The sequence below is a fragment of the Moschus berezovskii genome, chromosome 3 (assembly GCF_049115385.1).
Source record: "Moschus berezovskii isolate FMDL1 chromosome 3, NW_MosBer_1.0, whole genome shotgun sequence".
Classification (NCBI taxonomy): domain Eukaryota; kingdom Metazoa; phylum Chordata; class Mammalia; order Artiodactyla; family Moschidae; genus Moschus; species Moschus berezovskii.
This window is the reverse complement of record NC_142462.1, coordinates 103,568,662-103,688,084: the sequence shown is the minus strand read 5'-3', so window position 1 is coordinate 103,688,084 and position 119,423 is coordinate 103,568,662. Positions and strand designations below refer to the sequence as shown.

General features: G+C 39.9%; 1 protein-coding gene and 1 pseudogene across 1 annotated transcript; one reads left to right on the top strand and one right to left on the bottom strand.

Annotated features, from left to right (window-relative positions):
- Positions 1–13,172: 13,172 nt before the first annotated feature.
- On the bottom strand, positions 13,173–13,584 carry LOC129552107 (small ribosomal subunit protein eS26 pseudogene; annotated as a pseudogene).
- A 1,326-nt stretch (positions 13,585–14,910) lies between these two features.
- Positions 14,911–118,842, top strand: UBE2H (ubiquitin conjugating enzyme E2 H). The gene is made up of 7 exons (XM_055421257.2): positions 14,911–15,416; positions 72,964–73,040; positions 74,068–74,142; positions 91,564–91,603; positions 92,914–92,966; positions 109,296–109,424; positions 114,503–118,842. Exons 1-7 carry the CDS (start codon positions 15,364–15,366, stop codon positions 114,625–114,627), a joined length of 552 nt encoding a protein of 183 aa, XP_055277232.1. The 5' UTR covers positions 14,911–15,363; the 3' UTR covers positions 114,628–118,842.
- The last annotated feature ends 581 nt before the right edge of the window (positions 118,843–119,423 follow it).

Sequence of the window (119,423 nt, the reverse complement as noted above, 5' to 3'; positions counted from 1 at the left end):
ATCATCATAGAGTTTGGTAACATTCCCCTCACCTCTGCCTTCCACCCACCCCCACACACCACCATCTGCCTTTGTGGGCCAGTCAGCTGAAGGCACCCCTTTGCCACGTGACCACTGGAATAAGACCCAAGCAACCAGAGTGCCTGGGAAAAACCAAACTGCCTCTTGAGACATTGGGAGAAAGTCAGAGGAGGAAAATTTAGGGAGGAGAAGGAAACAGGAGTCCTATTTTCTCACTTTTTGCCTGTTCAACTCAGCAGATTCTCACATCTCACTTTCCCCTAAGACAGTTCCATTTCTGGTGGGCTACAATCCATGAGGTTGCAAAGAGTCAGACATGACTGAGTGACTGAACACACACACATGCACGTGCACACACACACAGATGCACGCGCGCACACACACACACACACACGCCTCAGAACCAGAGCCTCTTTCTCCCTTCCTAGAGAGCCAGGTCGGTGCACTGGGTGTGGAAGCCTTGTCTCCACACCTTCTGCCTTCTAAGTGCAAATGTCTGTTTTAGGCACAGAAAATAAAAGGAGGAATAAGAAAACTCCTGCTCACAGTGCAGTAGGGAAGCTGCACCAGAAACAAGTAGCTATGCCAACCATGTGACACCCACAAGCTAGAAGTGCTGGGCACACATGGAACCTGGCAGGCTGCCTGTGATTCCAGTAGATGGTCTCAGATGGGCAGCTGTGTGTGCCCTTGCAGGGGACCTGTGCCTCCCACAGCCCCACACACTGGAGGAAAGAGTACACCCCACATTTGGTGCGAAAAAAATGGGGAGTTCTGCCCCAGAGAGGGCAAAGTAGGACATTCAGTGAAAAGAAAAGTTGTGGCTCTTTAAGTAAAGCAGAGAACAGAGGATAGGAGAAGTTGAGAGAGGAGGGAAGAGGATGTTCGGTCAACAGTTGTTTCTGCTGTGACCCAGAGCAACAAGGAAGAGTAGGGTTTTGGGGTTTTTTTTTAAAGTAATACCTTTGTTGAGCTGTAAGTCACATACCATACCATCCACTCAAAGTGTGAAATTCAATGTTGTTTAGTATATTTACAGAGTTTTACAGTCATCACCACATTTTTAGAACATTTTCATCACCTTGAAAAGACACCTTTTCCCATCAGTGGTCATTCCCCTCATTCTTCCTATTTCCCCAACACTAGGCAACTATCAATCTACTTTCTGTCTCTGTACATAGTTCTAATCTGACATCTGATATGAAAGAAATCTTACAGTGTTTTTGTGACTGGCTTATTTCTCTTTGCATCATATCTTCGAGGCTCAACCCGGGTGAATTAGTATTTCATTTCTCTTCACTGCTGAATAATATCCCATTGTATGGTTATACTACATTTTATTTGTCCATTCATCAGTTGATTGACATTTGCGTTGTTTCCACCATTAAGAATAATGGTGCTTATAAACATTCGTGGACAAGATTTATAGGAAAGAGTAGGACCTTCCAATTAGTCCTTATCAATTATTTATTGACTTCCTCTGTGTATATAGCATAGTGATAGCTCTGTACAGTTAGCAAAAACAAGACCAGCAGCTGACTGTGGCTCAGATCATGAACTCCTTATTGCCAAAGTCAGACTTAAATTGAAGAAAGTAGGGAAAACCACTAGACCATTCAGGTATGACCTAAATAAAATCCCTTATGATTATACAGTGGAAGTGAGAAATAGATTTAAGGGACTAGATCTGACAGACAGAGTGCCTGATGAACTATGGACAGAGGTTCGTGACATTGTACAGGAGACAGGGACGAAGACCATCCCCATGGAAAAGAAATGCAAAAAAGCAAAATGGCTGTCTGAAGAGGCCTTACAAATAGCTGTGAAAAGAAAAGAATTGAAAAGCAAAGGAGAAAAGGAAAGATATAAGCATCTGAATGCAGAGTTCCAAAGAATAGCAAGGAGAGATTAGAAAGCCTTCCTCAGCAATCAATGCAAAGAAATAGAGGAAAACAGCAGAATAGGAAAAACAAGAGATCTCTTCAAGAAAATTAGAGATACCAAGGGAATATTTCATGCAAAGATGGGCTCTATAAAGGACAGAAATGGTATGGACCTAACAGAAGCAGAAGATATTAAGAAGAGGTGGCAAGAATACACAGAAGAACTGTACAAAAAAGATCTTCATGACCAAGATAATCATGATGGTGTGATCACTGACGTAGAGCCAGACATCTTGGAATGTGAAGTCAAGTGGGCCTTAGAAAGCATCACTACCAACAAAGCTAGTGGAGGAGATGGAATTCCAGTTGAGCTATTTCAAATCCTGAAAGATGATGCTGTGAAAGTGCTGCACTCAATATACCAGCAAATTTGGAAAACTCAGCAGTGGCCACAGGACTGGAAAAGATCAGTCTTCATTCCAATCCCAAAGAAAGGCCATGCCAAAGAATGCTCACAATTGCACTCATCTCACATGCTAGTAAAGTCATGCTCAAAATTCTCCAAGTCCGGCTTCAGCAGTATGTGAACCGTGAACTTCCAGATGTTCAAGCAGGTTTTAGAATAGGCAGAGGCACCAGAAATCAAATTGCCAGCATCCGCTGGATCATGGAGAAAGCAAGAGAGTTCCAGAAAAACATCTATTTCTGCTTCATTGACTATACCAAAGCCTTTGACTGTGTGGATCACAATAAACTGTGGAAAATTCTGAAAGAGATGGGAATACCAGACCACCTGACCTGCCTCTTGAGAAACCTGTATGCAGGTCAGGAAGCAACAGTTAGAACTGGACATGGAACAACAGACTGGTTCCAAATAGGAAAAGGAGTATGTCAAGGCTGTATACTGTCACCCTGCTTATTTAACTTATATGCAGAGTACATCATGAGGAATGCTGGGCTGGAAGAAGCACAAGCTGGAATCAAGATTGCCGGGAGAAATATCAATAACCTCAGATAAGCAGATGATACCACCCTTATGGCAGAAAGTGAAGAGGAACTAAAAAGCCTCTTGATGAAAGTGAAAGAGGAGAGTGAAAAGGTTGGCTTGAAGCTCAACATTCAGAAAACAAAGATCATGGCATCTGGTCCCATCACTTCATGGGAAATAGATGGAAAAACAGTGGAAACAGTGTCAGACTTTATTTTTTTGGGCTCCAAAATCACTGCAGATGCTGATTGCAGCCATGAAATTAAAAGACGCTTGCTCCTTGGAAGGAAAGTTATGACCAACCTAGATAGTATATTAGAAAGCAGAGACATTACTTTGCCAACAAAGGTCCGTCTAGTCAAGGCTATGGTTTTTCCCGTGGTCATGTATGGATGTGAGAGTTTGACTGTGAAGAAAGCTGATCGCCGAAGAATTGATGCTTTTGAACTATGGTGCTGGAGAAGACTCTTGAGAGTTCCTTGGACTGCAGGGAGATCCAACCAGTCCATTCTAAAGGAGATCAATCCTGGGTGTTCATTGGAAGGACTGATGCTAAAGCTGAAACTGCAATACTTTGGCCACCTCATGTGAAGAGTTGACTCACTGGAAAAGACTCTGATGCTTGGAGGGATTGGGGGCGGGAGGAGAAGGGGACGACAGAGAATGAGATGGCTGGATGGCATCACCGACTCTGTGGACATGAGTTTGAGTGAACTCCGGGAGTTGGTGATGGACAGGGAGGCCTGGTGTGCTGTGATTCATGGGGTCGCAAAGAGTCGGACACGACTGAGCGACTGAACTGAACTGAACTGAATTGAGCTGTAGGGGTGAGAGAAAGGATGTAGGAGGGCTGAAACCCAAAGAACTATGTTTTATTTTATTTATTAAAATTTTTTTTTCTATTCTTTGGTCATGTTACACTGCATGTGGGATCTTATTTCCCTGACTAGAGACCATACCTGCACCCCCTGCAGTGGAAGTGTGGAGTCCTAACCACTGGACCACCATGGAAGTCCCCCAAGAACTATAAATATAAATGTAATCCCCCAAATGTCCTCTGACTAAAGAGATATAAAATCAAAATACATCGTGTGACTCTTCAATGGATTCTGTCTCAAAAAAAAAAATGCCATAAAGGGAAGAATTAGGAACATCTGATTATGAACTGGAAATTAGTTTATATTAGAGGCAGTGAATAAAAACATCCGAAAGAAAAGGAAAAGCAAGAAGGCAAAGTGGTTATCTGAGGAGGCTTTATAAATAGTGGAAGAATGAAGAAAAGCAAAAAGCAAGGGAGAGAGAGAAAGGTACATCACATTCAGTGCGGAGTTCCAAAGAATAGCTAGGAGAGACAAAAAGGCCTTCCTCAGTGAACAGCGCTTAATAATAGAAGAAAACAACAAAAGGGGGAAGATTAGAGGTTTAGGAAAATCAGAAACATCAAGGGAGCATTCTGCCCCAAAATGGGCCCAATAAAGGATAAAAATGGTAGAGACCTAGTGGACACTGAAAAGATCAAGAAGAGATGGAAAGGATACACGGAAAAACTGCATAAAAAAGATCTTAATGAACCAGATTACTATGACAGTGTGGTTAGTCACCCAGAGCCAGATATTCTGGAGTGCGAAGTCAAGTGGGCCTTAAGAAGTACTGCTGTTAAAGCTAGCGGATGCGATGAAATTCCTGCAGAACTATTCAAATCCCTAAAGGATGATGCCAACAAGGTTTTGCACTCATTATGTCAGCAAATCTGGAAGGCCCAGCAGTGGTCACAGGACTAGAAAAGGTCAATCGTCATCCCAATTCCCAAGAAGGGTAGTACCAAAGAATGTGCTAACCATCGAAGTTGCACTCATCTCCCATGCTAGTAAGGTCATGTTTAAAATCTTGCATGTTAGGCTTCAGCATTATGTGAACCAACAACTTCCAGATGTCTGAGCTGGGCTTAGGAAAGGAAGAGGAACTAAAGTTCAAATTGCCAACATTCTCTGGATTAGAGAGAAAGCAAGGGAATTTCAGAAAAACATCTATCTCTGTTTCATTGACTACAATAAAGCCTTTGACTGTGTGGATCATGACAAACTGTGGAAAACTCTTAGAGAGATGGGAATACCAGACCATCATACCCGTCTCCTGAGAAACCTGTATGCGGGTCAAGAAGCAACAGTTAGAACTCTGTGTGGAACACATGATTGGTTTAAGATTGAGAAACCAGTACAACAGCGCTGTCTGCTGTAACCTTGTTTGTTTAACATATACCCTGAGCACATCATGAGAAATGCCAGGCTCAAAGAGTTACAAGCTGGAATCAAGATAGGTGGGAGAAACATCAACAATCTCAGATACTCAGATACGCAGATGATACCACTCTAATGGCAGAAAGCAAAGAGGAACTAAACAGCCTCTTGATGAGGGTGAAGGAGTAAAGTGAAAGAGCTGGCTTAAAGAGTATTAAAAAAAACTGAGATCAAGGCATCTGGCCCACTACTGCATGGCAAATAGAAGGGGAAAAGGTGGATGAATGGCAGATTTCCTCTTCTTGGGCTCTAAAATCACTGCACAAGCTGGAATGAAGATTGCTGGGAGAAATATCAGTAACCTCAGATATGCAGATGACACCACCCTTAGAGCAGAAAGCGAAGAACTAAAGAGCCTCTTGATGAACGTAAAAGAGGACAGTTAAACAGTTGGCTTAAAGCTCAACATTCAGAAAAGTAAGATCCTGGTATCTGGTCTCATCACTTCACAGGAAATAGACGGGGAAACAGTGGAAACAGTGACAGACTTTATTTTGGGGGGCTCCAGAATCACTGCAGAGGGTTACTGCAGTCATGAAATTGACATTTGCTCCTTGGAAGAAAAGTTATGACCAACCTAGACAGCATGTTAAAAAGCAGAGATATTACTTTGCCAACAAAGTTCTGTCTAGTCAAGACTATGGTTTTTCCAGTGGTCATGTATGGATGTGAGAGTTGGACTCTAAAGAAAGCTGAGCACTGAAGAATTGATGCTTTTGAACTGTGGTGTTGGAGAAGACTCTTGAGAGTCCCTTAGACTGCAAGGAGATCCAACCAGTCCATCCTAAAGGAGACCAGTCCTGGGTGTTCATTGGAAGGACTGATGCTGAGGCTGAAACTCCAATACTTTGGCCACCTGATGCAATGAGTTGACTCATTTGAAAAGACCCTGATGCTGGGAAAGATTGAAGGAGAAGGGGGCAACAGAGGATGAGATGGTTGGATGGCATCACCGATTCAATGGACATGAGTTTGAGTGAACTCCAGGAGCTGGTGATGGACAGGGAGGCCTTGCATGCTGCAGTCCATGGGGTCGTAAAGAGTCGGACACGACTGAGCGACTGAACTGAACTGAAAATCACTGTGGACAGTGACTGCAGCCATGAAATCAGAAGACGATTGCTTCTTGGCAGGAAAGCGATGACAAACCTAGACAGTGTGTTGAAAATAGAGACATCATTCTGCCAACAAAGGTTGGAGAAGGAAATGGCAACCCACTCCAGTGTTCTTGCCTGGAGAATCCCAGGGACGGGGGAGCCTGGTGGGCTGCCGTCTATGGGGTCACACAGAGTCGGACACAACTGAAGCAACTTAGCAGCAGCAGCAGCAGCATGGTTGTGAGAGCCGGACTGTAAGGAAGTCAGAACACCAAAGAATTGATGGCTTTGAACTGTGGTGCTGGAGGAGACTCCTGAAAGTCCCTTGGACAGCAAGAAGATCAAACCAGTCAATCTTCAGGGAGATCAATCCTGAATATTCACTGGAAGGACTGATGTTGAAGCTGAAAATCTGGTATTTTGGTCATCTGATGCAAACGGACGACTCAATAGATGTCTCTGATGCTGGGAAAGATTGAGGGAAGAAGGTGAAGGAGATGTCACAGGATGAGATGGTTGGATGGCATCACCAATGCACTGGACATGAACTTGGGCAAACTCCAGGAGATGGTGAGGGATAGGGAGGCCTGGCGTACTGCAGTCTATGGGTTGCAAAGAATCATATATGACTGGGTGACTGAACAACAACGACGGAGAATCGTTGCTTATTTTCTTATGTGTGATAATGATGTGGTTATAAAGGAAAATGTCCTTGTTTGCAAGGTATGCATGCTGATGTATGCAGGGCTGAAGTGTCATCGTGTCTGAAGATTATTTTCAAAAAGTTTAGCCAAAAAACGTACATATGCATCCATGCCTACGTGCAACTAAAACAAATATGGCAAAATGTTAGCAGTTGTTAAATTTGGATGGTGGGTATTTGGGTGGTCATTGTTGTGTTTTCTCACATTTTCAGTGTATTTGAACATTTCCAAAATAAAAATCTAAAATAATTACAAAGCAAAAAATCTAAAGCAAGGTAAAGAGATAAAATTAGGGGTGTATCTTTTTTAAATTTATTTTTTATGTATTTGACTGTGCCAGGTCTTAATTGCACCAGACCTTCATTGGGGCATGCAGGCTATGTGGGAGCTGTTATAGTTCCCTGACTAGGGATAGAACCTGCACACCCAGAACCCAGGCCTCCTGCACTGGGAGCGTGGAGTCTTAATCCCTGGACCAGCAGGGAAATCCCAGGGGTATATCTTTTTACAAAAGGGGGTCAGAGAAGGCCTCTCTGAAGACATTGACTAAATGCAGGAAGGAGGGAGTTGGCTACAAGGATCCAGGAAAGGGCATTCCAGCAAGAAGGAACAGCCAGCTCAGAGGCCCTGACATGGAAACAGGCTTGGTGTGTCCCTGAACACAAGCACTGAGGCAGGCTGAGGGCGTGTCATCGAGCCAGGAAATGAGGTTGAAAAGGCAGCCTAAATCCAGATTATATTGCATCACCGAATTGAGATTTTAGTCTACATTTAAGGATGACCTACTAATGAACCGAGAACGAGGAGTTCCTTGGGTCAAATTATATTTTAAAACATCTATCTGGCTCCTGGGTGGTGAGTGTGGTGGTCAGAAGGGACAAGAGAGGAAGCAGAGAGGCTGATAAGTAGGATTTATCACAGAGTATGGCGTCTCAGATTAGGTAGGTGATGGCGCAGGGCCAAGGACTTAGTTTTGCCAAGTATGTCCCAGAAGGGGAGTTCTTTTGGAGTTTGCTGATGGGTGTGGGAATGAAGGGAAAAAACAGTTAAGGGAGACTGCAAGGATAGTCTGAGCCTCTGGCCAAATGGTGGCTCTGTCTGCTGAGATGGGGAACTCTGGACCAGAGGCACAGATTCTTCCTTTACAGAAGAACATTGAAGAAGTGAAGTGAAGTCGCTCAGTTGTGTCCGACTCTTTGCGACCCTGTGGACTGTAGCCTACCAGGCTTCTCTGTCCATGGGATTCTCCAGGCAAGAATACTGGAGTGGGTTACAATTTCCTTCTCCAGGGGATCTTCCCAACCCAGGGATAGAACCCGGGTCTCCTGCATTGGAGGCAGACGCTTTAACCTCTGAGCCACCAGGGAAGCCCACAGAAGAACATTAGGTGGGTTTAGAATGGCCTGGAAGTCTTCATGGTCATGGAGGAAGTGGAATTGGGGTTGGACCTTCAGAATAAGTAGTTCATCAATGTCAGCAAATGAAGATTTTCATGTGAGTTAACAAACAGTGTTGCCCAGCTGATCTGAATCCTGGTGCTGACATTTACTGGCTATGTGACTGTGGGCCGATTACTTAACTTCTTTGAACTTGAGGTTCTTCGTCCATAAAATAGGCAAAATCACATCTGTCCTTTCAGGTGTTAGGCTATAACACACCTTGGCACAGTGCCTGGCACAGAGAAGGTACTCAACATACAGGGTTTCCTGCTACTCTGCAGAGAGCATTAGGAAGCAGTAACTTTGTGAGCATCCAAAGGACTGCTTTAAGCTGCTTATTTTTGGTTGCCTTTTTAGCTAGTCATCCTTTCTTCCTTTTATTTATATGATATTTGAACACTGTGTGTCACAAGCAGTTCTAGGCATTGCATGAATTGCAGTGAATGAAACAGACAAAATCCCTGCCTTCTTGAGCTTACTTTCTGGTGAAGGGAGAAGACAAACATAAGTAATAGACAGTATGTAATGTATATATCTTGCCTGGAGAATCCCATGGACGGAGAAGCCTGGTAGGCTACAGTCCATGGGGTCGCAAAGAGTCGGACACGACTGAGCGACGGAACGAACGAACGAATGTATATATCATACAGATTGATTATATTCTTTGCAGTCAAAGATGGAAAAGCTCTATACAGTCAGCAAAAACAAGACCAGCAGCTGACTGTGGCTCAGATCATGAACTTCTTATTGCCAAAGTCAGACTTAAATTGAAGAAAGTAGGGAAAACCATTTAGGTATGACCTAAATAAAATCCCTTATGATTATACAGTGGAAGTGAGAAATAGATTTGAGGGACTAGATCTGACAGACAGAGTGCCTGATGAACTATGGATGGAGGTTTGTGACATTGTACAGGAGACAGAGATCAAGACCATCCCCATGGAAAAGAAATGCAAAAAAGCAAAATGGCTGTCTGAGGAGGCCTTACAAATAGCTGTGAAAAGAAGAGAAGCGAAAAGCAAAGGAGAAAAGGAAAGATATAAGCATCTGAATGCAGAGCTCCAAAGAATAGCAAGGAGAGATAAGAAAGCCTTCCTCAGCGATCAATGCAAAGAAATAGAGGGAAAGAACAGAATGGGAAAGACTAGAGATCTCTTCAAGAAAATTAGAGATACCAAGGGAAAATTTCATGCAAAGATGAGCTCTATAAAGGACAGAAATGGTATGGACCTAACGGAAGCAGAAGATATTAAGAAGTGGTGGCAAGAATACACAGAAGAACTATACAAAAAAGATCTTCATGACCCAGATAATCACGATGGTGTGATCACTCAACTAGAGCCAGACATCCTGGAATGTGAAGTCAAGTGGGCCTTAGAAAGCGTCACTAGGAACAAAGCTAGTGGAAGTGTTGGAATTCCAGTTGAGCTATTTCAAATCCTGAAAGATGATGCTGTGCAAGTGCTGCACTCAATATGCCAGCAAATTTGGAAAACTCAGCAGTGGCCATGGGACTGGAAAAGGTCAGTTTTCATTCCAATCCCAAAGAAAGGCAATGCCAAAGATTGCTCGAACTACTGCACAATTACACTCATCTCACTTGCTAGTAATGCTCAAAATTCTCCAAGGCAGGCTTCAGCAATACATGAACCGTGAACTTCCAGCTGTTCAAGCTGGTTTTAGAAAAAGCAGAGGATGAGGTCACATAGGGCTTAAGCATAAACAAAGGAGAACAGAGGCCTCTGCTCCCCAGAGGCCTGGGGAGCAGGCCAGGGGCCTCTAGCATTTCCAGATCGGAGAGATGAGGAAGCAGCAAAGGAAACACAGGAAGCCACGACTGGCAAAACAAGGGTTCCAAACAGGGAACTGGCCTCAATGAATAATGTAGGTGTGAATAATTTCTAACCTTGCTATCTCCTTGAGCCTTGGCATTATGGAGTGTGTGAGTGTGTGTAAGAGGGACATAGTAATATCTTATCCATGGCTAGATCTTTAGAGATTACAACATCTCTTCTTCTATTTGATCCAGGCAAGGGTAATGCAGGTGCTATCATCCCATTTTACAGATGAGTAAACTGGGACACAAAGATTAGGTTTCTTGCCCAAGTTACATCAAGGTATCTGTCTCCAAGTTCCACATTCTCATTGAATCATGCTTGTTTGGTGCAGGTGGAGGGGGGTGTTGGTGTTTCCCCAGGGGGCCTGCTGTCAGAGGGAGTATGCAGAGAATCCCAAGGGAATGACAGCAGTGTAGGAGATGCAATCTTTCCATCCTGGCCATTGCTGGCTATTCGAGCCCTACTGATTGCTTCTGTAGGGACAAGTTGTAACAGGGTTACATGGAGGAGACTTGAAATGAGTTTTAAGCTTTTATTTCCTGGCAGCAAGAAAACTGCTGATATTATTGCCCTCTTGAGGGCTCTGGATCTGTGATCTCTGATATGAAGAGCTCCAGACTAAAAATGAGACTATTTCTCAACAGAAATGGTCAAACAGAATCAGAAGACCTTATCTGGGGGACTTTCACATCTGGCAGGGACAGTGATAAATTCACTTTAGTTTTAGGACCATTTTGTTAGTAGGGACTTTCAGAGATAGAGAAGCTTCTGGGCTAGGCTCTTTTACACATTCCACTAAATGATGGGTTCATCTTACTCCATCTGAATGTCTTGCTCAAAGCAGTATATTCTCTGCAAACTTGTTTTCTTGCCTTTGAGAAGCTGCTCTTTAGATCAGAAGCTCCTTTGGTCAAGCTTGGCCCTGCCCTGGGGAGAGATAAACAGGCCTGAATACATTTCCCAGATTGCAACACTGGCGAGTCAGTCAGGGCTGAACAGCTGTGCCCTCTTAGCGCCACTGGTTGTCCCTGATAAGGAAGAACACAGCTCATTCTAGCGTACTGCCGTGAGTGCACACATATAAACAGACACTCCTAGGCCCTGGTGTTGTTTTAGAGTAAATTATTGACATTCTGAATAGCTGAAACCTTGGGGGGAAAGGTGAACACAAACTTACTCTGCTAAAGAGGAGCTCTAGGTCCAGAAGCCAAAAAGACGTCAAACCAGGGTTGTCACTTGGCACCACTTTGGAGCCACCTTTTGAACCTACCTGGTCAAGGGTGGGTTCAGAAGCCCTTTGAAGTTCCAGAAAGAGGAGGGAATGGAGAAGAAGTCAGAAAGGGGGTGGTGGATTTATGAAGGGGCAGATGGCAAAATGCCCAGAGAGAAACTTGGTAAAAATGTGAACATACATTCACCACAAAGATGGACCATATGACATCCTTAAAAAATACCAGAAAAGGGAATTCCCTGGCGATCCAGTGGTTAGAACTCCATGCTTCCACTGCAGGGGCCACAGTTTCGACCACTGATTGGGGAACTAAGATCCTGCATGCCATGCATGACCAAATAAATAAATAAATATTAATAAAATTAAAAATACCCCCTAAAAGTGAATGCTTTTCTTCTTATATGACTTGCAGCATATAAGGAGTGGGGCAATGGGGGGCTGATATTAATAATACCACCAGTAATATCGTCACACTTATAATCACGAAAAGCAATTTATAGTTTACGAGGGGCTTTCACATTCATCTTTTCCACTCAAGTGGGTAGGGTATTATGAGCCACATTTTACAGATGAGAAAACTGAGGCTCAGGGAGGATATAAGCAATTAACTGAGGTGTGATTATGATATGGGGAGGGGCAGGTTTGTCCTAAGCAACCAGAGCTGAGATGCTTACTAGGAAGGGTGATTCCTTTTCAAGGATTGCTCAGAGGCTAAATACATTCTTAGGGAGAGCAGCCCCACCTTCGCTAGAGTGATCCAGAGCAAGCCTCTCTAATCACTCCCCCGATGATTTTTGCTTAGTACTTAGATGACAGCAGCATAACATCTGTGAAGATTAAAGCATCAGGAAAATGTCTAGATCCACCCTATGCCCTTCTTTCTCAAGTGTTCCAGTCTCTTGACCAGCTCTTAGGAAAAATTACCTTCGGGTCCTCTAAGTTTGCTACCTTGCTCTCAGGTTGGGCAGGAAACATCCTTCTTTACATAGGACATTATGGAAGCACAGGACCCATCTAGAGGGGTCAGGCAGGTAGTGCTGATGCCTGTTGGAATCTTCCAGCAGTGGTTCTTAAACTTTGGCCTGCATCAGCATCATCTGGGGAGATCGTTAAAGACTTGGATGTCCAAGCCCCAACCCAGACCTTTGGAATCAGAATCCCCATGGGTGGGCTCTGGACATTTGTGAGCTTAACAAGCTCCCCAGGTGATTCTGAAGCACAAAGCTTGGGAATCACTCAGGTGAAGGGGAACAGGGAGCCAGGTGGGGAGGGGAGGAGCAATGGGAGCCTGGAGAGCCTAAAGGAGACACAGTCATGAACAATTCCCTGCTCTGGCCTTATCTCCTTTTAACAAAGTGGTCAAATAAAGGGGGTTAGAAATCTTGTCATTCAAACACGTGTTCCTTCTGACAGAACTGCTGTGTGCAATAGGAAAGAGCAATACAAACCTTTTAGAAGCAGGTAAAATAGCCTGTATTTGTCAGACAGAATAGAGGTGACCAGGCACTGCGGAGAGTGAGAAATAAGTAAGAAATGATTGTTTGATGGGTACAGAGTTTCTGTTTAGAGTGATGAAAAAGTTCTGGAAATAGTAATGATGGTTGTAGAACACTGTGAATGTAGTTCATACCACTGAATTGTACATTTTATTATATATTTTTAAAGTATAATTTCCATTTTATTGTCTTTTCAGAGAAACCAAAATTTCTTCAGTCTTTAAGGACTTGGATCCTTACATGGGCTTTGGTGGAGGACGTCGGGCAGCACCCGCAGGTCTAAATCGGGGTGGAGGTGTTCGGTCCTTCCGGGTTTTCCGAGAGCGATTCCTGACTACTTTGCTGTGAATGGCACAACTCACGCAGTAATGTAGTTTCACATACAGCTTGGGAAGCACATAGGCGTCGAAAACACTCGCTTCAGAAATGTCCCTGACGGCTGCGGCCTCTACGATGTTCCGAATGATGAACTTCTTAATGGCCTTATCCTTGGGCGCGCATCGGGCACAGTTGGTGCAGCGAATAGGCTGCAAGTGGCCGCGGCCCTTTTTGGCACGACCGTTGTTCCTTCTTTTCTTGGTCATCTTGGAAGCGCGCCTGAATTGTACATTTTAAAATGGTTAAAATGGCAAATTTTGTGTTAGGTATAATTGACACACACAACAATAACGGGTCTTTTGGGGGATGAAATGATAGGAGCAGACAACATTCAATTTTAGCTGAGTGCTGCTGCTCCAGGTTCATGTGTGTGTGTATGTTTGTGTGTGTATGCATGCGAGCGTGCATAGGAGGTTACATAAGGGGATCCAACTTATAGCACGTGGCTTGACAGACTACAAGTGTATTCATGGGGACAAGGAAATAGATAAAAATTTTGAAAATAGATGGCAGCGAAAATGTGATATAAATACAGGAGCTACCTGGAACACTGCTTCCTGCCCCCTTTGCCTGGTTGACTCCTGGATTCCACATCACTTCTTTTGAAGTGCCTTGTAGAGCAGTGTCTCTCAAACTTTACTGCACAAAGGAATCACCTGGGGACCTTGTTAAACTGCAAATTCTAATTCAGTAGGTCTGAGGTGAAGCTCTAGCCTGCATTTCTAACAAGTTCCCAGGTGATGCTGACAGTCTAGATCTAGATCACATTGGGAGGGCTGTGTAGATTACACATTGGGAAGGCTGTCTTTCCTAGTTCACCATGATATCCTCATGTCCAGCAGAGTGATTACCACACAATGGGTGATCAATAAATGCTTACTGAATGAATAATGAAGTTATAGGATTGCTCTAGGAGTTTGGAAGGCAGAACAAACTTTGTTCTAAACAACAGTATATTTGGGGTACTTCTGCTTCTTTCAGTCATTCACTTTGCGAAATCATCTCTTACTGTGTAGATTAAAGATGTTACAACTAAATTGCCACCATGCTGTCTCAACTCTAATCCTTGAAAAAATGACCCTATACACATGAAGGATAGCAAACCCTGATTTGCAGGCTTGAAGAAGCCTGGCTATTCTCTCCTTTCAAGGTGGGGAGCAGAGGGCAGGGAACCTGCTGGTGTAGGAATTTCTAGATTTTGGTGCCTGTCTGGGTTAATTGCCACCTTGGCTTCCTTAAATCAAATAAACAGACTTTTTAACAGGGTATGTGGGAAGGAGGTTCATTACCCTAAAACACATGAATATGATGATGCTGCCATTATTTAACCATTATCGTTTTTGATGATGACAACGACGCTGACAGTTGAGCGATTAAGTGTGTGAGGGAGTTGGGGGAGGGGGCAGAAAGCTGGGAGGGCAGGAAAAAGAGGAACTACAACTCCCAGAACCCCCTGCTAAAGCCCACGCCGCCGCCGCACCCCACCCCTTTCGCCAGCTAGGCCCGCCCCGCCGATGACGTCACAGAGGTGACGTCACGGCGCCCAGAGCGAGGCTGGGGTAGAGAGGCCGATTGAGCAGGAGTCGTCCGCTTGTCGTGGAGGCGGCTTGGGAGCCGGCGAGAGGGTGAGCGGGCGAGCAGACGAGAGAGCTAGAGCAGGCAGGAGGGAGCGACGCGCGGCGCAGAGGAGCGCCAGGTCCGGGCCGCGGCGGAACGCACAGCCTGAGAGGGGCAGCCCGAGCCGTGCGCCGCGGGGTCCCCACCCCCACTCGGCCGGACAGTGCCCGGTGTTCCCCCCCGTGCGGGGGACGGCGGCGGCGGCGGCGGCGGCTGACGGGACCAAACAGGACCGCGGGGGTGTTGCCACCTCCATCGAGGAGCCGGTGCGGCCGCGGGCTCCTCAGAGCCGGGGCCTGGGGCCCGTGACAGGCGGGCCGAGAAAGGGCGAGAGGCGGCGGCGGCGCAGGCGACGGGGAGGCAGCGGCGACACCATGTCATCCCCTAGTCCGGGCAAGAGGCGGATGGACACGGACGTGGTCAAGCTGTATCCTTCGTGGAGGGGGGTGGAATTCGGGTTCTACCTGGGGGACGATATGGGGATGTCCGGGGCACCCCCTGAGACCTAAGCAGGGGCCCAGGGGCACTCCAGCCCACTGTCCAAGGCTTCCTCCCACCCCTCCCTCCTCCCATTGCCTACGGAGGCTCCTTGGCACCTCCCAGGAGCCGAGATCCTTCTCAGCTCCCCCTTTATCTGCAGCACCCCGAAATGTGCGTTGTTCCACGCTCTTTCCGCACCCCCAGTCCCCGTGACTTTTCTCCACGACGTTTGGACTCCCAAATGGGCCCTTTTTTTTTTTTTAAGTACCAGCCCTCTCTCTTCACCACCAAGCCCACCTTTTTCCTGTTTGCTCGCTCTGAATTTGGGGACTCGAGATAGAAATTCTCTAGAGCGAAGTCTTTCTCCTTTTCTTGAGATACCTCCATTCCCTCCTCTCACAGTGCTTCTTGAACTGGGGTAACTCAAGTGACCTCCTTTATCCCTAATTCCTTTCTATATTAGGAAGAGAGTAGCCTGCTCAGTGCCCCCCTCTTGTATTAAAGAGCTCTGAGTATTTTAGATCTTTCTGGTCCCCACTCTTTTCTTCCTACCGACAAAGCCTGTCCCACCCATAGTATGTGGTGAGGACCCCCAGGCCCTCCAGCAAGCCACCCTCCATATTGTGGCTATGACAGCTGAGGGGAAAGGAGAAAAAGAGGATCTCCTTGACCAAATAGCCCCTTCACTAGCCAGTTAAGCAAACTCCCTGTATGAGAATAAGGTGCTCATAATAACTGCTCTATTCTTGCCAAGTGACACCCTTTATTTTCCTACTCCCCCCCGCAACTTTATGTACTTTGGAGGTAGCAGTGGGAAAGCTCTAACTGATAAGAGTCCTTCAGGCAGTGGTTTTGGTTGGAGTCCAGACCGATTATTTCATGACCAGCTAGAGAAATTCGCGAAGGTTCCTGTGACAAATCGAGACGTTTTTTGAGCAGTAATTTAGAGAATAATGGGAGAGAGGAGCCCAAGGTTCCGAAAGACTAAATCCCTGGGGAGAGGGGGAACCCGGGGCTGGAGAGTGGTAGTGTGTGAAACGCAGTTTAAAAAGTCCTGTCTCCTGCTTCTGTTTCTCCTTCACCCCCATCCCCCCACCATTTCCCCCTGTTGCAGGGTTTTGTTTATATAACTCAAGTTGTTTGGCTAGATTCTTCAGGTGAATTCCTTCTTTCTTCCTTTTATTGTTACTGTTTTTGATTGGATGTTTTACCTGTTTGTAGAGATCGATGATTATTGTTGAACACTGACTTAAAGAATTCGCTGAAGTTTTAAAAAAGTAGTTTTTTTCATTTGGTTTAGAAGTGGGGGATGGAAGGGAAGTTGCCTGGGCAAATGATTCTTCCCCCCCACCCCATAATCTTTTCAGGAATAAGATGTTTTTCTCTTCACTCAGGAAAACTTGATTAGAAATTAGGAACAGTACATGAATGTCTCAGTTTAGGGTTAGAAGTTAAGAATTTGCGGGAGGTGGGAGTGGGAATTAGAGGAGCAAGTAATATATACCAAATATATGTTTAGGCACAAGTGAAATTGACTCTTTATGAGCTGTTTGTGGCTGTGATTGAGTTTTGTAAATGTGTGAATGATACCAGTAATGTTGGCTTTTCATAAGGTGGCAGGAAAACTTGTAACTATGGCTGTGTGTACATTTTACACAAAGCAGTTTCGGGTTTTATTTTTGTTTAGAAACTCGGAAATGACATGGTGGCAGAATCTTGAGTTATTTTTATCTTGAATTAAGACTTACTGTCACACCTAATGCAAATTTCTACCTAATGTTTAATTGGGATGGGGGTGAGACAGAGAATTCCAGCTGTCTTTGATCAATGTCAGATTCTCAAATTATATACTTACATATATTTTTTTAGAAGGCTGAGGATAAAGAGGGTGAGGCCTTACTTGACCTGATGCCTTTTCCATACAGTGCCTTTTGTTCATTTAGTAGTTGTGGCATCTAGAATGATTACCGTATTTAGGAGTCGGGGTGTGGGGGGGTGGAGAGGGGGAAGAAAACAGACAAAGAACAGCAGGGTGTCTTTCTTTTTTTTCTTCCCCTAAGTGGCTTATTTCATAGCTTATTTTTAGTAAAAGATGAAGAAAGGCAAAGATATATTGGCCTTCTGTTCTTTCCCCACCTTCCTCCTTTCTGACAAAAGAAAGCAGAGGCGCTTTAAAATTGTACATGTCTGAGATAGGACAACAGTCTCAGGATTTAAAAGCCAGAGGTTATCTTTGTTTCATGTTATTTTCTGGTCTGAGTTAAATTTTTTGTATTTCCTTTTGTTGTGCATGTGTATTGGGGCGGGTGTGTGAGGGATTTTGTGGCCTCCTTTCTCTGTTGAATTCACATTAGTAGGCCCAAATGGAGACAACAGTTTTTGAGCAAGGTATATTTACCATGAAATTTAAGCAAGGTATATTTACCAGGACACTGCTAAAATGAATGCCATTGTGTGAAACAGTCGAGGTTTGAAAATGAAAGATGGTGTGGAGGAAGTAGGAAAGGTCTGGAGGAATGTACTTGCATTTTGCCCCTCAGTGCCCCCTTGATTTCTTTGGTGTGTAGGCTGATAGGTGGTTTTGTTGAAATCTCCTGTTTCAGCCCATTTTTGGATGTCTCCTGAGCGTAATTATGCCACCAGGATTTACAGCCTGGCAGGGAATCTATATAGTAGGAAAGTAGTGCGTGGGGGTAGGGAAAGAAGAGGATGTGTAACTAAGTGGCCACTGCCTTCCAGCACCTCGTTAGGTCCTTTCAGAGACACCGTCTCTGGTTGTTGTTTGGAGTCGGTGATATTTCTTTTGTGAAGGGTTGGTAGGAGGAGAGCTGACTTCCAAGTTATGGAGGGAGTGAGTGTTTTGCACCAATGCGCTTAATAGTCTGCTGGGCGATTATGTTCTGAAACTCTGACTCATTCATTGTTTCTCTTCTGATCCTTTGCTGAGGGTTGTGCAAACCTCTCCAGGAGCCTAGAAACCGATGTACATGACTTGGGCCCTGTAGGAATGTGTCCCAATCAAAAAACTTGCAAAAAGCCCAAATCCTGTGGAAGGGTGGTTGAATAATAGTGTTGCCATTTGTTTGCAAAGTGAGGTGGGTGGGTGATACTGTGCTGTTCTCAGCCTGGCAAGCTTTGAGGTTTCTATCTCAAACCGGCTGATTATTTAGATTGTCTGAGAACTGGGACTCTGGTGACCTTAAAGCGTGATTTGCCCTAAAGGAATATCGGTTTAAGTTCTCCTGGTGGAGGAACAAACAAGCTCAGATTACACGGGTTTCCTTGTTGGTGGGGGTTACTCGTCTCACCCTGTTGCACAGCCTGGTGATCCTTTTATCTGTGAACCAGTGGCCCCTGCTGAAGGCTGGAGCTGCTTGTTTTGGAAAAGCCTATGCAGGCAAAAGGCCGTAGGCACAGCTCCTCACAGCTTATTGGCTACTCTGTTACTACCCGGAAAAGGAGGAGGGGCGGAGCTACCAAACAGCTGATGGGAATGTGTGACCAGTGTGTTTATATACAAAAGAAGTTGGGGTTGGGGAGGCCTTGTGAATGGTGTCACTGAATCAAGTGTATTTTCAAGGGGTAAAAAGAGGAGAGGAAAACCTGACCTATTAAGAGTATAAGAAATATTCAGGGTTAAATCAGAAAAGTGGATCTGATGCTAACGAGAACTTGGCAAGCACTGTGTTTGTTATTGGTGTGAAATTTTGGAACTTTATTTTATAATACCAAGAGTTTTCAGAATCCCTTTTTCAGAGGGAGTGTGGTAGCTTAAAACCAGATAGCCACCACTTTAAATGTATTTAACTGACTCCTGCAGGGATTCAAAAGTATGGTAGAAAGGTAAGTTTCCCTTATAAAAAGCTTTAAGAGCAGTGATCAGAAAGGGCCACTGTCTTACACTAAATTCGTTATCAGAATTAGTGAATCCTAGTTGTCTGCCTTAGGGTTTCAGAAGCTTTCAGTAACAAGTTCATCCCCTCAATCATTTTTGCACCCTTCTTGTGCCAGGCTTGGGGCTAGATGCTGGGGGTTTAGTAGTGAAAAATTTGGTGTGTGCTTATGTAACTAAAAAAAAAAAAATCAAAGTACATGTTGTGTTACAGCAAGTGAGGATTGTATGTATCACCTTTTTTTTTTAATAACTCATATTTCAGAATTGACTTTTCAAAGAATAGAAAGGTTAAAGTGAATTTTATGTGATGGGATATATGGGGATCTCTCTTCCTGTTATTTAAAAGATTGATGTTAAAAACTGAAACAAAAACAAGTACTAAAATGTGTAGCCATTTGTCTTCAACTTGGGTGTTTTGCTGTTGATCCATAGTTATTCTATCCCTGAGTTAGTAGTGTTTGTTGCTTTTTTATTTGTGCTCAAAGTGTAGACGGTTCTTTTATCTTTTAACTAACTCCAGTGTCATTGGGAAAGTGTGGTTTGCCTTTTAGTTCCTGTGATCTCTGTTTTAGTGAGATGAAAAGATGGACGGTGGAACAGTTTTATGGTCTTCAAGCTAAAAGTTAAAGCTTTGACAACTCTCAGTGTTCTGAATTTGTCTTCTCTGCTTAGATTTTGGTGACAAATATAACATACTGGTACTTATTTTGGTTAAGCAGGAACCTACATGAGTAAGCATTCACAGCTTCAGAACATCTGAGACCTGCAGTGCAGTTCTAGTAAATTACACACAAGCCTAAAAATTCAACTTTTAGGGGAAAACAATCTTTGCAGATGTGACCCGTAAAAATCCCTTACCTGTTTTCGTGTGTGTGTATGTGTGTGTTAAAGGAACCTGGATTTGTTGGTTTTCTAGTATTGTGCAGTTTCCCCAGCACCTTGACCTGTACATATCTACATATATTATAGATACATAATTATATATAATTTAGTATCTTGTTTCAGTCTTACCAGGTTTTAATGGTTCCAAGAATCACTGGGTTTTTTGACATATGATTCAGACCTGCGAAAGTGCTTATAGTGAAATAGCTTTTTAACTGTAGACCTGCAGTGTACATTTTAGTAAAATACTTAAACGAAAAAACTTTAATTGGATTATACAAGTAGTTTGTGAGAGTTGGACTGTGAAGAAGGCTGATCGCCGAAGAATCGATGCTTTTGAACTGTGGTGTTGGAGAAGACTCTTGAGAGTCCCTTATACTGCAAGGAGATCCAACCAGTCCATTCTAAAGGAGATCAATCCTGGATGTTCATTGGAGGGACTGATGCTAAAGCTGAAACTGCAATACTTTGGCCACCTCATGCGACGAGTTGACTCACTGGAAAAGACTCTGATGCTGGGAAAGGTTGGGGGCGGGAGGAGAAGGGGACGACGGAGAATGAGATGGCTGGATGGCATCACCGACTCTGTGGACATGAGTTTGAGTGTACTCCGGGAGTTGGTGATGGACAGGGAGGCCTGGCGTGCTGTGATTCATGGGGTCGCGGAGAGTCGGACACGACTGAGCGACTGAACTGAACTGAACTGAACTGAAGATAATTGAGAATATAGGTTACAAAAAGAGAAAGAAAACCATCTCCCATAAGCCTGTCCTTTAAATACTGGTTCTCAAACTTCAGTGTGATCTTAACTATTTGGTGGTGTGATGGTTTAGTCTCTAGGTTGTATCCGACTCTTGCGACCCCATGGATTGTAGCCTGCCAGGCTCCTCTGTTCGGGATTCTCCAGGCAAGAAAACTGGAGTGTGTTGCCATTTCCTTCTCCAGGGGATCTTCCTGACCCAGGAATCAAACCCAGATCTCCTGCATTGCAGGCAGATTCTTTACCGACTGAGCCATGGGGGAAGCATACTTGGAGGGTTTGCTAAAATGGGTTGCTGGGTCCCACCCCTGAAATAGTGTGATTCACTCAGTCTAGAGTGGGGCCTGTGAACATGCATTTCTGAGAAGTTCCCAGGTGATGGTGATGCTGTTCTGTCCAGCAGCCACAGTGTGAGAACCATTGTCCTGAAATGTTAACATTATATAGTTTTTTCTTATCAGTACTTCCCCCCCTACCCAGGATATATTATTTTCAATCTGTTGATCATATTGTACATGCCATGTTTTTGCTTAATATTTTTGCAACTGTTTTTCCCATTTATAAATATCAAATATAATAAATAGCTCATGTAATAGCTATTACAAGAGCTAAACCATGACCTAAAGCATGCCTGTGCCATTGATTTAATTCTTTGCCTTTTTTCTGTGATAAATAAGATTGAAATTAACATGCATAAGGCTTTTCTTACATTTTTGGATTATTTCTCTTTTCTAGAAATTCTAGATCAAAGAAGGTAAGCTTTTGAATTAAAATATTTAATTAAAAATCGTGGGTCCCACACTCAGTGGGCTCTCACTTTGTTACATTGTGTTTTAGTTGGTGTCCTTTCAGCACTGAAGCAGTCAGCGTGGCATAGTAATGGAAAATGAGTTCTGATCTCTTTGTTTAAACTTTCATGTTTTTTTGTGTGTGTTTGAAAATAGTGATTCTTACATTAGGGATACTTTTGTACTTCTCAAAGTGCCTTCTCTGAGTTGGTAGGTTGCACATAATATATTCATGAGCTATCTGATTGGTAAGAGCTGTAGAGTTTTAGTGACGTGATTAGTTTTCCTTTTGTTTTTTATTGAGGTATAATTGACATAAAATAACTATACATGTTTAAAGCGGTAGATTTGGTAGGTTTTCACATAAGTATCACTCATGAAGCCTATTGCCACAGTCAAGATAGTGAACATACTCATTTTCCCATAGTTTCTCTTGTCACTGTAGATTATTTTGCATTTTCTAGAATTTTATATGAATGGAATCATATACTGTGTACTCTTTTCTGTGTGAATTCTTTCCTCATATTTTTTAGATCCACCCTTGTTATCATATAGTTCTTCCCTTTTAAAAAAAAAACAAAAAACCACTGAGTAGTATTTCATTGTATGGCTGTACATAATTTGTTTTTGCATTCACCCCTTTGTGGACATTTGGGTTGTTTTCCGTTTGGGGTTATTACAAGTAAAGCTGCTATGGACATATGCTTCGTTTTCTTTTGGGTAAATAAATATATTGGAGTGGAATAGCTGGATCAAATGGTAGATACAGATTTAACTTTATAATAGGTTGCTTGAATTTAAAAGTTGAATGATGATGGTTGTGGCATTGAACTCGTTTCAGTTTTGTGTTTTAAAGGAGTCCCATTAAATAACATAAGCCTAAACACTAATTTCTGACCTAAGTCTGTCAAAGCTAGTTCTGTGGCTGCCCTTCCCTTTCCCCCCTTCAAAGTTAGTTAAATTTTCATTGTGAAATATTTTTGTTTTGTGGCCCTTTGAAAAGGTACTTCAAGAAGTGTGGTCACAAATAACTTTTATTTTTGCATTTGCTAATAAGACTGTATTTTTGTGAGATGGTAAGCACCCTCTTTGTTGATGGTACCTTTTTCTTGCTTTTTGCAAAGTATTGATAAGAATTTTTTTAACATTAGTTTTACTTAGCACCTCCAGTTTACAGATAATTACGTAGGACTCTGTTAAGGTCTAAATTGTCATATAGACTGTGTATGCGTTTAGTCATTCAGTGGTGTCTGACTCTGTGGCTGCATGGACTATAGCCCACCAGGCTCCTCTGTCCGTGAACTTTTCCAGGCAAGAATACCAGAGTGGGTTGCCATTTCCTACTCCAGGAGACCTTCTCGACCCAGGGATCGAACCCGCATCTCCTGCATTGGCAGGTGGATTCTTTACCACTAGTGCCACCTGGGAAGCCCCTTCCTATGGACTAAACTCAGATAAAAAGAACAAACAGGAACCCAGTGGCAGAACTGGAAACAGATTCTAAGAGGGTATCTCTTAATATGTTTTCCTGGAATCTTTTTTTAAAAAGTTAATATTTAGCAAAATAGTGGTGTTTTTTGTTTTGCTTTTTAACTTTTGGCATCCTATATAAGTGATTTGATAATTAATAGACATTGCCATAATAAAAAATTAGATGTTGCTTTACTATCACATTTTTATACATTACCAACATTTGAATGTACACTAGTTTATATGCATGTTGCTCAAAAAATTAACATCTTAACTACTGACAACTGGAATTTTTAGCTTGGCTAACAAGAATAAAGACAACCTGTTTTATGTTGGAGTCAGTGACAGTTTATTCACTGGGTGGGCTTTGGTTCAGTCCTCAAACATGAGGATGGTGCTCTGAGCATATATATTAGTATTATTTCCAGATTGCCAAAGTGTAATTTAAGTGCAGTGTAGAAATCTTTGGAAACACAGGCAAGTCAGTGTGTACTTTTGATAGGCTGTTGTTACCTTGGTAATTCTCAGGTCGGGTATGAGAAGAATTGTTATATTTTTATGGGGGTGCTATCTATGGTTATTATAATTTCTTCTCTGTACCTTATCAGATGCTTGGGAAGCTGGCAGGTTGTTTGCAGGCTGGTGCTTGTGGTGGCAGCTGCCCATGCCCGACAGAACCCAAATCCTTAAGACCCAGGTGGTGGAAAGTCCCACGGGACTGTTATATGCTCATGAGAGGTGAAGGATCCTTTCTACCTTACCCTGCCTTTTAGGTATGTAGGGCATCAAGTGGGTGGTTTGTATAGGTGCTTACTGATCTTTTGACCTGTCCTGCAGAGGAGCCAGGAAGGCATAGGAAAGCCATGTGATGTGGAGTTGCTTGGCTGCACTTTGTCAGGACAGGCATGACTGGTGGGTCTGTCTTTGGGCTCTCAAAAGGTACCTGGGCTGTTGAACTTGGAGGAACCATATTTAGGGACTCAGAATATTATTTAATTGATAGGAAATGGAATCTTTATGGCTTTTTTTCAACTTCTTGGTTTCCAACTTGTAAATGACTTTTAAGAAAGCATTATGTATCAGAGTAAGAGATACTCCCTATATGAGAAATTGTTATTAATATTATAAATTGTGTTTTGGCTTTAGTATTAGGCAAAATATTTCTTTTTCTGTGTATATGTTTTTATCATGCATGCTTTTCAAGGCTTCTTGGATGATAAAATCTTAGTTGATCCATAATATAAATAGAAAATTAGATACAGTGTGTGCCTGGTTCATGTTACTTCAGAAGCAATTGGGTTACTACTCAGTTTAGGTTATCTGAATTTTGCTTTTTAATCAGTTGACTTTCTGTTGTGTAGACAGTTTTGAAAGATTGATTAATTCAAAGATTTGAGTAAACATTTCCATTGTAGTGTGTATCTGTAGAAAGTTGACTTGGTTAGAACTCTGTTCATAAGAGATCACTAGGTGTAATATAGTTAGATACATTGTTTTGTGGTTTTACAGACTACTAAATGTTTAGTACCCTTTTGCTAATCTATTAATCTAAATTTGTAAATAAATTAATAAGTCTCCTTGGCAACAAAGCTTGAAACTAGATCATACTTTTTACTTCATTTCAAAGGAAAGAGACTGACTTTGCTTTTTTCACTAATAAATGGTCACCTTCAGAGTCCTGCAAGTGGGATTTGGAACTTGGTCACATCTTTAATGCAGATTAAGGCTCCTACAATGAAATCATATCATGTATTTCTTGGACATTTTGGGTCTTTATTACAAACTTAAATTGAATGGATGAACACAGAAGGGAAAACTCATTGTAAATGCTTGTGGTGTTTTCTGGTGAAAGGAGTTTTAACTGTTTATCTTAATTTGGTGACCCATCTCAGTGTTGCTTTTGAGTATATTTAAGTAAGTATATTAAAATGTAGAACATAATGTGTATTTGATAACAGAATCACTGATGTTGATAACTTGCTTTTGGCATTATTAGCGTCTGTTGATTTTACCAATTAATTCATTCAGTTCACCAGAGCCACCATCTTGATAATAAGGAAAAAACAAACCCTGTATTTTACTTATCTATTCATTTGTATCCTCAGAAATTAAAACAAAAAACAAAATACTTTTAAGTCAGGTTTATTTTATGAATGGAAGGAGGAGAGGAAGTAGACCTTTAAGTGTGTTCTTTAGTCTAATTACCTGGATTGCTGCCCATTTCTTCTGGTAGTGAAGAAAGGCCACCCTTGAATGCTGCCTTTGATTATCAAATAACATATATTTGAGTATACCTGTATTGAGTCATTCACCTTCTTGTGAATACTTACTTGCTTTTTTCTTTCTACAGGCTCTTAAACTAGAATAGACAGATTCTATCAGTCTTTGAGTAATTAATGTGGCTTTTCCTTTGTTTGAGTTTTAGCTAAGAGTTTTATAATGTTAATAGTGACATATCAGGAAAACTATTGGTGACTCAAAAAGACTAAATTCTTTTCATATATTTCATTCTGTATGTCTGTTTTCTATTAGTGTGCCTCTCTTATACTGTGACTAATTTCTAGAAATCAGACAAAAGAGTTGAATTTACTGGCAGGAAAGTACACAAATAAACCTTTGGAGAGAAGGTATTTCCTTAATTAAAAGTAGAAATAAAGTCAGATTCTTTTTTCTGGAAGTTGGAAAATCAGAATATACTTGGCCTATTTCACTTTGTGCAATTTGGCATTTATTTATCAAACTTGAACTTACTTATGCTAAAAACATATAGTAGTTTACAACTTTGATACCCGTTCTCCAAAGGTAAAAATAGGCTGTGCCTTAGATTTGCCCTAACTCTGTTCAGTGAAGTGAGACATGGTGGAACTTGGCACCTGAATCTGGAGTTCTTACACTTTAAAGATCTTCATCTCTCATTGCTATAGAGAATTTGGTTTTTCTAACTGGTTTTATGCAGTCTGGCCAGTGTCTCTGAGATTCAGGAACTGCTAACTATTTTCTTTAAGTCCTCAAGGTAGGGAGTCTAGAGGTCTCTCAGCATCCTTCTGTGTTCTTGAGGCAAGGTAAATGGGAGTCTCCTGCCCCTTGGGAGCTTACTCCCAGGATTAAATTTTAGCCCTTTTACATCTTTTCTTTTTTGGTCACACCACACAGACATGCAGGACCTTAGTTCCCCAACCAGGTATCAAACCCATGCCCCATGCAGTGAAAGCATGGAATCCTAACCACTGAACCTCCAGGGGGTTCTGTTCCCCACTTTGCATCTAAAGAATGACTAACAAAATACCATGTCTACTTGTGCTTATTCTCCATTTTGGGGGTTGATCTGGTCTGTATGCTTAAGCCTTTGAACTGGATTATCTTAATTGACAAGAGATACATGTCTTATTTTTATGCTTAATGGAAATAGAAATCTTTTTTATAGAATCAAAAATTAGTGTATGATTTATGCTTTTAAATTGGGGCTTATTATTTGAATGAATTGGGTAAAATGTAACAATTTTAGTCTGCCAGTTCTGGCTGTTTTAGTTCTCAAATGTCATTCTTAGAGTGTTTTGTCAGTTCTCATGAAGTTCTGATGGCATTTTATTCAGTTCAGTTCAGTTCAGTCGCTCAGTTGTGTCCGATTCTCAGCGACCCCATGAATCACAGCATGCCAGGCCTCCCTGTCCATCACCAACTCCCAGAGTTCACTCAAACTCATGTCCATCGAGTTGGTGATGCCATCCAGCCATCTCATTCTCTGTCGTCCCCTTCTCCTCCCGCCCCCAACCTTTCCTAGCATCAGAGTCTTTTCCAGTGAGTCAACTCTTTGCATGAGGTGGCCAGAGTATTGGAGTTTCAGCTTTAGCATCAGTCCTTCCAATGAACACCCAGGATTGATCTCCTTTAGAATGGACTGGTTGGATCTCCTTGCAGTCCAAGGGACTCTCAAGAGTCTTCTCCAGCACCACAGTTCAAAAGCATCAATTCTTTGGCGATCAGCTTTCTTCACAGTCCAACTCTCACATACATACATGACCACGGGAAAAACCACAGCCTTGACTAGACGGACCTTTGTTGGCAAAGTAACGTCTCTGCTTTTTAATACTATCAAGGTTGGTCATAACTTTCCTTCCAAGGAGTAAGCGTCTTTTAACTTCATGGCTGCAATCAGCATCTGCAGTGATTTTGGAGCCCCCAAAAATAAAGTCTGACACTGTTTCCACTGTTTCACATCTATTTCCCATGAAGTGATGGGACCAGATGCCATGATCTTTGTTTTCTGAATGTTGAACTTCAAGCTAACCTTTTCACTGTCCTCTTTCACTTTCATCAAGAGGCTTTTTAGTTCCTCTTCACTTTCTGCCATAAGGGTAGTGTCATCTGCATGTCTGAGGTTATTGATATTTCTCCCAGCAATCTTGATTCCAGCTTGTGCATCTTCCAGCCCAGCGTTCCTCATGATGTACCCTGCATATAAGTTAAATAAGCAAGGTGACAATATACAACCTTGACGTACTCCTTTTCCTATTTGGAACCAGTCTCTTGTTCCATGTACAGTTCTGACTGTTGCTTCCTGACCTGCATACAGGTTTCTCAAGAGGCAGGTCAGGTGGTCTGGTATTCCCATCTCTTTCAGAATGTTCCACAGTTTATTGTGATCCACACAGTCGGCATAGTCAATGAAGCAGAAATAGATGTTTTTCTGGAACTCTCTTGCTTTCTCCATGATTCAGCGGATGTTGGCAATTTGATCTCTGGTGCCTCTGCCTTTTCTAAAACCTGCTTGAACATCTGGAAGTTCACGGTTCACATATTACTGAAGCCTGGCTTGGAGAATTTTGAGCATGACTTTACTAGCGTGTGAGATGAGTGCAATTGTGCGGTAGTTTGAGCATTCTTTGGCATTGCCTTTCTTTGGGATTGGAATGAAGACTGACCTTTTCCAGTTTTGTGGCCACTGCTGAGTTTTCCAAATTTGCTGGCATATTGAGTGCAGCACTTTCACAGCATCATCTTTCAAGATTTGAAATAGGTCAACTGGAATTCCATCACCCCCACTAGCTTTGTTCATAGTGATGCTTTCTAAGGCCCACTTGACTTCACATTCCACGATGTCTGGCTCTACGTCAGTGATCACACCATCGTGACTATCTTGGTCGTGAAGATCTTTTTTGTACAGTTCTTCTGTGTATTCTTGCCACTTAATATCTTCTGCTTCTGTTAGGTCCATACCATTTCTGTCCTTTATCGAGCCCATCTTTGCATGAAATGTTCCCTTGGAATCTCTAATTTTCTTGAAGAGATCTCTTGTTTTTATTTGAAGTTAAATTTTAGTAGATGTTACACTTTCAGAGATATTTTAACCTGTTTTTCCACTTGGAGAAAACTTGGAATGCAGATAATAGTATTACAAAGCCCTTTTTAAATATGAGGGCTCCTTGTAATTGAAAGTTGAAAGTAATAATTGTATTCTTTTTAGGCAATATAGTTTGTGGCCTTAGGTAACACTTTGATAAATACTAATGCTTGGCTGTACTTCTTCAGATTAGGACAGTAAACTCTGGTAACTTTGTTTTTGTTATTGATAGAAAAAACAGAAACCAAAGTTGATATAAGAAACCAAAGTTGATATAAGGAATCTGCTTTTCATCTGTGACTTATAAAATCAGTTTTGCTACTTATAGTCACATTTATTACATGAAAAATAGATTTAAAGCAGTATATAGCCCAATGCCTCAGTTAATCCTATTTATGAATGTATCATAAAGAAAAAATTGACTTAAATAGGTTTTAATATAAATGTTCTGATATCTCTTTACAACAGTAGATTAGATGGCATTGTATTTGGTATTCTTGAGATGTCTGAATTGTATGTGCCCTGTCAATGATTTTAGATTGGTGATGGACAGGGAAGCCTGGCGTGCTGTGATTCATGGGGTCACGGAGAGTCGGACACGACTGAGAGACTGAACTGAACTGAAGCCTTGTAAAAGTACCTGATTTATGGAAGCTTTCATCAAGATAGAGTGGCAGCATGCTGTTCCTTTCAAAATTTTATGTATTTAATTACCTGAATTATATTTCAGGTTTTAAAAGGTAAACTTAGGGAATGTGGGTATAATTGAGTAAAAGAGTATGCACAGCCACAATAGGATCCCATAAGAGTTTGAGACAGTTCAGTATTTAAGCATCTAAATATTTTTTTACCTTTGTCCTTTTTTTTTTTTTCAGATCATAGTTTAAATTTTGACATAGAGGTATTTCTCTTATAATGCCACCAATGCATTACTGAAATACCTTGCATTCTCCAAAATCATGAAGTGGAAATAATAGTGCTTATAGACACCTTTATGTCTTAATAGTCCCCAGGTATTGAAGATCTATCTGTTGAAGAAAATTTAGTTGCCAGCATTTTTATTGATATTTAAGCTGAGTGTCTGTAGTGATTTAGTTTTGCTTTGTGTTATGGTAACTGTAATTATTAGTCTCAAGACGGTCATGGATGTACAAACACTTTAGATGCTTAATTTTTTATAATTTGGGGTGATTTTAACAGAAGGCTTGGGATGTAAGCTGCCCTTCTTATTTTCTACTAATTTGCCTTAATGTTTTGATATCTTTTTTATTTTTAAAGATAATCTTATAATTTTAGATTTACAGAGGAGTTGCAAAGATCAGAGAGTTCTTATGCCCCACCCAATTCTAGTTACCCCTGTGTTATTTATATTACTGAGGCGTGTGTTTCAAATAAGAAATCAATGTTGGTATGTTACTATAAACTAAACTCCAGGCTTTATTCAGATTTCACCAGTTTTTCCATGAACATGTTTTTTTCTGCTGCAGGTTTTCCATATTAGTGGTCCTGTCTCCTTCGCCTTCTCGAGTCTGTGACAGGTTCTCTTTGTTTCGCATGACCCTGACTGTTTTGGAGCACTGGTCAGGCGGTTTTTGTAGTGCTCAGTTCCAGTCTATCTGATTTTTTCCCTTCATGATTAGACCTCATAATAGTGAGGTACTAAAATTTAGCCAAACTTCTTGTGGGTTTGGGAAGAATACCGCAGAGGTGAAGTGCCCTTTTTATCACAAGTGGGGTGTGTATGGCGGTGAGTACCTGTCCTAGTGACCTCATGGTGCACTTGCACTTGCCAGGTTTCTCCACTGTAAAGTTACTGTTTTTCCCTTTTGTATTCTGTTCTTCAGAAGCTAGTCACCAAGTGTGAAAGTGAAAGTTGCTCAGCCGTGTCCAACTTTTTGCGACCCCATGGAGTATGCAATCCATGGAATTCTCCAGGCCAGAATACTGGAGTGGGCAGCCTTTCCCTTCTCCAGGGGATCTTCCCAACCCAGGGATCGAACCCAGGTCTCCCGCATGGCAGGTGGATTCTTTACCAGCTGAGTCACAAGGGAAGCCCAAGAATAGTGGATTGGATGGCCTATCCCTTCTCCAACTGGTCTTCCTAACCCAGGAATTGAACCAGGGTCTCCTGCATTGCAGGCGGATTCCTTACCAAGTGTTAGCTGACTATCAAGGAGGCTAGAGGAGGTAGGCTTCACCCCCTGGAGGGAGTAATTGTTTTTGACTTCTGATTGTAACATAGTAGTGCGTTAATCTTAGTTATTAGTGGATTTTGTCCAGAACTTACTCTTGAGTGGAGTGTAAATGGTACTGCCTTTTTTAAAAAATAAAATGGGATATAGATATATGAGAATGTGGTCTTGGAGCACACAGATTTAGTGGGTTTGGTTATTTAGCAATTTGCATGGCAAATTTTCAGCATTTGGCTGTTAATCTAGAATAACATGTGGAAATGAAGATAAACTTAGGATGAGTTGCAAAGGTGTTAGTTAAAAACCTTATAGCTCAAGAAATTCTATCATCTTGAGTTTTAGATCGGAAAGAGAACTTGGGTGTGAGATAGTGATAAAATTTATTACTTTCTGTATATCTTTGTTATTAACTAGTTATATAGTTATAACAGAAAAAAATATATTATTAGCTGTGAATTCTAGCAAGTTCAGTTCAGTCGCTCAGTCATGTCTGACTCTTTGCGACCCCGTGAATCACAGCACGCCAGGCCTCCCTGTCCATCACCAACTCCCAGAGTTCACTCAAACTCATGTCCATCGAGGTCCTTATTTTGAAACATTTTATTCTATCTTAGGTGTATTTTTCACCATTTCGATATCTTTTTCTCTTGTTTTTGGCAGTTCTATTTGTAGTTTTTATGAAAACTTTGATATAATTATAGTTGGCAGTTTTAACTCAGAAATTCAATTAACATGGAAAGATAAACTGCACAGAACTTCTTGAGAATTTTCAAAGCAATTGAAGCTTTACTTCTTTAAGAGAACTTGTTTACTCTGACAGTTTTTGGTGTATTTTATTTTGATTGTTTCTTTTTTTTGTCATTGTTGCTGTTTTTTCCTTTCTCCCTAGGAATAACACTGATTTTCATATGAAAAAAGTCTTTAAGTATTTACAACACATTTTCTTGAGCAGAGTATATTTACAGTTGAAGTTATTGGGTAGGTGACTTCTGAAAAAGTAATAATGAGATATTAAAATTTGACCAAACCTATTTGATTTCTAGGCTCAAAAGTTAAGCTAAAGTATTTAGCTCTCAGGGGCTTCCTTGAAGCTAGTGAGGAAGAATGGTAGAAACTGAATGTTAATGGTAAATATCTTGCTAGTTATAAATATTGTAATATTTGTAGTGGTAATAAATTATTTTAGGACTGCAGAGGATAGTTCAGAATTTATGTTTCAACTCATGAGGACACCTGGGTTTTTGGTATGTAAGTCAGAAGTGTTTGTAACCAGCTGTTTATTGTTTTAGTAACTCTGGGGGTGCAGTTTTAGACCTTTGACCTTAACGCCAGCACCTGCTTGTCATGTCAGTGCTAAGAGTCAGTGGTGCAGCGCTTAGTGACATCTTACTGGTTTGATGACTCTGGGCAGATGTTCAGCTGGTTCTTTCTTTTGTATTCCTCTTTTCTTTGCTCACTTTCTTAAGTTTGAGTTCCCTGGTAGGCCTTTTTTTTTTTTTTTTTAAGTTTCTTTGTTTATTTATTCATTCATTTTGGTCATGCTGAGTGGCTTGTGGGATCTTAGTTTCCTGACCAGGAATTGAACCCTCACCCTTAGCAGTGAAAGTGCAGAGTCCTAACCACGGGACCAGCATGGAATTCCCAAGAATATTTTTTTAGAGCAGTTTTAGGTTCACAGCAAGATTGAAGGGAAGGTACAAAGATTTCCTGTATCCCCTTGCCCCACTCGTAAACAGCCTCCCTTCTTATCAGTATCCCCTACCAGAGTGGGGCATTTGTTACAGCTGATGAACCTGCACTGACACATCATCATTACCCAGAGTCCACAGTTAATACTAGGGTGCATTCAGTGTTGTACATTTGTGGGTTCGGACATGTGTATGATAACATGTATCTGTCACTGTGGTAGCATACAGAGTATTTTCACTGTCCTAAAAATTCTCTGTGCTCTTCCTGTTCACTCTTCCCTTCCCTGTCCCAGCCCCTGGCAAATCCTAATCTTTTTACAGTCTTAGTTTTATCTTTTCCAGAATCATACAGTAGATAAGCTTTTCAGATTGGCTTATTTCACTTAACAATTTGCATTTAAGTTTCCTTCATGTCTTTTTTTGGCCCAATAACCATTTCGTTTTAGAGGTGAATAATAATCTGGGTATACCACAGTTTATCCATTCACCTTGGTGAGCCATTTTTTTGTGACCAGAGCTAATAATATCTCTTTTAATTGTTTTTCCAGATTCGCTTTTGTACTTTAAACAACAACAACAACAAAAAACTCTTAGTAGTAAGTAGCTGAATTTTATACAGCTGCCTTGTTCTGTCCTTAGTTCTACCTTTCTTATCCCCTGATATTTGTTTTATAATGTGCTACTTCTCATTCTAATATATTTCACATTTATTCTCTTAGAAGCCTTGCGTTGAGATGTTATGACCCACTTTTTATGAGCTGCATAGATTGACTGAAAGTGCTGAGATGATAGCATTATGGCCTTCTAGTGACAGGTCTGGAGCCTATGAGAGTTTCTCATGCTTTCATCCCTTTTAGCACATATTCAGCTTTGCATATGAAGTAGGTGCTCAGGAAACACCTGTTCAATGAATTCTGATAAATAATATACCGCAGGTTTCCACCAAGTCCTTGCTTAGCTCAGTTTTAGACTAAACATTGTTTCTATATAGAAACAATATGGAAATCTCACAGGAGAGAGGCCGATCTCCTTCACATGATGAGGACTGAAGTTCTTTTATGTGCATCTGCCATTTCTGTACACTGTTCATTTTTCCACATATAATATGTAATTGTGTTCTGAAATTGTCCCAAATGGTAATACTTGAGTTTATTAAATGGCATTTTCAGAGGAGTTCTTTTTAAAGATTCTTTGATTGCTGGTTTTATTTAAGATCAAAGGAAATTCTTAAGATTGGGAAAAGAAACAGCTGAAACTTTTGTTACTCCATTTGTAAAATAGAACACCTTAAACTCATCGTATCATTTAGCTTATTAGTACTCTTATTTTGTACTTTATAAACTGTCTCAAGTTCTCCCTTACAAATAAATAGTTCTAGAGATGACATTTCCTGTCTTAATATTTGATACCGTGAACTTGTTGGTCTGTTCAGAATTTCGTTGAGGACCTTTATTTTGTATTTATTTTTACCTTTTACCCATACTCTGTGAAAAAAGAGAAGATTTTAAGAAGTGCTTTAACAGCTCACGCCTGCTGTAAAAGTTATACGTGGCCTATTTTTAGTTAGGCAGAATCATGGAAGGAATACTTTGTAATAGTTGGATTTTAAAAGAATACTTTTTATTGAAGTATAGTTGATTTAAAATGTTGCGTTGGTTTCTGTTATACAGCAGAGTGATTCAGTTACATATATGTGTGTGTGTACTTTTTCATATTCTTTTCCATTATGGTTTATCCCAAGATACTGAATATAGTTTTCTGTGCTGTACAGTAGAACCTTGTTCATCCATACTGTATTTGCTATGGTAGTTTATATCTGCTAATCCAAAACTCCTAATTTATCCCTCTCTCACACCCTTTCCCCTTTGGTAACCTTGATTTCTATGTCTATGAGTCTGTTTCTGTTTTGGAAATAAGTTTGTTTGTGTCATATTTTAGATTCCACCTGTTCAGTTCAGTTCAGTCGCTCAGTCGTGTCCGACTCTCCGCGACCCCATGAATCACAGCCTCCCTGTCCATCACCAACTCCCGGAGTTCACTCAAACTCATGTCCATCGAGTCGGTGATGCCATCCAGCCATCTCATTCTCTGTCGTCCCCTTCTCCTCCTGCTCCCAATCCCTCCCAGCATCAGAGTCTTTTCCAGTGAGTCAACTCGTCGCATGAGGTGGCCAAAGTATTGGAGTTTCAGCTTTAGCATCAGTCCTTCCAATGAACACCCAGGATTGATCTCCTTTAGTCATGTATGAGTACATGTATTAGTATCATTCTTCTTTTGTATGATGATCTCTAGGTCCATCCATGTCATTGCAAATGTCATTTCATTCTTTTTTTGTGGCTGAGTAGTATTGTATTATGTATGCCACATCTTTATCCATTCATCTGTCACTGGGCGTTTGCTTCCATGTCTTTGTTACAGTGAGATATTTAAAATCTCATTTTACAAATGCAGAACTTGAGGTTTAGTGATATGTTTAAACTGTGTATACACATGAGTATACTTTTTCTTTCTGTGTGCATGCACAGGCTCTTAGGGAAGAACAAATTTTTGCTCCTTAGGTTTTTGGTAAGTTCTTCATTCGTTTGAATTCTCTAAAGCAGAGGTTCCAGAGTTGCCTGCAGGTCCCTGGGGATCCCCAGGATACTTTCAGGGAGATGATTAAGCGAAAACTTGTTTCATAGTTACATTAATTAATTTTCTTGCCTTTTTCTGTTTTTTTTCAGTAGTGATGTTTTGTACTGATGATGCAAGGCCGAAACCAATAATGGATTAAACTATGAAAGCCTTGGGACTTCTCTAGCGATCCAGTGGGGCGCAGATTCAGTCCCTGGTGGAGAAACTAAGATCTTGCAGGCCACATGCCACAGGCCCCCCCACCCCCCACCCCACCACAAAATACACCATCGAACCCGTAGCACACCAAAACCATATTAGTGGTTGTCATATTTTTTGCCACCATACATCTACAGTTTTTAAAAAAGGCAGTTTCACTTGAGCATGCTCTTGATAAGGAGTAACTTATCAAGACAGGTACTCGAAATTTTGACAATTACTCAGAATTTTAACTCTCAAGTACCTGTCTCTTTACTGTATTATGTGTGTTAAAATGGGGAGCACTTTTCCTGCATACTGAAAGTATGGTGGTGGTTTCCAGAAAAAGTACATAGGTGACTTGCCAGCCAAACTAGCTGCTTTTTTTTTTTAATGGAACACCATTTGAACTTGAAAGTGTGACTGGCTGACAAACTGTGGTTATTCAGACTTGTATGTGTGGCACATGTTTTCTCAGAAAGGAACAAAGTGAGCCGTATGTTGCCAGTGATAATAATATAAGCTTTAAAGTGAATATCAGAATTTGGAAAAACTTGTATCTGCACCACATGCTTGACAGTTGTCTAATACTTAGACATTTCTGATGCGATCGGTGGTGATAGTAATGTGATTTTTTTGATGTGTGATGAAATGTGTCAATGTTGGGAACATTTATAGAAGTCAGTAAACCAGTATTTTCTAACTGGCCAGTGCATGATAGAAGGTCATGTGTTGGGTAAAAGATTTGTTTAAAATGCAAGGTAGAGCAGTGGATTTTAATGTAACTATGAAATTTTCATTTGTACTATTTCAGGTTCGACATTGCAGGTAGCCTTTAAGAATCTACCACTTGTCAAGTTTCAGTGTAACACCAGAAGAATGTTCAGAATTTTCTGAAAAATCTGTTGAACTACTCTTCTGTCTCCTAATTACATTTGAAACATTGTACCAAGTTGAATGCAGAAGCAAATTTGAGAATCCAGCTCACTTCTATTAGGCCAAACATTAAAGAGATTTGCTAAATTGTTATTTTTTTTGAAATTTTTTCCCATGAACATGATATGTTAACATGCATAAGATTTATTAGTACTTTTAAATGAATTAATGTTTAAACATTTTAAAGTGATAAATATCAATAGATATTTATACCAAAAAAGCTGTTTGGGGTCATCAATTTTTTTTTTAATTTAAAAAAATTTTTCAATTTTTTTGCCTGCACCAAGTCTTTGTTGCTGTACACAGGCTTTTTCGAGTTGTGTTACATGGGCTTCTCCTTGTGGTAGCTTCTGTTGCAGAGCATGGGCTCTAGAGTGCACAGACGTTAGTGGTTGCATCAGGCAGGCTCAGTAGTTGTGGCACACAGGCTTAGTTGCTCTGTGGCATGTGAAATTTTCTGGGACCAGGGATCAAGCCTGTATCCCCTGCTTTGGCAGGCAGATTCTTGACACTGGACCACCAGTGAAGTCCAGGGTCATCAATTTTATAGGTGAAAAGGGTGCTAAGACCAAAAAGTTTGAGAACTGCTACTCTAACAAACGTGTATCAATAAAGAAGTTGTCATGTTGTTATAAAGCCTAGGATGCGCTTTATTTGTACCTAGCATAGCGTTGGCAAAATAGTAGGTTCTTTAATAACATATTTGAATCAGATCGAATTGAATTATACAGTAAACCATGTAAATACACATTTACCCAAGAAGGAAAATAGGTGTGTGAAGATGGCAAGTGTTGTTATATTAGTAAAGAATGTCAGGTTTACACCATGTTTCATAAATTCTAAGGCGTTTTTTTCCCCTTAACATCTTTGAGATGTCTTAGAATTGGTTGTGAGTCAGTTTGTCAGCTTTTTTCTTTCTTAGTGTGTCATAGATGTCATGAAATAAGAGAGTGCTTGTGTGGAGATGAGGAAACACATTGGATAGCAGTTTACTTCTTGGGCTTCAGGGTATGATGCATTAAATGTTTTTATCAGGCACTGAGTTGACTGTGGGCAGTTGACAATGGGTCCATTGTCAGAATATTCCATTTGTAAAGCAAATATCTTTATTCCAAGCTGGAAGATTATAATCCTGGAATTCAGGATTTTAAAATAAAATGTAAGACATGATGTTAATTTTGTTTTTTATGTATAAAACTTTTTGTTTTTCTATTTAATCATAATGTTGGACCACAGTGGTGAGTATTGAGTTATTTCCATTTCTGTTGTAAAACAGGCTCTGGAAGGTTTTACTGTGTAGCTCTTAGAAAATGAATGCAGGAGAGTAGCAGAATTAAGGTTTTTTTTTTTAAGTTTTTCATTTAATTAAAAAAATTTTAATCTATTTACTGAAGCTTGAGGAAATTTACAAGTTTACTTTTGGCATCTTTTTTTTTTAATCTACATATTTATTTATTTATTGGCTATGCTGGGTCTTTGTTGCTGCTTGGGCTTTCTCTAGTTGCTGTGAGCAAGGGCTACTCTCTAGTTGCCATGCACAGACTTCTCATTTCTGTGGCTCCTCTTGTTGCAGAGCACAGGCTCTAGAGCATGGGCTTCAGTAGTTGTGGCACATGGACTTAGTTGCTCCTCGGCATGTGGAATTTTCCTGGACCAGGGATTGATCCAGTGTCCCCCGCGTTGCAAGGCAGATTCTTAGTCACCACTGGACCACAAGGGAAGCCCTGGCATCTGTTACTCTAAGTCTGAAGACTGTTAATATGTATTCTGCATGATTTCATAAGGACCTGCAAGGTACAGATGCTCATTTCTTCATCTTTAGAGCATTTTCTGTTCTGTTAAATAATCCTAGTAAAAGATAAATTACTAGGTTCTATTATTAACCTTGTGCCTGTGTTTGTGGTGGTTTTGTTGCTAAGTTGTGTCTGACTCTGCGACCCCATGGACTGCAGCCTGCCAGACTTTTCTGTCCATGGGCTTTCTCAGACAAGAATACTGGGGTAGGTTGCCATTTCCTTCTCCAGTGCCTCTGTTTAATTCTATGTCTATAAATAATGAATAGGACCATGATATGAAGATAAAAAGATATTGTAGAAATACGTATCCTTAAAAATAAGCTTAGAAAGAGAGTTAGAGCCTGGAAAAGTGAGGAGTTAAGTCTGTTAGAGAAAGGAGGAAGCTGAATGTCATAGAGACTGGGGGTAAATAAGCAAAAAGGCACCTGTGGGGATGGCAGGTGGTTGGTGGCTTAGATTGATGAAAGGATCAGAGGCTGTACATTTGTCACTGTAAATATGTATATATTAGAGTGCAGTGTAGAGTGCAGTGTGTGTGATCAGGATTATATGAGTTGCTATAAGGAGAATAGGCCGAGCTTTTTTTTTTTTTTTTGCCTTTTATTTTCTAATGGACACTGTGGAACCAGTAGGGTACACCTGATATTTGCTCGAGGTGTGATCTCTCATCTTTAGTCAACCAAAGAAGGACTCTTGGTAAAAAGAATTTACACACATAGGTTGTTGAAATCTGATCATGAATTGGCAGGATTTTAATGGTGTTAGTAGAAGGGAATGCATGGATTTTATGGCATGTTATATGAGAATGATTAAGGTAATGTTTTGAAATGCATATACTTTTCTAGATATGTACTACTTTGAAAAATTACAGTGGGATAACTGTAGGTTTCAGTGACATACTTGGATTTGCATCTGCATTTGGTTTCCTTATCCAAAAAATGAAGAAAATACCACATTATAGAATTGCATGAAGGATTATTTGAAGTAATGTTTGTAAATGCGTTTACTATGTATTTGCTTAGTTAACTCAGGAATTGTAGTTGGCTCAGGTGGCGCTAGTGGTAAAGAACCCGCCTGCCAGTGCAGGAGACATAAGAGATGCAGGTTTGATCCCTGGGTCTGGAGGATTCCCTGGAGAAGCGCATGATAACCCACTCCAGTATTCTTGCCTGGAGAATCCCGCGGACAGAAGAGCCTGGCAGGCTACATTCCCTAGGGTTGCACAGAGTCAGACACGACTAAAGTGATGTCGCATGCATGCATGCTAGTAAAAGATCTAAAATAATGTATCTGTAACATAGAGTTAGCAGGTTAGCAGATAAAGACAGGATTAATGTTGGCAAGGACTCAGCTTTCTTCTGTTCTTTTTCCCCAACCATCTTTGTGTGTGGCTCACTTCCTTAAGGGGTCTTTCCTATCATCACATTAATGTTTCATGCAAGAGGAGGAAGAAAGGGGTGAGTAAGGTGAAAGGGATATAAACTAGCTAAGACAGCCCTTCCCCTTCCCTCGACTTCTAAGGAGATTTTCTGAGCATCCTTTCCTATAAATTGCACTTCTTATATCCCAGGCACAAAATGTCAACTGACCAACCTTAGCTTCAAGGGAGGCTGGGAAAATTCTTACTTTATTAAGGGTAGTCAGAATTTTATTAGTAAGAAAGAAGGGGAGAATAGGTATTGGGTTGGGAAACCAACAGTTTTTGCCACAGTGAATGCTAAGTTTTTTGGGTTTTTTTTGTTTGTTTCATACATATTTGAGAGCGTTATCATTTTAGGCTTGGTTTTCCATGCCTTGAATTTTGGCTCACAAAAATTGATCTTTTAACCCTTATTCCATGTCTTCTAGGTTCTGCTTTGTTGGGGAACTGGGATTGTATGATAAATTATTTACTTGGGCATTAAAGGAGAAGGAAAACCGTTCACTTGGCACTTTTCATTTATAATTTAGCTGTTATCTTCAAACTTTAACTCAGAGGACCTAATTTGGGAGTTTGGTCATGGGAGCTTGGTGGAGGAGAGGCAGCACGTTAGTGTGAAGGAGGACTGCCTGAAAGGTCCTTGCCCTTGGCTCTGCTGCTTCTTGTTGTGAAATGTACCTTTTGTGTTCTTCTGGGGTGTATCTGTTTCCTCACCTATCAAACAAATAAGGAGTTGGCTTAGACATTTTGAGTCTTTGTAACTTTTGAATATTTTTATTTTATCTGAAGGCATTTTGTGTATAACTCTTAATTGTGTATGTATGTATGTATATATATGTAACGGAAGTGAAAGACCTTCACAGCCATATGTATACCTGGCATTGCCTTCTAGGGACTAGAGAGTTAAAAATAACTTTATAGCATAAATTTAAAATCTTATTTTGAATCTTACTTTTTTTGCAGCTACGGGTAGCAAAAATAAGTAAGTTTTTGCAGTTCAGTACTTTCTTGGTATGAATTTTTACTAGCGCTTTTAGAAGTATGAAGTAGGAAACCCTGACATCTTCATTTCTGACTTTGAAATATGGTAGTAAAATGTTGCTTCATATTTAGAAACCTGCATTAATGTTAAATTTGTGTAGGAAGAGCCTGTTAAATGCTCTTTCATTTCTAGAAATGGATCCTTGGAATTAATTGAAGTATTATGAAAGTGTAATTATTCAGACTTTCTTCAGTGTTAACTCATCACCTATTTACCTGAGAATACAAGTGCTTTATTTACCTTGTTTAGGTCAAATTTTGACCAACTCTGTGAATGAAGCAGCTATTATCATTATTGTAGATGATGAAATTGAGGCAAGATGTTATGGTCCTTCATTGATAATGGGGAGCAGCCAAGTTAAGAATACACCCTGAATTTGTCCAGGGGGTCAGTGTATCTGTTCATTGTATGTTTTAGGAGAGAGAAGCTTGTGGTTACCTCATGTCTTGTTTCAGTTTTGTTTTTTGCGTAGAGTATATTTTGAGAGGCAGTATGGTATAGTAGATGGGAGAAGGCCTGTGTTAGAATTTCTTGAAATAATTAATGTCATTTCAATCAGTAAATTTCTTTCATCTTTGTTCTCTGATCCTTGGCGTTATGAACCATATTTGAGAATGTAGCCGTGTTTTAGAACCAGTCCTATCTAATATAAATCAACTCAGATATCTGTAATTGCTTTTAGGGATATTTTCACTGATAGATGAAACCAAGGTATTAAATTATAGATCCTTTTACCAAATTTTGGCTTATTGGAAATGTTGTGATTGAGAAAATTGGTTGTCAGTTTTATGATTTTTCTAAATTGCTACATAACTTCTAATCACATAAAAAGAGTCTAAGCTTGTCCATACTGCCTTAAATTATGACTAATAATACTATGGAACCAATTCTAGGTTGTCAGTAATACTTAATGGTTAAAATATACTGATATGCCTTGAATTTGGCTACATTGTAGATATTTTTTCTTTCAGCTATACATTTTTATGAATAAAACTACAAAAGCAGGTAAAACGTCATTATATTCTGGTTGTTAATTGATAAGGGTAATTCAGATAGAATTGCATGATGTTGGCAGTATTAAGTTTGCACAGCAGGTATTGACCGGAAATTTTTCATTGTAGTTTACTGTAAAAAATCTCAGATAAACAAGGGTGGGAAGAATATAAATAAATTCTGTACCTTCCCACTAGACTCAATAATAAGTGTCTTGCCATATTTGCTTAATTATATATTTATAACTAATAAATATATAATTCTATATTTAATATAGATATATAACATTTATATAAAATATATTTATATATAAATATGTGATTATTGGAGAAGGAAATGTCAACCCACTTCTGTGTTCTTGCCTGGAGAATCCCAGGGACAGGGGAGCCTGGTGGGCTGCCGTCTATGGGGTTGCACAGAGTTGGACACGACTGAAGTGACTTAGCAGCAGTGGGAGCAGCATGTAATTATATATTTTTGGTTAAATTATTTCTCAGTTGCAAAAATAATGGCATTTTAGCTTAACTACTTTAACATACATCTTCAAAGAGTCAGGACTTTTCCTATATAACCATAGAACCATTATCACATCAAATAATTTTAACAATAATTGCACTTAAATCATGTAACTTCCATGGAGAAAATATTCAAGTGATGAGACTGTTTATTCATTTTCAGAGTAAGAAAGCATATTTTTTTTTCTTTAAATAATTTAACAGTATTAAAAAGACAAAGTGCCGAAAGATTACTTTAAAACCAATGCTCTCCTAGTAAGGAAAATACTTTTCACACATTCTAATAATTTATAAGTTCAACATTTATATTAGAATTTAAATTAGCTGTTACAGCTGCTTATCTTCTAAACATTTAGCAATTTACATAGAATGAACTTGACGTGTACCTATATTCATTGAATTGATTTTTTAAAGCAAAGCAAATGGAGCCTAGATTAGCATTCATTCATTGTACATATATTTATTTTTTACAAAAAGCTGCAAAGGTAGGATACACTTTAGTAAATTTTCAGTTGTGTATAATTTTGGAGTAGATTCTTTGAATTACCTGAAAGTTGAGCAAAAGGACCCCTTTTGATTTGAATATATATTAAAATCTAAAAAGAGATTAATCCATTTTTCTGCCCTCAGAAAATGTGCAGTGGTAAGTACAGTTGGACCCTCAAGATTAAAGACCAGAGGCAGTGATGCAGTCATCCTAATAAAAAATAATAGTGACTGCCACAGAGGCCTTAAGGCCTCTGTACTTAAGGCTTGTTGCAGTGTCTGATTTTTGAGCATTTAAATTTAAGGAAAAATGTGGAATGTGTATTGATTTAAAGCTGTAAACACCAGGACATTTACAAGATTGCCTTTTTTTTCCTTTCGATGTATTCTGTTTATTTGCTCATTTAAGAATGTTTTTAAAATGATGAAATTTTTTGAGCACCACAACAAATATGAAGAATAAGAGAATGATACTTAAAAGAGAATCCGTTGCCCAGTTTTGTCTGATCTTAACATTTTGCCTTACTGCTTCAGAAGGTTGATTGATTGATTGATACCTTGTGGGTTCTTAGTTTCCCTGACCAGGGATTGAACTTGTGCCCTTGCATTGGAAGCACAGAGTCCTAACCGTTGGACCACCAGGTAATTCCCCAGAAAATTTATTTTTAAAAAAGAAAAAAGATCTGATTACTTTCACTCCCCCTTGGAATCCTCCTGGATTTCACTTCCCTCTCTCTCTTCATGAAACAGAGGTAGCAACTTTCTTGAATTATCTTTCCAATCATTTTAAAAGACTTTCTAATATATGTATATGTCCATAAATATGTAACATTATCTTGCATGTTTAAATAAATGATATTAGTACTTACTACTTTTGAGATTTGATGTTGACAGGAGTAGATCTACTTCATTTGTAACTCATTTTTTTTCCATTATAATATTTATTACTAATTCTCATTGTTGGTACTTTTACTGCTGTTGCAGTGGTCAGGGAGAGGCATGCATCTTTGGTGGTCTTGAGTAACTCATTTGTAAAAGTTGCATGCATTTACCATATTTTACTAATCCATTTTGTTAATGTACATTTAGGTTATTTCCAGTTTTTCACCACTATATATAGTGCTATAAAGAACATTTGTGAAAATCGTTTTGACCACATATGTTTCTCTAGGGCACTGTTTATCAGGCTTTTTTGTTTATTGAACGCAATAAGAAATGTACTTTACAATAAGATGCAGCATGTATATAAATAAAATGTATATATGTATACATATATATAAAACAAACTTTCCTTTTGTAATAATAATATTTACCCTGAAAAAGTGTTTACTCATAAACCCTTGAGATACCTCTCTTAAAAAATGCTAATCAGGCTCTACATTTGACAGATAATGGCTCCATGTATATAACTTGAAGCAGAATTGCTGCTCTTAACAGTGCACATCTTTGGCTTTGATAGACGTGAAAACATTGCTCTTGGAAGTGGTTGTACCAAACTTTACATTTCAGCAGCCTGTGAAACTTCCTGTTTATTCATACCCACACCAGCACTTGTCTAGCTTTCTAACGTTTGCCAGTCTACTGGATGTGAAATGGCATCCCAGGGTTTTCTCAGCCTGTTTTCTAATCAAATATTTTGAGTGCCTTTTCTGTCAGACCCTTTGCAAAGCAGTAGAGATGCTACCAAAAGAAGAGGCATGGCTTCTCTGTTCTAGGAGAGAGAGCTGAACTTTGCCAGCCTATGAGTGGCAGAGGCGCCCAGAGGAAGGAGCAGCATGCAGCCCACTGGGTACTGTTGTTGCAGTACAACAGTTTGCATGGTCTTGAAGAAGTTTGACCTTGGTCTTGAAAGATGAGCAGGCAGTTTCAGACAGCACATAAAAGTTGAAGGACATTCCAGGTGGAGAGGAGGGAACTAGGCAAAGACATAGAGGTGTAAAACCAATCATTCAAAGGATTGACTGAGTGTTCATGACTGTGGAGTCCCAGGATTGGGTGGCCGAGGGAGAGGAGAAGCTGTGGACATGTGGGCAGGCTGAAGGAGCTGAGCACTGCCTGCATTCACAGGCGTCAGTGAAAGTTTTAAGCAGGGTATTAAACAGGAGTTTTTCTTTTTTTAGACTTTTTTAGGCTCATTAGCTTGGCTATTTACTACTGCCTTTTGAAATAGATGCTAGAAAGCGATATTTTTCTTTGAACTGGAATTGGTCATTTGCTTTCCAAAATAGAAATATTTGTAGCCTTGCATGTGATGCATTTGCTCTCATCCACACTGCTTGGTTTTAAGTGGGACAGCAAATGGTCTTCATGGTATTTTCTTTCTATCGTCAAATGGGTACAGGTTTGCATAGTATTGGTAACTTTAGGAATTTGTGGTTCTGGACAGTCTTTCATGGTGATATTTTCAGTCTTCATCCCTTTCGCTGCTTCATAGCAAGTACGAGTGTAGTTGAAAGAACTTCCTTAAGAAAGCTTGAGTGTTTTCTGTCAATCAACTCTGTGTGTGTATAGATGATATGAGAGGTCTTTCTGAGGTCCTGTCCGCTTTTGGCATCCCTCAGCTGCCAGTTCTTTTTCATAGTAGAATTTCATAGGAGCATTTGTCTTCCTTTAAGGTGTGAAAGTGGAGGCCTGCCAGCACCTAATTTAAATAGGACAATTTTAGAGACCAGGTTGGAGAGACCAACTGTATTTTGAAATTCTCCATGCCTTAAAAGAATAAATGTTAAACATCTAGCACAGAACAGTTAGCACTTGTAATAAATGTCACACTTGCGTTTGTTTTAGGTAGAGTTATGTTCTTTGAGTTGCTGGGTCAACACTGACTACTGCATAGATATTATTTTTAATTTAGGAAAATCATATGCAAGTAGATACCTAAAATAACTTTTCTAAACTTACAGTGCAAAGTCTTTGTTGTTTTTCCTAGCTACTTGATACCCTAAAAATGCTCATTTCCCTCCATGAGATCTCTAAAAAAGGCTTTTTATTAGTTTAGGACTTAATCCAGGGAGAGCTCTAATTGAGGGAATCATACCTGGGATTAAAAGAACTAGACAGAAATTTGTGTTGCCTAGTTATCCTGCCTGTGTCTTTCATCTCAGAACCCCCAACAGTGTTGATTCTCTCAGCCTCATCCTCCTATCACCCACCCAGCCTGTAGCGCGCGTGCACACACACACACACACAAATACACACAGTTCAATGGGTGAGGGAAGAGAGGGGTGTGAGGGTCTGTCCTCAAGATGGGGTCTGGGCCTGTCCTATTTACTTACTGCCTTTAGCAAGTGTAATACATGTTAACACCTTGGCAGCAGAAGTAGGTTGGGTCAGTTGGATACAAGATGACTGTTCTAAAATAAACAAAATGAAACCGTGTAATCTTGAATTTGTGGGCCACATGTGAGACCAAGCAAAGGAGACTTTTGCAGATGGTTTGGCCATTAACTGTAAGCATGCTAGGAGTATGTTAGGCAAGTGGACAGAATGTTTTCTGTGTGTACTGTATAACCTTGAAATCTTGCATCTATTTCCATTTCCCCAGGAATGAAATCTAAAACAGAGAAGCTACTTCCCTTTAGCTTTCAAAACAAAAGCTCAGGTTAATAATCTGAACTAGACTGTTTGCTTAGTGCTGGAGATGATGGCTCTGGTCCTGGGTTTGATTTTTGATGAGGATTTCTTTTTAAAAAATTGTTAGAACTTGAGCACAGATAATTGGTTTTGGAAGAGTGAGAGGTAAGCCCAGGACTTAATCACTGTGCATATTCTGTAGAAAATGGCTGAGAAATATAAACCAAATCTGTTGAGAGCTGTAAAGGCTGAGCTTGTTGATTTCTGTGTTAGGTAAAGACAGTGCTGTATCTGAAGACTGTTTTCCCATTTTTCTTAGATCCATTTGGAATTGGATATATTTAATGGCAGAGGATAGTGCCCATTGAAACTTTATGTTTAGAATATGAGAGTCCTGGACTAAATAAATGTGATTACCTGCCTATTTAAAGAAAAAAAAAAGCAGAAGTCATTTGAAGAAAAATGAACAGGTGCAGCACTATAAGCCATTTGAAAATGTAAAGTGCATCTGAGAAAGCCTTCTGAGAGTCAGAATGTTTTATGGATTTCTTCTGTCTTGTCATTAATAATTGAACTTGGTGTAAAAGACATATTTTAGCTGGATGGACTTACAAGACTGGTAAAGGACGAGGAATTTTTTAAAATTATAGATTATCTTTGCCATTCCTTTGATCTGTTTCTGTGTCTTGAGCTAATGATTGAAAGAAAAATCTGTGGAACTCAGTATTTTTATGGCTTTTGAGATGGGTTGGGGCTTAAAGGGGACTGCGTGTTAGGGCGGGGAGAGTTCTGGGCAGGGGTCGTGGCCCAGTTAGCCTGTGCTTCTGCTCTGGCCACAGGTGCATGCAGAGTGTTTTACAAAGAGTTAAAGTTCTGCTTCTAACAGATGCCTTTCCAGTGTTTCTTCCTGGTGCTCTGAAAACCATATGTGGGGGAAGAGAGTCTTGTTCTGTTTAAAGGTTAAGGGCGTTGCCTGCCTGAAAGCACCAGTAGTATTATTTAATATTTATTTTAAGGTTTGAGGCAAGAGATGAAGAAAACTTCCCAACATTTAACAAAATGGAGCCAAGCCATCATTTGGTGTATTTTGGCAGGGGGGGGGGGGTGGCAGTGTTTTTTCTGTGACTCTTTTAAAGCTATAAAAGTTAATGTCATATCCTCAGGGAAAGATGTTGCCTCCCTTAGAGATCTGTTCTGGGAGGGTTGGAAGCTGACTTGGCATTTGGTAACTTAAAGTGATAAAAAGTGGGTTTTGGGTGTTTTTTGTTTTTTTGTTTTTTGAGTGTTTACTACATGCCAGGCATTGTGCCTTTGGCACTTTCGATATCTTAGTCCTCAAAATAACCCCCAGAAGGAAATCCTATTGTCATTTTTCCTGTTACACCGCTGAGAAACCTGAGGTTTAGGCTTCAGGCTTCCCTGGTGGCTCAGTGGTAAAGAATCTACGTGCAATTCTGTAGATGCAGGTTTGATCCTCTGGAGAAGGAAATGGCAACTCACTCCAGTGTTCTTGCCTGGAGAATCCCACGGACAGAGGAGCCTGGTGGGCTATAGTCCATGAGGTCTCAAAAGAGTTGGACACGACTTAGCGACTAAACAACATATTATACCAAGTTAAGTTGCAGAGCTGGGTGATAAACCCAGTCTCTCTGAGCCACTCAATTCTATAGTACCGGTATTACCCCAGACCACATGGAGAGATGGATGGCCTTATTTCCCAGAGGGAGTGGACTCAGAAAAGATAAGTAGTTTACTGTCATGAGGCTGGTGTTGAAACCAGAATTCAAACCTGGGTCAGTTTAAAGGGAACACCCATGTTCTTTCCATTAAGTGTATTGTATTACTTCTTAGAATACATTACTGTAATATCTGATTTACTGAGATCTTTTTATTTCTTGTGTTGGCTGCCCTCAGTTTACAGAGAGAGTTGCTTAAAAAGTTCATTTGTAGGTGGTGGTTTGGAACTCAGAGTACATTGTCTTCTGGCAACAAGTGTTGTACCTGGTTGTCGTTTCAAGGCCATAGCCCCTTAGGGCAGTCGATACATTTCACCTTCTTATGCCTGTGATACCAACCTGGGTTCTAAGATCTTTGAGTTTCAAGAGAGTAAGAGAAGCAGATAGGTATGTGTGTTCCTGGTTGTTTCCAGTTTCCGTTTGTCCCTTTACAGATTTTATCTCCCTTGGTGTGGGTAACAAACTGAAAAGAATGGGTTTTAGGATACGTCCAGAGCCTTTGAGGTCAGACCTGGTTCTGATTGTGGCTGCACTAGTTACAGGTTCCACCCACTCTCCACTCGGTGAGTGAGATGAGGCTTTTAACCTTCCTCAGTTAAACTTCCTCAGTCAAACTCAGGAAACAGCTGAGTTTCCTCATCTGTAAGATGTATGGGTACCATCACTGTAGCGCTGGAATGAGAGACAGACAGACATTGGGTGCTCAGCATAGTGTCTGAACATGAAAGGTGTTCTGGAAATGATGGCAGTGGTGATGGAGATGGTGGTGTTTTATTCTGCTTCTGTTACCAAAGGTTTTTGTAGCGGTGAATGCTTTCTGAAGTAGACTGTGCTGTAACCTTCTGAATTGGATTTATGGTACAGTTTGGGATTCCGTGTATTTTGTAGTCATGGAAATCGGTAAATTGCTTTGTAATTTAAATACTGCGTTCTTAAATTATGTGTTGTAAATTTTTATATACTTTAAAATCTTGATTTTAACTGGAAATACATTGGTTGATGAAAGGCTTTGATATTAACTACTTTCATGAGCCTTTTAAGTTTTTGCTGCATTTAAAAACATAACGTACTTTTTTCAAATGGAGAAACTGAGGTAGGAAGTAGGGATGGACTCTTGCCGAAGGGCTGTTAACTAAAACAGGGACAGTAATATTAAACAGAAATGGTAAATATTCTGCAGAGAACCAAATAGTAAATATTTTAGGCTTTGTCAACCATACAGTCTTTTTTTGAAACTCTGCTCAACTCTGCTGTTGCAGCACAGAAGCCGCCATCAGCTATTTATAAGTGGATGGGCTTGGCATGGTAGAGTCAGATTATATTTGTAGTAACAGATGATGGTTCATGGTTTGTGGACACCTGGACTAAACAGAAGTGCTTGGTTCAGTCTCATTTTAAAGCTCTGTCTTGGTCCTACCTCTCTCTTTGTAGGTTGATGTAGATTTTTTAAAAGTTGGTTTTCCCATGGGCTTGATCCTCATTCATCTTTTCACATAACTTTCCTTACCATAAAATGATTCATATATACACACACATTGGGCTTCTCTGGTGGCTCAGCAGTAAAGAATATACCAGTGCAGGAGACACAGGTTCAATCCCTGGGTTGGGAAGATACTCTCAAGAAGAAAGTGGCAACCCACTCTAGTATTCTTCCGTGGGAAATCCATGCGCATGCAGACACACACACCTTCAGCTGAATTGTTTCCCAAACTCTAGATTAGTATAGCTGCCTGCCTTCCAACTTCTCTCCAAGAATAAATAGCCCAACAAACCCCTTAACATTTCTGATACTGATTTTAGTACTGTATTCTTCAAAGTCAGACTGTAGTCTTTTTTATGTGTGGTCAGTCATCTGTTTCCAAGTGGGAAACCGGAATGTTCCCTTAACTCCTCCCTCATCCTGTTTATTCTGCCCCCCTTGAAATCTTTACTCCCCCACTTCTCCCCATCCGTAGCACCACTGCTTTGCTCAGCCTCCCGTCATCTACGTGGACCATTGCAAATCACCTCACTTCAGGGCTCCCTGTGTCTAGCTTCTGTCTCCTTCCAGTCTGCCTTTCATTTTGCTGCTACAGTGATCCTGTTTTTAGTATTACATCTGATCATACCACTTCCTGCTTAAAAACCCTCAGTTGTTCTCCAGTCCCTGTGGTTTAAAGCCTACCCTTGGTGTAAAGGTCATTTCAGTAGAGAGGTATTGCCTTCCTCCTGTGAGAGTCTGAGATGCAGTGCTGCATCCACTTTGCAGTACGCCAGCCTTTGGAGAGGACAGTTCCTAACTTATCTATGTTGTTCCTTTCTCTTCCTTTGGCTAACTTTGGTTTATTCTTTTTTTTTCTTTGAATTTTTATTGTAATGACTAATCTTTTTTTTTCCCCAGGATTTTTTCCCTCGATATTCTCTCACAAATGATCCAGTCTATGAATTCTTGTATCTTTACTAAGAAGTCCTGTGCTGTCAATTTCCACTCCTCAAGTCTTGCATCTTCCTCAATTGCCCCGTCTCTGTGTTTGCCTTAGATGCTTTCCCACCTTCTGCATTATTTTAATAGCACCCTTTGTGTTCCTCTCAGCCAAGCGGTTACCACTTTATAATCAGTTTGTGCTTGCATATCCAGCTCCCACCTCTTTCAGGCTGCTCCTTGAGGAATAGATCCTGAATCTTTTATACCTTTGTCCCCTGCTGCTAGAACTGTACCTGGTACACCTGGGCTTGGACATTTTGAAGAATGGTAAATATTCATTAATAAAGAGGTAGGGACACATGTACGTTTTTCTTCCTTTTTGGGGAGTTCTTGTTTCTACTCTTCCAAGGGAATTAAAAGCCTAAGGAAAGTGTCAAAAAGAAAGTTTCGTCTGCGGTCTGTGGTACAAGGAATACTCAGTGAACAGGCTTGGGGCTTAGAACCATCCCCTTGTATGCTCTTCATGGCCTGGCAGCTCACTCCCTAGGAGCAGTGGAGCTTCAAGGAGTGTGTGCACACATCTGATGAATCCCTGCCACCCACTGTCCCAACCCAGTTATCAGTAGGGTCAGGGGATGTTAATATCCTGGTAATTGTTATCTCTCCCACCTGATGTTTTCTCCCTGCTCCTTTCATTTCAGAGTTCTTCATGATGATGATTCTATATCCTACTTCCCTTCTTCTGAGAGAGGGGCTCTAGATACAGTGAGGTTCAAATAATGATGTTAGCATCTCAGTATCGATACGTGTGTACTTTCTAATAGAAATGTTGGTACAGATGAGGATTAACAATTCAAAGTAAAATAGTATACTTCAGAGATGAGTTTCAGTTCAATTCAGTCGCTCGGTCGTGTCTGACTCTTTGTGACCCCATGGACTGCAGCATGCCAGGCTTCCCTGTCCAACACCATCTCCCAGAGCTTACTCACTCATGTCCATCAAGTCGGTGATGCCATCCATCCATCTCATCCTCTGTTGTGTCCTTCTCCTCCCGCCTTCAGTCTTTCCCAGCATCAAGGTCTTTTCCAATGAGTCAGTTCTTTGCATCAGAATATTAGAGTTTCAGCTCCAGCATCAGCCCTTTCAATGAATATTCAGGACTGATTTCCTTTAGGATGGACTGGTTGGATCTCCTTGCAGTCCATGAACTCTCAAGAGTCTTCTCCTACACCACAGTTCAAAAGCATCAATTCTTCAGTGCTCAGCTTTCTTTATAGTCCAGCTCTCATATCCACATATGACTACTGGAAAAACCATAGCTTTGACTAGATGGACCTTTGTTGGCAAAGTAATGTCACTGCTTTTTAATATGTTGTCTAGGTTGGTCATAGCTTTTCTTCCAAGGAGCAAGCATCTTTTCAATTTCATGGCTGCAGTCACCATCTGCAATGATTTGGGGGCCCAGGAAAATAAAGATGAGTTTAATTGGCTTTTATTTGTGAGAAATTAACATTCTGAGTTTTAAGTAATGAACTAAAGAACTTTTGAAACAAAACTTGTCTGTTCGCTAAGGGCTTGCCTGCTGTGGTGAACGTCATCCTTTGCCCTTTGTTGTATCCCACCTCTTTGTGGACCCTGATTGCTTAGCTTTGCAGGTGACCTAGGGGCTCTATGGGGCTTCCCTCATAGCTCAGTTGGTAAAGAATCTGCCTGCAATGCAGGAGGCCCCAGTTTGATTCCTGGGTTGGGAAGATCCGCTGGAGAAGGGATAGGATACCCACTCCAGTATTCTTGGGCTTCCCTTGTGGCTCAGCTGGTAAAGAATCTGCCTGCAATGTGGGAAACCTGGGTTTGATCCCTGGATTGGGAAGATCCCCTGGAGAAGGGAAAGGCTACGCACTCCAGTATTCTGGCCTGGAGAATACCATGGACTGTATAGTCCATGGGGTCGCAAAGAGTTGGACTCTACTGAACGACTTTGACTTTCACTTTCACTAGGGGCTCTGTAGAAAGGCAGCCTTTCTTGGGAGGAACTCCAGGTTGGCCCCTGGAAGGTGGGTTGGAAAATAGGAAGGAGGTGCATGTTTGTATTTTCTGCATTTAAATCAGAAAGGTTCAAACAATTATTTGCTGTCATATTTAGAGTACACTTTGCTCGTTTTGAATGTGAGCCTATGCAGATAGGTAGCTGGAGCCTCTAAAGAAAAAATTCTCTTTATTCCTAAGTGACTGCTCAGTAATCTGCATAACAAATGAGCCATTTTGCTTCAGAGATGTGAAATAGGCATCTATAAGTGAATAGTTTTTGAAACTAAAGTTGTTAAGACAAAGTTCATCTTTTCACAGTAGGGTTTCCCCAGAAAACCCTCTGAACTCTATTGAAATGCAACTAGTTTGAACTTGGAAAGCATATTCCAATAATAGGCCCATGCAATTAGCCTCTACTATATTGGAGTGAATGCTGGAATTTTTTGTGTATTATCATCATCAATTGGTGTTAGTCCCAGGGCAACCACATAATAGCTATAAAACCTTGATTGAGAGATGCAGACAAAGGTTTCTGTCTTACTCATAGGCGTGCTTTAGTTCTTGAAACTGAATAAATGTTAGGCTCTTAAAATCTTAATACTTTTTTGGTAACCATCTGTCGATGGTAAGATTAAGAAATGGTGCTTCAGAACAATGTCATTATTTTGAATTAGAGAAAAGTGTCGAGGGACTCTTCATTTAGTGCCATATTCATATGAGACCTTGTGTAGAATTGACACAGTGGTGTGCTGGTGAATGCTGAACAACCACCCGTGGGGGGATAAAGCCCTTATTTGTAGCAGTTACTGATTTTTGAGGTATAAATACTCCACCGTGCCTGATTTTAGACTACAGATGGGAGGTCACTGAACTTGAGAAGAGATGCATGTGATCAGCAGGCTTTAACACACTGCTGAATTCGCCTCAGTCACTAAACGTTTGGTGTTTTACAGCCTGTACTTTTAATGCTTGTCTCATTCCTGACTTGGCGATTGTCCTTTGCTTTCCAAAAATTAGCATTGGGGATGTATAATGTATTAACACATAGAATAAAATTTAACAATTTCAAGTGTAGATTTGGTGAGTTTTGACAAATGGATAATACACTGCAATCTTGTTACTTTCTACCTCTTCTGCATGCAGTTGCCAGATTGATTTTTCCAAAAATCTTGCTTTGCATCCACCACCCATCTGTGCATAAAACCACCACTGGCCATATACTGTCCATAGGATAAAGGACAAAACTCCATGGCCTTGTGCTCAGCTGTCTTGCTGCTTGTTGGCTTCTCTGGCCTTGTTTAGTACGGCTCGACTACATGAATCTCTTATTCAGAAAAAAATAGAACCAAACAAAACCTGTTCAGCGGATTCCTGGCACAGTTTCTGCATCTGCCCCGTTGCTTATATCTGTACTCTGCCTGTAGCACTGCTGTAACTTCATATTGCCTCTTGTCTTGACTGTCTTGCCTTTCCGTAAATCTGGCTTAGACCCCATTTTCTTCTTATACAATCAGGTCTTGAGTAATTATGCCCTCATCTGACTGAGGGTACTGCTGTTTGGCCTTTTAACTTTGCAATCTGTATTGAAATCTCAGGTTTTTTGTGGAGTGATTTGGTCTTGTCTAGCAAACTTGTTAACTGCAATAGGGTAGAAAGTGTTGTACAGCTCAATTTCCAGCACATGGCTTTGCTTTAAAAAAAAAAAAAAAAAGACTTAATAAATTGTTCTTGTTGACAGTAAACTTTTCAGTGGCTCTTCCAAAATCAGTCACCAGCTCAGTGACACTGTTGGGGTGAATAGTACTGTGCTGTATTATAGATCTCTTAGGGGATGAAAGTTTGATTGTCACAGAGTGAAAAAAATGTACAAATGGACAGTCAGGTTTCTCAAAACCAGTGTTAGTCGTTAAGATGCATATTGGCGCTTTTATCTCTGCCTCACACATTCATCCAAAGGTGGTTAGCATCATGGACTTTGAACTCTTGGCAAGACTTAAACATTTAAAGTAGGTCCCAGAAGAAAAGCCTTTGTTCCTTTCAACCAGCCTTATTTCACTTTTTCAAGTCCCAGTAAGAAGTCAGTAGGGTGTATCTCATTGATTTCCTTCCTGTTCCAGGAAGCCATATTATGGTATTCTGAAAGAACTTTTGTGTCTTTTTTAACAGCTTTACTATAAGCAATTTGTTTTTCTTTTACTTTCTCTGTTTAAAAAAAAAAAAAAATGCAGATGTGCTTGTTGAAATCTGACATTGAAAGATAACCTAACAAGTGTTTAGGACAGTTATAGGTGCCTTTCTCTGTTTCACAGCCTACCTTGCAGATTTCTTTTCTTCCATCCTTTAAATAATGGATGTATTCAGGTTCCTCATCTTTTGGTAGTTGGCATGCCTTTCTTGGGTGCTTTCATCTATGATTGCTCAAATACAAATGTCTCCAAATTTAAAAAATTCCGTCTCTGGAGTTCCAGTCTTGGATAGCCATATGCCTCCTGGACATCTCCAGTTACCTACCCTTCAGAGACTACAGATTCAACATGTCCTAAATAGTACATCGTCTATAAGTCTTATGCCCACTGTCATGCTGTTGCTTTCTTGCTGAATGGTATCAACCATCCCCAGATAACTGAAGCCTAAAACCTTGGACTCATCTTGGCATGTCCCTTTTCCCTCATCTTCCCTATCAGTCAGACCCACCTCGAACATTTTCCTTAAGTCCTTTTCCTTAACTCTTTTTGAAGATAGGCTAACCTCATGCTTTGTTGGGAGAGTCTTTAATTGGGGGGTGAACTAAGAGCAGATCCATTTCCCTGGCCTCAGACTAACCAAACTCGTGAGTCTGAAATTGGAAAGCTAGTATATAATTTTCAGTGTATTCTCTGCTAGACATAGCTAGAAGCCCATACCATAATTAGAATGTTATCCAAGAAGGAGTCAGATCAAAAGCGATGTGATGAATCAAGTGTTTAATGGCTTGTCATTATCAAATGATGCTACCATCCCTTTTGTAACAAACAGGGAGATCCTTTGTGACCAAAAAACTCATCCTGAGCAAAAGGTCCTCCTCTCCTGCCCAGTTACTTCAGTGGCCCCTGCCAGCCTTTCTCTTTTGCATTGTTCTTCGGTGCTTGCAGGGCAGACTCTTGTTGTTGAATACCTGGTTTCTTTCTTTCTTTTTTTAAAAAATGTTTACTTATTTATTTGGCCTTGCTTGGTCTTAGTTACTGCAGCACGTGAGATCTAGTTCCTAGACCAGTGGTTGAACTGGGCCCCCTGCATTGGGAGCGGGGAGTTTTAGCCACCAGACCCCCAGGGAAGTCACTGAATACTTCGTTTCTTTACATATATAAGTACATTCTTTCTGGCTTTGCTTGAATCTTGCTATGCAGCAAACCAGGCTTTCTGTTTTAGATGGCTTGCGCCTCTCTCTTATTAGCCATTATGTGTTGATCTTGAGTTGAACTTTGAGGGCCTTCTTATTTCATATGTTTAGAGAAAACTTCATTGTAGCTGCCAAGAGCAAAAGGCTCATCTCCCCTTGGGTTCAGCTGGCATCATTACCTCCTGAAAACACGCTCTCCGTTCCCCACCCTCCTGAATTTAGAGCTTCTTCTGTACTCCTCCGTAGCACCTCTGGGTAACCCTTACCATAACACTCACTTTTTTCACTACTTGGTAGTTGGTTGCCTATTTCCCCACGAGAACTTGAGCTCTCTGAGAGCAGATCCCACTCTGTAGCCATGGTGCCTGGCACTCACTTTATTTACTTTAACCGGTGTTTGTTGAGCACCCACCATACTCCAGACAAAGAGTAAGTCAGATAGTAGGTTCCCTGCCATCTTGGAACTTACATTTTCTGGAGGTTAGGGAGAATGAGATTAGACAAAATAGTACTATAGTAAGACCTAGAAGGAAACAGACCTTAGGCTGAAGTAAAGAATAGTTGGGGGTCTTTTGGGGTATATACTCCAAGTGATGAGAAAGATCAGTGAGGAAGTGGCATTTAAGACACAGTGTAAAGGATAAGAAGAAACAAGCTATCTGTAGAAACAGGAAAGTCAAGGCTAGCCAGAAGTAGCCATTGCAGAGGCGCTGAGAAGGGCAAGAGCTTGTAAATTGCAGGGAAATGAAAGATCAGCATAACTAGAAAGGGAGGCAGAATAGGGCATGAATGTATCGGTTATATTATGGGTTCGGATGAGTAAAATAAGACGACTGTTGATACAGTGATTCACACAAGTTAAGATTTGTTTGCAACTGGATTCATCATTATTTGTTAGAACTTGTGATTCTAGATGTGCTTTTTGTGTATTCTTTTCTGGAAAGTTAATTTTCACAAATAATGAAAGAGAACTGAGAATTTCAGGCTTACGTGTGAAACATAGCTTACAATTGGCCAAGCACTCATAGGAAGTTCCTTTTTAATGCCTAAATTTATCTCCCTAGGAACCTATAATACAGCCAGTTTAGCATTCTGTATTATTGAGAATTTTTCACTTAGTCTTACTGACCATCATTATTTTCTGCTGGTCCACCTACTATTTCAGCACCAAGTCCTCTCTCCCCTCATGTATAATTTGTCATAAAGTTCATTCAGCTCTTAAAAGTTTCTCTGAAACATGGCTTCCTCTCTGTCCTCCCGCTCCGTCATCTCCTCCCTGTTTTTGCTGATCAGATCCCAGCTGGCCTTCCCATCACTGGCTCCCAGACAGCTCTGCAGCCTCGCTGGAGTTAATCTTCCTGAATCAAGACAAGACTGAGCACACTCCACCCTTCTCCAAAAGCTCTAGTCTATATAGACAGTGTTGAGTGGCTAAGAGCACTGACTTGAACTAGGTTACTTAGCCTGTCTTTGTAATAACAACTTGTCTCCCTGGGCTGTTGTGAGGATTGTAAGTTAGTACAAAAGGCTTAGAATGGTGCTCAGGGCATTGTAAGTGTTGAAAGGGCTAGCTGTTAATATTTGTGACTAAAGGGGAAGTAGCAATTTCTTAAATTGGGGAGGGGCTGCACCAGCATAGAAATTGGGCTGAATGCTATCTTTGGAACAAATTATAGGTTAATTATCCCCTCATTAGCAGTTGCTGGCATCAATATTATTAAGGACCAAGGCATATTAAAGGTAAAAAGTCATTATGTGCTTAACTCTTCTCAAGATTGAAGAGCTGTAATTTCAGCTTTGTAGGTTAGTAACTAAGGTAGATTAGACGAATAGATGTACCTTGTTAAATCTGAGATTACTGTCTTGGAAGTATTAATGATAATAGCAAATACTGAGCCTTAACCTTAATCCTGTGATATATTTACTGTTGCTTCCTTTGTGCATTGAGGAAAATGAAGGCACAGAGAGGTTAAGTGACCTGCCCAAGACCCATATGGTATCTTGAGATTCACACTAATGAGCCCACTCTCTAACCACTAGAATTCCAGACAATATTATTGTGAAATCTCTATTCCTGGAAAAGAGCCCTATTCCTTTGGGGAACCGGAACTCTGCAACCCGGTGATGTGGTGAAACTGAGTGGCAAAGGTTGGTAGGAATTCTCTGCCATCCTGTCAGGCTTCCAGCCTGTGCCCATGCAGCCCTGGATTTTACTGTCTGAATAATGCTGATGCTGGATATTGTCTCTTGCTGTTAAAGTGATCGTAGTGGTTTTAACAGAAAAATTCTTCATTACACTCAGCAGAGTAGTCAGGTATTGATCCCTGGGCGGCTTCCTTTCTGTCAGCTGATATTCATGAGTCACCTTCCTTGGCTGTTTAGCCAGCATATACTTGGGGGACACATGCTACCCAATCAAGCCTGAAGAGTGGGGAAGGTAAATTTTTGAGGGAAAACATTCAAATGCAGATACTCAGATACTCATCTTGATGGGTTTAAGCATCAAGAGACAGTCTGTCAGAGTTGAAGGACAAATAATGGTAGATACATTTATTTCTTTGGTTAGTTTTTTTTAGGGTGGAGATTATTTCTTTGGGAAAAAAAAAATCCTGAAAAGAAAAAATCTTATAGTACTGTGTGTCTTCAGTTCAGTTCAGTCGCTCAATCATGTACCACTCTGCGACCCCATGAACTGCAGCACACCAGGCCTCCCTGTCCATCACCAACTCCCGGAGTCCACCCAAACCCATGTCCATTGAGTTGGTGATGCCATCCAACCATCTCATCCTCTGTCGTCCCCTTCTCCTCCTGCCCTCAATCTTTCCTGGCATCAGGGTCTTTTCAAATGAGTCAGCTCTTTGCATCAGGTGGCTTTGGAGTTTCAGCTTCAACATCAGTCCTTCCAGTGAACACCCAGGACTGATCTTTAGGATGGACTGGATCTCCTTGCAGTCCAAGGGACTCTTAAGAGTTTTCTCCAACACCACAGTTCAAAAGCATCAATTCTTCGGCACTCAGCTTTCTTTATAGTCTAACTCTCACGTCCATACATGACTACTGGAAAAACCATAGCCTTGACTGGATGGACCTTGGTTGGCAAAGTAATATCTCTGCTTTTTAATATGCTGTCGAGGTTGGTCATAACTTTCCTTCCAAGGAGTAAGCGTCTTTTAATTTCATGGCTGCAACCACCATCTGCAGTGATTTTGGAGCCCAAAAAAATAAAGTCATCCACTGGTTCCCCATCTATGTGCCATGAAGTGATGGGGACCGTATGCCATGATCTTAGTTTTCTGAATGTTGAGCTTTAAGCCAACTTTTTCACTCTCTTCTTTCACTTTCATCAAGAGGCTCTTTAGTTCTTCACTTTCTGCCATAAGGGTGGTGTCACCTGCATATCTGAGGTAATTGATACTTGGCTTAGCAGTGAATAATATTTATATGCTCATTATTACGAGATCTTTCTTTTGTTTTCTGTAGTCAGGGGTAAACTGTGTCTTTTAGTAAGTTGGAGACTAACATAGTTCTTTAAATGTTGAATATCTGTTGAGGGATTCAGCTCTGTAATTCTTTTGTGAGAATTCATTATTTTGTATGCTGTAACAGCAAAAGTAGTTTAGTGTAAGGGGGGCTATTTAAAATATCAGAAGCACCCAAGAAATAAGAAGTTAACTTTACATTCTATTTGAGGGGATAAGTAAAAGTATAAATGATTTAAGTATTTAAATACTCAAGTAAGTATTTAAATAAGTAAGATACTGCTCTGGTCATTTAACTGAGTGATGCCATGTCAGACTAAACTTGCCTTGTTTTCAGGTTTTTTTTGTCCAGCATGGTGGATCCTTTTCCTCTGGGTGACCCAGCCAGGGCCGCACTTGAATTGGTGAGAAAGAGCACTGGCCAGTTTGAAGCTCAGATGGCAATTGGGGTAGTTTTTAAAGATTTAACTTCACTTTAAAAGCTTGAGTGCCAATTCTGGTGAGAGTATCAGGAAAACAGGTTGGCTCATATGACAGTGTTATAAAGTGATTGTACACAATCACTTTTTTGAAGGGTATTTAGGCACCATCAGAAGTACAGCAAGATTCATGTACTGAGATGTTCATTATAACATTGCAATAGCAAAATACCAGCAACAACCTACTGTTCACTGCTGCTAAGTCACTTCAGTCGTGTCCGACTCTGTGTGACCCCATAGACAGAAGCCCACCAGGCTCCCCCATCCCTGGGATTCTCCAGGCGAGAACACTGGAGTGGGTTGCCATTTCCTTCTCCAACTGTTCACTAATGGATGCTTAGTTCTTTAATTTATAGTACAGGGATATTTCACAGGCATTTTTTAAGGGATCTTAGGTACTAATGTACTATATGTACTATTAGTACTATATGTACTAATAAAGATGTTCTCTGTATATAACCCAAAGAAAGGTGTTTACAGAAGAGTTTACACCTATGTGTCTGGGTGTACATGATGATGTTAATGTGTGTATATATAAGCATTAATATAAACAGTAGTAATATCTGGGCAGTGGGATTAGAGGAATGGGGACGCTGCTTTATGCCCCAGTCACATTTTAAAAGACAATTTTTTAAAAGCCTAAAACTCAGTGCTTCACTGCAAGAGATTATTTTGTCGTACTATAAGGTGTTCTCAGAAATGCACTCTGCCCTGTGATTGTGGGACCAGAAAACTGTCTCACTTAGCGGCACTTGAGCCTATCAATCCTACTTGTCCCCATGGTGTAAACACAGAAGAGGGAAACCTAATAGTTTTGTCACCTTTTCAGTGCCAGGTTTTCTTACTATATATACACCCACTGTTGTGTATGTCTGAGTTTATTTTTTCTTGTTTTGCTAAATAACTTGATTTTTTCCTACATTGTTTAATTATTCAGGAAGTAATCCTTGTGAGAACATTGATTTTTTAATTTCCTAGCAATGACTCATAGCAATACAGCCTTTATTCTATTTACTGTTTGTATATATTTAAATCTCAGACTTCTGTTTAAATTATTATTAAGCTAGCTTCCATATCACTTACTTATCATTCCCATGTCTCTTCATTGTACCCAACAACCCATTTCATACTGTGCACTAATCGTTTCTGTTGGTCTCAAGCTAGCAAGCTCACTAGCACGGCAGGAAAGCTTCCTTTCTCAGCTCTGTCACCTGTTACTTGTATGGTGCTTTAAATAGCTGCAACCTCCCTTGTTGCTGTATCGCATTGCATACCTAGTTTACAGTTCACTTTCACCTCACATCTCTTGACTTTCCAGGGTTTTCTACTGTTCAATCATAATGGGGTTATTTTCTTATGGTAGGATGTTTCTCTAAAAGCAGCTCCCCCCACCACCATTTTAAAATTTCTTTTGCTTATTTTCAGTGTGGACTTTTTTTAAAACCAACATTCCAGTTTCTGTTGAAATTTTTTATCCCAGTTTTTTCATTCTGATTATGTATAAAGGTAATAAATGAAGGCAGCTTGTAATAGCTACTTGATCATATCAACTAGGACATTTGCCTACTCAATACCCTTTTATATACTATAGTTTTTAAGCAGAATTTCAGTTGAGAAGACAATGCTATTTTCTATATCACTTTAGATTACTTTTTAATCCTTTTCTTCCCCACACTTTATCCAGGCCTTTATTAAATTTCCAACAGAGCTATTACCTCTCATAAGTCTTCCAAATGGGTACTGGAGACTGGGCTCAACTGAATGAAGTCACGTTCATTTGTTTTGGAATGCACAGTTCTCTGCATGGTGGATTGCACTTTAATTTAGCATCCTGTCCAGTGTATTTATCTGTAGTTCTGCCTTTTTCAGTGTAAAATCTTGACGATGATCTTGAACCTGTTACTTATTCCTTTGTACATATATTGCTTTAAAAAACCTGAGTCTGTGCTGCTCACTTCCAACTTATAATTTTTATGAAATCAAGATTGTTGTTAACACTTGACATCTGCTTTGCCCAGTGAACGTGCTGGAGAAGTAAAGGGAATGGCAGGTGTTGGTCATTCATGTTCTGGGAAAGAACCATGGGGTGAGGAGGCTCTGAGACCAGGGCTATGGAGCAGTGATTTGTAAGAGCACGCCAGTTGTTACCTTCCCCTCTTTCGTCTGGGTTTACAGGCATTTGTTTTAATTTTAAAGAGCTTGCTTTAAGAAATTTTCCTTGAGATTATTGAAGTCATAAAATTATGATGGGGAAAAACTGGTCTCTAGAGACACAAGCTCATAATTAGCCAGTGCTGAGAGGGAAGGAAGAAGAGCCATGACCTGGGTTGCATATCTAGGTCTTTCCATCTGTAGCTCCGTGACCTCAAGATATGTTGACTGTTCTCTTCTAAGATGATCTTCTTCTCATTTTTGTGATCCATTGTTTTTCAGTCATCCATAATCTTCATCTCCTGAATGGATACCACTGCTCAGTATTTATTAATTTTTGCACATCACTTTGCAGTTGTAATATACTATATGTCACTTGGAGAATGCAGAGAAAATATTTCCTTTAAAATGTCACTGCTTACTGTGAATGATTTACATATGCCTTGATTAGAATATCTGTGGGTAGGGATTATCAAACATGTAACTTAATTCTGTTTTCATTGATTGGCATTGTGGTCTATATGTCAGATGTTAGGGTAAAAACTGCTCTGCTACATTTAAAACCAACAGAGGAAGTAAGGTTCTCAAGGATTTTCTGAGAAGAGAAGAATGCTGGAAATATGAATACAGATATACTACGTAGATATTCCATAAATCCATATTAGCTTCTTACTGAGAAGCTGCTTCATGATGTACATTGCCCTGCACTGTGGATGGCTTGGTGAAGTAGCATACAGCCCAGAAGAGAAGGTAGAATGTGTTTTAAATAGATGTTTCCATAAAAATCTTTGGGATTCCCTGGTGGCTCAGACGGTAAAGTGTCTGCCTGCAATGCGGGAGACCCGGGTTCAGTCCCTGCGTCGGAAAGATCCCCTGGAGAAGGAAGTGGCAACCCACTGCAGTACTCTTGCCTAGAAAATTCCATGGGTGGAGGAGCCTGGTGGGCTACAGTCCATGGGGTCACAAAGAGTTGGACACGACTGAGGACTTCACTTCCATAAAAATTTTGCGGATGACCACTCACGTTTCTTTATCATCTCTGGGGAAATTATATGTTGCCTGTGACTCTGAAGTTTTCAGGTACTGTTGTCATCTGTAAGGTTGTGATTTATGTGTTTTTCTTTTCCAGTCTGCTGTGATTAGGTAGTATGCCTTTGGAATGACAGGGTTCTTTCTGTTTCCTTCTATGGCATGTGGAGCATGGTTTCATGTACCTCCATACTGAGGACAGGAGAACTGGAGATTGTAATTAAATACTGGTATCTTTCAATGCCTGCCAAGCAGAAGATGTGGGTTCGATCATGGGTCGGAAAGATCCCCTGGAGAAGGAAATGGCAACCCACTCCAGTATTCTTGGCTGGAAAATCCCATGGACAGAGGAGCCTGGTGGGCTACAGTCAAAGATTGTATGGGGTCAAAGATTCAGATACAACTTAGTGACTAAACTGCAACAACAGCAGTCTTTCAATGTGTCCTCTCTAAAATTTTTCCCAGTTTGTTTTTTTTTTTTATAACAGTTTCTCTAGATCATTGGTTTTGATTTTCATTGTGGACTTGATGTCTCAGGAATGTTCTGTGACTTGAGAATCTTGCCAGTCTTATTTTTTTCTCTGCAGTTCAAAGGTGTATTCCAAGTTTACAGATTTAAATTGGACATTTGACCAGCTGATTTAGTTCTTTGACAGTGAGTGTCCCCTTTCCACAGAAGTAGAGTGTAGTTAAATAAATATACAGTCTTCTGATTAAAAAAATAAGAAGATATTGGATATTAAATAAAAAGAAATAATTTCATTAAGATGTTCAGTTCAGTTCAGTCACTCAGTCGTGTCCGACTCTCCGCGACCCCATGAATTATAGCACGCCAGGCCTCCTTGTCCATCACCAACTCCCAGAGTACACTCAAACTCATGTCCACAGAGTCGGTGATGCCATCCAGCCATCTCATTCTCCGTCGTCCCCTTCTCCTCCCGCCCCCAACCTTTCCCAGCATCAGAGTCTTTTCCAGTGAGTCAACTCGCCGCATGAGGTGGCCAAAGTATTGCAGTTTCAGCTTTAGCATCAGTCCCTCCAATGAACATCCAGGATTGATCTCCTTTAGAATGGACTGGTTGGATCTCCTTGCAGTATAAGGGACTCTCAAGAGTCTTCTCCAACACCACAGTTCAAAACCATCGATTCTTCGGCGATCAGCTTTCTTCACAGTCCAACTCTCACATCCATACATGACCACGGGAAAAACCATAGCCTTGACTAGACGGACCTTGGTTGGCAAAGTAATGTCTCTGCTTTTTAATATACTATCAAGGTTGGTCATAACTTTCCTTCCAAGGAGCAAGCGTCTTTTAATTTCATGGCTGCAATCAGCATCTGCAGTGATTTTGGAGCCCAAAAAAATAAAGGTGTACACAAAACTAAAGGTTTAATGAATGCCCATTACCCAAATTGAAATTTTGTTAATTATCAGTATTTTCTCCCACATGTGTTTCTCTTCTTTCTGAAATACTTTAGAACAAATCCCCAGACATTGTTACCTCCATCTGTCAGTAGGCCCCTCTTAAAAATACAACTATTTTCTTAAATAACTAATAACTATCACACTAGGACAGTGATTCATTTTTAACATGCTGTGAATCAAGCTGTAACAAAGCAAACCATGAAAAATTTTATGAGTTATTTAAGAGTAATATACTATTAGGTAATACATTATTAATTTGTGTACATAGATTTATACATTTTTAGTTAATAATGAACAACGTGTTGTTGCCATAAAAGAGCAGAGCATCAAAATTTGTATATTGAAGTGCTGTTGCAATTTTATCATTAGCCTTCTAAATATTTTTAGGTGGTTAACCTGAATTTGAACTTCTTAGAAAAGTTTTTAGTTTTTAACACTTTTTAGAAAATGTAAATCTTATTTCTGTTTTGACTATATCTTCTTAGTCTCAAGGTGGCATCATTGTTTTTCCATATTTCCCTTTGCTTTCTCTCACTTCTGTATCTGGGTCATCTCTGACTATTTGACTTTGTAAATCTGCTGTATAAAAATTTTTTGTGGAGTTGGAGTGGGGCTTAGATTTCTTATGTGTCCTTCTGATACACTTTAAAACCCACCTGAAAAAAATTATTTTCCATAATGTACAACTGTTAATTTTTCTTTTGAGTTTTTTTTTTTGTTATTATTTGGGAACCTACTAGCAGAATAATGCTTCTAGGGAAGAGCTAAGTTATAATGATTTTCCCATTTAAAAAAATAACATTTACTTAGATCTTGCCAGTGTTTGCTTTGGTGTCTGACATGGAAACTTTAAGTAAAAGCATAAACTTGAGAAGAAAAAATACCCACACACAGAAAAACTCCAAAGGATAGTGTAATTTATAGACTGCTGGGTGGTAATGAACATGCTTTGTTTTTCACTTAATTTTTGGACTATCTTTGTTAAATTTAAGAAATCATGCATGCTACTTTTTACCACTTAGATAATGAGTCTTTCAGTGTTCAGTATATTGTAGTAAATTGTCAAATTTTTTGCTTTACTTATTTCCGGACAATGCATATTTACTTTGAAGAAGGTGTTTTTATTTTTTCTTTTCATTTTGGCTGCACCATGTGCCTTGTAGGATCTTAGTTCCCCAACCAGGTATCAAACTTGTGCCCCTGCACAGGAAACACAGAGACCTAACCACTGGGCTGCCAGGGAATTCCCTGAAGAGACTATTTTTAAATAAGCCACGTTCCCTCCGATACCACACCTCAGGCTTCCCAGGTGGCATTAAAGGTAAAGAACCTGCCTGTCAATGCAGGAGACACAAGACATGTAGGTTCGATCCCTGAATTGAAAAGATCTCTTGGAGAAAGGAATGGAACCCACTCCAGTGTTCTTGCCTGTAAAATCCCGTGGGCCGAGGAGCCTGGTGGGCTTCATTCTGTGGGGTTGTAAGGAGTCAAACACAACTGAGCACACATTTGCCTCCAGAGTTGTTTGGCTTGCTTTAAACCTGAAAACATACACTTAAAAATTATGTATTGGAGAATGTCTTACTTAGAATTACTTACCCTTTTAAAAAAAATAAAATTTCATGAACTTTGGTTATCTGATTTTTGTAACTTACCATAGATCCATTTTAAGGAATGGTAGCCCAGTGACAGCTCTCAAACGTGGCTAAAGAAGGAAGAGAAACTAGGAAAAGAACCTGCCAATGTCTTAAGCCTAAGAGTTGGGGAATTTCTGTTTCAGGAAAGAAGTATATTCTTAAAGGGCATCGTTGTATTTTGTAGGACTGTATAGCAGCAGTCTTGCCTTTCCATAGCAAACCCTGTCTCTCTCTACCTAGCTGCACTCTTTCTGCTCTAAACTCTAATACACTTTATGCAAACTTTTTTTGCGTTTACTTATACAGATCTTACGTTCTTTTGCTAAAATTTAAGCTTCTTGAAGGCAGGTTCAGAGTGGTTTTTGTTTGCCTTGTAGTATGTGTGTGGGAAATGTGTAGCATACCTTTCAGTAGAAATTAAAGCCTGTGATCTTTGTGAATTTAATAGATGCTAACATTATACTCTCCATAGCCCAGCTTATAGATTTCTGTTAAGTCAGGTAGAAAGCATAAATATTTCATGAGGGGTGGGAAATACACGGAATGAAACTGCTGAGCTTACGAGATAAGGCACAAGTATATTGTTTTGGTGATTCCTCTTGACATTGTATTACACATTGTATTGTACATTGTGTGTGTCTGTTTGTGTGTGTCTGTTTCCCTCTTATTCCCTTTCATCTTTTTTTGCCCTATGCTTATTTTCTCAGTAGCTTTTATTTCTGCTATTTTTATTATTTCTCCTTTGAATTGAAGTCTCCCTTCCTCTTAATACAAAGAACACAAACATTTAAAAACTTTTTAAAAAAAAATTTAAACTTTCATTTCAACAAGGAACCTTTGATATTACACATGACCAGTTTTTTTCTTATAATTTAAGCAAAGCCATGTCTGTAATTATTATTTTGCCCAGAGGCTATTTGTCATGAATATGCAAAAGCCATGCTCAACTTCCTTCATTGTGGTTCGATTTTTCTTAGACATCCTTTTGAATCCACTTAAAATGGATTCTTCTAGAATTTGACTATCTTGGCCCAGTATTCTTCTGTTTCAATATGAAGTCTTGGTTTTCTTAAGTACTAGATCATTTGCTAAATTTTTTGTTTCTGGGCCACACCACATGGCACTCAGGATCTTAGTTCCTTGACCAGGGATCCAGCCTGTGCTCCCTGCAGTGGAAGCGTGGAAACCTAACCACTGGACTACCAGGGAAGACCTGATCATTTGCTAATTTTCTTCTTCCTCAAACTAAATATTGGACCTCAGGAAAATGTTGGATTATTTTTTAAACCCTTAAGAGAGCTACAGTAGCTAAGTTCTTCTAAATCGTCATGCTTGTTAAATACTAAAGTTCTGATAACTGACTACATTAACTTTTCAGAACTTATAACAAAATTTCAAACGAGAGAGAATGCATAATGAACCCCCATGTACTCATCATCAGATTCAGTAATTGTTGACTCAAGGTCAGTGTCCTTTTTTCTGTACCTCTCTCTCCTAAATGAGTTATTTTGAAGTAAATCCTACACATACATTTTAATTAATATTTCAATTTGTGTCTCTAAAGGAGAAGGATTCTTTGTAAACATAACCCCCAAAGTATTATCTTTGTCTTTTTTTTAACATTACTGGATTAATAGACATACCATATTTTTATCAAGAAAGCTAGGCAGAGAAAGTTGCCTTAGTTTCTTCAACTTTCATAATGTAGTTAATCTCAAGGAGAGTTGGAAGCAGACTGATCTGAACATGTAGATAGAAAGCCATGCAAATAGCTTTTACTTCTTCACAGAAGAAGCCCATTTTTTATCCTGGTCACTTACTGCCATGGACACAGCTCAGGGAGGTCGCTATCTTTTATCTTAATAACTCATTATCAGCAAATTTAGGAAACCATTCTGTCTGAATCCTTGACCTGTTTAACACACTTAGCCCTTCACTCGCTTCCTGGAAAATCCCAGAACTACATAAAAATCATTTCTAAAATCCCAATAGACACATTTTGCCAAGAATGTCAGTTGTCTCTCAACAGTTTGGCATTAACCTTTAAATATTAGATTGTGTAATCATAGTGCCATTCAGGGAAAATAAAGTGGTGGGTGGCTGGCATTTTAAAAGTGAAATGAACTTGGGTTCCTGGGAATGTTGATCATTATTCTACTGAAAATGCTGATATTCTTTAATAGTGAAACACTAAGTAAGTAAAAAGCAGTATTTTACAAATAACTTAGAGGTGAGTAAAATGCGGGTTTTATGGATTTAACATATTTTTACCAAGATAGTATCTGAAGGGTGTCTTATATTTTCAGACTTTGAAAGTGAGACAGTAATGAAGGAACCTTCTAGTGAGTTCCCGCCAGACTACTAGTCTGACCAGCACATATCCAAAATAGATCATTATTTTTGTCATTGTAACCTGCCTTCTCATGTGCCTTCCTCACCCTTGACTTTACAGCAGAGAGCAGAAAGAAACTCATGGCCTGAATCGTAAATGCACGTGGTAACAGTAGTCAAGTAATAATTTATAGTTTTTTTGGGCAAGTCATTGATTCATGGTGATGGAATGACTTATTTTTAATGTAGTGTTTTTCTTTCAACTAAACTTAAAAAAAATTTTTTTTCCATCTGATTTAGTGTGTGTACCATTGCAAGGCAGCATAAATTTCGCACAGCTTCTTCATTTTACCAACTTTGTAGAAGTGTTTAAAGGTTTCTTTCAGTTTACTTTTAGCTTTTCATATGAAATGGACTATGCTGCTGCTGCTGCTAAGTCACTTCAGTCGTGTCCGACTCTGTGTGACCCCATAGACGGAAGCCCACCAGGCTCCCCCATCCCTGGGATTCTCCAGGCAAGAACACTGGAGTGGGTTGCCATTTCCTTCTCCAGTGTGTGAAAGTGGAAAGTGAAAAGTGAAAGTGAAGTCGCTCAGTCGTGTCCGACCCTTAGCGACCCCACGGACTGCAGCCTACCAGGCTCCTCCATCCATGGGATTTTCTAGGCAATAGTACTGGAGTGGCTTGCCACTTTAAGAACTCTTTAATTTACAGTATAAGTGTAATTAAAGACAGACCCAGTGTATCTGGAATGTGGGTTATACCTGGGATCCTGGGAAAGAGGGGATTTGGAGCATTAATTTCTAATCTCATTTTAACATGACGTTTTTGAAAGGAGAATCTTCTTTGGAAAATAGATAAAAGCATGGACTAATCCCAAACAGATCACAAAATGGAAGAAACTCACATTTACTGCATCCACCTAAAGGATAGAAAAAATATCTTCAGTTTTCTAGAGGGGACATTCATGTAGGTAACATACTTTTAAATGATTAATTAACTAATTGCTGTAGATCAATGTCATTCATAGCAAATTAGGTCTGATAGGGAATGCTGCTTCTACATATTTTTATATTGTAAAATTAGTTTGACTTCTTTTGTTAGACTCATTTAATCCTCTACCTTACTCCATTATTAGCCTTGTAGTTTTTTTAGTTGAATATATGAGATATCTTATGTGGCACTACAATATATTCATTTTGACTACTTCTGGATACCTCCCAATTAAACAGAAACATATATTAGAGGAGCTCTAGATGGTGAGAAGGCACTAGTATACACTAATAGACACTAATAACAGCCTGTTGTATAAATGACTTATAATTCTTTCAACCAGTTTCCTAGTGATAAATACTTAAATTATGGACTTCCCTGGCAGTTCTGTGGTTAGAACTCTGTGCTTTCACTGCTCAAGGCCTGGGTTCAATCCCTGGTTGGGGAACTGAGATCCCACAAGCCACGTGGCATGGCCAAAAGAAAAATTCAAGACAAAAAAATACTCAAATTATTGTCATTTTAAAAATTTATGGTAAAAAAAATTTGTACATTCATCAGATAGTCTTAGTAAACTTTTTAATTAAATAGATACAGAAAGTGCACAAATCATTTTTGTAGCTCACTGATAAATGGAAGTGTAAACGCGTAATCCGCACTCTAGAAGTCCCCTTCAAACCCCTTTACAGTGACCACAGTCCCCACTAGGGGGTAACTGTCCTAATTTCTAGCGTCTTGATTCATTCAGCCTGTTTGAACTGTGTGTAAATGGAATCATACTGTGTGTGCTCTTTGGTATCTGTCTTCTTTTACTCAACTGTAATGTCTACTTGTTTACTTGTAGTGGTTGTTATTGTTTTTGTTTTTTCCTGACTATACTGTAGGGCATGTGGGATCTTAGTTCCCCCAGCAGGGATCAAACCCTCACCCCCTACATTGGAAGTATAGCGTCTTAGCCACCGGACCACCAGGGAACTTCCAGGTTCATATTTTATTGCTATGTAATATTCTTTTGGGTGACTGTGCCACTGTTGATGTTTAGTTGCTAAGTCATGTCTGATTCCTTTGTGACCCCACAGACTGTAGGCCACCAAGCTCCATCTGTCCCTGGGGATTTCCCAGGCAAGAATACTGAAGTGGGTTGCCATTTCCTTCTCCAGGGGATATTCCTGACCCAGAGATCAAACCCACGTCTCCTTGATTAGCAGGCAGATTCTCTCCTACTGAGCCACCAGAGAAGCCCAACTGTACCATAATTTCTTTTCATTGTTGATGAGCTTTTGGGTTGTGACCTAACTTTTGGATATTACAAATAGTGCTATGTGAACATTCTTTTTAAATTTTTTAAAATTTATTGACTGGGCTGGGTGTTTATTGCCTCACAGGCTTTTCTCTAGTTGTGGCAAGCGGGGGCTACTCTCTAGTTGGCAGTGCAAGGGCTTCTCATGGTTACTGAGCACAGGCTCTAGGACACCTGGGCTTCAGTAGTTTTGGTTCCTAGGCGCTGGAGCACAAGCTCGATAATCTTGGTGCATGGGTTTAGTTGCCCTGAGGCATGTGGGATCTTCCTGGACCAGAGATCGAACCTCTGTCTCCTGCATTGACAGGCGGATTCTCTACCTTGACTCAGCCACTAGGGAGGCCTTATATGAACAGTCTTAAACATGTACTTTGGTGAACATAGCTCTCCCTGTCTACTAGCGGTAGTGCTGATGGATGTAGGGCACATGTGTGCAGCCTTTCCATGCCAGCAGTCTTCAAGTGGTTGAAACTGTATCACACTCCTGCCAGCAGTGTTGTGTTTTGTTTTTTTAAAAATAACTTCAAAGAAGTGAAATTTGAGTGCAAGAGTAAATTCATTTTAAGTTTTAGAGTATAGTGCTTAAATTTGTTCTCAGGAATGCTAATTTATACTCCACTGAACACTGGGTTTTATCTAGCTCTTTCGTCTCTATCGATTAATAATGGAAAATATCTCACTTTTAAACTACTTTAATGAGTTGGGCTTTTTATAGCTTAATTTCAGTTTTCTTAACTTGGCTGTTCTGGCCTTTTCTTCCTAGTTTGTGCTTTGTCCTTTGTTTTTTATAATAAAGAAGTTATAAATGTGTATGTGTGCTTGCATCTGCTAATTTTTCCCTCTGTGATTTCTGCCTTTGGTGTCATTCTTAAACCTTTTTATCTCCAAAATTTTTTTGTTTTCTTTGAGAACTTAACTGTATTTAATTTTGTTTATTGTAACTAGATTTTACTTTTTCTTTCACTAATGCAGGGGAGCTTTTTTGGTTGTTTTTGTTTTAAAACAAGCACTTCTTTGACCTACTACATTAGCATTAGTTTTGGAATATTTGTAGGAGGGTGTCAGAGTGTGACTAGCCAGGAAGAAGTTAGTGCACCAAAACTTACATTCATATGTCATCTGACCATGAGAAATGAAGCCAATTTTCCAATGTGGTTGCTATTTGAATCCTTTCAATGTTCATGTTATTAAAAGTAGTTTTTGTTTAGAAAAGAATGAGATCAAATAGACTACATTATCTTAATATCTCTAGTTGCTCTTAAGCAAGGACTTTGCCAAAAATACACCTGACCTCTGTTCTGTGACCTACAGGACAGAGGATATGGAGAGTCAAATTTCAAGCCCTTAAAAAATAACATTTTTCTCTATTTAAGAGATCACTTAAAATTTATTTGGCATTTTTCTTTTTGTATAATAGTATACATAATTAAAATGTAATTTGTATTGATTGAGAAAGATGAGGCCAGTCTGTCATATCTTCTTGTGTTGGGTTGTTTTTTTTTTTTTCTGTTCCAGTGGGATTTGAGAGTTCCCCAAAGCCCCCACTACCTAAAATTTTTATCACCAAAGTCATTATTGGGTTAGACCACAAAGCAGAGACAAAACAGAAATTAGACCAGAAGCCCTATCATCTGGAAATGGGTTGTTTTGGTTTCTGTAATTGAATCTTAGTACCTTAAAAGAATGAGTCTCAGGACACATAAAATTGATGAGGAAGAGAACACAGAAGTGCCAGTGCTCTGTGATTCGAGCCCCCGAACACATGCAAAACTAGAGGCCAGTCTAAGGAGGATAGAGGTTTGTGAGTGAGGAAAAGAGTACTGAAAATAAATACTACAGACAAAGTTTAAAAATATATATATATATTTTTTTGCTGGCTCTTTTGCATTTGATGGTGCTACTTATTATAGCACAGTTATATCACTAGTCATTTCAATTATTCTCTAAGCCAGGGAGAAAAATATCAGAGGACTTCCTTAGAAAATCTGTAGTTTTAGGCATGCATTTCCAGTTCAAGAAAATCAGTGTTTTGCTGAATGCTTGAATTTGACTAAAGGGAACACTGGATTTATGTTAAAGGATCACTGGGGAGAGGTTGGGGTCGGGAGAGAACAGAGGGGAGAAAAGCTAACATTAAGTTCCTGTTTTTCATTTACTTAGATGCACAATACAGTCTTACACATATTACATACTTAACCCATTTATTCTTCACAGAGGTCTGTAAAATTGTGTTTTCCTGATTTGCCAAGAACAAAAGGCTCAGGGAGTGAGTTTACATTATTTTGTCTAGTCTCAAACCCACCAAATGGCAGTCCTGGGATTTGAACACCAATCTCTCTGAATCTAAAGCTCATTCATATTCTTTTCACAGGAGTATATATTGCCTTTTAAACTACCAGAATTATTACCATATTTTATATTTTATTGGTTTCTTGTAAAATGTTGGTAACACTTTCATTGGCATATCTTGGGGGTACCATGTTTAGTTCTGGGTAACATAAAGCCTGTGTAATTTCCTTTACCTTCCACCTTAGTATTGAGAGTAAGCATGAGGTTACTATCCTAGGAGGACTCAATGAATTTGTAGTGAAGTTTTATGGACCACAAGGAAGTAAGTATATGTGTTGGTATGTGTCTTTCTATTTTACTTATATTCCTTAATAGACAATGTGAATATCAAGATAGATGACAATGTGTCTAGTTCTTGAAAAATAAATTTAATTGAATTCTAGAACCAGTAAGGAAATCTTGCTGTTAGGATAAATACTTTATATGCTTTTTCTCTTATCTCTGTGTTAGTGTGACTTAGTATTCAGTTCAATTCAATTCAGTCGCTCAGTCGTGTCCGACTCTTTGCGACCCCATGAATGAATCACAGCACGCCAGGCCTCCCTGTCCATCACCAACTCCCGGAGTTCACTCAGACGCACCTCCATCGAGTCGGTGATGCCATCCAGCCATCTCATTCTCTGTCGTCCCCTTCTCCTTCCGCCCCCTATCCCTCCCAGCATCAGAGTCTTTTCCGGTGACTTAGTCGACTTAATCATGTCCAACTCTTTGCAACACTATAGACTGTAACCTGCCAGGCTTCTCTGTCCTTGGAATTCTCTAGGCAAGAATGCTGGAATGGGTAGCCATTCCCTTCTACAGGGGTCTTCCCAAGCCAGGGATCAAAACCGGGTCTCCTGCATTGCAGGTGGATTCTTTACAATCTGAGCCACCAGGGAAGCCCTGTGAGACAGTATTAAACATAAATTGTGAATTCTGGGTTTTGTGGAAATGTTTTTTGTTGTTTGTGGGGAAAGGTGGGTTGGGCACAAGATAGACTGAGATAATAAGCTGTTACTTACCAAATAATTGAACAGTGTTTGAAGAATCAGGTAAATTTTGTAAAAATCAGGTAAACAGGTAAATTTGAGAGAGAAAATGAATCTATGCTGATTCTAGATTTTTTTTTAAGGAAAGTATTACATTTGAACAAAGAGTACCTACTAGTTATAAGAGTTCCCTGACTCTTGAAGGAATTAATCTGCAAGATTCTCAAAAGAGATTAGAATTTAATGTTTAACTTACAGTCAGACTCTGTTTTCTAATTTGGAGACAATTCTAATGTTTTAACATTTTTGCTTTTATTTCAGCACCGTATGAAGGCGGAGTATGGAAAGTTAGAGTGGATCTTCCTGATAAATACCCTTTCAAATCTCCTTCTATAGGTATGTAACTACCCAGTTTCTCTCCTTAGAGAATTTTGAAATGGAGGGATAAAAAAAAAACAACAAGCCTACATTTTATGGGAGTTAATTAACTCCATAAGTATTTGCTCAACTGAATTTTCCCCTTTTTTTGGCTTAGGTTATTTAGTAATTTTAAGGAGGGACTTCCATAGTGTGATAAAAGGTGTTTAAATATATCCTTTGCATGCTTGTAATGACTGTAACTCTAGATTTTTCTGTCTTTTAGGGTCAGATTAAATAATTTTAAGACCCAGTGTCCATTCAGGCTATTAACAGTAAAATAATAAACATCTTAAATCTCATTTTAAATGCCAGATTGTTGAAATGAATATTATATAGCGCCTATTCTAGTTCTGTCATTTAAAAATCCTCCTTATACCCTACTTTTGCTTTTGTTCACTCCAACTCTATGTACCTTTTTCCATTCTTTCCACTGCAAATCTTTTTAACCCTCTAAACGGCTAAAGAAAGTAGAATAGAAACAAACCTCAGTAGGGTTACATAAAATACCCTCAGTGGGGTATTTTTTCCTCACCTTCATCTTCTGCCCTAATTGGTGATATTAACTTATCACCCCCATTAAGGCATTTAGTGACAGTTTAGGTATTAGCATCAGATGCTGCGGAGGTATATTTTGGTTGAACTTGATACCTTTAAATATTTGGAGACTGTAGAATGGTAGTAACTTAGCTAACTTAAGCCAGCTTTTAAAATTTTCATTCTGTAGATGATTTTTAGATATTACAAAGAACTGGCCAATTTTAAGAAGGAAGAAGAAAATAAAATTGGAATATGTTTAGAGCATTCTCTGTCACAGTGAATCACTTATTCAGAATTGTCAGAGCTAATGCCAAAACTCTTGGAATTTATACTTCTCCCTTGCCCCCGAAAAAGGGTTTTTCTAAAAGAGGAGAACCAAAGACATTCTGAGCTTTGTGTTTTAATTCTAAGTCTGTCTGGGATAAATAATATGAATATGTTAGTAATTCCCAGTCAAATGCAGTGGCCTTGTCCCCCTGATGTCTAGCTACTTTATATGTTTTACAATTTAAGGCTATAAAAATACTATAGAGCATCTATAATTCCTTTTTAGTCTGGAACTCTTAATGTTCATTTTAAGGATAAACTGGTAATTTCCTCTGAAGGGCCCTTAGCTGAGTTTTAAACTTGTTAATTTACAAGATGGGCTTGCTTCCCAGGTGGCTCAGTGGTAAAGAATCTACCTGCCAATGCAGGAGACGCAGGTTCAGTCCCTGGGTCAGGAAGATTCCCTGGAGAAGGAAATGGCAACGCACAGCAGTATTCACACCTGGAAACATGGACAGAGAAGCCTGATGAGCTGCAGTCCACGGGGTCGCAAAAGAATCAAACATGACTTAGCAACTAAACAACAGTTAAAGAGATACTTTATGGATAATTGAATTGGATATCTCCCATTGCTATCAGAACCTGCAAACTGTAGAGTTATCAGATGGTGATATAGGAAGGGTGCTCTGAGGTGTTGAATCTTTGAGACAGTTCCTGAGTGTGTCTGACTTAATACCTTAGCACAGGTGGGACAGCAGCTGTTTCTCAGTTCCTGGTGTGGTGGAATGTAGGTAGAATCTTTAAACCTTATAAACAGAATATCCAAACCATATAAATTCATTCAGGTATATTTCATAAGTACCTGTTTACCGATAGAACTAAAGATTTGCTTTCTAAATCTAGCAGTAAATTTAGTTTTGTTACCCTAGATTCCTAGTCCGAAAGGACACAGTATAGTTTGACAAAACTAACAGTGAACCAAGAAGTGCAATTACATATCCTACAGAAATGTAGTTATTTCTCAAATCTTAACATGTTTCCAGGTAACAGTTATTTCATCATAACTTTCAAAGTAAAACTATCTGAACTTCAGACATTGTTTGTTAACTAATGATGCAACAGAAGCCTCTGTACTTTCTTAAGTTAATGATGTAGCATGAAATTGGTTAGGACAAATGACTAGGCTAACTTAACTTCTTGATTTTCTCCTTTCCCTTTCTGTGTGCTTTCAGAACTTGATAATACCTACAAATGTGTATGTACCAACTTCTCTTAGGGAAGTAGACCTAGTTGAAATATTTTACAAGCTGTCCTTGTTTCCTCCAGAGGAAGACTGCGTAAGAGTTTTAATCAGTCTTGTGGGGTGACCCATTTTCAGGTCATCAACAATGTAATTACTGCTGCAATGTGCTTTAAACATTTTGAGAGGTAGTGGCTCCTGCAGAGTAGGCAAGGATTTGTTTTTGAATTGTATAGATAGCTGCAGAACTATACAGAAGAGGAGATAAGATAAATCCAACCTCACTGCTCTTTTTAAACCCTGCCTCGATAGTATGTAAGCAAGCATACCCTTCTTTCCGAGCCAAATTTTGATCTCTTAAATATTAAGATGTATAAATTTAGATTAAGTGTTTTGATGATTAGGTCTTGGGATTTTAAAATATATATCTATGTATACTTTTTTGTTTAATGTTGCTATCTATATTTTTTAATTGTATAAATGCTCCTTATCCATAGGAATGTAAGAAGGTCCAGGTGAGCAAAACTAAAGAAAAATTAAAATGTCTTATAATCCTGTCCCTCAGTGGATATTATTATTTACATAAAGTACGTAAAAATGTACTTTAAAACATTTTTCTCTAAATATTTAAGTGTATATGCAATGTACTTTTACAAGTAAACTGTAAACTCCAAACACAGTTTAAGGGAGTTTTCAGTAGTTACCTGACTGCTTGACATGTAACTGAAAAAGTCCTTTTAAAAACAATTTTCATCTTTAAGTAAGTAAATTAATTTACTTACATTTTAACTCCTCTTTGGAAAGAGAAGGAATTCTTAACAGCCTCCTGGGGAAGTTACCAGCTTACTCTTACAAAGCCATCATTGTTCAAACATCTTAATAAGCTCATCTTTTGGAATTTTACATTCTCTTTGAATATCGTGAGTGATGGCAAGTCTTGATGCTTTGAAGCTGGATATAAATTTTTGAAATGGCTAAAGGTCATTTAATTCCAGAAAATAAGATGAATTGAAAAACCGAGTAGCATCAGTTGAAGTCTATAATGATATATGATTATGAAACTGACTGAAGTTTAAGAGTTATGATTTACTTTTTAAACTGGCCCTTTGGGCTCTTTCAGAAAGAAATTCTAAAACTCCTTTAATCAGTTGTAACATCATTGAAATATTTGCATCGTTTTCCAGAGAGACTGCTTTGATATAAGTCATATTTGAATCTCTAAGTTCTGATTTATTTGAAGGTCCAGACTTTTATCTCCCTATTCAGAAACTAGAATGAGAGCAGTGCTGCTGGGTGTGTCACATGTAGTTAGGAGGGTCTGATTGGTCAGTGGACTGGTTATCAGGAAAGAATGGTTCTGGCCCCAGTTCTCCTTGACTCTGATGATACTTATCTGAATTGTTTCCTCTTCTAGAAAGTGAGATAATGTAATTAAATGGACTGTGCATGTTTGATATTGACCAGTGTATTAAATATTCAGGATATATGATATATGGCATTCCACCAGATACTTAGGAAGGCTGTATAAGGCTTTCACCAGTTGGGAGGGAAAAAATGTATTCAATGTGTTTAAAATATCGCATTTGCTCTAGTGACAGGATTTCATTGCTTTTTAGAAGTGTGACTCAGCATCTCAATTGAGGAAGAGAGTATATGGAGGAGATAGGTGTTTACACTAATTATATCTCATGTATTGAGAATAGAGTCTTTACAGAGCTTCAGAGAGATGAAGGTGAACATAAGGACTTTATAAATACTCTTTCCAAACCACAAGTAATGCCCAGTCCATGAAGATTTTGTTTTATGCAAAGAAGTTGCTGCGGAGACTGTCATATTCCGTACTTCTCTAGATTCACACTTTTCGGTCATTACACATGTGCTTGACTAAGAAAAAGCTTTTACCCATCTAAGGAAACAGACTTGCAGTTGCTGCCTGGGGGGAAATAAAGATGAGTGATCCCATATATAAAGAGGTCACATAGAGCAGTTTTTTCCTAAAAATGAAAAATAACCAGTTAGCATAGGATACAAAACAGTTTTGTGTCCAATCCAAAGAATGCAAAGATTAAAAAATGAGAAAATATATGACTTTTTAAATAGGCAAGTTAAACATTGTTGGCAAAGGTATTATGATACAGCCAACCTAGCGGTATATATTGATAAAATTTTATATCCTTTGAATGATTTTACATAAAATAAGGAAATATTCAGACCTATACACTAAGATTAATGCACAGGAGTATGTAAATTGCAGTGTTATTTTTAAAACTTAAAAGTTGGAAGCAACCTCCAATGACTCAGTTGATAAAGTAGTTAAATTATGGTTCCTTTTATCCCCCTCTTTCTTACGCCACATAGCATGTAGGACCTTTAGTTCCCCAACAAAGGATAGAATCCATGCTCCCTGCAGTGGAAGCATGGAATCTTAACCACTGGATACAGCCAGGAATGTCCAAATTATAGTACATTTTAATGGACAAAATGTTTTAGAGCCATTACTCATATTTTAATATTTTAACACCATGTTTTTTTATTTATATTTTAATTGAAGGATTATTACTTTACAGAATTTTGTTGTCTTCTTTCAAATCTCAACATCAGTCAGTCATAGGTATACATATATCCCCTCCCTTTTGAACCTCCCCCCCGCAATCTCCCTTCCCATCCCACTCCTCTAGGTTGATACAGAGCCCCTGTTTGAGTTTCCTGAGCCATACAGCAAATTCCCGTTGGCTATCTATTTTACATATGGTAGTGTAAGTTTCCATGTTACTCTCTCCATACATCTCACCCTCTCCTCCCCTCTCCCCATGTCCACAAGTCTGTTCTCTGTTTCTCCACTGCTGCCCTGTAAGTAAATTCTTCAGTACCATATTTCTAGATTCCGTATGTGTGTTAGAGTACAATATTTATCTTTCTCTTTCTGACTGACTTCACTCTGTACAATAGGTTCTAGGTTCATCCACCTTATTAGGACTCAAATGCGTTCCTTTTTATGGCTGAGAAATATTCCTTTGTATATATGTACCACAACTTCTTTATCCATTCATCTGTCAGTGGACATCTGGTTGCTTCCATGTTCTAGCTTTTGTAAATAGTTAACACCATCTTTAATAAAAGAACACACAAGAGGGAATCCTCTGGTGGTCCAGTGGTTAGGACTTGGTACTCTCACTGCCAGGGGCCCAGGTCAGGGAAGTAAGATCCTGCAAGTTGCACACAGAGCAACCAAAAATAAAAAAAGATAAAATAGTGTAACTATAGTTTTTTTCTATGCAAATGCCAAGTTTGAATGCCAAATTTTGGCTATAGTTATCCATGGCTGTTAAAGGAATTAAAACCATTTTCCTGTAATTCCCAAATAGCCTACAGTAAGCTCCCTTTTATTATAAAAGTAAGTATTTAAGAAACTTATGGCAAGTGTGTGTCTTTCAGATGTCCTGTCTCCATCTTTGTCTGAGTCTGTGCTTTTCTGTCTGTTGTTCCAGAAAGCCATCAAGCAGTCCTTGGTCAGAATTCTCAGTTTGCTAACTGAATTCTCAGTTGCCAATTCTCATTTGGCCCACATGTTTCCTGCCACTCCCCTTAATTTTTTTCCTTCAGTTTTAATTACTTGTGCATGTAAGTGTGACACAACTGAAGCAACTTAGCAGCAGCAGCAGCAACGTGTAAGTGTACATCCTGTGTCCATTGTCTCTCTGCTTACATTTTGGCTTACTCCATCTTGGAGCATCTTTGTACCTTTACATGTAACCATTCTCCACTCCTTTCTTCTCCTTTTTGCCTTCCCCTTTTCCTTACTCCTGTCCTGTTGCTTTGAGCAGTTCTTACCTGCTTCTTTCAGTCTGACTCTTCCACTTGTTCTCCTTTGTTCCATTTTTCTCTTCATGTGAACCAAAAAGACCCCTTTGTAGCTATTAATAACAGTAATCCTTTTGATAAACCTAACCCAAGGGGTAAAAATTATGTCTCTAATAAAATATGACATAAAATGTTGGATTTAAGGCTTCCAGCTTCTAAAGGTCTTGAAAGTACCTTGAAAAAGTTGCTTTAAGATCTGCAGTAGTATCCATCAGATCTACCTATGTTACTTGAACACTAGCATTCAAGAGAAGATTTTAAAGTTGTCATTGAACCTTATTTTTAAATGACTACTGGCTAATACAGAGAAGGCAATGGCAAGCCACTCCAGTACTCTTGCCTAGAAAATCCCATGGATGGAGGAGCCTGGTGGGCTGCAGTCCGTGGGGTCGCTAGGGGTCGGACACGACTGAGCGACTTCACTTTCACTTTTCTCTTTCATGCATTGGAGAAGGAAATAGCAACCCACTCCAGTGTTCTTGCCTGGAGAATCCCAGGGAAGGGGGAGCCTGGTGGGCTTCTGTCTGTGGGGTCACACAGAGTCGGACACGACTGAAGTGATTTAGCAGCAGCAGCAGCAACTGGCTAATATATTAAGAGACATGCGTTCTACTAATTTCAAATAGAACTATAGAGTATTACAGAATCTTTTGTAAGTAATCTTAAGACAAGCCCAAGAACTCTGTCACCATTGATACTTTCTTAAAATGGAAAACTGTGTTGTAAGAGCCAGCTAACAAGTCTAGAAACTAACTACGAAGTACTACATGTGCGTATCTCCATGTGAACAGTGAGGAGGACCTTCTCCCAGGAGCAGGCTACATGCACTGTGTGTCTGGACTGTAATTTGATGATACCAAAGCTGACCATGTAAAAGGAGTGGTTGGTTGAGAGCAAGATTCTGGAGAGACCGTGTCATGGTTTGCCAAGTGTTGATAGAATGGCTAGGGGAAAACCAAGCTCATTCCACAGTATAATTGTTGTCAATAGCATATGGCAGGAGGTAATCAAATCCATTTAAGTAAAAAATGAAAGTCATAGGCAGTAACAAAAATTAGAACGCTATTTTGAGCCATACTAGTGGCCTTTACTAGTTCAGACTGTCATCTCAATAAGAATGGTTTTAGGTCATTCTGTTCCAAAAGGAAACTAGACTAGATAACCTCTCAGACTTCCTTCTGAATTTCCTAGTCTGCCGCCAGTTCTTAATTAAAAAGATACTCTGATGATCAGTGTACCATATTCTTTTTATTTGTGCCAGTGGTTAAGGGAAATGGTTTCACCTTTTTCACTGACAGATTTAGCAGACTCTTCTGGCATAATACACTTTTTATATCACCATGGCCAGAAATTACCTCATAGTATTTTTGGAATGGAGGTCTATAATATGGTGTATGACTAACTCTAGCGCTTAGAATACTTAACCATTTTCCTTTGCATCTTCCTGGTTGAATTCATTGTATAGCTATTCCCTTAGGAACTAGTGTGAGTAACTTTGAGTGATGTTTAGTCAGGAGTGGACCAGGATTTGGAATAGAGAGGAGTATCATTCATGAGAGGTTTGGGATCAGTCATTTAACAAAAACTGATTTGAACCACTGTATTTCCACAAATAGAATGCATTCTTAGACTGAGGAAGCTAAAGTCCATTAAGATTACCAATATACTTCTCTACTTTTATAACTTTGGGTTTGAATGTAGTTCCCTGTTTAAAAATAATTACTTAAATGCTACTGTGTAATGATCTATATTTTTTTAATTTCGATAGAGAGAAATAAGGTTCTAGTAGAAGAGTTTCCTTAAAAAAGAAAAGTTAATGCTCTGAGACCGTAAGCCATCGTTAAAAGCTCTCTTTTTACTGGTGTTGTGAAAATGAAATTTTTGGGGATATGTTTTTGAAAAGATTATTATGTTTGGCAGCTGAGGCAGAACCTACTTTCTAAGAAAATGGATACAGCTTGTATTATTTCTTCAAATCAGCTCCACAAATTTATCAGCTACCAGCAGTGTGCAGGGCATTATTCTAGGTGCTAGGGACACAGAAGTGAATAGATTGGTCTCTTGACCCTTAAATCCTTTTGGGGTAAATGGGGATGGGGGGGCCAATAAAGCAAAATTTTTAATGTCTTGATAGCTTTATTCAGAGAATTGATGTAATAGAATTGACATGATAGCTGTCTTAGATTAGGTGTTCAGGAAGGGGATCTTTGATAAAATAAATTTAAGCTGGGGTTTAAATGAAAAGGGGAAAAAAGCCAGCCCTGATCTTCCAAGGTCAGGGATAAGAGCATTTTAGGCAGAAACACCGTGAAGACAAAGTCACCGAGGCAGGAACTTAGCTGACATGCTCAGGGAAGAGAGATGAGGCTGGAAGGCTGGGTAGAGAGTGAGATATGAGAAAGGGTCTAAATCGTAGGCAGGGTGAGGCCCTATAAGGGTTTTGTAGGCCAGATTAAAGGGTTGAGTTATATTTTCAATGTAATGGAAAAGGTCATTGCAGTGTTTTAAACAGGTTCAGTGACCACTCTGCTGTTGTGGGGAAATAGTAGGGATACTAGTGGGTTGGATCAAGGTGCCAAGGTTGAAAATCTGCGGTGTAGATCCACGTTACTTTGAAGAAATCTGTCTGTATTAAGGAAAGCATACAAAGGAGGCTAGTGCCTAGAGGAGGATAAAAGAAAGGCTTTGCTTTCTGTTTCTTGGAGATTTCAGAGGATGTTTATGTGCTCATTGTAGGAAGTTGTCTAGAAGAGAGGGAAAGCTTGGTGGTGTTTGAGGTCAGGAGGAGGATGAAGGAGTGGTGCCTTTGACACTGTAGGAAGGGATAAGATCGGAACACACAGAGGACTGGTACTTGACAGGACCGTTCAGGCAGGAGAAATTAGCCTGGGGAGGTTGTTGGGGACAATGAGGGGTCCTGCTGATTAGCACCCGTTTTCTCATGGAAAATACACAGGGCTATTAAGTCCTATTAAGTGAGAAATGGAGGACCAAAAGGAAGGAGAGATTTGCAGCATACTGGTAAAATGTGCAAGTCGTTGGCGAATGGGGAAGCAAGCTACTACAGAAAGGAGAGAGGAAAATTATAGGGAATGTTGAGTCCACAAAAGATTATAGAGCGTATTTTTAAAAACTGGTACATTTGTTTACTTAACATCTCTTCTGCCTGCCAACCCAGTAGATACAAACTCCATGAAGACAGTCCCTGAGTATGGTTCAGTAAAAATCTATCTCCCCAGCTCAGGACTTCGTGCATTGCCTGTTCTACAGAAGAATATTGTTTGAGTCAGTGAGTGAATGCCTATTTAGTGGCATCCTCAAGTCCAAGTATAGTGAATTGTGAATGACTGGTTTCCTTCAGTTGCAGATGGGCATTTTGGAGGGGAGAGGGCAGGGAATTAGCAGAGGAGTGCTAGAGAATGATGATGGTGATAGCTCTTAGACTTAGTATGGAGAAGGAGTGAAAATAGGGTGGCAGGTAGGAAGAAGGCTACAATCCACAGGGTTGCAAAGAGTTGGAGATGACTGAGCACATGTGCATGCGCACACGTACACGGGTAGGAAGAAAAAGGGGGCGGGTCAGTGGATTAGAGTTCACAGGTGAAAGAATTGTTCATGGGGGTGGGAAGCGTGTTGACAAGGACAGGAGACTGTCATTGGAGAGGGGATGTCTGAATTTGTGATTTTGAAAGTGAAGCTGTTTGTAGGGATGACAGACTTCAAAAGCATGTCCTGGGGGTGTGAATGAGATAGAACTGAGGAAAGATCATTGAGGAGAAGCTGAGATAATTGAAAGGCTAGGGTATGAAGAGGATGGTCTGTATAGGCAGTTATGTCACTGAAAATGACAGGAGTTGATGGGGGAGAACCTTGGGGGCCAAGTGCTGAAGTTCTCAATGATGGAAGAAGTCAGTTGCCAAATTGGCCCTGTCATTGAAAAACCTGTTGTTCACAGTTTGTAATATCTAAGTCGACTTAGCTTCATCTTGCTGTATAGCCAGAGTGAAAATAGTTTCATTTCCCTTCCCCATATCACCTCTGAGGGGTAGCTTTGCTTTTATTCTTGCTTGCTTCTGTGAGAAGATTCACCCATTTCCTTCCTGAAGCTGGCTGATGTCAGTTCTTTCCATTTGCTGCATAGAAATCCTACCTTACTCACTGTTTAGTTCCTACTTTAACTATAGTAGATAACCTCTAGCTTTAGAGCTGATTAGTTATTCTGACATTTTCTGGGCATAAAATTCACTTTCCCTTTAGGACTGGTGGTCTAATGAAAACATATATTCTTAGCTTCATTTTTCTTCAGTTACATGAAGTTCATTTAAAACTTAAAAAACTAAGTAATATCTTGGTTCCCTTGGAAAAGCTTGTTCACGCAGCTGAAGATTTTGTTCATATTCTTGTGAATACCATGGTTGGTGAAAACCATATTGCTGGAAGGAACTTTGGAGTTTTATACCATCCAGTTCCCTTATTTGAAGGATGATAAAAATGAGACCTAGGAAGGCAGAGATACAGAACTGCTGACTAGTTGCAGTCTGCCTTCTAGCTTCCATTCCAGTGTTTTTTCCATATGCCAAATGCAATCAGAACAGTCTTTTTAATAATAAATGTTAGAGTAGCTGTATTTTCCATTTCCAGTGTGATAGGGTTATTAAAAAAAAAAACTAATATCCCATAATCAAAATACCTTCTAATGCACGTGACAATTCCTAAAGGATTAAGAGAAGGTTATATTGGGGCAGATATTTTCATTTTTAGGATGAGGAAAGTGATATGAAATTATGTGTCTGAACTCTATCAGCTAATAGTAACATTACTGAGTACTTACTGTGTGCCAGTTACTGGTCACATTCTCTTCATATATTCATTAAATCTTGGTGACACTCCTGTGATGTGTGGATACCATTATTTAACCCAGCTTTATGAACAAGGAAACAGAAGGGCTAAGAGTTTCAGTAGGGCTAAGTGGAACTTAGGCCGCTTAGACTGGAGCCTGATTTTTTAACCCCAGCTTTGTATAGTAAGTGGCAGAGACTTGAAATTAAGTCTCGAAATTTCACGTCCAGGATGTTCTGCTCATACTCCCCTGCCTCTGACTATGAAAATAAATCCTGCCTGATTGAGTCAGTGTGGTTATATGAGTGACCAGGAAAGTGAAAGATAAACTGTGGAGACAGGAAAGAGAAGGTGATCTTCCAAAAAATGGAACTGTCAGAGAGTAGGTTTTGGTAATCTACTAGGCTGGTAGAAGAGTTGTACTGTTGAAGGATAACACTTCACCTTTTCTTAGTTATAAATTTTTCTTACCCATCCAGCCCATTCCTCAGATTCCATATTATCAGAGAGAAAGGAAGAAACAGAAAAGAGGACCCCTGTTGAGTTTAGATCTCCTGAACACACATAAGATCAGTTCGTAAGTTCCCATGACACGGGGCAATGAGAGTGAGCTCCTTGCTTGGTTCCTCAGCCAAGAAGAGACCGTCCCAGGTTCATCTCTCCTGAGTAGGAAAGGCTCAGCTCTCGGAAGAGACTTCTGCCCGGGTGCAGGCTGCCACGGGCTGGGCCTGGCTGTCTGAGGTAAGATGAAAAATCTATCTGAGGGTGCACTGATGCACAAAGCTGGCAGCAGAGCTGTCGCTGTGAAGCTGGCAGCATCCGCACCCCTTTTTCAGCTGGAGCATCCTAATTCCAGTCACCTCCTGCACGCTAGGAATGAAGACCCAAGTTATTGCCCTTAAAAATTTATAGTCTGAGACACTGCTAGGGAAGATAGGATTTAATCTTTAATAAATATATTTTAAATAATTCTATCTACTTTAAAAATAGCGAATTGATCATTTTTATTCTGAATGGTCTACTTTATGTGGGTATTTGTCCTAAAGATGGAACACCAGAGTAATTTAATACTTTCTCACAGAGATTCATAAGCTTATAAATAAATTGTATCAGCCAAAGCTGCCCCAACCTTCTGAAGTCCAGGTTCATTTCTTCTCTAGGATAAAGTTCTCATTTGTGCCTTTTGTGCTTTTCACCCGTTTACCTTGTTTCATGAGTCATCTTGTTTGAACTCTCATTTCTTCAAGATTATTCTGGATGCAATTTCTGGATAGGTGATTGGCCCTTGGTGAGTGTACTCCGGGAGTTGGTGATGGACAGGGAGGCCTGGCGTGCTGTGATTCATGGGGTCGCGGAGAGTCGGACACGACTGAGCGACTGAACTGAACTGAACTGATTTCATTCTACCCACAAATTTGATCACTAAAAATACCCCATGAATAAAAGGAACAAAGATGGAAAGTATGATTAATTTCTGCCTCCTTTATTTATATATTGATCCAGTATCAGTTATTTGAAAGTGTATACAACTTTGTACAGATCCCCTCCTGGGACTGGATACAGGAACAGTCTGAAATTTAAAAAAAAAAAACAGTTTTCAGCATGACTCAGCACGGTATTATTTACTTTCTCTGCTTATTAGTCTGTGGGTCAAGAGATTTGTTACTCTAGAGCAGTTGAATGTTGGAGTGAGTGAAACAAGCACAAAAGCATGGCATATTTTTCTATTTTAATAATCTGTGCTTTTATTTTCTAAGATGTGTAGTTTTGCATCAGCTTAGCATGATTTAGATTCCTCCTCCAGAATTACAAATCTGATTTCCTTCTGATAAAAGATAGAGGACAGAGGTGGTAAGCTGTTCAGCTAAACATTTGTACCTGTTGTCCCCCTTTTTATAAGTGCTTGAGCCATACCAGAGAATAATTGACCAAAAAATTAGAACGAATTCTGAATTTTATCTGAACAAATCACTGAAATGTACCATTAGAACCTGTCTGGTAGTGAATCAAATCTTATATCATGTGGATTAAAAATGACTTGCTGCTTCCACTTGTCATGTTTCCATAAAAGCCATTTTCAAAACATGTTCTCTTAAAATATCTTCTAAATAGTTCCTGGTTGAATGGAAACAAATGTTGGGAAAATTCTGTTGTTGCAGACAAATTCATTAGGGTGGTGATAGCTTTGCCAAAAGGAAGGAAAACGTGCCAGGGCAAACACGCTCAGTCCTGAGAACGTTCCTTCCCTGAATTCCTAGGCTGTCCTTTATCCGTCTCCTCCCCTCCTTGTGCAAAAGTTCCACTGTGGCCATCATCATCCAGAATGTAAATAGCTTTGCCAGAAATGCTTCCCGCAGCTTGTCCAAGAACAAATGTAAAGGACGTGTGTATATATATATAGACACACACACATACCCCTTTCCATTTATTTGCATCGGGTAATTTTTCTAACAATAGAAAAAAACTGGTGTAGGAGGAGATGACTGTACTATGGAAATTGTTTTCTTGGTAGAATTGGTCTGGCTGTGCTTGTTTCTCAGTGGCAAGGTTATCAACTCCATATCTGCCTACTTTGGAATAGTCAGCAGATTTTTGTATCTCTGTGGTATTTTAGCATGTTAGAAGCTTTATATTATATTCTCCAGAATACTTCTGTACCTAAAATGTGCCCTCACAGAATTAATTTCCTTAATGGATTTAACCATTGGCCATTTCTTAAGTTCTCTGTTCTCAGAGCTCTGGCCATTGTTATTAAATCTTAGATTTTAGAACTGATCGTCCTTTTACAAACAGAATAAGAGTAGGAGGTTTGGAGATCATGTCGTCTAGCTTTCTCTCTTTGTGGGTAAAGAAACAGGCCCACAGAAGTGTAGTGACCTGATCAAGGCCTGTGGTTAAAAGGCAGAGTTGGGACTAGAAGCCAAGCCCCTGTTAGCACTTTGACCCTTCCAGTCAGGTTCTGCTCTCCACCTCGCAGCTCGATGGGGTTCAGCAGGGACAATGGGGACTGGGCTCCAACTAAAGAATTTATTTACTGAGCCCTTTTTGGCTCTCTTTTTTATGTAGTTTTGGACTCAACCAAGCCAAAATCTAGATTTAATTGAAAACAGTGTGGAAACTGTATTGATGCCAAATGTCATCTCCAGACCTGGTACAAGGAGTCAGGCACCTTATTATTTCAGAGACAGTTTTGATAAACATTTAAGGCTTGTTTCACCATGGCTATTTCCTTGGCTTATACTTTTGAGGTCCCCTGTGACATCACATTATTGAAGCTTCATTCTTTTATTATTGAAATATAGTTAATTTACAATGTGATATTAATTTTGGTTGTACCAAGTGATTCAATTATACATATATTTTCTTTTTTTAATACTGTTTTCCATTGTGGCTTATCATAGGATATTGAATATAGTTTCCTGTCCTATACAATAGGACCTTGTTGCTATCCATCCTGTGTATAAAAGCTTACATCTGCTAACCCCAGTCTCCCTTTGGCAACCACCAGTCTGTTCTCTACATCCATGATTCTGTTTCTGCTTCATAGATGGGCTCATTTGTTCATATTTTAGATTTCACATGTAAAGGATATCATGTGCTATATATTTGTCTTTCTCTTCCTGACTTACCTCACTGAATATGATAATCTCTAGTTCTCTCCATGTTGCTACAAATGGCATTGTTTTGTTCTTTCTATGACTGAGTAGTGTTCCATTGTATATATTTACCACATCATCTTTATTCCTTCATCTGTCAGCAGGCGTTTAGATTGTTTCCATATCTTGACTGTTGTGAATAGTGCTGCTGTGAACATAGGGGCACATGTGTCTTTTTGAATTAATAGTTTTGTCTGGATATAAACCAGGAGTGGGATTCCTGGATTATATGGTGATGCTTTATTTAGTTTTCTGAAGGTTCATTCCTTCTAGCCCATTTCCATTGCTGCAATCCTACTTCTGGTACAGAGGTGGAGGTGATTTTTTTTTTTTTTTTTTTTAGTTTTAATTGGAGGATAATTGCTTTACGGTGCTGTGTTGGTTTCTGCCATACAACAGGAATTAGCCATAAGTGTACATATGTCCCCTCCCTCTTGAGTCTCCCTCCCACTCTCCAGCCCATCCCACACCCTCCAGTTTGTCAGGAAAGGACCTGGTTGAGCTCCCTGTGCTATCCATCAGCTTCCCATTAGCTGGCTGTCTTACTCTCGCAATTTGTCCCACCCTTTTCTGTCCTCTGCTGTGTCCACAAGTCTGTTCTCTATGTCTTTATGTCTATTCCTGCCCTGCTAATTCCTGCAGTACCACTTTTCTAGATTTCATATGTATGTGTTAATATATGATATTTGTTGTCCTCTTTCTGACTTATCCACTCTGTGTAACAGGCTCTGGGTTCGTCCACCTCAATAGAACTTATGGAGAAAATATCCTCACTACTGAGAATGAAGCACTGTTAATATTTGTACGTTTTTGTTTCCAGTTTTTAATTTATGTGCACACTTTTAAAAAAAGAGCAAATAATATGTAAGCGCACTATCTCTTTTTAGTATATGTGCTGCCAAAGCAAGCACCATCTCTTTTTTAAAGGGGTATAGTTCTATAAATTAAATTCATCCTTAATCACTGTTCCCCATTCTGTTCCCCATTCCCACCATGACCTTGATCCTGCACCCTCACTAAAATAATCACTCTTGTAAATGTGGTGTATGCTGGTCCAGTAGAGTTTTCTGTTGTTGTTACCATAGAGAATATTATGCAGTGTTGCTTTGTTTTCATTTATCTGAATGGTGTCATGATGCATATATATATATCATCCTGCAGTTTTTTTGTTTCCCCTCAGCCTTGGCTCTATCCTAATTGCTACATACTGACCTAGTTCACTATCTCAGCTGTGTAGGACTCCCAGTCCAAGGATGTGCAACATCTCTCCAGTCCCTTGGTGATGGGGTTGAACTTAGTTCTTGGTTTTTATAAACACTACAGCAACAGGTATCCTCACGGGTCTTGTTGTACACATGTATTGGTGTTTTTCTAAGGTTAGGTAGAATTTCTATCCTGCCTTTTCTTCTCTTAACATTAAGGCATGAATGTTTCCATTGGCTTACCATAATCTCCTTATAAACACATACCTTGTGAATCTAGACTTTCAGACATCTTTAATGAAAAATTAATATGACATAGTAATTGAACACAAATCCTTTTGCATCAGAGTAATTTAAAGATTGCATGGACTCTCTTAATAGTAGGTAGATAAAGCATTAAGCTATTTTAACACCAAAGATTAAAGAACAGAAATTGGAACCATGATTAGTACTTGGAGTGGCTTGCGCAAGTAAGGGTTGGAATGCCTGGGACTTCATATAGTCTAATCCCCATTTTCTAAATCTAGAGAAATTTCTTAGATGTTTGGAGCTGACCTCTGTCACTCCTCATCCTTGAGCATCCTCCTTTGATGCCACTTGTCTGCCTCTTTCCTGAAATCTTCCTCTCCTCATGTATGCTTCCCTGTCACCTCTTTGTCCATCTTGCAATTATTCTTCATGTCTCCTGTCCCATTGCTCCTGTCTCGTGACCTCCTCAAGAATAGTGTACTGTATTTGGTTTTATACCCTAAATAAGCACAGTGCCTGATACACAGATGTTGAACAAATATATTTTGAATGAATGAAAGAGGTGAATGTGAGCTATGGGGGTGAGGGAGGGTGGGATTGGGACATGGTGATGCTCACTTTAATAAGGAACTTCAATTTATTGAAACTAGGGAACTGAATAAGGAAGTCTTAAAAGGAAGTTAGGCGGTAAAGATGACAAAATGACAGCTTTGACAGTGGATCTCTGCTTTAGAGGACTGTCATTTGCTTGTATACAAATTGATTAAATCACTGGTTTTGTCTTAGAAAATAATTTCTTTTCAGAAGTTAAATACCAGTACATTTGTTTAAAAGTCTATACCTACTTGTTTAATAAATCAAAAAGCTTGAATCCCCGACAAATATAGCCATCTTACAGAATTTTTTTAAACACCTTGCCCAATTTCTTGGTTGCCCCAATTTTAATCAAAACTGGGTTTCCTGGAATGAGTAGACTGAAGTTAAAGGAAATATTTTGGTCACTGTTCTTATGAAATCCTTTGTGGTTTGGAAGCAGTACTCCTTCAGTGTTTCAACAGCTTCATTCATGTTCCGCACACCGTGTAGCACAACGATGCCAGTAACAGCTTCAGAAGGAGAAGTTCAAATGCAGAACCTCCACATTTAGAAATTGAACAATAAAACTTTGGGGGAGGGAAGTCAGAGTTGCTTTCTTAACTTTTATCATGGCACTAGTTATAAACCATTTAATATAAATTTTCTTGGAAAGTACCATCATAACTCAGAAAATAATTCTTTTAATGATTATTAGAAGCTTCATTAGATTATTCTAATAATCTAATGATTATTAGAAGCTTCATTGCTCTCAAAGTTTTCCCATTTGATTAATAGAACACTGATATATTTTAAGTAATTGACACTGTCAGGAGAATATAGTCTAATCAGTAACCAAAGATCTAAGATTAAAAGTAATGAGTTATCCTAATACTGAAATTATTTCCAATACTGAAATACTTTAGTTGTTCTCTGGATACTTTTTACTGCTAATTAACATCTCTTTTTACAGGATTCATGAATAAAATTTTCCATCCCAACATTGATGAAGCGTAAGTAACTATTTTAAAATGTTCAAATCTTAGCAGCAACTGCTCTTGATTAGAGTTTGTGTATTGTGAAAGAGTCTCAATTATCTTTTTGGATTTTATCAGCAGATAGGACTATAAGAAAGGTCACTGACACTATAGAATCCAAGAATACGATATTCTAAACCACTTAGTTCAAAGTCTGCTATTGGACTACTTGGTTTTTTCCATTGATGAGCGAATGAGTCCTTCATTTCCCTTGATATCCAGCTAACATTTGTACTATTCCACATCTCCATCTCTTTGTATAGACACAGTCCAGAGATCGGTCTTCAGTGTACAGAGTGTATTATTTTCAGCCTCTGAAGTATTTCTCAGTTCTTGAGAGTAAAGCAAACAATGAATCACAATTACCCCTTTCTTTCCAATATTTTCTTAGTGGTATTTTAAAATGTGCTGAAAGTGCCTCCTATTTTGTACTCCCAGGGCAGTTTAGAGTACTATTTGTCCCACAGTTTTTCCTTGTCATAGCATTAAATTTTGATATTACATACATATACACATGTGTGTACATATGAGGTATTCTGAACTCTGAGAGGTTGTATGTGTATATATGTGTGTGTGTGTATATCATGCCCCATTGTCTTTTAAAATGTCAGTCATCCTAATAAGGATGGTCTCTTTTGTAACTGCAAAATAGTCACAAGATTCAGGAATATGAATATTAATGCAGTACTTTTTCATCTACTGCCATATTCTGGTAATGTACTTTTTAGCACTTTTTTCATTCATTAAAGGATCCAGTCTAGTATCATCTACTGCGTTTAGTTTTCATGTTTCTTTAAGGTAGTTCCATCTGAAACCATTCCTCGGATTTGTACAGAACTGACATTTTGGAAGAATAAAGACCAGTCATTTCACAGACTATCCCTCAATTTGGGATTGTCTGATTTTCCCTTATCATTAGGTTCAGAGTATGCTCTTAAGACCAGAAAACCAAAAGGTGAGATTGTGTCCTCCCCAGGGTATTCCACTGGGAGGCACACAAGTCTGTCTGCCCTGATTACAGTGTTAATTCTCATCACCTGGTTATATTGTTGTCTGGTTTCTCCATTGTATAGTTACTGGTTTTCCCTTTCGGTCTGCAAAGAGACACTTAAGACTTTGTGTATATTCTGCTCCTCATTGTGTTTTTACCAGTTGGGATTCTATGGAGGTTTTTTTTTTCCCAATGATCTATTAAAAATATTTCTGATGATAAAATTAGTTGTCTGATACATGCAACTAACTTTCTGATTTTTTTGTTTGTATGCCATTCTTTCCATCTGTTTCAGGTCAGGAACTGTGTGTCTAGATGTAATTAATCAAACTTGGACAGCTCTCTATGGTGAGTTTGGCCATGGAATATTTTTTAGAGATGTTGAGACAATGCCTAAAAAAATGTTGTTTGGATTTTATTCTCTGGTTTAAGTTGTTTTGTTGGGAATGTGAAGGGATTTTGAAGGCCTGGTGGGAAAGTTTAATCAGTGAAAAAACATATTTTCTCATGAGTACAGACTTGGTTTAGCAGTGAAAGTTTGAAATAATCGTTAAGGTTCTGAAATGAAGGTATACTGATACACATATGCAGACACAAATATAAACAAACGTGTTATTCTGAAGCACATTGTATACATGTTTATCTGTAATGCCTTTTAGTTTTGGAAAAACTCTTTAGGAATGTCCCTTTGTAATGAAATAATGTAATTAGGAGGTTTGGGAGATGATCTGTTTCAAAAATCAAAACTTTGTTATGAAGCAAAGAATCGTTTAGCCTTACCTTCATTGCTGAAACTGACATCTCTTACAGTGAATCTGCATGTAAATTGAGGTCACAGAGAGAGAGTATCAGGTCTTATTTCCCTGAGCTTGTAACTTGGTTGGGGAGCTAAAAATGCTTTAAAATATATTTAAAGTTAATTAGGGATACAGCAAATCAGTCTGTGTATTCTCCCCACATGTCCAAGTTCTCAGGCTTCCCAGAGTCTCCCTATTCTCATGCCCCCACTTCATCAGCATCCCCTGATGCTCCAGCTGGAAGTAATCCCTGGACATGGCTCAATTTTACAGCTTTTTTTTTTTTTTTTGGTGGGGGGTAGGAGGTGGCTTTTGCTTTCTACTTAGTGTTTGTTGTCTGTCCCTACATTGTCTGTGCTACTGGATTATTTGCTGCCCTAAGGGCTGGCAGGACACCTGTCTGATTGGTCTTTTAAGTCCTGGCATGCCTAGCACGGTGTAAGAATGAATGGTCCAGACAGCAAACACTTGCTGAGAGGTGCAGAGAGGGAAAGATCATATCATGCAGGGGTTAAACAGAGGCGGCCGCCTCTTGTTATGAGACCTTCTGGTGGTCTGAAGGTACACAAGACCCCTTATTCCAGCCTCCATCTGCGAGTCACCTTGCACTGACCTGGTGATAAGAACCACAGAGGTTGATCGTCAGCAGCACAGTTAATCCTTTTTCCCTCCTCCCGATTCTTTCAGAAATAATTTCCTCTGCCTGGAGTTGTCCTCCCTGATCTCTGTGTGGTTGCCACCTTCTTTTCTCATCTCAAACATGCTTCCTTAGAGAAGCCTCCTTTCCTGGTCACTTCATCTAAAATAACATCCCTCCATAGCACAGCACCCTCTATTTTAAAAACCTTAAAATTTGCTTATTGTTCATCTTGTCCTAGGATTGTAAGCTTCACAAGACCAGGGACTTTGTCTCATGTGTGTATGTACATAGGTACAAGTGCCTAAAGCAGTACCTCATGTACAGTAAGGGTTCAAATATTTGTTGAATTAGTAAGTGACTTAACCATGGCCAGTACTGTTTAACTTGAGAGTTTAGGGAAACGGCAGCTTATAAGGAGATGGGGCAACAAGAAAGAACATATACTCTGAGGTTTATTAAATGAATTCCTTTCAAGATGGTTTTTTTGGTAAAAATGTCTCGTGGCAGGCTGCCTGGAATATCTGATGTAATGATGTGTTGTCTTAAACTGCATTCACATTTTAGAAATGTACATAACTAAATACTGCAAGCTGGTTCCAATTACAGTAAAGTAAATTGGACTTCAGTTTGACTAATTCTTTTACTATTGACCAAAGGAGCTTTGGGGAAGAGGTTTGCTGATTCTCAAGCATCTCCCATCTCAGAACAGATTTTTTTAAAATGACTATTTTATTGAACTTTAACTCAGATACGTAAAATACACACATTTAAAGTGTATAATTTAATAGTTTTTAGTATATTCACAATTATTCACTACACCACTGCCACATTTTTATCATAAAATATTTCCATCACTTCAAAAGGCAGTCCTGTACCCTTTAGCTATCTACCCCCTCATCTCCCAGCCCCTCCCCAGCCCTAGGCAACAACTGACCTACTTGTTGTTTGTATAGATTTGCCTATTCTGGACATTTCTTATAAATGGAATTATATTAATATGATATATGGTGATGGACAGGGAGGCCTGGCGTGCTGTGATTCATGGGGTTGCAGAGAGTCGGACACGACTGAGCGACTGAACTGAACTGATGGTGTTTTGTGACTGGCTTTTTCACTTCTTGCAGTGTTTTCAGGATTCATCTGTGTTGTAGCATGTGTCAGTATTTCTTTCTTTTTTATGGCCAAGTAATGTTCTACAGCTCAGATGCCATTTTTCTTTGTTGGATAATACACATTTTAGTTGTTTATGCCCTTTAGCTATTATGAATGATGCCTCTATAAATATTTGTCCACACACAGTCTGTGTGGACATGTTTTCCTTTCTCTTGGATATGTACCTCGTGTGATATAGTAACTTTGTTTAACCATGTGAGGAACTATTTTCCAAAGTAGTACCATGTTAGATTCCCACCAACATAATATATGAGGTTAATAATAAACTTTCAATATTTAGCCAATATGACTAAGGTTTCATCACATCTATAAAATTTTAGAATATGTTCTTGTATTACCTTGCAAAGCACTTGGTAACAAGAATTAAACCACATTGATCAAAGCAAGTTTTGATTTCCCAGTTACATGTGTATGAGTTACCTTTAAGTGTTCCATAATACAAGAACATGAACACATAGGTAAGTGTAGGAAACCAGGAAGAAAATATTTTTAGAGTACAGTCAAAATTATACTCATCATGGGAGAATTGTTTTGACATTTTGCTCAAATCCAAACTATTCCTCAAGAAAATTCAGCATTTCTTCTATGAAAAGTCTTATTAGGAGCAGGTAACTACAATGGCAAGCCACTCCAGTACTCTTGCCTAGAAAATCCCATGGATGGAGCAGCCTGGTAGGCTGCAGTCCATGGGGTCGCTAAGGGTTGGACCTGACTGAGCGACTTCACTTTCACTTTTCACTTTCACACATTGGAGAAGGAAATGGCAACCCACTCCAGTGTTCTTGCCTGGAGAACCCCAGGGACAGGGGAGCCTGGTGGGCTTCCATCTATGGGGTCACACAGAGTCGGACACGACTGAAGTGACTTAGCAGCAGCAGCAGCAACTACAATTTATATATTTAATAAAAGTACTGGTAGAAAGGATTGGTTCAGGTGACCTTGAAGTTTCTTTTAGACTTATCTGATCTTGAGATCTAAACTGAATTTTTATTACAAACTGCTAAACCCTCTGGCATTGAAGATTAGTTCATAATTGGTAAATTTTGAATCACTCAGTTTCCTGCTGTGATTCTTGAATTCTAGTTCAAAGGACAAAAAAAATCTAACCTAATATGAAGCAATTAATAGGAGAAAGTTGGAAAGTTAACATGGATTTTCAATTGAAAAGCAAAAGGCTTAGCTTGGTAACCAAAACTTGTTTCAGCACCTCTGCTATATAATATGGTAAGGAGCAGGGAGGTACTTGTGAAATTTCCTGCAATTAACTTTGCCTCAGGTATGTACTGTGCAATGTGTATACATATTTTTATTGTAATGGCTATTCCTAGTTGAAATTTCAGATTTATACTCATCATTACCTGATAATAAACAGTGTTTATGTTTGTAGCAAATTTAGTCCTTTATTCCTCCACCACTGTTACTACCACCCGCAACCCTGCAAAAGAAAATTGATTTCTGGCAGCCCATTTGACTCATTGCCTCTGTTCTCCTCCTGCTTTTCCTTTACCGAGTGTACATGCAGTTTGTTCATTCAGAAGCTCAAAATTGGTATAATTGTAGTTGAATCACCCAGTAATTTTAAATTTTACATTTTACCTTAGCAGAGAACGAATTATAGTAGGTAATATGGTTAATTTTCTAAAGATGCTGCTTGTCATCAATGTGAAGTTATCTTGAGTTTGGAGTTACTGTTGTCACTCTTTGCAACATCAAAAGGAAAGTAGCAGATGCCATCACAAGATTGATTTCATTTTGGCTTCCTGTATGATAGCATCTTTTTTTTTACATCCCTTTCTGCTCTTCCAGGCAGCAGTGATAAAAGCTTGGAAAACTTAAAATTCAGCCAAGGGAATCTGGATTTCAGTTTCAAAAACAACTGTAATTTTAAAGACTGGTGAAAGGAAAGTTCATTAAGCCATAGGTAGCTTTCTTAGCTCTTCTTCTGTTTTCCAGTCTTCCTTTTTATTCCAAAATATATTTATCCATCATTGTATTTTCAACCCACACTCCTGGAAGGTCAGGTACCTTCCTTGCATTATACAGCTTCAGTTTCCCTCTCACTCTTCTGGGCCGTGCATACCTGACCCTCGCAAATTATGTTTCAGTCTCTAGCCTTCCTTCTACTCATTTTTCGACTGACTTGAGAAATTACTTATTTGTGGATTAAGTGTGAACAAGTAATGTGGAAGACAATTTTCTTATAAAATTGGGCAGTTTATAATTTTATTCTCACCCTTACGGTTGCTAGCCAAGGGACTGGATACTCCTCTTATTTTGCTGGTGAGAAAAATCAACATTTGGGAAATCACTTCCCCTGGAGTCGTTTGGATAGTCAATAACAGACAAATGAAGTTGACTACAATGAAAGGAGTACTTCGGGGACTTTGAGATTAGAATTAGGCAGAAGAAATAATGCTTCTTTTACTAGGCATTTAGAAAAAATTTAAGTCATAAATTTACTTAATAGAACTATGCTATAGCTTAATGACTTTAAGCTGCTAAGTGAATTTAAGCCTTTCCATATTGGACATACATTGTTATTACACCTCTGTTTTCAATCAGGTAGTCTGTGAATCTTTCCAAACAATTCAGATTGTACCTGAGGGTAACTATATCTTACAATAATGCTTTAGTTTTGCTCGGTATGTTTCTAGACATTTTAGTGTAGTTGTAGAGATAAGAGATACATTTATCTGTCTGCATGGATGATTGACTCGTCAACAACTACTGTTTGAATAGGCTTGAGAGGTCAGTATTGATCCATGTTGGAATCACAAATGTCATCCTGCTTTTGGAGCCGCTGGATTTCATTATAAGTCTCCTAGACTGAGGCCAGGTAGACCAGTTTGTTTCTCGGACTAAGGGAGAGATGTCAGCTGCAGCAGATAAAAAAGAAGTATGCTGGAGTTTGGGATTTGATGGTTTCTACTGTGCTACCTTCATGATCCACCTCCTCTTTGTGCTTGTAGATATTTAGATTTGGTGTTGGCCTGTGGCCCAAGAGTTTAATTAACTATGCACAGAAAAATGGGGCCTTCTTGGGTTGAACAGCTTAGCAGAAATTCATTAAAAATACCACACTCACATTCGCTGACAGTCAGCATTAGAACCATGGAGTAATCCAGGCTTTGTGGATTGTGAGACATGAACCAGGCTATGGTCCTGAAAGACAGCCACGGCCATGTTCTTCTTTCTTTGGGGCTGTAACTGCAAAGAAAGTGATTGTGACTTTATAGATTTGTTTTCTCTTTGTTTGCTTGTGATCACTGTGTCTAGGTAAAATTTTTCCCCATCCATGGCCACTTATCTTATAATTCCATGAAGTTATCTTGTTCTTTTCTGACATTAAAGACAAACTAAATCTTTGCCTAGTACTTTAAAACTTTAATAATGAGTTTTAGTATGACTGTAAGAATATCCAGCTAGCTAATTATACATTAACTGCCCTCATTTCTGGAAGGCTAATAACAAATCCTATTACCATGTTTTAGCTTGCAATCTTTTAAGGTAAGCAGGGTCTTGCCAGGTTTAAACTAGGATGAATGACCTCTAAAGAACACCTAGGTAAGGTGGAAAGTGTTTCGAGATTGATATGACAACAGGGGAAAGTTTTTGTTGAACGAGGGTCTCTCTTATTCCTTCTGATCTGTGTCGTAGCATTCATTTCATTCTGCAGATTTCTGCAGTTTAAAGACATTATTGGGAGGGAGACGCAGTCAGGCAGTGGATGAAAGATAATTTTCTAAGACGGTGGAATGCTTTAAAACATTCCATGTTATAAAATTTCACCTCTGATCGGTGACCTGGTGATCTGACACTTGACAGAATGTATCTGGTATTCCTCCAGGTTTTAATTAGCACCCTATGTCTTTGACATTGCTCTTCCCCACATACGACAGGAATACTTGTTTTTAGCTTGGAATACTTAAAAAAGTGTAATGCTTTCAGTAGTGAGATTAAGTATATCATGAATATTGCAAAAATTCTTCAAGTGTTTACTGATTCTTACTAATTCCTACTAATTCTGTCTAGAAGGTGTGAGGAGGGAAGAGTTGCTGTTTTGCATGCATGAGACCTTATTCTTTCTTTAAAATATCCCCATGGACTAACATGGGCTTCCCTGGTAGCTCAGCTGGTAAAGAATCTGCCTGCAGTGCAGGAGACCCCAGTTTGGGAAGATTCCCAGAAGGGAACAGCTACCCACTCCAGTATTGTGGCCTGGAGAATTCCATGGACAGAGGAACCTGGCCGGCTGCAGTTCATAGGGTTGCAAAGAGTCTGACATAACTAAGCGACTTTCATTTTTATGGTCTAACACGAGAACACGCATAAATCTAATGAGTTCAGACCTTTCCTATGTTTTATCCACACAGAAGACCCTCTCAGTAAAGTGATTGGATACATTCTTGAGTATGTCACCTAGCATTTGGTGTGCCGGTTATATTATTCCATTAAAGCATGTTAGCATTTGGTAAACTAAATACAAGCCTTGTGGCCAGCTGGTTCTGTATCACGGTACCACAGCAAGTCCTCATAGTAATCTGTTTCAGCTTGCCACATATGTGCCCTCAAACAGCTATAGAAATAGGCTTTCCATATTAAGTTAGGTTTGTGTTAGTTAGAGAATATTTCATCTCAAAGCCACTTCTTTTTTCAAGTCCTCCTACCTATCTGAGGGCATTCCTCCTGATTGGCTTTAGTATTCACAGACTGTAAGCAGAAGAAAATTAAAGTTTAAAAAAACTCAAATCCATCATTAGTAGTTATAGCTTCTTAGGAGCTGATATGGAGAAGGCAATGGCAAGCCACTCCAGTACTCTTGCCTAGAAAATCCCATGGACAGAGGAGCCTGGTGGGCTGCAGTCCATGGAGTCGCTACAAGTCAGACATGACTGAGCGACTTCACTTTCACTTTCACACATTGGAGAAGGAAATGGCAACCCATTCCAGTGTTCTTGCCTGGAGAATCCCAGGGACGGGGGTGCCTGGTGGACTGCTGTCTGTGGGGTCACACAGAGTCGGACACGACTGAAGTGACTTAGCAGCAGCAGCAGTAGCAGTAGCAGCAGAAGCTGATAAGAGTAGAAAAATAAAGATCTATTAATTAACCCCAAATTCTGAAATAACCTGAGGAAACTTGGAAATTGTATTTGCCCTGTTTCAGTCTTACAAACATTGATTACATGTATGTTAGTGTGTTTTTATACATATAGATACCACCCACCTATTCCCCCCCAAAAAAAAAAAAACTTGAGTAAGCAAAATGGAATTTTATGGTTGGCTTTATTTTGAACATATAAATGTAAATCCATAGCTTACTTAGCAATATGTTGAATTAATTCTGAGCAATCAGTGGGATTTTAAAAGGTCAGCTGCTGATTTTCTCTGGAAAATCAAGGATAACATAGCTTTAATTCCCTGGTGATCTCAACTTATTTAGCCATCAGCTTCAACTATAATGGCCTAAAGCCATGGAAAGAGGAGGTCACAGAGTCAAGAGTCCTAAGCCACTGGAATCTACTCTGTGTGGCTTTTGCCCATCTTTTTACCTCTCTGATTGTAAGGGGTAGTTTTCCTTTTTTACTCTTCTTTTAGCCCTGCTTCCTATTGAATTAGAAAACAGTTCAACACCTTAAGGAGTCGTGGCTAACTCAGTGACTCTCAGCTTGGGAAGCCAGCGGTCCTTCTCTTGGAGGGAGAGGGTCAGTAAAATAGAAGTTTATTTGGATAACATGCTTCTGGAATACAAAGTACTGTAGGAAAAATGAGAGGAACTTGCTCTTGATGGGAAATAACCTGAGTGATTGGTTGAAGGACATGTTCTCTGGTTCCAAAGGCTAGCGTTTGGAGACTGGAAGGTTGAAGCCAGAGATGGTTGTCCTGATGCAGATCTAGAAAGATAGACTGGGAGACCTCCCTAGGGGTCGAGTGGTTAGGACTTGGCACTTTCACTGCCATGGCCTGAGTTCAATCCCTGATAAGGGAATTAAGATCCCAAAACTGCGTGGTGCGGCCAGAAAGATATATTGGACTTGATATAGTTACATGCCAGGGGAAATAGAAGAGGAACTAAAGGTATTTCACTATGGTAAATAGTGAGTCTGAAAAATTGACTGAGTACATGGAATAAAGGAGGAAAGCCTAACCAAGGTCCTTCCAGAGGTTTAGAGTAGTCAACGTAGGTGTTAGGAGAAAGGAATATTCAGGGAAATAACTTTAGACCATGTCGAGTTTAAGACCAGAAATGTAAAAGACTGGTTTGGTAGTTATCAGCACAGACTTAATTTCTTTAAAATTGTGAGATGATGAACTTCCTGGAATAAGAGTGTAAAATACACTCTTTATATTAATACAAAGACCACAGAATTCACATTGCTCTGCAGGTGGATGATTTCTTTCCAAACAAGTTTTTCTGTATGTTGTTTGTTTAGCTTTAATAAGAAGGAATCCGGGGCCTTGGGCATCTGAAGGATGGTGAGTAAAGAGGGCATGAGAGCTGGCACTGGAAAATGGAGGAGGGCTCTTATAGTTGGTGGTACCTGTCCATGACTGTGCTGTACAGTGGTGGTGTTTTCTGAGTCACAGCATTTTGGATGTTAAATATGAAAAACAAACTAAGACTATGACGTTTAGGTCTCTCAGAGGACTGCCTGCTTGGTAATTGTGGTTCCTGGTGGGGTTGACCACGTCAAGCTTTGGCGTCCACAAGGTTTTAACCTGAAGATAGCAGCAAGCTTTACAAAAGTTTCCATTTTAATGTTCAAAGGAAATAGAGGAAGAAGAAATAACTTATGGTCACTGGTTCATAAACAGCCAAGAATAAAACATGAGATACGTGATTCATCCTCTCCTATGTGTCTTCTCGTGTAAGCCACGTACCCATGTTTTAGTGAGTCACCTGGAGTAGGGTGGCTTTACTTTAAGAATTGGTACATTTTTGTGCGTGATTCGTTTTAATTTTTAGTACGTATCACTCGAGGGATACAGGTAACTGAAATTTCTTCCAAGAAAATGGCATATTTGTATTACTATTTTAGTCTAGTCCTTTGGTGCAGTTCAAAGACTTATTTTACAATCATTTTTAGAGATGTATATTTCTTGTAAGGAATTGCAGTATTATACTTCTCTTTTTGCAGATGAAAAATTGAGATGCAGAGAGGAAGAGACCTGCCTTTCCTACTTACAGTTTGGAATGCTTTCGCTTGGAGGAAGTGATGGTGATAGCAGTGTGCAGGAAAAAAAAAAAATGATGAAACGGTCAGGGAGGGCCCCTCAGTTAGAGCCTCTGCAGCAGCTTAGCTGCCAATGCCTAAACATTTTCTTGAGCTAAAGAACCCACCAGCACATAACTCTTTTCATTTGGCCGTTGGGGTAGGGTAGGTGGTGCATTTCTGTATACATATCATACACATGCTGATGCCAACCAATCAGAATTCCTAGGGTACTTAGGAAAAACTCCATGGGCAATTCTAATGGATGAACATCCAGGACCTAGACTCGCTGAAGAACCATTGCTCTAGACCAAGTTGGGTAACTGCTTCTTTTCTTGAGAGATCAGTATGATTTGAGTGTTTTTAGTAATTCAGTTCAGTCACTCAGTCATGTCCGACTCTTTGCACCCCGTGCATGCCTGCAGCATGCCAGGCTTCCCTGTTCATCACCAACTCCCAGAGCTTGCTCAAACCCAAGTCTGTCCTTCAAGTTGGTGCTACCATCCAACCATCTCATCCTCTGTCATCCCCTTCTCCTCCTGCCTTCAATCTTTCCCAGCATCGGGGTCTTTCCCAATGAGTCAGTTCTTCGCATTAGTTGGCTAAAGTATTCGAGTTTCAGCTTCAGCATCAGTCCTTCCAATGAATATTTGGGACTGGTTTCCTTTAGGATGGACAGGTTTGATCTCCTTGCAGTCCAAGGGACTCTCAAGAGCCTTCTCCAACACCACAGTTCAAAAGCATCAATTCTTCGGCACTCAGCTTTCTTTATGGTCCAACTCTCACATCCATACATGACTACTGGAAAAACCATAGCTTTGACTAGATGGACCTTTTTTCAGCAAAATAATGTCTCTGCTTTTTAATATACTGTCTAGGTTGGTCATAGCTTTTCTTCCAAGGAGCAAGCATCTTTTAAGTTCATGGCTGCAATCACCATCTACAGTGATTTTGGAGCCCAAGAAAATAAAATCTGTCACTGTTTCAATTGTTTCCCCATCTATTTGCCATGAAGTAATGGGACCAGATGCCATGATCTTAGTTTTCTGAATGTTGAGTTTTAAGCCAGCTGTTTCGCTCTCTTTCACCTTCATCAAGAGGCTCTTTAGTTCTTTTTCACTTTCTACCATAAGGGTGATGTCATCTGCATATCTGAGGTCATTGATATTTCTCCCTGCAGTCTTGATTCCAGCTTGTGCTTCATCCAGTCTGTCATTTCTCATAATATATTCTGCATATAAGTTAAATAGGGTGACAATATACAGCCTTGATGTACTCCTTTCCCTATTTGGAACCAGTCTGTTGTTCCGTGTCCAGTTCTAACTGTTGCATCTTGGCCTGCATACAGATTTTTCAGGAGGCAGGTCAGGTGGTCTGGTATTCCCATCTCTTGAAGAATTTTCCACAGTTTGTTGTGATCCACACAGTCAAAGGCTTTGGTGGAGACAATAAAGCAGAAGTAGATGTTTTTTCTGAAACTCTCTTGCTTATAATTAAATATGGATATAAACTATTAATTTATATGCCTAAACTGAGCTATATGGCTTCCCTGGTGGCTCAGATGGTAAAGAATCTTCCTGCAATACAGGAGACCCAGGTTCAGTCCCTGGCTTGGGAAGATCCCCTGGAGTAGGGAATAGCTACCCACTCCAGTATTCTTGCATCAACTCAATGGACATGAGTTTGCGCAAACTCCTGGAGATAGGGAAGGACAGGGAAGCCTGGTGTGCTGCAGTCCATGGGGTCAGAAAGAATCAGACACGACTAAGCGACTGAACAACAGAACTGAGCTATGAGCATAGTGATATTGTTAACATTAATACTGTAAGAGCAGACTGAAGACTCAGTCCTAATGGACTGTATTTTGTTAAGTGCTGATTTAGTTCAAGGGAAAAGGAAAGCTGTGTGCTCATCATAAACCATACTTCTCAGGGATCTTGGGACTTGCTTTAAAAATTAAGGTATACAGTAATGGAGCCAGCTGACTGTAATCTCTAGATTGGGTGATCCATGTCTGGCTCTCTCCCTTTCAAAAAGTGAAAGGTCAGTGTTTTTTAAAAGACTTTGGAACTGATCAGAGTTTTTTATTATTAACAGTTCTAGGGGAAAAAATTTTTATTATGATGGATTTTTCCAAAGATGAGTATCTTTATTTGATACTTGGTTTATGGTTTATGTCTCTCCTGCCAAAATATTTATCTTGAAAGAAGATGTTGTGCACATCTGCATGTTTGAGACATGTTTCTTTAGGCAGGACCCTCTCAGTGGTCAGCCACTCTGTCAGCCACTCTCAGGAGTACTTTACTGCTTCAAAATGGCCATGGCCACAGCATCTTGGCCTTCAAAAGCTGCCATCTTCACCCAAAACTGGGCTGCATACTTTTCTTCTTCTGTTCTGTTTTTAGAGGTGTGACTAAGCACCTTTGTAAAATGGATCGAAAGTATATTAATATAGGAAGACAACAGACACAAGAAGGAAAAAGCATTAATTGAAGGTTCTTTTATTTATTTGGAACAAATACATAGGCAAAGTCATCTATTGATAGCTTGAAAAACTTAAAAGTAGTGGGGAAGGGTATAAAGTCTTTTCCTGGAACACATGAAACACCTAGGTATGAGATATGTTGTCTGCAATATTTCTCAAGTCCTGAAACACTTTTGAACTTACAAAGAATAAAATCTTCAAGTTTTTTTTTTTTCCCGTTTGATAGGAACATTCAGCTGTTAATCTTCTGGGGGCAGCACCTAGAATGCTCATGTGGCAGGAGAGGCCTCCAGTTTACTATGTGTGTGTATCTGTGAATGGCCATGAGCTCCTTCCTGGGGCTGGGTTACTTGAAGAAACACCTGACAGTTCAACCAAGAAACTCTTGAACATTCTCTGCTTAGAGACCATCCTGTTGGCCTTGAACATACGAGAAAGAAAACCTTCGGGGAGGGGAATGGCCAGAGATGTAGGGAGCTTATGTCATCATGGTTGAGAACAACATTCCTTTAATCCACTAACAGAAGCAGCATAGTGCAAAAGCCCAGGTTTGAAACCCAATCCCATGGACACCTAACCCCTCTCTCTGCCTCATTTCCCCCGTATGTAAAATGGAGATAGTAATGGTGCCTATCTCATTGGCTGTAGTGAAACAAAGAGTATGTATGTGAAGTGTTTACAGGGCCTGGCTTGTGGTGAGGGCTGTGTAAGTGTAGACTCTTACTGCCAGTACTATTACCGTTACTATCATTAGCGCTATTGTAACTCTTCTCTGTGCTGGGATCTTGTTTAAGCTGTAAAACTCGGGGTTCACACCCCTTGTTTTTTTCTCAATTTGCTTGGTGCTGAGTCACTTCAGTTGTGTCCAACTCTGTACGACTCTATGGGCTGAAGCCTGCCTGACTCCTGTCAACGGACTTCTCCAGGCAAGAATACTGGAGTTGGTGCCCTCCCTCCAGGGGATCTTCCTGACCCAGGGATCAAACTCGCATCTCTTACGTCTACCTGCATTGGCAGGTGGGTTCTTTATCACAGGCGCCACCTGGGAAGCCCAGTCCAGGGGATCTTCCCAACCCAGGTCTCCTGCATTGCAGTCAGATTCTTTACCATCTGAGCCACCAGGGAAGCTCATGAATACTGGAGTGGGTAGCCTATCCCTTCTCAAGGGGATCTTCGCATTCCAGGAATTGAACCGGGGTCTCCTGCACTGCAGGCGGATTCTTTACCAGCTGAGCTACCCGCAAAGTCCCTTAATTTGCTTACCTTTTAACATTTTCTACCATTACCTTGATAACCCACCTACTAAAGGATAAAGAGAGGAAAATTTTTTCAGACTTGTCATGTTTTATTAAATGTTTCAAACATATGTAAAAGTTGAAAGTACATATTTATAGACAAATGGCTATTTTTAAAGGTTAAAAAAAAGGTAAAGTGTTATTTGAAGTGTGAAAAGTAGAAATTGGAAGCCTGTTGTAATTTGACATAACTTTAAAAATATTCTTATGCATCATACTGTGTACATCATTGTAACTCTAGAGAACATAATATTCTACAGACTTTTTCTATTCAGTATTAGAACATAAGCATTTTTCTCTGTCCCTTAGCTTTACAAATAGTTTCCAGTGATTTTGTACCATTAGTAATTATTGGCTTATTAAATATGTTGCTTCCTTTAAAAAAAAATAAAACAGCAGTGAAAAATCCTGCTGGACAGTTGGGGCTATCTTGGAGGATCATTTTTACTTTCTTTTTTGATTAAGGATATCCACATTTGTTTTCTGGTATGTGAGAATTTTACTGTAATGTGGTTCTTTGGAAAGTTAGCCTCATCAGTAATACCGAGTCCCTAACTTGGGGTTGAAGGTAAACCTGCTCTGCGTCAGTGTCTGTACATGAGAATAGGACTGTGCTAGGGGTTTCCCTGGTGGCTCAGATGGTAAAGAATCCGCCTGCAGTGCAGGAGACCCCAGGTTCAATCCCTGGGTTGGGAAGATGCCCTGGAGAAGGGAATGAATGGCTACCCACTCCAAAATTCTTGCCTGGAGAATTCCATGGACAGAGGAGCCTGGTGGGCTACTGTCCATGGGGTTGCAAAGAGTTGGACATAACTGTATGACTAACGCACTTGGCCACCGTGGGACTCTCCGTAGATCACTCTCCAGACCTGAGTTGTCCAATATGGGATCTACTAGCCACATGTTATTTAAATTAAGGAGAATTAAATAAAATGAAAAACTAAATCCTCACAGTCAAACTAGCTATATTTCACGTGCTCAGTAGCCATGTGTTTCTAGTGGCTACTGTATTAGTAGCATATCCAGAACATTGTCATCATTGCAGAAAGTTCTACTGAATAGTGCAGTTATAGGCTTTGTTTTGTTTTTCTGTTTCTTGTTTTATTGAAGTATAATTGACATATGACATTATTTCAGATGTACAACATGATTTAATGTTTTTATACATGTCGAGAAATGATCACTGCATTAAGCCTAGTTAATGTCTGCCACCATACATACTAAATGAAAACATTTTTTTTCCTTGTGATGAGAACTTCTAAGATCTGCTCTCTTAGCAACTTTCAAATATGCAATCCAGTATTATTACCTGTAGTCACTGTGCTGTACATTACATTCCTAGGACTTATTTATTTTATAGCTGAAAATGTATACCATTTTGCCCACCTCACCTCCACTATCTCTGGCAGCCACCAGTCCGTTCTCTATTTGTTTCTTCTTTTTTTTTAAGATTCCACATCTGAGACCATACAGTATTTCGTTGAATCATTTCACTTAACTTAATACCATCCCGGTCCATCCATGATGTCAGAGTTTTTTGAGTGCTCAGTGTTTTAACCTTACAGCGACAAGGACAATCTGCTTCTTGTAGGATTTTTCCAGAGTAGAGGTCAGCGAAAATCAGCTGCCTGATTTTGTATGTGGAGGTTTATTGGCACACAGCCACACCCATTTGTTTATCAGTTATCTGTGGCTGCTTTTGTGCTACCTGGCAGAGCTGAGTGTTGAGTAGCTGCGACCGACCAAGTGTGGCCCACCAAGCCTAAATTAGTGTTTGCTCTGGCCCTTTACAAAAGTTTGCTGACCCCTTTTATCTAGACCAGGGTGTTTCACTGTTGACATTTTGGTCCCAGATAATTGTCGTGGAGGGCTGTCCTGTGCACTGTATTGTATAGCAGCATCCCAGGCCTCTGTCCACTAGATGCTAGTGGCACCCCAACCTCCCCTACTTTTTCCCCCACACAGTTGTGACAACCAAAAATTTCTCTAGACAGGGGCCGCTGGGAAGCAAAATCACCCCTGGCTGGGAGTCACTAAAGTGACGTGGCTTGACAAAACATTCACTTACAATACTGCATGAGAGCGCCCACTCTAAAACAAAATCCATGAAAAGAGCAGAATAAATTGAAGAGTAGTTCTTATGCTACTATTCCGCAGCATTCCCTCCGGAAACAGAAATGCTTTTTTATAAAACATGGTGAGTAACTTAGAGCAGGCAGAGATGGAAGCACTAAGGTTCCTCAGTTGACTGTCTGCTAACTGAGCAGCAAATAGGATGGAAGTTAGAGCATCTCTAAAGTTACGTGGCTGTGTTAAGAAGTTTTCAAGGCCTGCTTCCTTCATAAAACGCTAGGTAACTTCAGGGTTTTGTTGTTTTTGCTGTGTATGTAGATGTCATCTGTGTGCACCCAGCACCTTATGCTGAATCTGGCAAGGAGGGAGTTAATAATGTTTATTTAAATAAGTATTAATAAAAGGAGTAAGTTGGTACTTATCCGTCTTACGATGGTTTATGATTTTAAATGGTCCATATAGGTTCCCACCCTCATTGCCCAGAATAATTTGACAAACTGACTATATTTACCTCCATTAGAAGTTAGAAGAATCGAATTAAGTCTCAAGGCCCATAAAATTGTATGCAGTTCTCATAAGACCTGGTGCTTGAATACTTTTCAGAATGGGGATTTCCAAAATTGTAGAAAATGTCGATGCTAAGAAATTAACTGCTCACTTTGTAAGAATGTAGAGTGCTTATACAGTGTTGGGGTACAAGTTTTAGTAAACCTTGCAGTATTTCTGAATTCACAGTTTACAGAGTGGAATGAATTAGAATTGGGACAATTGCCTTTCATAGAGAATATCAAGTGTACCTTTATCTGTTTCTTCAAATTAAGATTAAATATTAAAATTGGTGTTGAAACGAATATATAAGTCACATGTAATAGACCACAGTTTTATGGAAAAATATCCATGTAGTTAAATATGTTGGAAGGTAAGAAGCTTTGACTACTAAAGTCAAATGAATTTTAGGTGAACTTGACATACTTGACACCCATGACATACTTCTGTTTTTCAGATCTTACCAATATATTTGAGTCCTTCCTGCCCCAGTTGTTGGCCTATCCTAACCCCATAGATCCTCTCAATGGTGACGCTGCAGCTATGTACCTCCATCGACCAGAAGAATACAAGCAGAAAATTAAAGGTAAGGCAAATAACTTAGCCTGGAGACAAAAGAGCTTAAGTCTGTTACGTGTTGATCATTAAAAACCCTTCTTAGTTACTTGCCATTTTTCTCAGGCCTAAAAAGAGACAGCTCTGGACTGGAGCAGAGCTTACTATCCTCTGTAGCTTCAAGGGCCAGAGACACCTTTAGAAAGCTGAAGCTTTCAACAAAGAAGAGGAGAGAGCAAAATAACAAAGGATGAGGAAATGGAGACTTACTAGTTGGGTAGTAGCATACATAACCCTGCCAAAAATCCCTGTGACCCCCTATCAGAAAGAACTTTTGCCTTCACTTGCTTCCTCTTGTCTTGTAATTTAGAAAATTTACTTGAGAGTAAAGTATTAATTAAAGTATATAAATAAAGTATAATTAAACGCTGGGCTGGAAGAAGCACAGCTGGAATCAAGATTGCTGGGAGAAATAGCAATAACCTCAGATATGCAGATGACACTACCCTTATGGCAGAAAGTGAAGAGGAACTCAAAAGCCTCTTGATTAAAGTGAAAGAGGAGAGTGAAAAGGTTGGCTTGAAGCTCAACATTCAGAAAACAAAGATCACGGCATCTGGTCTCATCACTTCATGGGAAATAGATGGGGAAACAGTGTCAGATTTTATTTTGGGGGGCTCCAAAATCACTGCAGATGCTGATTACAGCCATGAAATTAAAAGACGCTTACTTGGGGTTGGGATAGGCCAACAACTGGGGCAGGAAGGAAAGTTAGGACCAACCTAGATAGTATATTAAAAAGCAGAGACATTACTTTGCCAACTAAGGTCCATCTAGTCAAGGCTCCATTGGTCATGTATGGATGTGAGAGTTGGACTGGGAAGAAGGCTGATCGCTGAAGAATTGATGCTTTTGAACTGTGGTGTTGGAGAAGACTCTTGAGAGTCCCTTGGACTGCAAGGAGATCCAACCAGTCCATTCTGAAGGAGATCGATCCTGGGTGTTCATTGGAAGGACTGATGCTAAAGCTGAAACTCCAATACTTTGGCCACCTCACGCGAAGAGTTGACTCACTGGAAAAGACTCTGATGTTGGGAAGGATTGGGGGTGGGAGGAGAAGGGGACGACAGAGGATGAGATGGCTGGATGGCATCACCGACTCGATGGACATGAGTTTAAGTGAACTCCAGGAGTTGGTGATGGACAGGGAGGCCTGGCGTGCTGTGATTCATGGGGTCACAAAGAGTCGGCCACAACTGAGTGACTGAACACAACTGAAAGTATTGAAAGGCATAATCTCACATTTTTGAAATAAATGAAATCATCTTGGCCTTTCAGGACATCACTTAACTTTGAGAGTTGGGGAATAATAATTGAATTCATCATTAGAATTTTTTTTATTATATCATTTTACCCGTTGAATAAAAATTACCCAACTACCCAAGAACTCTTTTCTTATTCCCCATACTGACTTGCTTGCATTTGGGGAAGTTTACATCTAAGGTAATTTTCTCTTCTGCTGCAGGTATTTGTCCCAGTGCTTTGGTGCTATGGATTTTTCTATTAAAACTTGAAAATGTGCTATTGAAGCTGAGATATATGCAAATGGTAGTAGCGCTAGTTAGCTCATCCTTTAAGATTTAGAATCCTGTTTTCCCATTCTTAAGCATACATGTGAATGGGACATGAATCTCATTAAAATAAAAGTGGGGTTGTGAATGAGCCGCTAAAGCTACACACAGGGCTACTGGCATTCATCACATTCTTTTACCTCTGTAGATGTTTGAGAACTGTCATAGTGGAAGGTCTAGATACATAAAGTTCTGCAAGAAAGGAGAGGCATTCAAAGTCCATGAAAATAGACTCTTCTTAACAAATGGCAGGCATTGGTATTTACCCAGTTTTTAGCTTGGCTTGTTCATCTGCAGAGCTGCTCAGAATAGGAGCTTCTGTAAAGTGGCTGGCCCCTCCGAGTACATTTGCAAGAGATGGCAGTAGAAATAATTTATAAGAGCCCAGAATGCATAGGTCTTCACTCTCAAATGTGAAAGTATGAGACAGATGGGGTCATCTGGGGCTATTTGTTGACCAGTATTTTTCCTTCATCTTCTCATTCTTCCCTAGTCTCTTACGGTATTTGGTACTTTTTGTTGAAATAAAATACAAATAAATCTACTATAATTAACTTACCTAAGTCTCAAGTGCTTTGCCAATTAATATCTAATTTAGGTAGCCAGAATATTGACATAGCCAAAGAAACATATATTTCAAGAAAACATGTATTTCACTTCCGATGAGATTCTGTTACGAGACTGTATTATTTGACATAAGAATCACTTAGTGTCTGCAACCCACAGATATCTCTATGCAGAGCCTATTTCTACAGTTCTTACAGTCATTATGCCTCTCTGTTTAGCACTTCTGTTTTAGTACATATCTGCTATAGGAACCTAACCTCTGTTTTTATCTTTGAGCAGCAAGCTCCAGCTTAGGGGGCACTAGATTAAAAACATCAGTTTCACTTTGTGTTCCTTAGTAACCTGAGACGATCATGACTACCAGACCGGAGCGCACGCCAGCTTCCTACTGTCCCTCTATATATATCTATATCCCCATCTTTTCTGGTTCCTCCCACAGGAAATAGGAGATGTTGTCTTATTTCTCAGACCCATCCCCCCACCAGCGTGATCTCCTTCTCCATTTATCCCCTTCCTCTTGGCATTGTTAGTCTTCCTCCTCCTCTTTGTTCCCCACCATCCTCAGACTGTCCGAGGTCTCCCCATGTCAGGAGCCTTCATCTGCTCCTGTGGACTCCTTTAGAAGTCCTGCTGTTTATTTCCCTTAATTTTCAAACTTCTCAGTTCCTTAAACTCACAGAGTCTAGCTTCTTTTCCCCTCTTCTGCTGAATCCGTGACCTCCTCTCTTCTTACTCATTTGGGTTTTTCTCAAGACCCATTTTCCTCCCTGCAGCTGTGGTATTTTTACCCCTTGCCTTTCTGAGAACGTTTCCCGTCCCAGACTTCGGTTCGGTCTCTCCCTTCACCGCCCAACTCCACCTACCCATTAGGAAGCTAATTCACCCCTTACTGCTTCAGTGTCGGCGTAGGTAAGTGTAACCTTTCTTACCGCGCGCTTGATTCATATATAGTTGGTGCTGTTGTATCTGTAGATATTGAACTGTCTGTAGGATGGGGCACCACTGGAGCTTTCTAAAGTTTCAGATACCCAACTGTATCTGCTTCCTTAGTTGGTCAGGGAGAGTTTTCAACCATGCAGAAAAGCAGAATAACTTCCCTATATACCCACTATCCAACTGTAACAAAACCTGTACCTTTTGCCTTGTTTGCTTCAGATTTTTTAAAGGAAAAAACAAACGTAGTTCTATCTGAATGTGTCTCAACATCCCAGCCACTTCCTCCTCCCCAGTGCTTGGGGCGGGGCTGTCTACACCTTTCCCCTGGGGTGGCATCTCCTGCGCTACTTCAAGCAGCTGCTTGAAGGTTCAGGGCAGATACTGCCTTCCTGGCTGTCCAGGACCACAGTCCCTTCCTCCCGCATCCCTTTGCTGGCGCTTAACCCCCTAACTGCTTTTTTGTGTCTTTCCTGCTCATCAATGACCTTGCTCTTCATTTCTCTGTCTCCTGAAAAGCCTCCTCCCAGTAAGCCCTTAATATAGATGGTCTTGAATGCACTGATGGTGTGGAATTACAGTGTCTGAGAGCAGTGTCACTGTGCAGCAACTTCTTTCTGCAAAGAAACAAAGTAGCCAGCCCATCAGAGAGTAAAAATAAAATTTCTAAGACTTTTGTAAACGTTTCTCTCACACGAAGAAGAATTAAGGCAGATTCCTACCTAGCCAGGGGCTTTTGAAATCCTGTTTTCAGCATAGAATTTCATTGTAATGAATCTGCAGGGGTGTAAGTCAGAAGCCTGCAAACTTTTTCTGTTAAGGCCCAGATTTGGTTACATATGGTCTCTGTCACATACTCTTCTTTGTTTTCTTTTTTTTTTTTAAACAATCCTTTGAAAATATAAAAAATACTTTTCACTGGCCCTGCACCAAATCATTGAGACTTGGCCCATTTACCTTCTCTTCTCATCGCCACCACTCCAGAGGAGGAACAACCAGCGTAAGGACATGAGGATGTGTTTTTCTGGTGGGAGTCTGTCCTGTCCTTTCACCTTATGCGTAGGCTGTTTACTTGAAAACCGTCTGCACCTGGAGCTTTTAGGAAAAGTTCAATTGTTTATTCAGCAGTTCTTAACATTTTTTGAACCAGCAGATTCAGCCTAGGCTACAACAGCGTAAATCTTCAGGTAAATAAATGAATAGGTGGTGAAGTCACACTCAGGCTCTCTGTGTCCCCAGATAGCAGCTCATTCCTGAGCAGATAGAGACTGTTTTCACCCACTGCTTCAAAACCTGACAGGCAGGATCTGTTTAGACTAAAACCTACTTCTAAAATAATAGATTTGGACTGACTGTAATTACATAACTGCAACCCTAAAAAATGACGGGGGATTTCCTTATACATGACTATGAAATCATAATTAGTCCTGTTCTGTCTGGGGAGAGGGGGGAGCGGTGAATAGTTTTATGAACATAGGAAGTAAAAGAAAGTGTGGGATTTGCATTTCCCTGGTCCATCAAGTTTGGAGGAGTGCAGCTATATCAGTAGACAGCAAGGAGAGAGGGAAAGCATCCTGGCTGGAGGACTGGGGCCTGGACATGTGCCAGCTGTCCTGAGCCTTGTGGCCGATGCCAGGGGTGGCCAGCTATCTCATACATGCCCACGGGGCAGGTGATGGCCCACGGGAGGTTTGAGGGTGGTGGTGTTGCAGTGTCTCTGTTCCCCTGCAAATCAAGTGTTCAGCTCTGCCTCTCTTACCAAGGGGGCAAAATGCATAACATCCAAAGACATCTCCCTGTGCAATTTCCCCCTTGGGTTATAGTCTAGTGACTATAACAACTGTCATCTTTGTCAGTCTGTCCCCCCACCCCTGCCGCACAGGGAGAGCATGAAGCTCCCTTGGACTTGGCAGCTTTGAGGGTCACTGAAGCATGTGCCCGCCCGCTTACTGTGTTTTCTCTCCCCCGCCCCGTACAGAGTACATCCAGAAATATGCAACGGAGGAGGCACTGAAAGAGCAGGAAGAGGGCACCGGAGACAGCTCGTCGGAGAGTTCTATGTCTGACTTTTCGGAAGACGAGGCCCAGGACATGGAGTTGTAGTAGAAAAAGCACCTGCTTTTCAGAAAGACTATTATTTCCTAACCATGAGAAGCAGACTATAATATTCATATTTAAACAAAGCAATTTTTTTTATTACTAAACAAGGTTTTTATGAATAATAGCATTGATATATATATATTATATATCACCCTTTAGATCTTGATTTCTTGGTCATTTCTCAACCTGAGGTGCATAGCATATTCCCACATTCCATTTTGGTAGCAATATGCGGTCTGAATGCATGCATTGATAAGTCCATTTGGCCAAGTCAGCCTGTATGCTACTGAACTGTCAAAAGGAATAGCCGCTCTGATAGATAGACCTGAGTCAGAATAACAGGAAAAAGTCGCTTCTTTTATTGATGGTTCCAAAGAAACAAACCAAAACCAACCAGCTCTCGGACATGAAGATAGAATAGTACTTTTTCAAAACAGAAAGGAAAAAATTGGGGAGGAAAAGGCCTGCTGTGGGAGCATTTAGAGCCAGCCACGTCAGGATCAGAGCTGCTCCTTCCTGTGCATCCCAGGTGGCCCCACTTCTGTGGAATAACAGTATAAAACAGGGAGCTCTTTGGAGTATTGAAACCTAAAACGATTTTTTTCGACTTGGATTTTAAGTACATTTTTATATGTAGATTTCTGCCCTTCTTGCTACCAGGCCCTGCAGCCACAAGTGTTTTGTTTTGTTTTTTGCTTTGGAGAACCTTTTGGAAATGGTTTTGCTGAATCTGATTCTTTTTTCTTGGGGCTAGAACTTATATTCCAGACCATTTTTTGAGAGGACAGGACAGGAGGAGAAAAGTGACTGGCAAGAAGTTTCCTCTCCTGCGGCAGAGTCCGCCCTCATCGTGCTGTTGGCCACTGTGAGACCGCTGCCCTGGACTAAGAGCTTTAACTTTGAGGGTGCTCGTGGGGGGTTTTGTTTCGAGGTTTTGGGTTGTTGGTGGTTGTTTTGTTTTCTTTTTAAAATTTTGGTGTGTGTGCGTGTGTGTGTATCGTGCTTAGGTTGCACATTTAATCTTCACTTTCCAAGAGAGGGCCTCCACCTTGGACAGCCGGCTGCTCAGCAGACCGTTAGACTCGGGAAGAAGATCCTGCTGGCGGCTGTGCCTCCTGGGTCCTCTCACTTATGTTTTGACTGTGTGTTCCCTTCTGCTGGCGCTCTTGACAGCAACCTGGTCATCATCTGCCTGTGGAAATGGGAAACGGGTATTATAGACCCAACACACCTTCTAAATTTATAATGAGTAATAATTGGAACAAATAAAGGTTCTTGTACCCAAAGTGACTCTCCATGGGAAAAACAGCTTTTTTTTTTTTTCCTGAGTGAGACTGAATAGGAGGAAAGGATTCAGAAATACGATGTAGAACAGGTTTTGAAGGAAGAGAATTTTCTCTCCTGTATATGTTAAAAGGAAATCAGACAGTTTCAATGCCTGCTAATCAAATGTTTATTCAGCTAACCATGTGTCCAGGTTGCTGGCAGAGTTTCTTTCAGGTCTGAGTGTTGCCTGCTGAATTTGGAGAACTTCAGACAGTAGCTCTGTGGAGTTTTGGTTTTGTTTATTGCCACAACCAATAGGACAATAGCAGAATTAGCCAATCCTAAAATCTTCTAAAGATGATTTTTGAATGTCCTACTGGGAGAATTTAATCTTTTCTTTTTGATGTGTGTATTTTAGTTTAGAAGTGCTATATTCCACAAGATATGAGTCATTGAGGTTGGAAGATACCCTATCTTTTTTATTCAGAAAGCACAATCAATCTTTTCTTTGAAAATCTATATAAAGTACAACCTGCTTTTAGCATGATTATTTTCCTAAATAAAAAGCAAAGAATTTACTTATGTTAATTACGGGCATGAAGCAAAAGGTTTTCTTAAAAAAAAAATTAAAAGTGCAGTTAAGTAGGGCTGTGGTTAGTTCACGTACTGAGTTATCTCTCTAGCATTTGTGGCTTGTTGGAAGGGTAGTATTAACTATTTAACATGTAATGGTGTACTTTAACTCTTGTCTAGCACGTTGTCTTCTCATTGCTGTGGGGGAGGGAGGGTCTCTGCTGGCACTGTCTAACTTGCTTACCTGCTGAATTAGCAGTTTGCTTTGTGCTATAACCCGTAATCTGTAGGTGCGACTTAGGGTAGGCTTAAAGTGCTGGGTGGTGATTTGAGTTCAAACAATAAAAAATTGTATTTTTTCAATATTGTATAAATAATAGTGTTCTAATTACCTTTCAAAAAAAAGTAATAATGTCCAGATAAAAATTGCTTTTAATCTTGTCAGAAAACAAACAAAACCAGTAGAAGCAAGTTTAGGGAAGGTGCGCGAGCAGTGCCACAGCTCTCCTCCCAACTTAAACCCATGTTGATCTGACAGACAGCAGTTCGCCCGCACCCGGGAGCACTGGCACCAGGACTCTGGCGGTGCAGAATTTCCCAGCTGGAGATTTGTTGGGGGCGGCTGCAGGGGTTCAGAAGCTGATGTGAGTATGGCTGCAGTGTGTGTGTGCATGTGTGTGCGCGCGCCCACCCAAGTCTGTGTGGTGACGGTGCCTTTAGGCTTCTCTGTGAGCACTAGAAGCTCCTGCAACAGCTGCCCTCGTCACACTGAACCCCCGCCTTCTGTTCAAGCCTGTGCTTTCTGGGCACTAACCTTGGTCCCATGCATGTGTTGGGCTCTGTGTGGAGCTTTTCCTCTCCGTGGGGAAACTGCCTTTTGATAAGCTGAACAGACTCCCTTTTTACACTAACTTTTGTCCCTTCCCTGTGCCTGAGAGAGGTAGGAGAGGAAGCTGGAAGAGGGCCTGTCTGTGATTCTGAGGACTCTAGACCCCCAATAACAGATGGTCGAGTGAGTCTGGAGCCAGGGGTGGTATGACCCCAAAAGCTTTTTTCCACATTGTCCCATCGCAGCACTCTTGAGAAGCATCCAGAGCCCCTCAGAAAGGCTGCACATTTTTAAAGGTGGTAGCGGTAGATCAGAGCTGCTTCCGGCAGTTTCCCTTCCCGTCTTTAGTACCCCTCACTTTTGAAATCCTACCTTGTGGTTTGTCAGCACAAAGCATTCTTTGCCCCTCTTCAAATGACCGAGCTCCATCTCTCACCAAATACAACAAATGAGGTGGCTGCATCATGGCCCATTGCCCTCCAGCCTCCCCAGCACTGGGGCCTTACGGGTTGCACTTTATGGTAGCCAACCTGGACACTGGCGTTCATGTGTTTTTGTCTTCAGTTGTATCTCCCTCCTTGAGGTTGCTGTGCAGGTTACCAGCGTTTCATATTAGTGAGATAATTATCAGAAGTTGCCATATATCTCTCCAGTACCTAACATTTTTCTTCCACTCTAAAAGCGGTTCTAATTGCCAACAGGCTGATCTAAGCTCCTGAAGAGTGTCTCCCTCCAAAGGAATCTTTCTTTCCCCCTCACAAGGCTCCCAGAAGCCCTAGTTGGCCTTGACCTGACACTTGCTTTTTATTAGGCGTCCTGTTGGGATGGCTGAGAATCATGAAAAACAGATCCTCTGCTAGCCTCCATGGTGAAGTTGTTAGACACCAACTTTCTGGGAACTAGTGTTTGATTTTTGAATGGCATGTGACCCTTCTGTGTTCTAGGGACTCAATCAGAAAAGTGAAAGCCATTAACAAAAGTTAGTAAGAGTTTTCATCTCATCAACCCTGCCTGGGTTCACGGCCTTACTGACTGAAATCAAATCATTTCTGATTGGACTCAAAGACCTGCGTTTCTTTGGACTTCTGAATCCATGTTCATATTTTCTCTGGCCACTGAACACCTTGGAGATTCCATTAGGGACTGGATGGAGTGGAGGCCCATTGGGGAAGGGGAAGTAAGCCCTCAGGTGTGCAGGTTCGCCACTCACCTGAGGAAGGGCCAGGACTCTCTTAAGTCAGCAAATAATTGTCTTGGCTGTGGGCTTGGGAAGAAATGGCCATTATTTACTGATTGTATTTGGTACATATTGTGTGATACTTGAAAAGATAAAAGGGATTTACCAGCCCTTAATTGAAATCTAAGCTTTTTATCACTTATTTTTCCCTTGCCCCCTCTCTTCCCTTCCACCTTTCTCCTTGCATTGTGATGATCTAGTGGGCACTTCTGTCAACAGGACAAATGCCTCTTCTGACTATAACCTCTTAATAGTTGTGTATAATGAAAACTGTAAACTTTTTTTAAATAAAATGTGTATATACCTTGGCAAATGGCTGGACCTTAATCAATAAGATAATAGCCCCTGTGATTACTGATCCCAATTTTTTTAAAAAACACCCACCCTGTTCATCTGGCTCCTTTGAGCAACAGACATTTTTTTTTTTAACTGAGAATTTCTTACAAGGCAGATGACCGGGTTAGTTTGGGAAGTGAGGATCGTGTGTAGGCAGTAGAAACTCCCTACAGAGCCCTGTCCCTACACCTGGAGTGGCAGGTGACTGCCGGCTATAAGCAGGGCTGTCTTTGAGGCTTCTCTACTAACGCCTTGAAAACCATCTGTTCTGTAGGCTGGAGGACCCGGCCTAACCCCATGTGATTCAGCAGGTGTGGCTCCTGTGTTGCTCTTCAACCCAAACCTCTAGACCCTGTTAACTAATGCTGAGCAAAAGGCACCCCCTTGGCCTGGAGTTCACAGGCAGTACAGCTTCCTGCCAGGGCTCATCTGCCTCAACAAGGAAGGGAGGAAGCAGATCACTGGATTAGTCCGACGTTTCAACTCTTTTTCTAAAGCATTTGTCCACATCGGCCAGCAGGTGGCGATGTTTCCTCATTAGTCATATGCTGGATTAAG

Excerpts from the sequence above, each read along its gene's own strand:
- UBE2H (XM_055421257.2), top strand. The coding sequence starts at position 15,364 with ATGTCATCCCCTAGTCCGGGCAAGAGGCGGATGGACACGGACGTGGTC. Across the intron at positions 73,041-74,067 it reads GTTTTATGGACCACAAGGAA|CACCGTATGAAGGCGGAGTA; the intron begins GTAAGTATATGT and ends CTTTTATTTCAG. Across the intron at positions 109,425-114,502 it reads ATACAAGCAGAAAATTAAAG|AGTACATCCAGAAATATGCA; the intron begins GTAAGGCAAATA and ends CGCCCCGTACAG.